This window comes from Leptonotus elevatus, chromosome 2, assembly GCF_054856555.1.
Source record: "Leptonotus elevatus isolate MCC_2025b chromosome 2, RoL_Lele_1.0, whole genome shotgun sequence".
Classification (NCBI taxonomy): Eukaryota; Metazoa; Chordata; class Actinopteri; order Syngnathiformes; family Syngnathidae; genus Leptonotus; species Leptonotus elevatus.
Genome location: NC_141240.1, coordinates 20,087,729 through 20,229,556, shown reverse-complemented (window position 1 = coordinate 20,229,556; position 141,828 = coordinate 20,087,729). Strand labels below are relative to the sequence as shown.

Sequence of the window (141,828 nt, the reverse complement as noted above, 5' to 3'; positions counted from 1 at the left end):
TTCAACAAGACTTTTACTCCTTTGCTATGTGCCTACTATTTGCCCCCCCCCCCCCCCCCCCCATCATCAAACGGGTTTAGATCCGTCCCTACTTGACGAGCAAACTGAAGTTCTTCCAACAACGACACTGAAAAGTTCAACGTTAACTTGACACATTGAATGTCAAATGTTCAACTCACCTTTTTGTCTTCTGTCGGGGTCGTGGTATTTGTCTCCTCACGTGCCAAAGTAAACACGTCTGTCGTCATCGCTGTGGCACGCGCACACGCAGGGGCACGCGCTCTTGAGTCCAAAAAAAGGAAGCGTCCAATCCAACGCGATCGTGCGAGTGTTCCGCCGCATAAAAAAAATATTACAACCTGAAAATCTTTTTTTTTTTTTTAAGAATAAATACGAAAGGAATGTTTAAAACATAAAAAGGGACATCTTGCAAAGACTATCGAAGAAATGACTGTCACGTCATGTCTGCGTGCGCGTGTGTGTGCGGGTTCGCCGGTCAGCTCTTCTTCCCCCTCACTTCACTTTACCCTCGCTTCGCTTGATTCTCGAGTCAAATCATTCGTTCTACGCCATGTTTCCGGCCCCTCTTTCAAAATAAACAGGATATGGCAAGCAAAGATGGCAAATGGACTCTGTATTTTGGAACAAGTACGGAGAAAAAAAAACACTCTGGTAAAATTAGAACTATTGTTTCAATACATACGTTCATCAAAATGACTGATAAAAGTAGAAGTACAGAACGACTCTGTAAAGCGGTACTAACTAAACATAATCACAAACATATTATAACTTAACCACATACTGAACTTTTTATTTGTAGTTGTATTGCGATGTTCAGGTTGTTACACAACTTCATGAACAATTAATCACTGCATTCTTTACGGTCAATTGTTGTATTCAGCCACGAAGCTTTAAATCGGGGTAATGAATGAAAAATTGAGGATTACTCATGATTGATTCGTTTTCAACCATTTTCCTGTTCAGGGTGTTTCCATGGAAGCTATATATCCCAAATGACTGATACACTCTTGGACTGGTCATCACTCAACGAGCGCTGCAAGAGTTTTAAGGCGTTTCGTGAAAAAAAGAAAAGAAAGAAAGAATAAGAACTCACTTTTGGCCCCTCCACATCATTGCTGCAAATAAAAAAATATTTGAAGCCTTGTCAGAATTAAATTGTGATTGCTTAAATTGTCATATGTGCATAGCATTATAGATTAAATTTGGTGTACACTCGATTGAGAACTAGTAAAACCTGTTCATCTGCTGCCACCTATCGGTTATCCGTGGAAACCCATTTTTATGGAGGACCAAAACTGCCAAAAATTAAAAATAAATGACTACGGTAAATAAATACATAAATAAAAGTGAAAATAAAAACGAATATTAAAAATATAATTGAAAAATTAAATACAAAAAATAAATGGAAATGGAAATGAAAACAACAACAAATATATATAAATATATATAAAAATAAATAAATTAATTAATGAGAATAAAACAATTGAATCTAAATAAATGTCGAAATAAATACAAAAAGAAATCATCAAAAAACAAAGATATTATTTTTAATGCTGATATGCCAAGTTAATTTCTTCGTTTCATGTCTGCATGTCTGACCTTGACTGCTAGATGTCAACAGATGAATGCATACAGTATCTGTAACCCGTTGTTTGCCAATGTGTATTTTTTTTTTTTTTTACTTGCAATTGACTAATATTTGTTTTGTGATATACTTTTGGTTTTGTATTTTACTTTTACATGCGCAAGTGTTTTTGTACTGCGCATGTCATGATTGCTAAAGAGAGAGAGGTGCAACCAAGCGAGCCTCGTTCAAGAGTAGAGTTCAATAAAAAGAGACGAGTTTGAAATCATGTCCTGCCGTGTCTGGTTAATTTAGCATGCAGGACGCCAACAAACATCAGAAATTTGAATCTATTTGTAACTCGCCTTTTACCCATCCTCCGGAAAAAGCAACATCTTATTTAGGGTTACAGTATCCATAAAAGCTTGTTTATCCATTCAATTTAAGTTGATTTATACTTTCACTTGGGCAGATATGATTGTGGAGCTGAATAAAAACTAAAACAATATTTCAACAATATTTTCTAAACCATGACAGAGATGTAAAACATTGGAGATGGTACCATAAAACATTTACCAGCAATAAATCCATCAGCAAAAAACATTTTTTAAATTCTTTCACATACTCTCAAGGGTAAGTGTAAAATGAGTTTAAAACAAAACGCATTTATTACTCTTGTTTTGGGTCTTGTGTGCATAGTATTTGACGATTAGAGACCCTAACTTAGTTCAGAACCTGCAGCTTGACATTTCAACTTATGCGTCCACATTTGTTACATCTGCTGTGCCATCCAGGCTCCGTGGCAGAGTGATGCTCTCCCCCTCCAGCTCCTTGTAAATGACAGACGAGATGCGGGCAAATTGCTTTTGAGCTCAAATGTTTTTTCCGGTCTCCAGCAACACTTGAATGCAGGCACAAAACAGTAAGTCTCCATGGAGAAATCCTGCCCAAATGCAGGTAGCTTACAAAATAAAGGAATCGATGAAATCAGAGAAAAAATAACCGCTGCCTCACCTTTCCTAAGGAACTGAGACTTACGACAATCCATGTATTTCTCGGAGACCAAACTGAAGTTGGACATGACGTTGGACTGCATGGACTTGAAAGAACAATGGCTGGCTATTTTCTCTATGACGTCGTCACTCGGTTCTTTCCCAGGAATTCGGAAATACGACGTACAGCTGCAGGAAGGTCCTGCGAGTTAAGAGCGTTTCTCAATGAAGCCTCGAAGCATATTATGCAAAAACTCAAAAGGCTTTTTAAAACTTCTTTTTTTTTACCTGAATCATTTGCTCATATGTGATATACATGATTCTGTCTCCCAGCTGTGTGTGCATCCAGCTCTTGACATGATCCGTCCATTTGCCAAACATCACTGTAAGCACACCACACAGAACACTTTCATTTTGTGTCAAAACAGTATGAAATATAATTTTTAATCAGTGTTCACATGCATATACTGTATACATGTTCAATATGGTCAATGGATGCGACTAAAACATTGAACGCATAAAAAGCCTTTATAAAGATGATATTCAGGTTTTTTATTCAATTGTCAAAGTCTTCCCTCGCTACTTCACGGTTAATTTGTGATCATAACTTAATCTATTGTAGTTTTAATTCTCTATTTTGCAGGTTAGGTAATTTTCTTGCTATTTTTATTCTTTCTAAGCCGGAACAGTCCAAAAATGAGTTGTTTTTTTTAAGGGCAATTTTTGTTTGACAAAAACCAAGACCATAAAGGATTAGAGCCGTCACCCCCAAAATTCCCGTTCCCTCATTGTGGGCGCATTCAGAAATCGTTTCGGAGCGCGCTGTTTTATTCAGACTGTTCTGAAACACAAAATGTTGCTCAAATGCGTCGTTCAGTTCTTTGGAGTGACCACCAGTGATCACCCATGATAAGTGAGCCAACACTAACACAACTTTATTATTGTGGTTGTACAGTGGTGTAGAACTGTGCTTCATCATATTCATAACGAGATGAAAATTCTGGGGCTCTTATGTTACTATGCGAAAGTAAAACGAATGATTTGTCAATCCCCTAAAAAAATACATTTTCAAAGTAAACCTCTGCCTTCCAAAAATTTGTCAATAAATTCATCCCAGGTTCCAGGATCCTCAAGGAACTTGGCCATCTGGTAGAAGTAATAGGAAGACACAATGACATCCTTGGGGTTTCTCATCACATCGATCACCTGACGAAGGAGGTCAAATGAGTCATTGCAGTTGCTAATGGGAGACACGGCACTCCATTTTCCAACACAACTCACCTTGGCTTTCAAGGAGAAAAAGGACGGTGGCATAAATTGGTAAGGCAAATGTGTGACCAGCGCTCGTGGAGAAGCCAACTGATCTTTGAAATCGTTTCTCCTCCAGCCAGGGAACTCGGTCCCAGTTGAGAATGGTGTGGATGGGTGCCTTTTCCATGACTTTTGCTTGCGAGTTGTCGAAAGCAGAAAGTCCGTTTGTGGATCGTCGCGCATGCGCATGCGCATGCTTGATAATGCGTGGCTTAATTGCCGGCGCCCGCATGATAGTTCCTCAATATTTGCATTGCCTTTCGTACATCATCTGCCGCCTCTCGCATCACTATCATCATCTGCTTAATTTTTTTTGAGCCCTTCTAAATTTCATCTCTCATAGTTTGTAGTTTTTCCTCATCCCCATCAAAAGGAGTCTGTCTACTCCAACGGCTACTGGTCTCAGTCGGCCGCCGACTCATTACGCTAGCCATTTGCTTATAGTTACAGCTTTTTATGCTCACCAGACTTGTGGTGCGTTGCTGAGTCTTCCTGGTGGTAAAATGCACACAAAATTACCCAAAAATATTCACACAAATAAATTCGTGATTTTCACGTTTTTCAGATCCACAAACATTTTCACAATTTTCACGTGTTTGTCAGATCCACAAATATCCGCAATTTTGTATAAAAAATAAATGCGCGTACCCGAAGATCTACAAACACACTTTTGACAACACACAAACCACAAGTCATGGAAAATGCACACACAAAATTAAAAAAGATGTAAAAATCGTGGAGATATTTGTGGATCTGAAAAACACATAAAAATCAAGAAAATGTTTGTGGATCTCAAAAACATGTGAAAATCCCAAATGTATTGGTCAAAATATTTTTTAGGCAAATCTCTCCCCATACTGCTGACATTGCTGCAGAAGTCGCAAATAATACTCTCAGCAAACTTTTAGCGAATGTTGCGACCTTGAACAAACCCTGACGAGAAATCAACATTTGCTAGCTTTTGCCCCTCATTGGGATATGGGCTTAATGACAAATAAAATATGCCATTAAAAGTGTAACATTAATGATTGACCAGGACAAATCAAATCATATAATGGTCGGTTTTTGTTGGAAACAAACAAACAAAAACAAAAAATATACAAAAATAACGAGTCCGTTTTTTTTCTAATTACCTTCACATGGACTATATGGTATGATAGCTACATAATACGTGACATCAGCACCTACATATGGATTCAAGGACAGTTACAAGCGGCACTTGTCACAAATTCATATTAAGAAGAAGATACTTTTTTTAGCATGATGCCTTTGCTTGCTTTTGCACTCAATGCTTATTGGCTGCCAAGTCTAGATCACATTATTTTTAATACACAATTTTTGGTGAACATCCATTTTGGTGAGCTGCGTCATATCCTAGCTGATTGGCGAGAAGTGAGAGACAATCTGGACTGGTGCCAATTTGCCATGAAGTTTCAAATAATCCATGCACTAAATACAAACTTGTACTTTCTTTGTAAATTATAATTGTCCTGAGACAAAATGTAACTGGAGCTGTAGTAAAGATGTTTCCTAAATGTTATTTAAAACACCAAATAGCTCTTGAGAACCCTGTAACAGTTTTTTCCCCCTCGTCTCTCCCTCCATACCAAATTAATAGTAGCCTAAATATATGAAGAAATAAATAAATCCAGTTCTTGCTGTTAATGGGTCGATATGCTTTTTAAAATGCGTTTTAACTGTAATGAAGTGTCACTCAAACAACCGTCTTCATTATATTGATGTCAAAGTTTAGTTAGCCAGTTTAGCTAGGTAGTGTTGGAAATCATTTATGTTGGATTATTAACAGTACCTTAGCAGCAAATGTAGCTAGCATTTATTTTGGCCAAAGATTCTAAGAATAGAAGATTAGAATTAAACTTGACCTCGGTTATTGTAATTAGAGTAATATTAAGATTAAATTGGTATAAAAATAAAATGGCACTTTATTTTATTTGAGGCGGATGGTGTAACTCTGCATTTCACCTTTTGACTGCACAATGTGAGAGTCACGTGACTGGCTGAAACAGGCTGTAAATGAACACGTGGTTACGAGAGAACCAGCACATGGCCATCTGTTTGGAAGGTCCATAAATGCTGGAATTATTTGTTATTTCTGCTGCGGTGGTCAGTTGGCCTGCACGGAGGTCCAAGGGGGGTGTTGACTGATGCGTCGAAGCGAAGTAGCTGTAGGGGTCGGCCGGGCTGGGCGGAGGTACAGTGGGGTCTGGAGTACAGGTTCTGAGGCGGCGGTGTCCTCCTCCAGGGTCTGAAAGGAGTTTGCTGACTAAAAGCAGATGTTGAGTTTGATGACATCATGACATCTTGGGGGATTTTCCTCCTCTGCTCGTTTACTTTATTGAATTGCTTAATTGTGTGAGCATGTGTACTGTACATGTGTGTAAATATAACATCGTTGCTTCTGTGACATCACATGTAGGTACCTCCAACATGCTTCTACAAAAAGACGAAAAAGAGAATGAAAATAAATGAACTGGTTTTGTAAAGAGTAATTAGTGCATGTTGGGCCAAGCTCAAAGCCAAACCAACAACAATGAAGAGTGTTACACAATTCATGCTTACTGATGGTATCGACGTACAGTTGAGAATTATTTATTTATTTATTTTGCGACAGCCTCTCTATTACATTAATAATGCTAATGTGAAAGATTTATCATCTTGATGTAAGGTACAAGTGTGGCACAAGGTTACCCAAAGGTTCAACCAACCATTCCATTGAACAAGTTGCTGATTCAACTTTAGGGCTGGATCTGAAGGTGGCTGCCACTTAGTCTGTGTTCTTGCATAATTTCTAATGGTAGCGTTCATTTTCCATTCTCACATACCATGTTCGGGCCAAGAATATCCTCATAATAATTATCTATATTTAAAATATGAACCGCAAAAGGCACAGCTATTTCCAAACGTATTAAACGGATGATTAGTCCTTAATCAGTATTTCAGACAAAACATTGTCGGTACTTGTTTTTACAGGTGCAGATTTCATGCCTGTGTCAAGGCACCTTTTGTTACTTATGTTTCATATGTATGATCATCGTTATGCTGTTATTCACTGTTTAAAAATTCTCCCATGACCCGTCAAAGCCCAGCAGCTGTTTCTGCGGGAACCTATGAAAATGTGGTTGAAACCGTTCTTGAGACTGTTTCAAACTCCCCAGAGAACACTACGGCCCCCTGTATCATAAAAATATACAGAATCATAACGTTGACTCTTTTACTGTTTCAATATTCCCCCAGACCCTTCAAAGATCAACAGTAGCATGCATCTGAGGAAACCTGTGCAAATGTGGTGGAAACACAGACAGTTCTCAGACACCGTTAGCAATGTCCCATAAAAAATACAAATTATGACATGTAGAGTTTCATAGCTTCAGTTTACACTAGTAGACAATGGTTACATTTGATTCACATCGACTTCAACGACAAGAATTTTTTAGCACATATAAAAAAGGAATAGCAATTTAAAATTATTGTATTTTCATTTTGTGTGTCATCAGATTTCAGGATGAAAGAATGACGCTTAGGTTATTTTTATCGCTGTCAAATTGAACCCAACGGTATGTAAGGTTTAAAATGTGTAAACAATTAGATGTCATGACATGAGTTACATGACAAAAACAATTCGACCCCCTTATTTCACTATGCCCCCTCTTCAACTCGACCACAATAAGCTCCGACTAATTGTGACGACAAAGCGGTCGCAAGTTCCTTTCCAGACTTGAACAAAACGATCTTGCTCCTGCACGCAAAATCACACGAGACAAATGAAAGACTCTTCCGGCGCCTCCACAAAGTTCTTGACAGCTTTTCCAGGAGCCGTCAAGAGAAAAGCATTTACACCCCCAAAAAAAAAAAAAAAGCTTCTGCTTTTTGCTTTACAGTATTAACAGTCAGTCCTTCTCTCCGCCAGTCACCAGATGGCATCCATCATGGCGATGGAGCCTCTGTTGCGAGAGCGCGGGGAAATCCATCTCCATCTTGTTGTCACAAAAGACTCAGGCAGAGAGGAAATACATTTAATGAGAAAATGGCAATTGGCGTCTGAAAGACGTTTTAGCTCTGTGGACACAGCAACACACACCACACATGCAATATACGTGCCACCCAGTTTACACACCACAATTACAAGAAAGAAGCCACAGAACTTCAAAGGGATTCATTTTAGCTAATAATCATACTCCGGTCAAAGTTGAGTCACCCATTTTATGACTGACTTACTGAAATTAATTTATTGAGTACAGTAGTCCCTCTATTATTGCAGGGGATATGTTACATAATAGCTGATATTCCATAAAGTTTCAAGCTTAAGTCATTTTTGAAGAATACATGTGAAGTGCCGGAATTACTTTTGCCCACTTACCAATCTCCCATTTTACACTGTAGTATCTGTGATGTTAATTTGTGGTTTTAAAAGGCCTGGTCTGTTGAGGGATGCGTCAGTCACCGAATGTGTACTTAAGTTAGCTGTTGTTGGCTCAGGATAGCGGCTAGCTGTTAACTGGCTAACCGTTAGCTAGTCTGCGTGTTAACCTCTGGGTGTCTGTTGACTGTTGTCCAAGCGGCTTGCGCAACGAATGTGCCTGTTACATGTTTATTTTGTTATCATTCAGTAAAGTGACTGAAGTGTCTCTTCGCCCATTTGGGGAGGAATTACAATGCGATAGTAATAGGCAATACAGACACTGGCTTTGCGGTTATGAAAGTTAGCACAGCGAGCTATAGCGCAAGTGGCTCAAGTGCAAATTGATGTCATGACGGAGCAAGATTGAATAGCTTTACTTACATTTGACTTGCCTAATGAATGAAGTGACAAAATAATTTAGTGGGGACTCAACTCAGTTTATGCCACAGTAATTTGGGTTTTGCTTGAAACGTACACATACAGTATGTGACAGAACCACATAATAACATATCATTTTATATAAGAATACATTGGGGTTTTTTTTTAAGCTGAAACCTGTTTGTGTTGTCCCGTCTGACAATTCACGTGAGGCATTCAAGGCATTTGTGTTACATAACGAAGCACAGCTGCAGCCAGTTAACAGGCCAATAAATGTTACCGCAGTGACACACGTGAGGCCTCGTAAGTGCAGAACTGTAATGACCGTTTCTCGCGCCCGTAAAAAGTCCTCCACTCGCTTGTGGAATCAACGTGTCGTCCGGTTCCGCGACTGCATGACCTGAGACGTTAACAACCCGGTGTCAGCAAACCTGCAGCTTCACTCATCGGCGTCTGGCCGTGCAGTACCAGCGCCCCGCATGGCGACTGAGAAGGAAACGAGAAACTTGTCTGTGTGGTTCATTCCCAGGCAGTTCCCCTGACCAAGGTGCTGACACGAGATCTGGTTATCATCACCAGGTGCTACATCCTCCACTGCTCCTCAAGAATGGGTTGAAGCAGAGAACAAATTCTGTGGTGGGAAAATGTGGATCATTGGTGTACTTGGGTGCTTAGGTACAGCTTTTTCCTATTCAAAAGGCAAATTCATGTAATTTTGTTTAGTAAGAAAAACAAAAATATAGCATAATAACATACTCATGATTTAATGCTTTAATTTACTTTGCTTGGCCACTGGTGGGTAGCGACATAAAAGTCATACAGACAAATGAAGAAAAGTCATTTTCTCAGCGATAATAGAATATATGCCCGTTAGTATTACAATATTGTCTGTTTACATGTCTTGCTCCAAGGATGCTTCAAGGATAGTTCAATTTTTAAATGCAATAATTCAAATCTGTTCAATTCAGTGGGATTGCGATTCGACTCTATACCTCTCAGTTCGAGAGTTTGATGCAATAAGTTTCTTGTTGTCATTTGACATGCACATGAATGGCAGCACTGTAAATGTGGCATTTTCTTCAAAGCCGTAGCTGTCCAATAAAAGACCGTTTGATACATTTCTGGATATATTTTAAAGTGGAACATTTTGATTCAGTTCAATTTGAGGCACTGGTATATTTTTTTAAAATCAAAGCCAATTTTCCAATTGAATCCATTTTCAAGACTTTTTAATGATATGTTCGTGGACTTTCTTGAGGAAAAGTTGTTTGGCAGTTTTAATTACATTTTTTTTTTCCTAAGCTTTGTTTAATTTGAAAGTAAATTTCCACTGGGAGTCACATACAGTTTGAAGCCTATTTTTTGAGAGGAGTGTTAACTATTTGTCAAACTGCTGCATGTTGTGAAGTTCACTGCCACCATACAATGCTTATATGGCGGCTCGTATTTTAAAAACTTACACTTGTATCTCAAGGCACCAATGTATTCAAGTGTTTATTTTTTGTAATGAATGTAATGACTGCATTTTTTTTTTGCTTTTACTTTCCTAAATTTGAAAACAAATATCTACACTTTTTACTCATTACTTTGTCAAAACAGGCTCTTGCCTTTATTTTATTTTATTAATATTATTTATTATTTTTTACCTCCATAAATGACAAGAGACAGAATAAGGTCAAGTCAACACCGGTGGAGATGATCACTTATTGGTTAAATTAACATTTATTTATGTATTTATTTATTGCTAGCTAGCTCACAACATTAGCTATGGTAACACATTTTGATAAAAGTTGAGCTAATGCTAGCTAGCACTTGATTTAGGAAAAATTATAATATATATTTTTTAAGTTATCAAAACTGTTTTTTTAAATAATTGATGGTAAATGTTTACATTTTACTTTTTTTAGGCTACTAAGTACAGGAATCAAACACATATTTAAAAATAAGTCTTTTTCAAAGCAAGTATCTGGGTGCGAATACGTTTGCCGTGGCCTGCACTGGCCATTCGCTGAGAGGTCGCCATTGCCAATCGCGGCAAAGGTAAAGCCCATGATGCACCACCGCCTTTGGAACACGCATCTGCAGTACTGCACTGTGATTGGTCTGTTCTGCCGCAGGGTCGTCAGGAATGCTGCTTGCCGCACCCGCGGCCAACAAGCTTAGACGAGCATAAGGGAAGATGGCAGATTACATAACTGGATTTGATGGGAAACAGCTTGCCAGCTCAAGGCTGCACGTACTTTAAATGGCGCCCCAAGGTACGGTTGCAGTCAAGACTCACCACATGTCCAAAACCGCCATGCAAGGAAGTCAATAACCCAACAAGAAGCAGAGACTGTCTTCAATAGCTTTGGGACTATTGGGAAATCTTGTTTTGCTTGTTTGTGAAACAAATTCTCATGTAAAGTCGGGGTGTCTAAACTGTTTTCTCCGAAAAGATACAATCAAAACGTAAAGGACCAAGAATTGACCTTTGAGGTACGCCACAAGGAAGAGATGCTCAGGAGGACACCGCTTCCAATCACTTCAGGTTAATTTGATGTGTTACCATACTAGACCTTGACACAGAAGAACGTTTAGAAAAACTTCTTTTTTTTTTTTTGCATTTAAAACGGAATTATATTTATTCATAAAGGTGTTTTTAGATACATCTTCTCACTGTTTAATGGCATTTAAAACAGCTTTATAAAAATGAACACTGTATTCGTGGCCCTTGCAGTAGTTGGTGGGTGTCGCAACCATGCCCCTTTTTCCAACAACCAGACCTTTCACACACTTTTTTTTTTTTTTTTTTTTTGCATTTGATGACTGAAGTGAGTGGTGCAGTATGGCGGGAGTTCTAACAAGGCGCCAATGCCGTGCCACACTTGATGAAATGAATTGTGATCATGTCAACAGACTGTTTCCATGTTTTTGTGCGCTGACGAAATGGATGTTGGCCCAGTGTTGCGTAACAGTGGCAGATTTAAGCCTACGTTTTCAACCTGACATGATTTCCTGCTGGTGTTTTCTTTACCTCCCCTCCTGAATTCCCCCATTGTGCTAAATGTCCGTCATTATTTTTCCTTTCAAACAAATGTCCCCAATACAGGCAGAATGTATGTGGAGCTCGTTTAGAACGCTGCAGCTCGGGTTCTGACAAAGAGATCAGGACATATTACTCCAGGCTTAAAGGCTTTACACTGGCTCCCAGTCAGCTGTCGAATAGATTTTGAAATTCTGCTACAAATCACAGGATGGTTTGGGTCCTGAAGAAATGCTGACTGAATGTAAACCCAGTTGGGCTATGAGGTCTGCGGACTCGGGTTAATCAGTGGAGTCCAGAGTTCAAAGCAAACATGGCGAAGCAGCATTCAGCTGTTATGCTTCATTTAGGTCTTTTTTTTAATTCAATCTTAGTAATTTTAGAAACCTTTTATTTCTTTCCTGTTAAATGTGTATGTCTTCTGGTAATGTGTTTAAATGTTGTCAATGTACATTTACACTTGTCTGTCAATGCTTTTAGGTGTCTTTGCTTGAGTGAAGCACATTGAGTTGCCTTGTGTATGAAATGTGCTATAGAAATAAAGCTGCCCTGCTTTATGCACTAATTGGCTACAATGTTTATTAAGATATCAAATATACAAATATTGATGATAGGAGTTATTGCTTCTGTTTTAGCAAATTCTGATCAACAGGCATAAAACATTTTTCTCAATGCTCACTGATGGTTGCAGTAAAAGACTCAAGAATATTCTCAAGCATTTTTAAAAATAGTTGAAATCTTTATTTGTTCAAATACAAAAACAACCATATTCTCACACTATAGAAAACAGGGGAAAACCTTTCTGTGTTGTCACGCCAACAAAATAACATTAACAGCTTTTGGCGCTAAATACGTACAATAAGTACATTTTGAACACTTAAAAGTAACACATTTTCTTTGACAAAACATACCTGTATACAGAAAAAAACACCCTGTTGTTCCGCTTTTTAAATTTACGCAATGTTAATGTACACATTTTAAACCAGTTAAAGTACATTAAACTGTAATGTCATCATTAACAACCGATGAACCTGAAAAGAGAAGATGACCCAATGGAGTTCATTTAACATTCAGATATTTACATGTCGTTTATTTGTAGTTGAGTTAAAACAGCAAAACAGAAAAGACCAGTTTTGTCTGTTTTTTTTTTTAGTTTGACTGCTGCTTTAAGCAAAGAACATTTACAGGAATGATGTGCAAATTGCAAATATAGAAGTCTGGTCATTTCCACACTGATGAGGTAACGTGCTACTGGGTTCGTTATCTTTGATAGAGTTCCACTACCCGGCAGACTGATAGAAAGCTCCACTGATCACCACGGCAAAATAATGTCCTGTACCAGATTATGCCCTGGCGCCAAATCACGGTTTACCATTTTCCCGGGATGGGAATTCCACACTCGTACCAAGACACGTAGCCGATGTGGGAATATCCACCTATTGGGCCAAACTCAACCGGCTCCTGTCGCACTGCCCGATGAAAACCTGAATGGTAAACATAATTCATCAGTCACTTGGAGCTGTGATGTGGCATCAAAAGGGTCTTACCAGATCTGGACGGCAGCTGGGCCGCATTCACTTGTCGTCCGGTTCTTCCGTCCAGGAATGAGTCGACGAACTGGCAGTGATCCTCGCCAAAGCCGCTCTGGTCTCCGATGTTGTAGAATTTACCTGGCATGCAAATGGATCCGTACACGTCTATGTTGAGGCTTCATGGAGTTTCACTGGCGGTGAACGAAACTCACCATTTAGCGAGTCGCTCAGGTAGATCTTGTACCTAAGCGAGTTGCACAGCTGGACCCCCACAAATTTCCGATACCAGGTCCTCTTGATGTATTGTTTCCCGTTACAGTCGGAGTAAGAGTCTGTCTTGAAGGGGAACTGCGTCCAGATGGCATCTTTACCTGTCAAGATGGCCATGTTGTCAGATCTGTCCTGGTCCAGGATAAATTAAAGACTTGGACAAAGTCTGACCTCACCTGAAACATTCTCGCTAACTCGAGGGTCCGCTGGGGAACAAATTGGAAACAAAATTAATCACTGTAACTCTCACGCTGGTTCTGAACATAAAAAGACGCATATGCAAGATTCTCGAACCTGACTCGGTGTTGAAGGAGACCGGCTCACTGGATGGACCTGTCCCTATGTCATTCTTTGGTGTCACCTTGAACTCATAGCTATCATAAAACACAGCACACATTTAATTCCACTTAAAAGGGGAGGTCAACCTTAAACATTTCTTGACAATAATATGTCATATGTGACCTCACTAGTCTAAACATGACATTCTGATTAATATTACATTTGTGGAATATGAGTTAAGCAGCAAAATCCAGCCGTTTTTTATCCATCTCAGGGAGGCGGCCATTTTGCCACTTGCTGTCGACTGAAGAGGACATCACAGTTTCTCAGGCAACGACCAATCACAGCTCACCTGTTTTCTGAAGCTGAGCTGTGATTGGTTGTTACCCGAGACCTGAGCAACTGCGATGTCATTTTCACATGACAGCAAGTAGCAAAATGGCCGCCTTCTGGAATTTGCTGCTTAACTCATATTCCACTAATTTAAACTAGTATTTAGACTAGTGGCGATGCATAGAACATATTATTGTCAAAATAAAATTTGGGGGGGGGGGGGGGGGGCTTTAAAAGATGTCATGTGCAGCTAGCTCTGATGGAACTTTAGCTTACCTGCTTTCTGGTTTCAGGTTTTCCACCGCTGTATGCGTCTGGTTGGTGGTCAGAATGGAAACTTTCTCACCGTCGGGTCCTTTTGTGGTTGAGATGACTTCATACTCTGAGGAAACAGTAAGAGTGGCTAACTGTTAGCTATTTTGGACATTATTCCTCAAAGTGACCCATAGACCATCTAAGTATGACATTAGCAACTGCTGACCAAAAATGTCATACCTGTAGTGTCATTGTTGGTCTTCTCCCAGTCCAGAATGATGAAGGAAGGACAACCTTCAACTGTTAGCACAGTGAGGTTTGAGGGTGGCGTCTTGGGAGCGGCCGTCACGTTAGCGTCGCTGCGCTCATCCTCGGGGAAGAAGTTCAAGGACGTTGTAATAGAACACGGCTCGTCCACTTTCTTGCCCGTTTGGTAGATGACGTGAGGTGCTGCGGTTTGCCCAGGGTGGAACACTCAGTCGGGATTCTTGCTGATTCTTGACAAGAAGACACACTTACCCACGTAACGCTTTTTGCCCATGGCGTCAATGTCGGAGGTGGGCTGCGACTGGAACAAGTCGGAGTTTTCCCATGATTCTTGTGGAGGGGCTGCAAGAGGAAGTGGCACGTTTGGGATCAGGATCTGCTGCACCGCAGAGATTTCTTACGAGGATGTACCTGCGGTTGTGGTTGGCTTGGCGGCGGTTGGCCTGGCGGCGGTTGGCCTGGCGGTGGCCACTGGGACTTTGGGCTGCAGGATTGCCAGTTTGTCCGTGCGTTTCCGGTCAATGGCCTTCTCTGTGTAAGAATGTAAACTTAAACTCTAAAAACAGTTGGGTCAAAAGTAACCCAATTATGGATAAAAAATGAGCCGATCCACTTTATGGGTCAATTTGACCCAACTTTCTGGGTTGTTTTATACAAAATGACCCAATTCTTTGACCCAAGTAAAGGCTCTGACCAATATTTATGAGTTGTTTTACGCTGAAAGACCCATTTCTTGAATAAAAGTTGGGTCAAATCGACCCAAGCAGAGGATCGCTCCATTTTTTACCCATAGTTGGGTTATTTTTGACCCAAATGTTTTTAAAGTGTAGGAAATGGAATACGACCATAAAGTAGATGCAGCTGGTTCATTGTTGAGCTCACCTGATTGGTTTGGCTTTCCAAGAAGGTTTGTTTTCTTGTTGAGAGACCCTGAAACAGCCGCACCACAACACTCATCAAAACTAGAGAATAACTCCTTTCTCGTTACATTCTGACATGGAAAATGCTACTAAAATAAAAGAAAACGACTTTAATAATTCTGTCCCCGAACAAAGGCGCTGATCCTTTTCCATAAGCGGAAAGTGAACAAGTCACGGCAGAAAGCTGAAAGATGATGAGGCCTGCAACGGAGCAGTCGCATTCCTTCCAATCAGCTTTGTGTAAACATAGATGGCCGAGCACAAAGCGACCAGGCAGGTAACATTTGCATCTTGGCTTCGATTCATTCGCGGTTTGGAGGAGGATCTTAAGAGAAAAGTAAGAAGAAAAAAAAAGGCAAGCAGCCCAGGAAGCATCTGTCGACCATCACTGAAGAATAAGAGAGACTCCACGCTGCTACTAATTAGCAACTCGCCCTGCGACTACCAGCCCTCGCGTACATTTGGGCAGAACAATGCAGTGGTTTAGAGTCAAGGAGGCGGGTTTACCTGAACGAGGACGTGTCCACAAGGCGGGCTTGATAGGAGGAAAATCCCGGTGTCCGTTCACTGTTGGGAGAAATAAAGTATCGTTACACTTAATACTTAATTACTGAATAGCGTTTATGCATTTATTAACATAAAAAAAACGCGGGTAATCTTGAGATCAGGAAACTACTTTTAAGTGCAGTGCAGCTTACCTGGGAGAGCAGCACGGTGGAACAGCGAAGGAAGTCGAGATTGTGTCCGGTTGTGAAGTGCTGCAAACATGTGGAACGTCGCATCAGTGAAGAGTTTTTTTGTTTTGTTTTTTGCGCCATCATTTGACAAGCAACTAATGTTATAACCTGGTTGTAAACTAGGGCTGGGAAATATGGCTTTTAAATAACATCTCAGATTTGTTTTTGATTTTCCTTTGGGATTGATATTATGTAACATTATGACAATCAAAGTAAAAGAAGCAAGCTTCCATATCAAATTGATCTTTGTCCCTGAAGAATATAAACAAAATCCTAGATACAGTATAAGTCAGGTACAGATTGTTCAATTGTGATAAACATTTTTGTCAAGTAAAATAAGCCAGTCAACAACATCAGGCTTCAGTAATGCATGTTACTTCACATATACAATATCACATCACACCCACACTGAAAACTCTCTCGATAAGGGACACTTAACTCATTCACTGCCGTTGACGGCTATAACCGTCAAAAATTAATTTCTATTGGTTTAACATTTTTTTCCCACTTTTGTTAACAAGAGAATGAAAACCTAGATTTTTTTATTGTACATTTAGAACAGAAATGAAATTTGTGATTAATCGCGAGTTAACTGGTGAAGCCATGCGATTAATTACAATTAAAAAATGTAATCGCCTCTTAACCCTATTTTTTTTTAATTAATTTATGGCAGTGAATGAGTTAATAACGTTAGAGAGGTATTTCCAGGGCTTGGAAATGTATTTTATGCTTCTACCACCACTGCGTTCTGCAGCATGCAAACTGGCCCAAAAACAAACAAACAAACAAAAACCTGGTGCTTCAGTTACAGAATAATCATCCAGCCCAAATGTAAAGTATTGTGTTAGAGGGTAAAGGTCAACTATCCTGATGGAGGTGCTACCTGGACGTGGCGGGAAGAAAGCACGAGGCCTTAGAGGGTTCTGAAACACAAACAACAGGTCGCAGTCTTTATATTCATGAAAGGACCAATGGATGTCACCAGAATTGCTCATTGACTAAAAAATAAATATAAAAATCTAAGCTGCTATTAACATTAGAACCAAAAAGTATCAACCAGAGCAATTACAAACTCAGCTCTTTGCAAATCTGTCTATAAAACACACAGTGACTATTACTAATCACACCCACACACACAAAATATCCTGCTCTTTCTGTTAGTGGAGGACGAGCTAGCGAAGGCTACCAAACGACAGCTAATAGCAGGATGTGAGGCTTATCAGACATCATTTGCCCCAAAATAATTCTACTTCCTGTTTTTGTGCTCAGGACAAAACCATGTAAGTATCATACACAAAATATTGCTTAGGCGCAGCATTGTGGCATCTTTGTCCAGAGCACCTATTTGGAACTGAGGGGAGGAGCTTCATTTAGTCAGACCGTAGCTTTGTCTAATGGTTGACATTCACACCAGCGTTATCGCACTTAAGTGATTTTTTTAATTTTTAAAATCAAGTGTAGTGTTTTGGGATCATATTTTGGGGTATATATTCAGAATAAAAGACAAAAAATATAACATTTGTCACTTTACACACCAGTGGTTTCATCAGAGGAAGACGCAGTTTTGGTGGCTTCTGCATTTTTTTACCTGAAACACAAAGTACATGAAAATAAAAGCGCACAAAAACATACTAACACAGTTTAGTCCTCCATTATTCAACCATTTGCTATGGAACAAAATGACATGTTTGACATCACATACAGTTAACATCATTGGCTCCTTACCAGCCATGTTGGCACTTTGAATGACAACTTTACTCCAGGCACCATTGCGGTCGTCCTTGTTGGAGCGGACACCAAATTCGTAGGGCGTGTCAAGAGTCAGGTTGTCGATGACTGTGTCGCTTGTCGGGCATGTCTGATAGATCCACTTCCTGTTTCTCTCCCGATAGCGGATAGTGTAGAAACTGATGGAAACAAGAAGCGGGTGTTCCTCAGGGTTCGATTCGCTGCACTTTTGAATTTTCTGCATGTTTAACTCATTTGCTCCCCAAAATGTATAAAAAAGTTGTATTTTAAATTTTGCAACAGTCCCAAAAAGATATTTACTGTATACGTTTTTTAAAATGTTTTTTTAATGCTAAACTGGAGCATACAGAAGGCTTTGATGCAGCCTCTGACCTGAAGAGTTATGGTAGTTATTACAAAAACGGCCAGCAGGTGGCAGCAGAGTATAAGAGATCAACCAGGGCCATGTTGCAACAAAGCTCTTTTCCCCAGCGTTTTGAACAGGTTTGTGAATAATGATGAAACTTAGCTTTATTCTAATGCTAATTGCTGCTAAATGGAAACGGATACAAATATACTTTTTTTCTGCGGGCCTTGCAAAATCAGTCAAAATCCAGTAAACCAGCCGGGAGCGAAGGGGGTTGCTTCAGTGAAAATGGCTGGGAGTGAATGAGTTAAGCGGAGGACAGAGATTGAATACTTGAGAGTTGAGGGTCAAAAAATATGGAAATGGGAACTGGTTGTAAGAATTGAAAAATACTTTAAAAATGAAATTCATGCTAGCCTGAAGATGATTGTTTGAAATCCCGTTCACATCCTTTCATGAACAATGCGGAGCACCTCACCTATTAGAACACATCTAACAAAAAGTTTGGGGATTTTCGTTCCTTCACACATTCTCACAGGTCATTTTCTGGCAAGGAGACATCTGTCCAGTAGTTTTAAAACTAAGCTCAAGCTTTCCAACTTCTTTTCCAAGTTGTTTGACGGAAAAGGGAAAAAAAATTTAAAGGCTGGGAAAGATGGAAAGGATGACAATTACAGTCAAGGCGAGGAACAACTGGAAGAAGTGAGCTTGAAAACAGGACAATCTTCAACGGAACATCTCTCACAGGATCATGGCGGAACACGGGTCACATAACGTGGACGTCTTCTGTCGCCATAAACCACGAGCTACAGTCATTCATCTCCACAAAATGACATCTTAACTTATGATGTCGAGTGTTCCACTGCAGATTTGTGATTCACAACTTGGAGTCAAGGAAGTAGTGCGAGCTTCATGTAGCTCTTTGCTATCGCAGCATGAAAGCCGAGCCCTGCCATCAATAGCAAATATCTGCGAATATTAGTGCCTACTGATGATGATGATGATGGTGGTAAAGAACTATATGAAGATCCTCAAAAATCACATCAATATAAGTCTTTTTTAAATGTATTTTTTACATTAGATTTAGAAATTCGTGATCATTTCATCCAAGTCTTACAAATGTCAGAAACCGAGATGCACAATCCAGATCTTACCCGTCCTCCAGGCAATCCTCCAAGATGTCCCTGTCATAGGAACTTTTGCGATGGTTCCCCCAGGACAGCAGCACCGCCGTCGGGCTGACGGTGCCGATCACCAAATTGAGCGGCTCGTTCAAGTTGACCTTTCCTGCGCGTAAGTGAAGACCAATTGAGAACGTGCGTCCACCAGGAAGACAAACAGGAAGCACTCGCATACCTGTGCAGTGTTTGCTCACGTCGTTGGGAAGGACCGGCCGCACGGCCACGAGGTACTTGGGTTCTGCGTCTGAACAGACAGATGATCTTTTGAACACGTTTAGACTTTTCGCCTGCAGTTTCACATTTCAGCCCCGCATATCACCGTGGCAACGAAGGGACAGTGATGGAAAAACAAAACAAGATGAATTCTTCTTTTGGCATTTTTTGACTGGATTTGCGGCAAAGTGCGCTGGGTTCTTTAACAACAAACTTGAGCAGATGACAAACAATGTTTATGTGTAATGTCCAGTGGTGGGTAGTAATGAGTTACATTTACTTGAGTAACTTTAAAAATTTTAACATTACTAATGTCAACTAAGTGCATTCTGACCTCACTGAAAATAAAATAAAATACAGTGGTGCCTTGCAATATGAGTTTAATTAGTTCCATGACTACACTTGTAACTCAAAATACTCCTATCTCAAATCATCTTTCTCTATTGACATATATCTGTTCTAGTCCCCCCCCCAAAAAAATTGTGTTTTAATAAAGAAAATAGAATCTATAATTTTGTACTTCATAAAAATATAAGAGTAGAAACTCAAGCTGTCAAACAATTCAATTTTAAACAGATTAATCACATTTTATGATTAATCATGTTTAATCGCTTAATTTAAAAGGCTTATTTATCAACACTTTTTGCCCGCCAAATTTAAAGAGCACCTCTTATGTGTTAATTCTTTCGACATTTAATGTTATGAGGACGTCTTCAACATTATTTTTATCCACTGCCCATACCTTATTTTTTTTAAAAAATCAGTTAATTACTTGCGTAATTTAAAAAAATGACCCCAATAATTTGAAATGAACAAATATTCTGAATGTCATACACAAGCATTTAACGCATGATGTTTATTGCTCAAACACAACTAGTGCAGCCTTTAATGTGGCCATCCGTTGTCAAGATAAAGAATAAACTGTGGTCCAAATTAATAGTGTGATTAATCTGCATTAATACATGACTAATGCGAGAGTTTTTGTTATTAATTAATTAGTTAACGCTTTAACTTTGACAGCACTAGTAAAAACATGATCGAATAGAATGTCTATAATTAATCAGGTTGTGCATCATGATTTGATGCTTCCATTCAATTGATTGTGTTGCTCCTTCTGGAGTGCCCGCCTTGGCTGCAGGGGGCACTGTGACGCAGTCATATAGAGTCACACTACTACCAGTAAGGTGCAATAATGATCGTTTTTTTGCAGCGGATAAAAAAAAAATATCGAGAGTATATAGAGAGAGTATATATTCCCTGTCTTATGTCTGTATGCGTGTCGCCGTAATTTGTGTTCATATATCCGTTGCTAGCTAATTTGCTGACACCTCGGTGTGTATCGATGCTAACCATTAGCCATCTATGGCATTTGCCATTTTGTGTTTATATTAAGATAACAAAGGCTTTCTGAAGTCAAATGTTTGTTTGTTTGTTTTAAACACATCTTTGTTTCATGTTAAATTTGACAGTAAACTAGGAGTGGCATGAAACATCTCGGAGACCCTTTTTTGAAGAAATGTATATCAGTGTTAAGATGGAGACTGTGTTTTGTAACTTTAAGATTTCATGTTTGAAATTGTATTTTTTTTCAAGTTTTCAGTGTGGCAGCTTTTCACTTTTGTGCTTGGTGGAGGTAATCATACAGATTGACAGAGTCCTAGTAGCATAGAGTGGTTGGTAGATGACACGCAAGGCTCTATACGCAAGCTAACTCTTCTATCATCAAACTTTTCAATACAAGTATACAAAACATTTGTTTCAATCATGCCACTGACAAAATCCCAGAATGTTTCTCATGAAGCGAACGTGTATTAATGGATATTTCAGAGCAGGTTTCCTGTTGATGCTCTAGCGGCCAATGAAACCCAACACCAAAAAGTCATAAATGCAACCTTTTGGTCCTACAGGAATTAAGGAAAGAAAAAAATAGGATCTGAGGCAAACATCTGTTTGCTGTTTCCACATGGCTGGCTTTATATGAGCAAAACTTAATTACATTTAATTTCATGTGTCAGGACTGGGAAAACTTTAACATTAATTTGATTATTTATGATTTATGAAATTAATTATTACCAATTAAGCATAATTTATGTAACAATTATTGATGCACTGTAACTATTATTTAGTTAGATAAATGAATACTAAACAACACCTGAAAAAAATCACATTAACAACCGGGATTTTTTTTTTTTTTTTAATTAATGCAACAAATTTTAAAGGACTCTTGATAATGTAATGGCCTGAAAACTTAAAATAATAAATTTACCGAGCTCGGCCTGGTAGGGTATCCCATTTTCAGGCAAAGGGATGAACTGTTTGGAAGAGACGCTGCTGCCGTAACCCAGAATGTAACCTTCCAGCTTCAAGTCCGGACTCGGTCGCAGGAACTTCATGATGATCGTGTCCCCGGTGGCGTTGATCTTGACCTTCACGTTGTGCCGCCAGACTGCAATGAGAAGTGACAAGACATCCTAGATAGACATTCAAATGCCAGCACTATAGCTAATTGGGTTAGCATGAAGCGAGCTAAAGGTCACAGTGTCAGGATGTATAAAAAAAAATGTGTTCCTGTACTTGAGTCGATTTTTAAGGTGTCTGTACTTGAGAATGTACTTTAGTGACGATGACACAGGATTACTTTTCCATGTTCTAAAAAAAGTCAAGACTTGTAAAAGCTCACCACGTTTCCATATTCGGTTAATTTGTATATCTATTATGCCTCATTATAAAAAAACGCATGATAATACAGTGGTGACTTGACTCACTAGTTTAATTAATCAGTGACCACGCTCGTAACTCAAAATGCTTGTATGTCAAATTATCACCAACACTCTAAAGTACTGTACTTTATGATTTAACATAATTAGAGAGAATGCAAATAAACAGTTAAAGCATTATGATAATTTAATGGGAATTGTGCTGCAGTATACATGCATAATTAGGGGTGTCAAAATGAGTGTGTTAATTTAAAGTTCCCTGAACGGCACTCATTTTTCAACGCACAATTAATGATCGCCCCTTACTTGGAAAGCCTGTACTGGGGGAATTCCAGTCGCAACGCAGAAGAAACGTCCACGACAAAATCGAGCAGTAATACATTTCATAATAATGCATATATTTGTGAAGACTGGGGTCAAGTTGTATCGCACAATTTTAAAAATGTGCAGAATTTCACAAGTTACTTCATGTTAAAGATTAGGTAGCTCTTAATATGAAAAGAAAAATGCACTGAGCTGTCACCGTCTTACAAATGCAATTATGCCATCTAGTGGCAGATTATGACCATCACAAATCAATATCACACTCTTATTTTTACAGTACTTTTTAAAATGTATTTTAACTCAATTTTATGAATTATTATTAAATTACTGTATCAATGACTAAAAGATGCAGCCATATTTGTATTAGTTATTTTTTTTCCCACTTTTATGTTAACAAGAGTATGAAAACATGGGAAAAAATATATGTTATTGTACATTTTATTGTATATATTATTATTATATATACATTTAGAACAGGTATAAAATTAAAAAATGTAATCGTCTGACACCCCTAGACGTAATTTTTTTTAAAGAAAACATTTGCAACAGCTCAGTAGGCTGCAGTAGTACTACACAAGTTGATTTTTGGAGAAGATAAAGAATATATGCCAGTGGGGTTGTTATAATCTTTTTACTTTTGCATAGAATGTTATCATAAGCTAGTCGACTTTGTACGGTGTAAATACATAACATGTAATTCTCCTTATTTAGTATTTAGTTTTACGGAAAACTTCACTATTTTCATTTATTTATTTATTTCACACAAGGATGCGTACTTCTACTTCATCACAGTGTGTGTGTACTCTTGCCACCTCTGCCAATGAACAGCCATATGAAGCAACATGCACGCCAAGCATGGATGGCATCCTGTTGTTCTTGGCGCCGCTCTTGACAGCTTTTGATGGCCTTATAACTTGAACTTGAAGCATATTACATAACTTGAAGCAGAGTGCAGTGAGGCGGACCAATCGCAGGTTTGATCATGAAGCCCCGCCCACCCAGTGTAACTTAACATGCCGTTGTTATCACAATGATCGCATCGCTTCCCCAAATGCTGCATCCTAGAAATATCTGACAATATTTTCTATAGTATTTATATGCATTGAAAAAGCAGCAAAAAAATAAACAATAAATGAGTGATTTTCTGCCCATGGCTCAAGATGAATTTTATGACAACTGCAATATTTGCCTACCTCGGGTGCTCTGCGCTGGGATGCAGCTGGGCAGAAGCGCCGCTCCGAGCAGCAGGAGGGGGAGGAGGATGGGCGCAGCGGCTGCCATGGCCTCTGGAAGTGAAGGAGGAGGATCTGGAAGAAGGGCGACTAGGAGCAAGACAAAAGTTTCAAGATGTGTTCAGCCCTCAGATGCCTTCAAGAGTGGAGACAAGCAAGCAGAATAGAACTTATAGCTGCAGAAGGGGGCGTGGCCTCTCCTCAAACATCCAATTCTGCCTCTTGAATAACACACCCCCCGTCACCTCCAAGGAGGAAGAGGAAAGTCCCAAAACATGACAAAAACATTTTCAAGGACTGTTTTACATGAGGTTGAGGGTTGTCCCCTGGAGAGCGGGATTCAATCTCAAATTAGCGCTGATTGCTATGACAAAAGTTCATCATCGGTCCACACCGACAAGGCCACGTGATCGACTGTTTGTTTTTGTTTTTTTACTTCTGAGTCGGCTCCTGAAGCTTTCAGCTTTGGACGACGGGGAATGGCAAGAATGCCATGGGCAAATTTGACTATAAACACGCAGCAAACATCTGTCGATAGGACACAGCAGATAAGCATCGATGGCTGCAGCTGCAGGACATTGAGGCGTGCACAGGAAATTCATGCTACGTTAGAGAGACTCTATCAGGTTGCACCGCATGTCGTAGGACATGTTACATTCTCGCTCATCCAGATCAAACGTAGATTTTTAGCAGTACGAAATTGAGAGAAATAAAAATGGAAGTACTCGCTTTTCTTTTTCAGATTCCTGCACTCCTTGCTTTTCTGCTTCCCTGCACTTGGGTCCTCCACGCCCCACCACACAAACCTTAACACAAAACATATCATACGTTTAATATATCCGGAGGGCTGCTCTGGAACTCAGTATCGACAAAATCTTGTTTTGTAGAGTAATGAAGCTTCACTCTTCCTAACATTTGGTCATTCAAACGCTTCAAGCAGGAGATTAGGATGCTCAACAACCTGAGGTGTAAATCGTGTTGGACGAGCAGGGCGGCGGCCATAAAACTGAACAGCTGTTGTCAGGGTGCAATTTTGCAACACTGTTTCAATGTCAATTGGCGAGCTGTCATAAGCTGATGGCCTGACATGAGTCTGAAAGAAACCTAAAACGGAATACAAAAAGGAAGCGTTTCGTGACTTTCGGGACACTCCGTATAGACTTTCACAGGATTTGCGCAAACGCCTGCTCTAGGAGTTGGATATTTTCGTCAGTGGTGGTAGTAGCAGTCCTTCCGCTGCATGATTTCTTAAGAACAGATCCTTTTTTGAGGGACTTGCCATGGATAGACTAAAATCGTACTAGTTGCTAGAGCAGTGTGATGGCCATAAAGTCGGCGAACTGTAGTCATGGACAGAAAAAGTTGCAAGTCAGGTTGCAATTAAGAAATGCTATTTCACTGTTAACTGGTCAGACGTAAGCAAGGGAATTATATTCTTTACAAAATCTGCAAACCGTAAACGATCAAATAATGATGGCCTCGCTTCTTTTCAAATGAAAAATGAAACGGAAGGGAAGTGTATACTGAATTTCGAGACACTGTGTATAAACAACTGTGGGGAGGAAAAAAGAAAACCACTCAAATGATGTTTCTCCAGTTTTGCTATTTACAGGCAAATGATGAGCATATATTTGCAGAAAACGGAACACTAGGCTAAAAACTCACAGTGTTTTTACTTCCATGCACACAAAAAAAAAGCAATCAAGTGCTACCAGAATGCCTGCCAAAATAAATGTTTTTAACTGCTATTGACGGCTATTGACGTCAAAAATTTATTTGAACTATTTCTATCACATTTTTTTCCACTTTTGTCAACAAGAGTATGAAAACCAAATTTTTTATTGTACATTTAGAACAGATATAAAATGTATGATTAATCGTGAGTGAACTATTGAAGTCATGCGATTAATTACAATTAAAAAATGTAATCGCCTGACGCGATTTAATCAAATTATGAGCGTCAGGCAATTATTATTTTTTAATCGTAATTAATTACATGATTCCATGAGTTAACTCACGATTAACCACAAATGTTATATCTGTTCTAAATGTACAATAAAAAAAATCTAGGTTTTCATACTCTTGTTAACAAAAGTGGAAAAGTTAAACTAATAGAAATAGTTCAAATAAATATTTGACGTCGATAACCGTCAATGGCAGTGAATGAGTTCAAGAGAAGGCCGCTCTCCGCTCTTTATTTAAAAAATTTTGGGGTATGTGCAGGTCTTTTTTGCCCCCTTGATCTTTGTGGGCCAGTATTATGGGAGGCGGTGGGCTGGGGATTTGTTTTTATATCATGTAAAGCATTTTGAGTTTCATTTTTTTTTGTATGAAAAGTGCTATATAAATAAAGATTGATTGATTGATTGATTGATCTCGTGTGAGGGACCGTAAGTAGAAAGCAGTCAGCAGGCCATGGTGATCTAACAGTACAATAAAATGACACCAGAACAGGAGTGATCTAGCCGAACCTACGAAATCGAGACAAAAGCCTAGCCGGCAGCATTCTGGCCTAAATGGAGACGAAGATGAAGATTTGTTGAGACAGGTGAAGAGCTGGAATTGCAATACTCAAGACGGGAGGATTCAAAATGACATCCCATGGACCTACTGTACCGCTGCCGTTTTAATGTGTTAATCAAAAATACTTTTCAAAACAGCATCAAGAAGAAAAAGATGCACGCGAGTCCTACAGGAGGTGAGCCAGAAGCCACTTCATGTCAAATGAAATCCGGAATTTATCAGATGGAGATGTTATTCATGTGGTTGCTTTATTTATTGGCTATAAGATGACTGACAGCTGCTAGGACACGCTTCAACTCGCCTCCTGCCGTGCACAAGCCGCCATCAGGCATCTTAGCGCTTCTTTGAGCACGACTTAATTCGGGCCGCTTGTTTTCTCTGGCCCGTCACACAGTGGCTCCGTGTTTCATCTTGTAAAACTGAATTGGCTCGCATCAAACCGTCTAATCATAAGGTGTCACAAACACACCTCCTCGAGGCTCACGCTGCCAACTGTGCTCACAAGGCAAATGCTGCTACGAGCACGGGTTCGCAAACTTTTTGGGTCCCGTTGTCCTTTACAGTGGACAATGTTTTTCCAAGGAATCCCTCATAATCGCCAATTAAACATAACTACTGTGTACATTAATGCCATCTGAATTCAAATGTTGTTGTGGATTACAATAATATAAAAATACTTTAAAATAAAGGTTTTTAGGAATACAAAACTAACTGTCACCCGAAGCTTGTTAACCAATCCGAGTAGATTTCCTGGCCAAGTTTCGGCATTTGCGGCACGTGCATGACATCACGGCAACCAACACTGGAGCTTACATAACCTGCAGAACAAAGCTGCCTATTGTGCACCACAGAAGTGGTCAGCATTTAAGCCCCAGGCACAAGTAGTATTCCACCCGCTCACTCAAGGTTGGCCCCTCCCAGCACGTTAATCATTATCGACGCCTACTTTTGTTTGACTTCAACATTGTTTTCTTGCTAATTACCTTCGGTGGCGGGACATAATGAAGTCAAAATAATGAGTTGGGTATACTTATGTAGTTTTTCAGACACTGTTCTTCCTACTACTTTATCAAAAATATATTTGTACTGTATATAATTCACAGTAAGAATAAAAAATAAATAAAATATATATATATAAAAATCTACTTTTTTTACCTTTGAACTTAAATACATTTCAGAGTCTGTACTTTTTGCTTTTCAATTCAGTGCGAGTGTGTAACCACCAATGCAAAGATGCTCGGAACCATCAGCAAAGCATCTGCTCTGATTTACATGCTACATTTGCGCATGAGTCTCGCTAGCTGCACATCTGACATAACATTTTAAAACCACTATCCATCAATAACCAGCTCAAAACAATCCACCCATCGCTTTTCTTCATTAGGGGGCGCGGGTGAGCTGAAGCCTATCCCAGCTGACTATGGGCGAGAAGCGGGGTACCCCATGGACTGGTCTCCGCGTTCACGGACCATTTAGAAAGACTTTGATAAAGCTAACATGGAGGAAGCTGGAGAACCTGGACAAAACATGCATGCAAGCACAGGCTATCGACAGCCCTGATGTGCCAAAGCTGTGTGTTGAGGTTAAGGAGCAAAAATCACAGGAACGAGCTAAAGTAAATACTTGCATTGCTATTAGTCTACAAATATGTTTCATATTGTTAAGTGAAATAGTCTCTTCTAATTCTAAGTTCCACGGCCGGGACGAAAATCACACTGCTCCTCCTGAATCCGAGATTCGACTTCCCGACGGACCCTCCTCTACAGCACCCCTGAATAGACCTTAGTGTGATCCCTCTATATTTGGAACACACCCTCCGGACCCGAGTCGCAAGGCAAAGCTCTCGATTTACCGGTCGATCTGCGTTCCTAGAACAAGAACAAGAACAAGAACAAGAACAAGATCCCAAATACAAGCGGCCGAAATGAGTTTCCTCCGCAGGTTGTTCGGGCTCTCCCTTAGAGATAGGGTGAGAAGCTCGGTCATCCAGGAGAGACTCAGGGTTGAGCCGCTGCTCCTTCACGTGGAGAGGAGCCAGTTGAGGTGGCTCGGGCATCTGGTTCGTCTCCCTGGAGAGGTGTTCCGGGCATGTCCCACCGACGGGAGACCCAGGACACACTGAAGAGATGATGTCTCTCGGCTGGTTTGGGAACGTCTTGGGATCCCGCTGGAGGAGCTAGGTGAAGTGGCTGGGCTTCCCTGCTAAAGCTGCTGCCTCGCGCAACCCGACCCAGAATAAGCGGTAGATAATGGATGGATGGATGGATGATAATTCAAAGTTGACAGCTGACATCACAGCACAAAAAAATTATGATGAAACGCAAAAGCAGACAACATATTTGGTTTGTGTTTTTGGCATGTTTTCATAGCATTTACGGTGCTGATTTGTTAGGACTGAAGAGCAGCTAATATATTGAGAGGGATGAATCCCATCCCTCACTGTGTTAACAATAAACAAATCCCGTTGTTTTCCAAATTAATAAACTAAACTTTCATCTCACAATAATAATTAATAATCATGCCTGGGATAAATGTTCAAATAGAACAGGTGAGGCCGCATAATACTGAACTTCTTGTTCCCTTCTTCTTTTAACTCTCTGTCCTTAAACAATAATGTGCCGCCCCCAGTGGCCAAAAGTGCAGTTACACCCAAAATCAACAATACTGACTTAAATTGAACAAAAAAATATCTGTAAAATAGCAGACTTTGAACCCTGAACCCACAATGGAAGATGATTTAGTTTGTATGGGCAAACATATAAATCTAATCTCTCACTGGAGTTGCAAATAAATGTTACAAAAAAGTTCAATGGAGTGAAACTGAACCACACTTGGGCAATGATTTTTTCGCTCACCGCACTTTTGAGAATCACCGGTCGTTCCATAGGGTGTCGGCGGGCAGCCAGCAGCCTCCGCAGGCTCTTAAGTGGAGCTATTGAGGTAATTACCTGGGCAATTGTCCTCTTTTTCTTTCCAAACTCCTTGAACGCTTTGCCAGAACTTCAGTAGAGGCCTCGGGATCCTGCCGCCAGAGACCCAAAGAGGGAAGCCAGAACACAGAAAGTTCTTCAGGAGCTGCTGGGAAAGCAATTTAGTGGTCAAGCAAACGCATGTGGAAAATTCAAACAAAATAGCTAAGAGACGAATAACTTCCTTTATTAGACGAGTAAACATTGGTTGTTGTACCGATTAGGCTTTGACATCCCACTTGACTTCCTTGTCAGGTTTTCCAGATGAAGGAAACATGCAAGTGGCCTTGACATCAACACATTTCATGTCATTATTCAGAAAACGCACACTTTCCTTCCATGATTTGGAAAAGGCTTTGCAGAAGTTGCCTGTGTGATGTTGGATTATTAACATTGTTTTTCAGTTTCAATTTATATTTTAACCGTTTTGGATATTAGTTATAAAGATATAAATATAAGACAACAGTTAATTCATGTTAAGCCAATCTATAGTCCTTTGTTCTCTTTTGCCTGGGAGAAGGGTAACAAGTTTCTTTTCTATATTATCTAAAGGGAGTATAGCTAGTACCAGTCTCAGTCGGTCGAAGAGAGTCCAAGGACAGGCTGATTTATTATTGTTCAAGTCTAATCTGATTTGTACTCATGGGAACTTGATGCCTTTTTGTGCTCATGGGAGGGGAGGGACTTTTCAATAAAAACTGTGTGCGAGAGGAAAAGGGACACACAATCTGAACGGAACACGGCTTGAGTGTCTTCATTTTGTGTGATCAGAAGCTTCTGACATAATTATACCTTTGCAAAGGGACTTCTTCACCAGAATCTCACCATTCAGTTAATTGAACACGCAAAGAGTACAATACAAATATTGTCTACTCTAACAGTGACCACCGCCATATTAGTTCGCCAACCCGCGCTTTGGATGTTCTCAGGTCTGGAAAGCAAAGCGGCAAAGACCTCGGACAATTTTTCACAGCAGCTTAAACATGAGAAATTGGGTGAGGAGACGCCAAACTCCGAGAGGCGTTTTCCACCGCACTTCCGTTTTATGCTACCCTTCAACCTTGTGTTCTTATTCTGACGTTGAGTATTAGTAATCATTTTGTCACAACTTTCCAGAGCAAGTTAAGTTGAGGTGGCAACAGATGTGACCTTTCACCACCATTAAAGCTACATGTTCTTCATGTGCTCCCGAATAAATGCCTGCAGAAAGCTTTTGCTGTCTTCAATTAGACGAAGGCCTAAGGGGAACAGAGGAAACACACTTTAGAGTTTGGTGTTCTTCAGTTATGTAACAGTATGAGGCGACCTCGCTGTGTCTGGGTCCAGGCGGGTTGGAAACAACCAAGTTTACCTATTTTTACCTGTTTATGAGCAGTTGCGTTGTACAAAGAAGACCCGCGGCCGCTTTCTGGAACGACTTCAAACTTCCTATTTCGCTTTCTGGTGGATGGATGGATAAACTATTCAGATACAATAGCTAGCTAGCTACCTATCGCTAGATTCTTGTAGATATAGCTAGCTAGATAGAGATAGAGATAGAGATAGAGCTATAGCTAGCTAGAGATAGATAGATAGATAGATAGATAGATAGATAGATAGATAGATAGATAGATAGATAGATAGATAGATAGATAGATAGATAGATAGATAGATAGATAGATAGATAGATAGATAGATAGATAGATAGATAGATAGATAGATAGATAGATAGACAGACAGACAGATAGATAGAAAATTGGGTTGAGATCAGGCTAATGAGGAAATTGGATGATGTCAGAATGAATATCTTGTTGAATTACAAAAAATAAAATACAAAATAAAACATCAGCAGATGTAATAATATAAAATATTGCAGAGATGGCCTATCAATCATTGTCCAAACATACAAATACAAATGAATATATAAAGAAATATATCTTCAAAATATAAATACAAAATCAAAACAAACAATTAAATTGTTCATTATATCAGATCTTCATTGGATGCCAGGAATGTCCACCAGACACATTTCTTCGTGTGCATGCAAAAATATGTGAGTCATGAGGCGACGCAGTAAAAAATATTCTCATTTTATTTTAGAAAAGAGTGCTGCTCACACAAACACGGCAGACAGTCATTTTGGTCTACGATTGGACCAATACAAAACACGATACAAAACACAAGACGATCATCGGTAAAGCAGCTTGTTTGCTTGTTGTCAAAACACAGACATCGAGACAAACAAACCCACAAGGAAAGTCAATACAGGGAAACAAAATGTGCCGTGCATGTTGTTTCAAGTATGCCTTGTTGGAGTTGCAAGTAGCACAAATTTGACCGTAAAGTTGTTTTTTGTGAACTCAATATCCATAATAGCATTTCGTAAGCCTTGAAACAATGATTAATGATGTGACAAGGTTTGATGTGGTCATTTCATAGATGAACTTCAGACTAACAGAATTAAGAAACTTTCAACGCGCTATGACATTCTAACGACGTAGACAAAAACACACATTTAGCACAATTTGCCAATCATGAGAAGTTGCTTGAGCTTCTTTGCTAAATGACCATGAAAATATAGAAATATATAAAATACACATGTTCGCAATGTTGCATGGTATTAGTAAGAGCAACACCAGGTTATCGTTAAAAAAAGAAAAAAAGAAAAAAAGCAAACGTATCGCCAGGCTACTCTTCAGCTACGACTGCTGTAAACATGCAGGGTGCATGGTTGCACTTTGCAGGCGGCTGACCTGACCGAGACAATAAGTTAACTGATCCCGGCTGTAACGCTAAAGTTGTTTGTTTCTAGGGCCCTGAGCTGCATCACGTCCACAAGCTAACAGAGCGACCAAGGCACTGAGGAGGCGTCACGCCGGCCCAAAGAACAAACCCAGGAAAACGGATGGATTCTGGAAAGAGGACATAATCGCTACATTTCTAGCGAAGCGCAAGCAGCGTCAGAGAAATCATTGACATTGGAAGCAACATGGAGATGATATGACAGCAACAAAAAATATTAGGGGCCTAATTTACCAAATGTTTGTACTGATCTACTAACCAGCCGCATGGATTGCACCTGCCAAACATGCAAAATTGCCCCGCAGTTACTTTTGCACATTGTGGAAAGAGTAGATGCAAATAGATTTATTTATCAAACACTTTGTGATTTAGCAAACATGAGACGAATCGTGATGTCTGATTTTAGGTCTTTCAATACCGCGCCCGAAAGGCAAGTGCAAATGGCACCGCTGTGCGTAACCACAAGGAGGCGCAGGCAAAATGAGAGGCGACGGGGAGAACGGATCTTTTCTGCTCGTGTAAACATTTCTGAAATGTCAGAAACAAAAAATTATCGGGACATATCATCGACTCCGCAATACAGTTTAGAAGATTCTGGATGATTTAAGGGCCGACTTAGAGCCAATCACAAAACTCCATTCAGTTCTGCATTTCCTTGTATCTGGGTCATTCCATTGTTCGTCTTCCACTAACGCTTCCCGTTCAATCACTTCTAAAGTAATTTTGAGCTTTCTGTGCACTCCCAAATCTTCTACGGTAAAAACTTTCACAGTTACATAAAGTGCAAAATCCTATTCTAAATATATCGGTGGTGGAGACTTTTATTGCCACCACAACACAATCTGTTCGAGTGAATAAACACACAAATTAGCGCCCACTATTTGTGATTTTAGTGAATCAGGTCCGAAGCGAGAAGCAAAAGGAGAAAATAGAATAAGAAAAAAAAATAAAAAATACCAGCAGATAAGACAACCAAAAGATCAGACACAACCGTGAAAAGGGTCAATGGTCAAAAGGTGCCTTGCAAAAAAAAACAAAAAAACAACTCCTCATCACCTCCCTGTCCAATCAGGAGCTACGACCGCCCAAGTCACCACTTTTTCAGTCGCAGGCAAAGGCAGCTGTCTGTGTAGAAAGATGCTAGTTCACCTCAATTGAACGTCGGTCTACTTCATTGAGACATTTGAACATTCTAGAATGCAAAAATAAAATGAGTCCGGTTCATTGCGACTGGTACAAGGAGGATTGGGGCCACCCTAAAAAGAAATAAATAGTATTACGCAAGACACTGATTGATTTAGAAAAATACAGTTGTGTAATACAATTATGGGGAAAAAATTAATGTGTAAAATTGAAACGATAAACAACATCACTTTAGTACCTCTTCAGCTTGCAACTCATTATGTGGTGGAGCTTCCCCGTCGTTCCAGGTATCTGCCCCGTGGGAAAAAGAAACAAAACAGCAAAAACAATGATATTTAGCTAGTCTATATTTGACAAAATAGCAAAATGTCAACAGTAAGAAGAAAGAATGGCATAAACGTTTTACATTTACATTCAAAACCAAATTGAAGCAAAGTTCATTTGGAATTAGTATTTCATGCTTGAGTGACATTTGCAGCGTTTATAGTGTGGCATCACTCACACTTGTGTCTGCCGCACAAAGTCGGCAAAATGTTGATCCCTGGCGCACAGCTCGATGATCCTTAGACGCTCTTGGATCTCCTGCCGGAAGTCAATAGTCAGTCCACTAAATGTGCAAATACAAATGCTGGATTTTTACTGTAAGGTTCAAGTGAAACAATTTAGATTTTTGCTCTCAAATGGCACAATTGGAGTATACGTCATGGCAGGTAAAGAGGTACAAAAAAAAAAAAAAAAGCCAATTTATGCCAATAAGAACTGCCAATATTAAAATTGTAGTTTAAACCATAAAAAAATATACTAAAATATAATTTCAAACGTACAACTTTGCCCTTTAAAATAAAAGGCTTAGAGGTGTGATTTAGGCACAAAGGGTACGGTTTAGGTCAGGGATGGGCAACATTGTTGTAATAACACCGTTCACCACTAGATGGCAGACATCACTTAGAAACTCGTCCACCTGTTCCTTTCCATTAGAGCACAGGAGTCAAACTCCGGTCCTCGATGGGCCGTAGTCCTGCAGGTTTTGGAGGTTTCACTCTTCCAACACAAGCTGATTCCAATCAGCAGGATTGTTATAAGGCTTATGCACAGCTTGCTGATGAGCTGACCATATATCAGCTGTGTTGGAGAAGGGAAACATCCAGAAACCTGCAGGACTCCGGTCCTCGAGGAGTGGATTTTGACAACTATTAGAGAAGAAGAAAGTAAGACGCTGTCAGCCATGATTGATTGTGTGACGTTTTACAGTCACTCATTTTCAACATGAAAAAGAAAGAGGGATTCAGTGGAAGTAACCGAGATGTTACGGGTTCGACCACAAGTCGGAATCATGTGTTCATGTTAACAATGTGCAACTTAAATTCATTGGCACAGTTAATTAAGAGCCAGCACATTCAACGAAGTATGGGTAACATACACACGCTAAAATGATAATGATTAACTCAGTCACTCCCAGCCATTTTCACTGAAGCAACCCCCTTCGCTCCCGGCTGTTTTACTGGATTGATGTAAAAACATGGAACCTACCAAAAGAAAGATTAGAATCTCTTCTTTTATCAGGAAAAAAGTATATTTCTATTTGTTTCCATTTTGGAGCAAAGTATTAGAATATAGCTAAATGTCATCATTATTAACTATTTGGTTTAAAACTTCTTCTTTTTTTTAGCTCTTATACTCTGCTGCCACCTGCTGGCCGTTTTTACTACCATTTCTTCACCTGTTCTCTGCAGTTCAGAGGCTGCATCGAAGCCTTCTGTATGCTCTAGCATAAAAAAACCCATAAATATGTAATTTGGACACTTAAAATATTTAAAATAGAAAATATTTATACGTTTTGGGGAGCAAATGAGTTAATGGCCGTATGATGGAAAAAAGTTCCCTGATCACAAACATTTTTTGTTTCCTTCACAAGAACCGTTGATAGTTGGTCTAAAGTGCATAATGTGTATTAAGTTGCCCATCCCGGGTCTATATTACTACTACCGGTACTACTGTTTATCCTTCAAACTGCATTCCGTACAATAGTGGGCTCTGTCAAAGGCAATTATTTAGGCCTAACTTGTTTGTACCCTACATGTAAATGAAAACATGGTCCCTTTGCCAGTTTGGACCATTTATGGGCCTTTTCGATCCATAAGCAGTTCTTATTTGTACTTAGGAGTTCAAGTGTGAACCCTGTAAGGCACTTTTACTAACAGCTTACATGCACATGCAGTGAAAACTGTAACTTCCACTAACAAAATTAAGTAACTTAACTAACAACTTCCTTACGAACAGAACTAGATGTGGCACACGAACTGTAAATCTTCACAACAGATGAATATCAAACCACAAATGAGTCGCACTTCTTTGGTGAGCGCCATGTTCTGGTAGACGTGTCGGACCTCCTCGCTACTGAGCTCATTCGACGTGGCGGTGGGGCTACTGTACTGGGGAAGGTCGTCGTCATAGCGACGGTAATACTGGGTGGTGACTGGGTCGCTCTCAAACATGGGGTTAAATTTAGTGCCACGTTCCAGAGTGGGCACGCTGTCACCTCGTCTGCAATACAGAATACACACAAAAAAGCTTAGATGTTCACTAAATGCTTTAAGTGTGAACCAGTTATACCCAACCTTTATTTATAAGGTACATATTTTACATTAGGTCTAAATTGGCAGATTTTTTTGTAATTTTCTTAATAAAAATAAACAAAAACATTCTACAATATTGAATTTCATTTCATCTCAGTGCTCACATAAAGAATTCATTTTTGACACTTTTTGTTGCTTCAATTCAACACATAAAAACAAACCACAGTGCGACCGCTGTACTAACCTCAAGGGATCCTCCATGTCCTCGCTGTCATACTGCTCGCGCAGGGTCCTTGCCAGGAAGAAGATGATTCCTGCCGCCACCGCAAGGAAACCTACAACTGAAGCAATGGCAATGCCGACCACCAGTGGCTCAGAGACATACTCCTCACAGTGCTCGCCGCGGTACCACCAGTTCTCTCCTACACGACACCTGTCGTTGTTCGACAGAAAATGTTTGCAGCAGCTTAAGAAGTGCAGGCTACATGATTAAACAAGCAAACAAACAAACAAATAAATTAATTAATAAATAAATACCACTACTACTACTACTACTAATAATAATAATAATAACAATAATAATAATAATAATAATAATAATAATAATAATAATAATAATAATAATAATAATAATAATAATAATAATAACAACAACATCCATCCATCCATTTTCTTAATCGCTTACTCACAAGGATCGCGGGGGTACACCCTAAACTATAATAATAATAATAATGATAATAATAATAATAATTTGATTTAAGATTGTTTTTATTGCAATGTTGCTTGTAAGAGGACTTTGCAAAATTTTTTTATCACATATTGCAATTTCTATCGCAAAAAACAAAAAACTAAATTTTCAAAATTTTTCTATCCTAATATCCAGTCTTTAGATTTGGTCATAATGCTCAATTTTGATGGAATTAATTGAACAGTTTGTTTATCATTGTGTGTTCTTTTGGTCTTGATAATGTAAATGTACATGGGCCAGATTTAGAAGAGATCAAGCCATACAGTATATGGCCAACATGCCCTTCCTTTAAAATAAAAGAAAGATTCACATACAACAAACAGTTAAGACTAAAAATGGTGTTTTAATAAATACTTTGCTTTAAAATAAAAGTTTATTGCTCCTGATAAAGAATAGTAATATGACATTAACTCATCATCAATCAGCATCTTCAGTAAATTCAGATGGAAATAATTTACTCTGTGTTGTAACAGATTATGCTTCCTCCGGTTTTACTGCTAAATATGTTCATAGGCCACTTGCTCCAAAAGAAGCACCATCTGAACGCACGTAAATGTACAATCCTCTAATTGGCTTTTGTATAAAAGTAGTCTGACCTGCAGATGGCGCCCTTGCCAGCAATGATGTCACATTTGCCATCATTGAGGCAGAAGTCTTCCTGCACATCACAGATGCTCTGACAAGGCAGGCCGTCCACGCTCAGATATCCGGCGTCGCAAACACACTCGGCCTCGCCGGACCAGCGATTGACCATACATTGTGAGAAGGCGTTACATGCCTGGAACTTACAGGGATCCGCGTTGTCACCTAGACAGGACGACAAAATCATTCTTCAACTTCTATCTATCATTTTGAGCTCCTGTCACTCCTTAAAAAAAGTATTTACATACAGTATGTTTGAACATACTGTATATATCTTCCTCATTAAATTCCTTGTATTGTGTTAAAACAGTTACATTTCCAGTAAAATCATATTTTAAACTTGACAACATAGGTGCCAAAAGTACTTACACTCATACTTGAGCAGAAGTACAGATATGTGTATATAAAAAAAAAGAAGACTGGTAAAAGTAGAAGTGGCCGACTGATTGGACTCATTTACTTAACTACATTAAGGTAAAATATAGACTTTGAAATGTACTAAAGACCAAAAGAAAAATATATATATTTTTTTTTTTTTTTTACTGTGAAATATATACAAAATATGTTTTGATAAATTGCAAAGTTAAACTTCTCTGTACACTAAAAAAGGAGAGAAAAAATAATCACTGGGCACGTGAACAAAACGTGTTCCTATAGTTTTGCTATCATTGTAAGACGTTTTTTTTAAAAAAATGCTAATTTAGCTAATGACAACAACTGAAAAAATACACATCACTAAGCAGGAAAATGTTTGAACGCTAAAAGCTTGTGTTTTTAGGCTATCGCAAGACGACACATTTTGATGTAGATTAATTCTTGGAGTCGAAAACTTCAAATCGATCCATCCATTACCTGAACTGGAATCTGTTGCGATTGTCATTAATAATCCCTAGTTCACGTTCATCCTTAAAGGGTAACTCAAAAGGAAGTCAGACTCTTGCTCCACCCCTCACTAAGATTTGAAATTGACGCTCAAAGTGGGTGTTGCCTGGAGCACCGTTGGGTTGCGAATGGAAAGAGGCTTGGGTGTGGTCTGGCTGTGATTGACAACAGCAACTGGCTAATGAAGGCGTTTAAGGAGGCGTGTACGAGAATGAGCCGGTGGGTGGCAGGGGCGACTTCGTCATGCGGAACAAGCGACGTAGTATGTATTGTCTCGTGTAATGAGAGGACAAACAGCCAAATTGAGTTTATCCCAGTGTGTTACCTGAAAATGGCGCCGAACACACAGGTTTTGCCCCAAATTCAACAAAAATGCACTAAAATGTCAAAATAATGACCAGGACATGTAGACACCATTAGTAGACACCAGTTTATACAGTTTATCAGCAAAAAAGCTGATTTTAGTGTTGAGTTACCCTTTAAATCTGCAGTTTTCCCCACATTCTAACCCTCAAATGACATCTTTACACGGACCAAACAGAGGTTTAAAAAAAAAAAATGTTTTTAACAGAGTGATGACCATAAAGTACAGAAAACGTTTTTCAAAAGTAGGGAGGAATAAGACTAAAAAGTCATCAACTAGCTTAGAAGCTAAAATGGTAAAATGCGGTCAAAGGACAGGCACTACAGAGTGAACTGTGCAGACAGGTCACAAAGATGGCGGTTAACCAGTGTGACTCGGTTCCGCTCACGTTCCTCCCAGACAGATTAAATCGGCCGTATGCGTCCTGACTGCAGTGATTGCGTGTCAAGAGTCTTTGCACGCAGTGGCACAAGGTAGACTCGAGTCCTCCTCCAGATTAACGTGAAATACTTTTCCAAGTGGAAGTAACAGTATATGGTAATACACAAAAAGTATATCAATCTTATGGTACTCAGAAGAAGTATTTAAAAAAATAGTATAAGTATAATTTTCTAAATTGAGTCAAATTTGGATTCATTCCTTAACATCACTTGATTTCTTAAAGAATAATTTTAAACGGTTGGATCTCAGGAGTGCTTGCCCAGTCACCATGTGTTAAATTAAGCAAATTATTTTGAATCTCCCAGTTTCTGAAAATGACTCTGTGAGCAAGCCATTCCGCACTCCGCCCCATTGTTATGTAACACAACAGTGGGGCAAATTTGAGTCATTTCCAACCCTACACAGAGTTCCTCTGACCATGACTTGGCCAAAGACCCAGAGCCATTTTCAAGCGCCGGCCAGAGACTGACTACCAGACTACCTAGAAGCAATATCACGTCCAAGCCAAAAGGTAAGCAGAGCTGCAGGTGCAGCGTTAGCATAGATTAGCATCCTCTTAGAGCACTTTATAACATTGTAGCCTACTTTATAAAAACATACAGTAATGACCCATTTAAATGAAATGTAAGGAATTTTAATTTTAATTAATTTTTAATTCTATAAATTGTTGCCAGTTGCTATCAGCAGCATTATTCCTTACATCCTTAGATAAGATTTTTTTTGTCTTACCTGATTCAACATCCAGTGAGTATTTATCAATGGCCAGGTTCATGGTCTGGTAGGCAGTGTTGGCAAAGTCCTCAAGGATAAGAAAAACAACATTGGCAACGCCTCTGGAAACCGGCTTGCCAAACCTCATGCGGCTATTGACCACAATGCTGCCATTTCTGAAGTTGAGGATCTCTAAATTCTTGAAGTTGTTTAGGTTGGACTGCAAGTATGGAACCAGCTGGAAAAAAACCACAAAGTCATGTAATTCTCGTGCCAGGTTTTCACTTCGTATTGGATCAGTTCTCACCAGTTGTAGAAACCGTTGCTCCAGTGCTTTGTATTCAGGGGAGCTCTTGTTGAAAAGGTCCATTGAGAACGCCATGTTGGTCACCCGGAGTCTGAAGAACACCGTCAGGGCTTGGATTGGCCTGGTCGGCAATGCAATAGCATCCAGCTCGGAGCCCTGCGCCCCACTGGAGTAGCCGCTGCTGTCGCCTTCTGTTACCATACCGCCATATTGGAACATGTCAAGGCTGACATCGATGTCTGTCACGCCAGAGAGGTTGTGCTTGATAGTCTGGATTTCGGTTGCTTCTGTACTGTTAGCATTTTCCGGAAGCATCAAAGTTGCGATTTTGTTCCCAAAATCATCAGATTTCCCCCCGCTGACTTCTGAAGACACTGTGCTGAATTGAACCTGATCTTCGTGATTGGAGTGCTCAGTATTAAGTGAATCGTCATCTTCGGGTGCTGAATCGGACACTCGAGTGAAGGGTGAATCCTTTTCAGGAGAGAGCGCAATGGGGTTGGAGTCTGAACTAACAGAAGATAAAGTGGTAACGGGAGCAGTAGTCGTCGTGACAACTAAGATTTCATCTACAACCATGTCTTCTTCCAGAGTAACAACCACAGGCGTTGTTGGTTGAGAGAACGGGATAAGTTGCTCCTCTAATACTTCAAGCTCGTCAAGGTGGGTTTCTGGAGGTGGCAAATTGGGTTCTTCAGGTAAGATTTCCTCATGAGGCGTTAGAGGAGGTACGGCCTCAGAGTGTGGTTCTTCATAAGCAGCGTCAGTAACAAAAGCGTTTGTCACTGCCACTTCTGGTTCCAAAGCTGGGTGCTCTTGGGACCCGGTCTGCAACTGATGTGCGCCAGTAAATGCCACCAAATTGTGTTGATCATGCGTCACCTGAGACTCTTCATAGAGGCCAGACGCTTCCACTGTTTGCACCGACAACTCGACTGTCAAGGTGCCTTTGGGTGAAAATACGGGTGGATCCGTGGTAGAGAAGCGTGGGTCTGTACTCATATGTGGTGTAAATAAAACCTGATCCAAGAACGGGTCCATGTATCCATCTGGCATAGAGTCGTCTAATGTAGGAAGTATGCGGAAAGGTGTCGAAGGGGTAGACTCAAAACCCAGGACGCCATCCTGCTTGCTGGTTAGTAACTGACCAAGCGCTTCAACTACTTCCTGGATTCCATCATCCTCATCTGTCTCTTCCAGATCCGGTGGTGGCAGGACCTCCAAACGGCTTTCACCATAAAAGCTCGCTTCCAGTTCCCAAGACTGAAGAGCGCCTTCCTGTCCGTCTCCTGAGAAACCAGAGCCAGATCCAAAATCCATCGTGACCTCATGGCCTTTCTGAGGAGGTGGAGCATTGGAAGTTTCATGATCCTCTTGAAGAGGCTTGTTTCCAGCACTAGGAGCATTGCTCACTAGTAAACCCTCCTTTTCAATAGTTTCATCAGCTGTCAATCACAAAAAATCATGGAGGGAACATTAAAACAGCAGATCTAGTTTTGATATTAGCATATCGTATGTGTTGGAAATGATGAACTCATTCACTCCCAGCCATTTTCACTTCTCCCCCGGCTGTTTTACTTGATTTTGACAGATTTTGCAAGTCCTGTTGAAAACACAGGCAAAAAAAAGCTTGTTGCAACAAGGCCCTGGCTGAGCTCTTATACTCTGCTGCCACCTGCTGGCCGGTTATTGTAATAACTATCACTGCTTTAAGTCAGAAGCTGCATCATGCTGTTTGCTCTTGCATAAAAAACAACAACCATTTACACGTTTTTGGGTTTGAATGAGCTAAATTCAGACAAGCATAAACAAGCTAGTAAACATGTTCGGATCCTTTACTTTCACTCACAGTCTTGCGTGCTTGGCAGCAGACTTGGTATCCTCTCGGGGGTCGGTGGAAATGTTGTAGTCTCATCAATCGTGAAGACGTCGTTTTCGCTCACTGCTTCACTCGTGATGTCTTTCCATGAGTCGAATGAGTCAAAAAGGAAGTCATCCTTCTTCAGAAAAACGTCACGGTTCCCCATGCCTTGACCCGGTGCATCGGGTGGTCTCTCTGCAGCAAGGACGTTATCCTGCCCAGGCGATTACCAGCTATTAATCAGCGGGAAGGAAGATGGATTTTCGTGTAATCGGCGACAACTCACCATGTTGTCATAGATGTCAGCTGGCCGATTCGTAGGGCTCCCTGGAGGTAACAAATTCTCAGCTGTAGGAAACAGATTACAAATTTCGATACCTTATGAGTCTGATGTTGATCAACATCTGTTGCAACCTATCTCATTCTGAAGAATGAAAATGACGGGATAAAATGGTGGCAATGGTCATGCATCTAGTCACCGTTCTCTAGCAGCAGCGGGTCGAAGTGGGTCCCCAGGCTGCTGTTGGTCAGGAAGTTGTCTTTGCGGAGAGCTTCTGTAATGTAGTTGCGGAAGTCTGTGATGGTGTAAACGACGGTTGGCTCCTCAGCAGCAGCGGCAGGGTAGTTCTTCTCCACCAGGTTGTTTTGCAGTCTGATGAAATCCATTGTGGCATTGGAGATGCCATCACTATCCACTGCTAAAGTGATAGCATAGTGGACGTGAACCACCAGACCCCTAAACCCAAAAAGGAAACAGAAACATATTGATTTGCCTTCCTTGGTTCTTGGACATGCAGCAGTTTTAACTCTTAAAGGATGCAGACTTACCGTTCCAGGTCCTTTTGAGGTCTGACAGCAGAAAGAAACACAGAAAAACTGGAATCAAAAGTTCTCAACACAAATCTGGTGACAATGATTTCAGCATAACAAATCTGCACCTGAATTCGATGACAAAGACATCCTTGAAGCCTGGCACTTTCGCAAAGGCGTCTCGAATCTGGACATGAAACACAGTAAGCAAAGATTCTTTTCATTACATGTTTATAAATAACTTTTTGAAGAAAATCAGGTGAACCATTGGACATAGGCACTGAGACTTTCAAGACCCTTCAAGAAATGTACTCAAACTCAACTTGGTCACTTACCCTGCGAGTGAAGTGTCGAGCTAGTTGCTGGTAGTGCACACTACTCGGGTCTCTCAGAGCACCGTTGTAGGATTCTTCTCTCAGTGTAACGCTCAGCTCCACCATCTGGTCTTTAAGTGGTCTCAGGAAGTTGTCGTCAATTTCGTTGTGAAGCTGAAAACAAAAGATTGTGGAAAAGGTTTAGTGGAGTTGAAAAGTTTTAAGGATCTTTGATGTGGATGACTCACCGAGTTCTCCTGTTCTTCAAAGGGGACATTTAACAAGTCATCGGGCTTCGGGGGGCTCACTGTGGAATCTGGAAAGTTGCCATTGTTGTATTCCACGACATACGTTGTACTGGCTGGCACGTAGCTGCTCGGTGTGGCCTCAACGATGGCATCGCTCTCCACGGTGGCTTTAACAACTGTTTCATGGAACGGTGCATCGGTGAAGATGAGCTGGACTGTGTCTGGGGGAACCTCTGCAGGACGTGCCTGGATACTTTCAACATCCTCAGAGAAGATCACTGGGCCAAGATCTTCACCCGGAAGCTCTTCCTCAACTTCAGGAAATACTTCAATTTCACCTGCATGATCATCTTCAAGTGTAGAACTCTGCGTGGTCATTTCGTATGTACGTCCCACCTCAGAGTTTTCCTCAAGTTCCTCCATAACTTCCGGAACTTCTGATTCAGTCCCTGGCAGTAATTTCTCTGAACTCTCCAGAGAAAAAACTGGACTTGCATCATCATCAGACTCGGGATGTGACTTGCCAATGTTCGTTTGAATTTCCGTAATCGGAGCTTCAAGTTCAGAACTTTTTGATGTGGATTCTACTGTTGAGTGTGTGATGGCATCGCTTCCCTCCAGTGTGTCAGGTACTTCAGGTCCAGTTTCAGTTCCCATAGATTTGACTCCTGAAGGGTCCGTTTCCTCCCCGACTGTGACAATCTCTGTCTCTGCATGGATAATGGCAGCCTCATCTGGACTTTCAGCTGGTTCTTCTGTGGCTTCAACAGGTCCTTCCTCTCGTGCCTCATCAACTAATTCAACAGACTCTTTTGTAGCCAGCATTGGCGCTTCACTACTTTTCTCGTTTTCCAATTGAGTTTCTTCCATCACCACGTCTGGTTGAAACGTGACTGGAAAACCTTCCTCGGTTAAAGCGATGACCTCTGCACGACTATCCTCTTGTGGGACCTGGGCAGTCGGCTTAGAGATTAGCGTTACAATAGCATCAGGAGGAACCTTAGTGGTCTTGTCAGGGTGACCTGCGACGTTAGAGTTGCAGCCTACCGACTTGTCTGGCGCAGCAGCAACAACAGTGTCATAGGTCAACTCCACAGGAGTCTTTGTTAAATCTCCTTCAAGGACTTCCTCATGTGTAGAGGTTGGGGCATCTTGGCCACGGGTTTCTTCAAAAGCAATATTACAGGGGGGAAACAAACAAACATGAAATACAAAAAAAAAGAAGTAATCATATTGTCCTATTGTTGTTTGCATCTGACCACAATGTTCTGAGCATCTGAACTTCAGACTGCCCCGAGACCTTTTTTTTTTTTTTTTACCAAACCCAGACTTCACAGGTCATAAAGGCCCTGAGGTTATGATGACCCTGGTCCTCGTCCAGCACTAAGCTCGAGAACACTTCAGCTGCTGGTCCGCCATTGACCAGGCTGTGGCTTGTAAATAGGCTTAATGAGCTATTCTGGGCACAGGGTGCATGTGTTCTGGCACCCACTGCTTGCCCCTGCTTGTGGGGTGTAAACTGACTGACGACAGCTACGCACAACTGATTTCAAATCTGCGTGCACATTTTACACAACAGTGTCTTCACGTGATTTTCATTTTGTGATCAAAGAGTCATCACCAGTGACCTCAGATGACCTTGGACAAAATTTCCCCCTCTGCTTCAGATGTTTTAGCCCATTATAGGCCAATATAGATTTTTTCTTTTCTGCTAAGCTCCACCCAAAAAAAAAGCCAAATAATTGTATGACTTTCTACGAAACAAACATCTCTTTGAGAACTTTCACTCAGGAATTACAATGCATCAAAGTACAGAGAAAGCAACTAGTGAAAGTTACTAATTTTGGTCTTTAATTGGTTTAAATTGGTTTAAATCCTAGTTGTAAAATAGCTTACAGTTTGTTAATATCGGTAAAGAAGGATTGGTCTGTTACTGTCAGTACTCTGAAATCACTCCGCCAGCCCCTTTTCTATTGGATGCACCTTCTGACATCACCACGACGTTGCTCTCCAGTCGAACATTTTTCAACTTTAAGCGCGTCCCGGTGAACGTCCACCTTGCGCAGAACACTGAGATGCGACATGACATCCTCGCACCATCACAGCACATAGATGCACAACAAACGGGTTTGTCGACAGCACACTTCGCATTGCTAAGTGCAGTGCGAAAAGGCCTTTATGCAGATAACACAACTTTAGCACTGAAACATAAATAACCTCTTAGTTATACAAATTTTGGTGTGGCATAAAGAAACAATGATTTGGATGACTTATAATTTCTTGCTACGGAATTTAGACAAAACTGAAATTATCAGTATATATTATAGATCTTGACACTCGGGAGTTTAGAGGCAAGGCATACCTAACTGTAGATAATTTTTTTCTACTAATGTTTTATTTCTTGTCTCTAGCCGATGCTGAAAAACTAGTCCATGCTTGTGACCTCTAGCCTGGATTACTGTAACTCTCTCTTAGCAGGCTGCGCCATCAAGTCGCTAAAGACTCTCCAGCTGGTCCTAAATGTTGTGGCACGAGTTTCCGCAGTCCTTCACTACAACTGGCTTCCTGTAAAATGTTGAATTTAACTTGAAATCCCCCTCGCCATAAACCACTAAATGGTCAGGTACCGTTTGAGAGCTTGTAGTGCCTCATAAACCTACAAGAAAAAACAGTTCACAAACTTTCTGGGTCCAGTGACCTCTTACAGGGGTCATTTTCCCAGTCACACACTCCATTCCACTCTGTTTTGACACACGAGTGGCTGAGTCTCGGCCACTGCCATTTTGGAAATTCACAATTTGAATCGCAGTTGCACAATGTGGCGACGTGGAAAATTAAAGCCAATCAGAATGCACGGAAGCTTTCTTGCTACAGGTGAAATATCTATTTCCGGGTTACAAATACAGTGGGACACAAATTGTGTTTTACAACAATACTTAACCATAGCTATAATTTCATATGTACCTGTGAATGAAATAGCAAAGCTTGTGGTAAAAATTACAAAGTAATTACAAAGTACATTACATATAAATTCAAATGAATGGAGCAAGCCCCGCCTTTCAAGAGATTTCCATTATTTCCTCCTCCCTTGGTGAACATCTCTCCCTTCACCACAACCTATTTACATAAAAGGAACTTAATCTACAGTAATTGACTTCATTAAATATTGATCCATCGTGGCAAGCAAGAAATGTTGCGCACGTGCAGGTTTGTCAGATTTACCGTATGTACACGTCACAATCATATCAGAGCTTTTAATAAGCCCAAAGCTACTAAGGTAGGGATAATTAATTGGTTTAGTATGTCTGTTTTATTCACGCGCCGCATTGTGTTACATTAAATGATACGACAATAATTTATTGCAAGTTATTTTGCAGTCTCCAAGCTTTGGCTTTGTGGACATCTAAGTGCCTACTTTGAGAACTACTGCACTAGAGCACACAGATTCCAAAAATCTGTGAAAGACAGAGGAGGAGGCAGGACCTTCAATTATCAGGCTTTCATCTTTATTTCTAGGAGGCAGACACACTCTCAACATTTTGGAAGCAGTCTAAACTATCCCTCTCCCTTCACAGGGCTGACTCAGGTTTGTCCTGGGTCAACCTTAGATAAGCTGCCATAGGCCGAGACTGCCGGCAGGTTTACAGAGCCCGTCTCTCTCTATCTGCAACTGTTCACATTCATAGTGGGTGCCTATTTGTATGACACTAACTTATCAAGTTATCATTCGCCCTCTTCTTTATAGTAAGTTACTTATAACAACATCACAGTTAGAGCTATTATTATTTGCGCTGTTCTCTGATTCCTGTCACATCACAATGCGATATTATCACGACATGAACCTCACGATACAGTAATTAGCGCAATATTGTGGGGAGGCTGGCGATATTCCAAAAAAGCCAGCAATACTGCATACAACTCACAATATTGCACAAATATGCTGTGTTTGGCTAAAGCGGAATAAAAGTACAGATCATCTTTTTTCTTTTTTTTTATCGTAACATGACAACGATGACATTGTGGCAGTTTTAATATCACGATGTTGAATAAAGGTTGAGAGACACATCCCTACAACACCTTTCAGACCCACATGAATGCCACCCGGTCCACATAGTTCCATTTGAGAAACCTCCATACCCTTTGAGCCTCCTTCAACCCCATCCGCTTCCATCCTCATCAATAGCACTGACTGCTAGAATCCTCTCATATTTGACCTCCCTCTTAAGTCCCGCCAACAATTATAGCTCTTGAAGAACATTCACTATGTCACCCTGGTCTGGGGCAGGCTGACGGAAGCGCGGCTGCCAGTGTGCGCCTACGGCCCCTCCGACCACCATCAAACATTCGCACCTTCCGTACACCAGTGTGAGTAGCACTGGAGGCAATGTGTGTAAAGTGCCTTGCCCAAGGACACAGCGACACATGACTTGGGGAGAGCGGGGATCGAACAGCCGACTTTCTGGTTACTGAACGACCGTCTCTACACCCTGAGCCACGGCCGCCATGCATAGTTCAGAAAAACGTACTCCAATTAACCCAGGGGTGCCCTAGTCCGGACCTCGAGAGCCCCTATCCTGCCTGTTTTCCATGTCTCCCTCCTTCAGCGCAGCTGAATTTAATGATCAGCTCATCAGCACGCTTTGCAGAAGCCTGATAACGATCCTGATCATGAATCAGGTGCGTTAGTGGAGAGAAACATGGAAAACAGGCTGGATAGTGGCTCTCGAGGACCGAACTTTGCCACCCTTGAATTAACCCATCAATCCATCCATTTCCTACTCCTTATCCTATTCAGGGTGACGGGTGAGCTGGAGCCTATCCCAGCTTACTTTGGCCAGGAGCTGGAGTACACTCTGGACTGGTTGCCAGTCAATCCAAGGACACATGAAGGCGGACAACCATTGACAATTTTGTATTTGGAAAACCCTTACAATTAGTCACATCTGTTGATTGCCTATATCTTTGCAAAGTTTAATTCGATTTCGTTGTTCGGTGATTTTTGAATGACATTTCATGTTTTATATTTGAATGTTACTTTAATAATTTATGTCTTGCATGGTGCCCAGAAAGCCCGCTTTAAATAGATGTATTTGTTTTTAGTCCAATTATTATTATCATTGACAATGTTAATAATAAATAAATAATAAATAATTGTAGTAGGTGGTCTCATATTTTTCCCCTTTTTTCATTACCTACTACTATCACTACACTTACCACAACCAATAATACTAATACTAATAATAATACTAATACTACTACTACTAATAATAATAATAATAATAATAATATTAAGAAGAACAAAACAATTTACTCATATGGGAAGTGCTGTTTTAAATAATATCTTCATGAAAGGTGATGGTTCAAGTGTCAGGTGATGTTTTACCTGGCTGGGCGCTGGGCAAAAGTCCTCCAACCGGAATCGCCGTTAAACTTTCAGAACTGCAGAACACAAACACAAAGTAAAATAGGAGAATTTATTTATTTATTTTATTTTTTATTTTTTAATTTTTTTACATCTAATCATTTTACTAGGGATGTGCATCTCTCCACAAAAGACAATGCTATATAGTTTTTGACGATTTGAAAGAGGAATGAATCAATTAGATTAGACTCAGTGGGATTACGATTCGATACGATATGGAATGGCTTTTATATATGAATGAATTTGTCCTTTCCATTCGAAGATGTATCTCTGTAATAAAAGATTTGATACACATCTCACAATATTTCAAAGTGGAATGATTCAATTCTGTTAAATTTGATGCACTCGCATCTTTTAAATCAAAAAGGATTTTCCCGTTCAAATCGTTTTTTGTCACACCCTACTTTTTACACATTGTATGCCAAACTGCAGAGCAGAGTAAAAGTGTCACACAAACGTAAACATAAAGCAACCATATGAATCTGAAATTGATTTAAAAAAAAGAAAAAGAAAATACCGGCCACATTTTTGCAATATTCAAAGTAGTGTTCTCTGCTTCCCAGCTACTCCACTCTTAGCATCACAGCTTGTATTTGAGTTATTTTGTCATTAGATAACCATGAAAAAAAAGTTCAAAAAATAAATAACTTTTTTTTAAAGGTACAGCCTGCCATCTCTTACTGAGTGATACATGGAGGCCTACCTGCACAGTGGTGGGCCTGAGCTGATGGGAACACTGCAGCAGGTGAGGAAACACAACACACTTTTTGTCAACAAGACATCAACGTTTGTGATGTGTGAAGCTTTTTTTTTATCAGCCATGGGTGATACTGGGATTTAACTTTTGGGTGCTTATCACCCAAAAAATAATATTAAGCATAGAGCACATTAGTTACAAAAGTTAATAATGTAAACTTGAGTTAAAATGATTTTTAAGGAAAAAAATGTCAGGGAAACGTACTGATTCCAAACATATTTTTTTGATTTTCCACTTCTCAAAATCTCATTTCAATTAAAGACCAACCACAAAGTCATTTTGAGAGATATTTTAATAATCAGATGGTCTGTTGCAGTGTTGAATAAAAAAATAAGCATAAATATTCATTCTAATTAAATAAAAAGCGGATTGCTGGACCTTTAATGAACTAAGGCAAACACTTGTAAGGTAGCCATCCTGAGGTTGCTAACCAAGCTAGTGGTGTGATCGTTGAAATATACATTAGATCACTGGCAACTCAAATTTTCTGAGTGAAGCGCTTTGTCAAAACGCCTTATGACCCAACAAACTCAAAAACATCTTCTACCCACAGATTTTTTTAAATTTATTTTTTAGCAATACAGGTCGGGTACATCTCAATAAATTACAATATCAAAGAAAAGTTAATTTGTTTCAATCCAGTAGTTTTTAGAACTTTTTAGAAGGCCAATTGATACCTAATGTCTATTAAGATTTTTTATTTATTTATTTTATGTAATTTTAAATTCAAAGATAATTTAATTCTATCTTTCTCTGAAAGGTCACCACAATCCTTGGTTGAGACTAAAGCAGACAAATAATTTCCACTATATGGACCTCAGGGACCATGGCCATGTAAGATAACCACAACCCTCCAACCAACAAACATGGTACCTGAAATCTGCATTCTGCTTCCTACATGAGCACTAATGAGAGCCGCAGAGCAGCAGTAGTTTGTAGTATCATCACTGCATGTTATATGCTAATATTACATCTTTTCATTGGACAACACCGGAGATGTAAAATAATGGCGAAATAAAAGATTGACACTTTGGGCCCAATTTGGACAGTTTCACCTCAGGGTGTACTCGCTTTTGTTGCCAGCCATTTAGACAATAATCGCTGAGTGTTGGATGGTAAATTTACACACAGATTTACAGCTTGTATTGCCGACATTGTATGCCTTTCCCCACTAAATAAAACAAAAATTAAATAAATAAATAAATAAATACGAAATGAGAATAATATACAGTACTGCATTATAATTACTGTCAGCAATCCTCCAAAGCATGATCAAAATATGCTCATCGCTCAGCAATAATGTGTACTGACCTGCTCAAGGGCGCCGCCATGCCAACTCTCTGAAAAAGAGACATCCAAATAAGCTTGTTAAAGTTGTAGAGCTGAGACATTATTTGGGTCAAACGAACCATAATGGACACTCACGCTCCTAATGAGGCTGATGTGCTCCTCCGATTGACTGAAGAACCTGCCAATCTCCTTGATGCTAATGGAGCCATCCATGCAGCGGCCCACCCAGTCCCGGTACTGGTCACGTTCGGGCAGTTGGTCCCAAAATATCTTGAAGGCCTCCCAGACGGTTTCCTGACATACTAGAACACAACAGAGGCTGTAGACCGGGGGTCATCAACATGGTAGCTCACAGGACTGTTCTAAAAGTAACTCCTCGCCAGTGATGTCAAATTGTGATCAAAAGTGAACATTTGAAAATGTATTAAGATAAATTGCATTAACCAGTCCCCAAAAAGTAGCCTCAGTTTCAAATAGGTTGGTGCAGGTTCAGGAAATGAAAATTCTTACTTAAGCATTTGGCTTTGTGTGACCTCTGACCTCCCAGCAATTACTTACCTTTAAGGATACCAGACCTAGTTTTTAAGCTGTTAAGCGTGTTAAGACAAGTGTTTCATGCATTTCAAACACAAAAGCCAGTATAAAACGCCAAAATGGACATTGGCACAATGTGACTAACCTCTAAGGTGAAAGTAGTTGAGGTGGTTGGAGACCGCTTGGTCTAATGTCTCCTGACTGCAAAGTTTCACTCCACTGGGAAACAGAAGGTTCCTTTTCCTGCGAGTCATGGATCCATGATGCCTTAACAGAAGCTGCAGGTCCTCAGCAGAACCCTCCGTCTCGTCACCTGAGGGTGATAAGAAGACACGAGGTGATGGCATCAGGTGAGTGAGAGGCCTTCCACTGTGAGAAACTGACCTGTGTCCATGTTGACACAGCCAGACAGAAGCAGCAGCCCTAACGTCCATAGCCACAACCCGCGATGCTTTCCCGCCATGTCGAACCCAACGCCGTAGCCCGCGTCCTCAGCTCATGTGTAACGTCCCTCACACTTGTCCAAACGCTGTTTGGGGACACGGTGTAGGGACGAAGCTCGCCGGGTGGCTTCGTCTCAGGTGAGCAGATGGAAGTTTTAATCCTATTTGTTAAGCTGTTGAGGTGGATGAGTGTTAGCAGGCAGACGTTATTTACTTGACCCGGCTTCTTCAATTTGTTTCTCGTGTCAAATAACCCAGTAGTCAAATGCCTCCCGAGGGTGGCTTGTCTTTGTTTAAATAATTACAGTAAAAAAAGCGGCTATTACAGGAAATACAGAAAGTCTACACACCCCAGATAAAATGACAGCTTTTATAATATAAAAAAAGAACAAGATAAATCTTCTTCTTCTTTTTTTTGTTTCCACCGGTGTGGCCTACAATAAAATTTGAATAAAATTAAATGACTGACATAATGAGGTTGCAAAAGTGTGCACACCCTTTCATAACTGAGATGCAGCTGTGTTCAGAATTAACCAGTCACATTCAAACTCATGTTAAATAGGAGTAAGCACACACCTCCCACTATTTAGAGTGCCTCTAGTTAATGCCAATTACATTCCAGGTGTTCTAGTAGGCTTTTCCTGACATTTTTTTATTTGCTCAAAGCAGAAGTCTGGAGGACTGATATGTCTTTTTCATACTGTTCATCATTCTCTCTATCTTGACTAAGTCCTCGATTCAAGTTGAAAAACCTTGGTTTCATCAGTCCATATAGAATTCAGGTTCATGATCTGAAAGTGTTTTTCTTCCGCTGGTTTTCTTCAAAAGGTGGATGGAATCACATGCTGTAGTTTTAAATAGTAGTCTATGTTAGCAAAATAAACTTCAGGTTTCTGATATGAAGCAAAAAAAAAAGTCAGGAGAAGCTGACGACATAACTTCATCTGATATTTATATAGGGTTATAAGAGGCACTAAATGGTGGCAGGTGTGTACTCAATGAGTTGGAATTTAATTAAATCTGAAGATAGCCACATGCCAGCTAAGAGGGTGTGCACACTTTTGCAACCAGTTTATTTCTACTTCCCTTTTTGAAAAGATTAAAATAAACAGGTGTACAGGTTAAAAGACACATTAAATACAGAATATTTTTAAATAAATGTATTTTTGTCTTTTTTTTTAATATGACAAAATCCTGCTAATTGAGCAAAAACTCAAATAAGCACAGGATGAGCAGATAAACGCCAAGCAGTAAGGCCGGAGTCAGATTTGAACCTTTATACTAAGAACTGACAGGCAGAATAACAACATTGCCCCACCATGCTGCTGTACATAATGTAATGTAACGCAATTTAGTTTACAGTGATGAGTGCAACTAAATATGACGACCACTTGAAGAAATATATACTCAAAGTCCTCAATCAAGAAAATACTGTATTAGCAGTCAGTCTAAATCTAGTAGCACTAGTACACTTGTGTAATGTTTAACTGTAACAATGTTGTAAACACAGTATTGACATTTAGACTCAGAGAGATAACAAGAGCGTGATTCCAGCATCCCCCGACACCTCCACCACCCCTTCGTCAACAAGAGCGGACATCTTTTATTGGATAATCAGCTTAATTGACACCAGGGGACAAACTCAAATCCTACGTGAGTACGCTTGTCTAAAGATCACGGCACAAAATACTCGACGTCACCCCCACGACGCTGGTTTTACTTTAAAGTCAAATGGACGCAGCCGATCAGGATCAGTATCTTAAGGACAAAGATTATTTTTGGAGTCTGGGATACAAATCCGTTAATCTTCCCTTCCCAATGGGCAGATTAGCCGAGGCTACGGCGGCATGAGTACCATAAAGGATGCAGTTAGGACCACAACTAAAGAGGCGCGGACTGAGAGGGAAAAAGGGGGGTGGGGGGGGGACTGACATCAGACGTCATTTGAACAGCAACACTAAAGGCTGAAACTCACCGAAATATTTGTTTTGAAAGATCGCACAGCAGATTACCACAATGACAAATTAAAATGAACTGAAAATGATCTTGTTGTGAGAGGCAAAAAGTTGTGTAGCTTAAAAAAAAAGAAACAAAGAAATCGACCTACTGCTGTGTGATCCTGCTAACGAGCTGTAAGCTGATTGATCGTCTGTAGGCTCTCTCTCGAACCTGACCTTTCACCCCATCTGACATACCAAGAGCACATTGCATTGGCACAAACAGAATATAATCAGTCAATCGTAGAAGAATTGTGAAATGCTTCAAAATAATAATTGTTTATTGTGTTTCCGTGAACAAAATAAATATTAAGCAAAGAACAAATACTGTACAATCATCAAATCATTTCATTCTGTGACTGACTCTTGTGAAGTCTCATAATCAAGTGCTGGATGTCCTCACGTTTCTGTTGCACCTGTTGTCGCGGAAACCAGCGGACCAAATGCAGAGGAGGGTCAAAGTGCACCACAGGATTCTGGGGAGCCAAAGATATCAATTGATTAATGTGTGGCATAGCCTTGTGTTTGTTGGCAAGAAAAAAAATGAAGTTTTGGCGAAAGGAAATCAATACAACTTTTATATTTACCACTCCTGACTTTTGAAAACAGGTACCTGTAATTGCTACTCCGCTTGTTACTTTTTCAACTTCCGCAGACGACGACACAACGTACACAAGACGTAAATATAGAGGTAAAGTCAAGTGGTAGAGATCTTGACTGATTGATTAATTGCGATGTAAGGCGGAAAGAACAGGGACAGCGGCAACATGGAGGATGGTGAGCATTAAAGAAAAACAGAAACTGATTTGGAGCATCAGAATATTCGCCAAGGCCTTATTAACAAGAATTGATGATGAATGTGTTGACTGCAGTCTAAAAAACATAAGCTTCTCACATACAAAACTATCCATCTAATCTGAAAAAAATAAACACATACAAAAGTGTAGCTTATCAGCTAATTTAGCATTTTTTGTTACTCCGCTCCCACCGTTAGCACGTTGTTTTATTAGCACAAAAATTAAACCTGGCTAGCGCTTGAACATCATACAACATGTTTATTTGTCCATCTCAGTTCAAGCACCAAGTTAATACGACACCAATTTTTTTTTCTGACCGATACCAGCACATGTATTCAACTCAGTGATACAGATACCTAGTAACCAATACCACTAGTACTTTGATACTTAAAATTTAAATGAAAGTAATAACAGTTTTAAAGAAAGACCTGTCTTGTATTTATGACAAAAGGCAGAACAATCACTCTCTTCAAAAAACAACTCTCTCTGAATTTAGGACTCATTTGTAATAAAATCAAAAAAAAGTGCAGAATAAAACTAATAACTCAATAGGGGTGGGCACACTCGGTCCTCGAGGGCCGGAGTCCTGCAGGTCTTGGATGTTTCCCTTCTCCAACACAGCTGATATATGATCAGCTCATTAGCAAGCTCTGCATAAGCTTGGTAACGATCCTGTTGATTGGAATCAGCTGCGTTGCAGCAGGGAAACCTCCAAAACCTGCAGGACGCCGGCCCTTGAGGACCGAGTTTGCCCACCACTGCTCTAAAGCCTGGTACACACATAAAGAGAATCGGGCTGTTTTTGTCACGATTTTGCCCCTTCCCGACAACGGGCGTCAAATGCCCGACAATCTTATGTCTTATAAGATTGCCTTATAAGATCATCTTTATGTTTGAGCTGTGTTAAGAGTGGATTTGTCCTGATAATTGGGTCCAAAACCAGTCGGGCCGACAATCTTAAATAATGAAAACATTTTTATCTTTATGTGTGGGGTTTGACAAAGATAAAACAAATCTTTTAAGATTTGAAAAATCCTTATGTGTGTATCAGGCTTTAGCTTTTGTATTTGTTCAAAATTAACAGTTAGGCAAAACAATATAAATTCAGCTATTAACTGTTAAGCTTGACACTATGGAGTTGGACAATAGATAAATAAAATAACATACGATATAGCTTAAAAATGTATCATAAGTATTTCATATCGAACGATATTGATGAATATTGAATTTCTTTACTAATTCACTATAAATATTTAAAAAAAAAACATTGAACCGATGAAAGATAAAATACAATAAAATAATACTATCCAGTGGAAAAATAAAAACAGAAAAACATTGCATGCCATTTGCTTCCTGATAGCAAAACGGCCACGAGTGTGCGCAAGGTATCAGTGACTGGTATCAGCAGCCTTCCAAAGGCCTCGATACATTGAAATAAGGCCAATATCTGCCCAATATTGATATTTGGTATATGTAAAAAACAATCCATATAAGTTTAAGTTAATATAATAGAAAAACGATTGTGATTTTTTTCCCCCCCATTGTGTAAAGTTATCAAAACCGGCATTGTATATTATGATAAGTTATCATTCATTTGGACTTTTTCCTTTTCTACTTTTTGTACTTTTACTTTTGCACAGTTTGAGTACTTTTGCCACATCTGCAGTACATATAGTATTGCACATTTCTATGACGATTGCAAACACAAAACAAACGAATATTATGGTATGTTCAAGGCCGCAATGTTGGTATCATCACCTGAAAGAAGCTCTCCACGTACTGCAGCAGGTACAAACCGCAGTCACTGTAGTTATCCTGCTGTAGGACGCTGCAGCTGTAGCTGTGCATGCTGTCTGAGGTGAAGACGCGATGCAGCCCCCTACGTTCTTCCCACTCCACCTGCAGGTAGCTGCACACACATTCGTTAGCGTTCGGGTGACTCTTGCAAAGTGACCACTGCTATAGCCTGACAAGAGGCTTGCAGAATGTATCCTGTTAGCATGCAGCATCTTCTTCCATTGAATACAGTGAATCCGAAACATGTTCAGAGTGCTTCACTTATTTATTTTTATTTTTTTTACTTTTGCTTATTCTAAAATTGAATGAATGAATGAATAAACTTTTTTTTTTTTCAGAATGACAACATGAAAGGTTTTGGGGATTTTTTTTGGCAAGTTTAGTCATGGAAAAAAATCCTCTTTGTATATACTGTGCTCGGCATATATGAGTCACCTCCTTCTAAAATTTAAAAGATTTTATTCAATATCTCAATGAACATAAGAACAATTTCCAAAATTTCGACAAAATGTTTTCTGTAGAATAAGCACTTAACTCACAACATGAAAATAAGGCTGATAATAAAATGCATAGATTACAAAATCTTGAGTTTAATCAAATTAACTAATGCAAAAAATAATACATCGCACAATAAAAACGACTACATCTAGTATTTTCTATGACCTCCATGACTTATGGATAGCAACATGTCTACTCGGCCTTTTTCTCGGGGTCTACTTATTTGTGCAAAGTGCTCTTTAACACATGTGTTAAGAAAACTACTTTTTATGTGTACTAATTAACAAATATTGTTTTCAATTAATGGCCCACATTTGTGGAAGTATAGTATCCCATAGAAAATCTTGATTCTGAAAGGAAACTAAAGGTGTTCTTATAAACTTGTTGGGGTGTGCTGATTTATGCTGAGCACTGTAAGTGGGCTGTAATACGGCAGTAACATAAAATGTGGAAAAAGTGAAGCACTGAATTTTTTTTTAATACTTCCCAGGTGCACAATAAATCTTGTAGGTGAATATAAAACACTCACTCTCGTAGAAGCTTGCAAACGTTTTCACGCTGCAGCACTTTCAGAGAGTCCATGATGAGGATGCACGGCCTGCAGGCGGACAAGAAACACGCTCAAAGACAAATGATGTCACATGGAGATTATCACCAATTCAGCAGAACACTCACTGAGTCAACGTGACCTCCCTCATGCAGCCTTGCTCTGTACATGTCTAAACAAAAAAACTTGATTTTAATCTTTGGTCATACACTAACAAATACCAAAATGCAGGGATGCAACATATCCCGCATAAGGGACAATTTGCTGAGGCTCTATAGCTCTACCGGTAGTTGGATTGTAAACCAATTGATGAATCATTCCACCATTTCTTGTCTGTAATATTTACCGGTGGTTGCTCTGATCTCTTGCTGTAGAGCTTGGATTCACCTATGACAAGAGATCACAAGTTAAAATAGCACTTCATGTTTGAAACATGGCTTGGACATGAACTTACTTGCACGCTGCTCATAATGTTTGCCATCCTGACCCGGGAAACAAATCACTGCCAGGTACCAGTGAGCTCTGCAGGAAATACCCAGGTGTGAGCAGCAAAAAAGGGGGTGGGATAAACGTTTCAGGGACTTCTTGACAACTTTACTTACGCCTCGTTGATGGGCACGAACAGGAAGTCTTTAGTGAAAATGTCAACATGGCGAGTCCATGTCTTCACCCTCTGGTGCCGCATGTACTGATCCCTGGCAACAAAATGACAGCATTCAAAATGTATTCATGGTTACATTTTTATTTCCTTCCATCATCAAGTTAGTTTTTCTTACGGGTCGACAGCAGCACCCTTGCTGGAGATTTTCTGACTGTTTAGGTGTTTGAAGAAGAAGCTGCTGAAGATGTGACTCCGCTCGGCCACGGCGCGGCCCCCGCCCTCCACAAGGAGGAATCTGGGTGAAGACGCCAGTGAGGGGAGGCGGGCAATACTTCTTTCGCATGATTGACATTTCCTGTCGACTCACTTGAGGTAAAAGTCTATGATTACATCATTAAGGAACTGTCCACTTTCCAGACAAGCCAAGTCCTCCTTTGTCACTGTGATCCGGCCTTTGGAGGGCGCCGCCGGATACTGAATCAACCTGTCCGCCAAATAATGTCACCCGGTCATAAAACACTTCAAACATACAGAAATGATATCTTATTAAATATTACATTTTTCCTAATACACTTGTATTGCTTTGCAGGAAAACAAAAGCAAAAACAATAATTTAGTGTTTATATTAATTATGCAATTATTTTTACTGGTCCACCCACCCCACTTGACATTAAATAACATTATGTGACCCCTGCAACGACTTTGACAACTCCATTAACACCACTACACTTGAGTAAATTACAGTCAGTTTTTGACCTGCTCGCCAGCTGCACAGCAGATGCCTGATTTCGGCAGTTTCTTCTCAGTGGATTGGATATCTCCTGGTAGGCAAACAATCACACGTGAGAGGTGGACCACCCGCTACGTAATGACAAGACAAGAGATGAGTCTTACCGGTGACTGACCCAGCAGACGAAGGAGGTGTTCATCCAGTGGAGAGGGGCAGCTGTGGATAAGTAGCAGCCCATCAGTCCAGCTCAGGGGGGAGGTCAGCCCCCCCACTGAGGAGCGGCCATCCTTGTATTCCGGCATCTCCAACATGGATGCCAGCAATGCAGCCTGGTACTCAGGCAGTTGCTCTGTCATCACCAGTAGAAGGATGGAGCACGGTGGCCCTAAGACAAAAAATGTTGCTAGTATTTTTACTTTATTATCTCTTATAACAGACTGTGTTACAATTACGTAGATAATCTTATATAAGACTTTCCATTACACTGGCAATGCCTGAAGTTATCATTCGAGTCATTAAAAAATGGTGAAAGCCCAAATATAAAATGACAATTTGTAATTACTGATTTATGAGTTTTCGAAACAGCTCTTCAACTGTCATACTAAAATGGTGGGCATTGTGGGCCACAAATGAAATCAACTAACTCCTCGTGATTTTACCTGGCGCACTGGTGTTCTGGATGAAGTTTATCTCCCTGTGTAGAATGTTGGCCTGAGCATCCGTCACCCACAGAAAAAGCAGTGATGGAGCGGGCCCTGCCAGATCATCGAGCAGAGTCCCACCCAGAGCTACCCCGCCATCCCATAAACCGTAGCCTTGCACTTGTGATGCAACCACAGTGACCTGGCCTTTATCCTCTCCTGTTGGGACAGAGGCTCCGACACATCAGAGATGCCGACACACAAGTAGACAATTTTGAGGAAATGTTTGGTACCTTCAAGCGGGAGAACGATACCGCTTGATGTAATCTGTACACAAAGACACCAATGTCTCGTTAGAACCTTACACATTCTCAACAGGACCTACTTCAGAGATAGACAAGCAACCAGTGGTGGCTGGTCAATATTCAATGGACTACGCATGGTAGTCAGCACATTACTTTTGTGTGTCTGTTTTTAAGATTTGCAGGATAAACAGTATATAGCTAATGGTGACAAATCGTGCTCAGCATTTATGTGCGCAGCAAATTGGTGATTCAATAAAGTTGTTGTTTTTTTAATTAAAAGAGGAAATTCCAGTCAAGTCAAGCATGTTCATTCGCTGTCTGCTGGAGTTACCAATTATTTATTTCAAGTCTAATCATACCTTCCCAACTTTGACAATAAGTGTACTAACATTGTTTGCTAGCTTACTGTCATCCTGATTTAGTGTGGCCGTACTTAGTAAAAGACGAGTGATAACATCCAAAACTCGTTGAAATAATTTAAATATATTGGAAATGTCTAAAATGTTGGTAGTTACTATTTCTCTGTGTGACTGATATTTAGTGTGAAAATGACATTTTATTAAGTTTGACGATCAAAAGTCACCCTGTCCTATTGGGCAGTCAGCACAAACGTTTGGCCTAGCGGTTAGTGCTACTTAAGGTTGAACCGTTGAGGACTGTGGCAAAGGTTTGATTTTTGGTCAGTCTTCAAGTCTTTTGTGTCTTATAAAAAAAGAAGAGAGAGAGAAAGAAAAAAGGGCATTGTATTATTTTTGCTGTACAGTTTTCCCTGCTTATTTAGAACACTGCAAAAGTCTTGGAAATGTATCAGAAAAGGAAAATCAAAAGGGTAGAAAAGCCTGTCAAATTTGAAAAGATGTTTGAAGTTGTTAGATGTTTAAATGCTCAAATACTGAATTATAAAAATAGTAATAATAATGAAATGATGTAGTATTCAGCTCCGCCCCCTCCTGGACAAACTCCACCAGTCGGAATTGCAGCCAACAAATGTTGTCAGTTCCCAACAGGAGACATGCTACATGGTCGCACACTAAAAAGTGACTTCACATCTCACCATCATCTTCCCGCTGGCATCAGTATGCATCAAGCCCATGTAAAGAGACAAAAACTCCAGCTCCAGGAAGGACGGCAGCTCTAGGTCTCCTCTTGGTGTCTGATGAGGTGTTTGATTCCGAGGAGGAGTTTGGTCAATCCGTTTGCTCTCATCACCTTCATCCGGCTCTTCTTCCTCACTGGACAAAACAACTGGAAGAACAGAACCGTTGAGACGCAAGATGGTTGTAGCAAGGAAGATGGTAGCATAGATTCTTCACAACTCCCTCACTTGTTTCTGACCGGGTCTGTTTCCTGCTTCTAGAATGGACACCAGCCACTCTGCTCGTTTTCTTCTTCTGTCTGAAGGCCAGCCAAATATTTCTCTCTTCCTCCCCCGGCTCCTCATTTGAGTTGCTCCTGTTGGACTTCCTGTTGAGTATTCCACGGGGAGATGGTTCATTTGTAGCTGAAGTAGACTGAAGAAAAGGGTAAAAGACAGATCATTTTAGAAAGCATCTTAACTGACAATAAACCGCAGCAACTGATCACATGGCCTTTGATGGTCACCTCCTGCATAATATCAGCTCTCTGTGCTGTTTTGTATCCCGGCGAGGACAAACTCAACTCCCCATCATGCAGTTGTCCTCTCAGCTCAGTCAGAGAGTCATATGCCTCCACAGATAAACGTTTCACGGGTGAACAAAAGCCTGTAGGGGTTAACATTTGCATTTTAAGAGATGCAAACTTTTAATTGGATTATCGCAAAAACAGACACGCATACTTTTACTTATATATTCACTCTTCTGTGGAGGAAGTGACTCTGAGGCAAAGACAGGCCATAGAGAATTGTCTGAGTTGGGCTTGGCACACCATCTAGTGGGCAAAATGGACAACAGCAGCTTGGTAAATATAATTCTTATGTACATACTTTCAGTTAGAAATATTTCATTTCCTAAAACTACTAAAATAGCATTCAATCCCATTTGCAACAATGGTCAAGCAAGTCATATGTATTTAAAAAAAAAAAAGGAAAAAAAAGAAGAAGGGAGAACTCATTTAACTTTCCACTGACAATAAAGAGGATTTCTTATCGCCAAACAGACAAGCTAGTTTCTAATTAAGGATGTTTAAAATTATGTGCAACAATAAAAAGGGACAACCTGGGTAATTGCTATGACAAAGGATTGCTCTCTTACTACATTTGCAGTAAGAAAATGTTTGACTTTGCGCAAATGCATGTTAAAACTGACACAATATTATCTAAGCATCATCTATACTGCTTCTTCTACTTTTCTACCTGTAAAGATGAGTGTGTGGGGTGCTGATTCAACTCACTGATGATCTTGTTTGAAAATTAGGCACAAACAACAATAACAACAACAATATTTAAATCAGGTATAAGTCAGTACAAATGTAGAAAATAGAGTGCAATTGAAAATTATGTGTAAGTCTTTGTGCTGATTTTTACAAGATGTCTGTAAAAATGTTTGCTTATCAACTAAATGTACAATACTGCTGGCATATCTATGCACGTATAAGTGCAGCTGTTTATGTGTAAGTTTGTGTTTGTTTTGTCTTTTGTAAGGCGGTAAGACTCGATAAGTTTTTTTTTTACTTCTTCCTACTCCTCTTTGAACATGTAAGCTGTGCTTAATGAAGACTATGTATGTAAAAAAATACTTTTCTTTTAAATCTTTTTGTTTTAATTCTGTTGCTGGTTTATATGTTCAATAAACAAACAAACAATGTGCTTTGACTTCTGCCAACAAATGTGTTGTGTAATTTCCAATTCCAAAATAGTATTAATTATTTCAATTTCTTGTTATTTTCATGTACAAGTACCGTCAGTCTGCATGAGTACTGTATTTCAGAAAGTCTGATCAATGAACTAATAAGTAACACCACCAACATGCAAAAATTGCAAATTGGTTAATGGGTTTTAGAAATGTATTTCTATGATATCAATAGAAAACCCGGTTAGAACAAACAAACAAAAAACACATTCAAATTACAGTACAACAGTATTACGTAATTATTTTTAAGCAGATCTCGACCCTTTTGTTTCATCAACTAATCTGGGAACACGTTCTCTGATTGGTTAACAAGTTTTAATTAAAAATATCTACTCATGCGGCAATTTATTTGTTATGAAGAATTTTATAGGCCTTTTAAGTGCTCATTAATTCTGTTTTTAAGGGAAATTCCACAAAATTAGTGGCCACTTGATGTTGCTAGTAGTATTGCATATTAGAGATAGGCAGATGTTTTTTTTTTGGGGGGGGGGGGGGGGTTCAGGGCTGATACCAATGCCGATTATTAGTATCGGTATTCTAGGAGGCTGAAACCGATATTTGAAGCCGATACTAATTTTCACTAATAGAGAAAATATTGTCATAAAATTAATTAATTCAATACGAAATCTAAGCAATATGTTCTTTTAAGATTTTATACTTTTACGATTTGCAAAATACTGGAGGGTTATTTTCCCTTTTCAATTTAGTCATTAGACAAGTTTTAAAATTGTAAGAAAAAATAAAGGAACTTCTCAGGGTCATTCACATGTCTTCAAAAGTTAAATAAAAACTTAAACAAGTAAATAGCTCTCTATTGTTTTCTACAGTAAATAAAGTTCTCCAAAATTTCCAAATACCTGGAATGTTTTTATTTTTTTAACTTATCTTAGTTTTAATTTCAAGCAAAAAAGAGAAGGTGCAGCGAGTCCACAGAGAGTCAGCAGCATTTCTTACAAAGTTAACTGAAAATTTAAACTAGTGGTTCCCTGAAGTTAACACGGTTTTAAACTGATCTATTATCGGCCATCTGATTCTTGCTGAATATGCTGAATATCGGCACCGATAATTGGCTCAGCCGTCTTGTGGACATTTAGAACAAGCACAAGAACCACAAATTTTGAAGCAAATACATGAGGACTGGCTGCACACAGTTTTACAAGCAAACTCACTTGTGTGAGTCTCCCCGAGGATATTCTGTTGAAGGCTGTGATTGGTTGTTACTAGCCCCTGCTGCTGTGTGAGTGGTCGTTGATGTTTCTGTGGGCGGGCTTTCCAGTCCCATCAGCTTTTTGACGGCGTCTCTAAAAGACAGCTTCCCATGCGCACTGTCACAAACAGAAAAGAAACACATTTATGTAGTAACTCTGATCCGATTAACATTTATTGTGATATCTGCATGAGGCGCTCTCCTGACCTCTGACGACGGAGGCTGCCATGACTCCACCCGCGGCCAGATTTCTGATCGAACACCAAGTAAAAAAAAATTAAAAACAACTTTAGCTCTCAGGTGCCAACTCTGAGGCGACGAATGCATTCAAAAGCATTAATAAAATATCACCTTGAAGTTAAGCGCGGGCCTCAGCGGTGAGTGCAAACGTTGATGGGTGGAGTCAGAGGCTTCAATCGGTGTCTTCTTGGGTATTCTAAAGAAAACGTCATTCATGTAACAAATATTTCAAAACAACACGTTTAAATACACCCTCTTTCTATGTGTCGCTATTTTGTGTTGTGCCGTTCCGTATCCGTACTTAACGCAAGCCAAAATGATATAAGAACGCCCTTCACAAAATAAAAAGCTAAAACTATACGCATAAAAGTAATTGCCCGGGTTAGTTATGTATCCGCGTTTTTCGTTACAATCCACCAAAACGTTGGCCAAATGCGTAGAGGAATGACTGCCCGTATTTCCCCATGTTTAAAAAAATCATTTCGTCCATTAGCATGTCACAAAGAGGAACTAAACGGCTGTTGCGGTGAACTTTATCAAATGCGACCAACCTACTGGGTCCTGCTCGTAACCCCAAGCTAGCTCGCCAGCTAAGCTAACCAGAGCTTGTTAGCCGGCCGGTTAGCCGCTAGCTAGTTAGCCCGGTACAGCTCAGTGAGCTGTTCGCGAACAACGTTTCCAAAACCTGGTAAAGTCGAATGACGTACTAACACTTTTGTCATTTCGGCTCATGAAAGGTTCTAACTTATTTCCCAAACATCTTCAGAAGCATTTTTGGTCGTCCACAAATTCAGCTGCACGTTACGGAAACAACGTGCGTAATTTACGTAGTTTAATACTACGTCATTGACGTTGAAATGTGATGTGTGTACAGTATGTACAGTATTTTTTTTTTTTTAAGAAGGGGATCAGTATGTACAGTATTTTTAAGTTTTTAAGAAGGGGAAAAACTGAAAATAAATCCTCAAAGAAAAATTAATTTCATTTGTCATGTATTTTTGTTGTGTTTGGTTCAACACTGTTATAAATATAATAATAAAAATATAGCTGACTGAATCTTTATAATGAAATTAAAATGTTAAGTGGTGGCTAATTACATTTTGGCAATACTTTAATTACCACCACAGAGTTGCAGATTAATAAACTATTTATATCGATTTCACAATTTTTGTTTATTGTTCACTAAATATTGTACGCTGCTTGTGTTACCAAAATGTTCGTAACAAGTCGTGATAATTTTTCATTATTGTGAGCAAGTATAATTGACGGATTTTAATTCTTACAAGTCAACGTTTCTAAAAGAGGACGTTTTTCTGGACTACTTAAAAAAAAAATTGTGAAAATTGAGAGTACAGCTCACATACAGGCTTTTTCCAGCTTTTCTAGCGTTTGTATGTTCTCCATGTACGTGCTTGTGTGGGACAATGACAAATGTAAACCTTGAAAAAAAAATACCTAACATGCATATTTTCCTACCCTGAGCCTAACATGGACAAAAAGGTTTACTTTATGTTGTTGGTAAACTGATTGCGTTCAATAAAGGTGAAAGAGATTGGTGTGTCACACACAAGCACATATTCAACAATTATAATCAGCTTTAACCTATAACACACAGAGGTTAAAAAGATTGTTGTCTTCTCATTTCAAAGATTTCTAGTTTATGTTCAACCAAAGGCTGACTTTTGACCTCCCCAAAATGATGTTTCTCTTTGAATATTCCAGTCGATCCGAAATAAACACGAGAGCGTGCCCGTGTGATCTTTGCTTCTTGGTTCCTGCTGAAGAATCACAGAGATGTTTGTCAAGTTGGAGTTAGTTATTATGAGGAGTTGAATGAACTTTTGATCAGACTTTTTACCAATTAATTGAACTTTTAGCTCTGTCATCTACTAGCCTGCAATGGCGCTTTCTGTTGTGTACCCAACTTTTGTGATGACCTACTGTTAATGATTCAGCTGAAAGCGTGCGTGTGTGTGTGTCAGGAGCGAACAGAGGTATGAGGCCAGTTCTTGACAGAGGTCAGTGTGAAGACATTATGGCAGCTGAGCTGGTTGAATGTGTCCCCAACTTCTCAGAGGGCAAAAATCAAGAGGTCAGTTATTTTGTTGTGGAATTCAGTCTGATGTCCAATTGGTTGTTTCTTACTATTCTTTCCTCGCCGGCTGACTTCACCTTTGCCAAATTCATTCCGTCGTTGCAAAAATTGTGTTATTCGGGAAACGTTTTGAGTTGCCACATACACCACTGTAGCTGCGTCCAAGTTCGTAGGTTGCCATGTACCCTAAAACCTTGGAAAATGTGCACAGGCCTAACGTGTCCTATGTTATAAGTGATGTTTAAAGATTAAGTACATAAACTTATACTTACATTTACAAGTAAACTCCGCCAGGTCCGAACACAGGGTGCCTTTGGGTGCCTCCGTGTTTAAAGAGTAGAAGAAGAGAGGTGTAGTAAGAGCGGAAAGCCAGTCTCCATGGAAACTGGATTCAAAGGCTACGTGAATTTGGACGCCGGTGTGCACTGTGCAGTCGAGTGGTGCCGCAGGTTACGTCATGTGGCCAACAGGAGGACGCCGCAGCCTACGAATTTGGACACAGCTTGTATTATTTTTTTCATGAAGCAAAGACAACAGCAATTTTCAAGGAAGAAGCGAATTGCCCTGTGCTATAGCTTTAACACAAAGAGGGGAAGTGGATGAGAAATAAGCGATGTATTTTAGTAACAGAGACTCTCCACACGTCATTTTTTAGCGACAAGTACATATGACATTTTTCATAACATTAAACTTTTTCTGGAAAATGAACTATTTTTAAAATTCTATGGTATCTGGATATAAGGGCTTGGAATCTGACTGTCTCACGATTCGTTTCGATTCGATTCCGATTTTTGGGCCTGCGATTCCATTCAGAATCGATTATCGATTCTGAATGATTTTAGATACAAAATTATTTGATTGACAATGATTTCTGCTTCAATTTATAGATATGCAAATAACTGTCATGATCTACTCCAGTCTGACTCGCTAATGCTAATTAGCGCTCTACTCGTGGCACTTTTATCACTCAAAAGAACGACTATTCATACAAAACGCTTCAGGAATGTTTACAGTGAAGCATCTTAACACCCTACACTGCAAAAAATAAAAAAATAAAAACATTGGAATAACTTGATCATGACTTTTTGCTTCTATGTGGCTACAACTTAACAGTGTATCAGAACGTGCGGAACCACTTTGCCCCTAAGTGGCCAAATGTACAATATGAATAGTGCCTCCATTAAAGGCACACACAAACAAGGGCAAGACTTAGACTATAAAATAATTGAAATAAAATCGATTTTGGGACATTTAAAATAGATTCTGAATCATACTAAATGAGAATCGCGATTCTTATGAGAATCGATTTTTGGGCACGTCCCTACTGGGGACGTGCCAAAAAGGAGCATGTTTGCTTGATGTTAGGATTATGAGGGGCTCCTTGAAAACAATTTGCCCCGTCCATTAATGAAAAAAGTCTGGTTTGAGTGATATAGAAAATGAATTTTGTCACCGTTGCCAACTTTCAGGTCATTGCCGCCATCTCGGCGGCAATTAGCAGCACACCCGGATGTACCCTGCTGGATGTCGACCCCGGAGCCTCCACCAACCGGACCGTATACACGTTCGTGGGCTCTCCTGAAGCTGTGGTGGAAGGAGCGCTGAATGCCGCCCGTCAGGCATTCAGCCTCATTGATATGAGTCGCCACTCGGGTAAGCACTTTCCTGTGTAAATATTTATGATAACTTTATTGACATAGAAGACATATACAAGTCTAAAAGTCTACTGTATAAGAGTTTGCTGATGTAGCTCGGAGCCACCTATACATGCTTTGAAATTCACCGGTGAAATCTTAAATGACCTCTGTTTGGTTTGCACTGATACATTCTGACCCAATAGGAGGCAAGAGATATATATTTGATTGATACTGGAGTGAGTTACAGTAATCGAATTGTTAAAAAAAAACAAGTGCATGGATGTTATGAAATGTGTGCATACGTGCAGGGGAGCACCCTCGAATGGGAGCGCTGGACGTCTGTCCATTCATTCCTGTCCAAAACGTGACTATGGAGGACTGTGTCCGCTGCGCCAATGTCTTTGGACAGAAACTGGCGGATATGCTGCATGTCCCAGGTGGGACACCATTTTGTTTTGAGAATAAAACTCAACATGAATCTGAATCTTAAAAATGAACCCGCTTTGTTTTCTCAGTGTTCCTTTACGGCGAAGCAGCACGAAGCGAGGCACGGCAGAGTCTTCCGTCTTTGAGAGCCGGCGAGTACGAAGCTTTAGCGGACAAGGTAAGACCTTGAAACCAATTAGCCGCCTGCTATGCACAACATTTTGGGTGGTATAGAAGACGGATTTACAACCACTTTCATCAGAGATCATCAGGTGTGCGAGGGAAATTGTTATTAGTGTGAATGTTTGTCAGGTTGTACCATCATGCTAGTTAGACTAGTATACTAGCTAAAACTTTTAATGAGCCTCATGTGAAGGTTGTTTACTATTAATATAATTTACCTACTTAATAACAATATGTTCTATTCGGCCCCACTAGTCTAAATATGTTATTCTGTTTAATATTGCGTTAATGGAATATGATTTAACCCTGTAACGCCAAACGTATCATATTAAATATAAGACATTTTTAGCCCTCTATTTCATGAGTATACCCCCCCCCCCATTAAAACCCAGATGTATATGATCTGACACATGCATTGCACGGATAATCCATTAGAGGGCAGCATCACCCAGCTGATGGCGTTTCCAGCGACCTTGCAAGATCGCCCCAATTGAGCAAGGAGCGACACCTATACTTATTAATAGTGGGACATTTTCTTTCTGATTTTGGGAAATACCAATATGTTTGATATGTCTGTTTATTATTATATTTTTGACAGTTATAAATGTACAAATTTAAAGCATTGTGACCGGATGTATCAAATATGACACAAATCAAAAGTCATATGTGGAAGTTGATTTAAAAAAACAAAACAAAGTTTGTTGAAAAGGACCAATAAATACTCAAGTTACAAAGAATCATAATTTTTTTCTCATATATTTCATGTTTCAGGCTTTATAGGGTTAAGAAGCAAAATCCAGCTGTTTTGATCCATTTTGCCACTTGCTGTCGACTAAAGATAGCATCAATGTTGATTAGGTCTCAGGTAACAACCAATCACAGCTTAGAATCAGAAAAGAGGTGAGCTGTGATTGGTCGTTGCCTGAGCCCTGCGCTACAGTGATGTCATCTTCAGTCGACATCAAGTGGCAAAATGGCCGCCCCCTGAAATGGATAAAAACGGCTGAGTTTTGCTTCATAACTCATATTCCCAAAAAATTATAATAATCAGATTGTCATGTTTAGACTAGTGCGGTCACATATCATTGTCAAGAAATGTTTAAAGGTTGACTTCCACTTTAAGCTTTGCTACCATCTTGTGGCATCTATACGCAGTTACAAACCCTAATTGTCCTTGTGGTACGCTTCTGCCGTCCAGCTGAAACAGAAAGAGTGGGCTCCAGACTTTGGCCCCGCCACCTTTGTCGCATCATGGGGCGCCACGGTGACAGGCGCTCGCAAGTTCCTCGTCGCCTACAATGTAAACGTGATTGGCACCAAGGAACAGGCACATCGCATCGCATTGGACATAAGGGAGCAGGGCCGAGGAAAAGACCAGGTGCATGATGGGAATATTTTCACTTCATAGTGGTCCCTTAGTGACGCCGAACATGTCAAGAGTCGTTTTCCATGAACTCTCAGTGACTAGATGTGTGCGTTTGGCTACATCGCAGCCGGGGTTGCTGAAAAAGGTTCAAGCCATCGGCTGGTACTTGGATGAGGCCAATATCGCTCAGGTGTCCACCAACATTCTGGATTTTGAGCTAACGCCCCTGCACTGTGTCTATGAGGAGATCTGCAAGGATGGAGAGGTAAGAAAGTTATAGAGTGGCGTTCAGACACTTAAAACACTTATTTTTTTAACTAAAATTGAAAAAAGATGTATTCCACCATGGAAAAGAAACCGTTCAAATAAACAAGTAAAAGCCCCAAATTAACATGACATTCCTGCACACGATTGACCGATTATGTCTGTGTCAAATAGAGAGACAAGAGGTAGACTCTGCCGCTTGAGAACTTTACTATGTAGCAAGAGGAATGTAAGCTGCTCATACGCCCTCAGGATCTGAAGCTGCCCATCGTCGGCTCTCAGATTGTCGGTTTGATTCCTCTGAAAGCTCTTCTGGATGCTGCAGACTTCTACATTGCCAGGGAAGAACTCTTCATCGTGGAAGAGGAGCATAAAGTGCGGCTGGTGAGGAAAGCTCAACATCAAGAGTTCTGTTACATGACTCTTTGGGGTTCTAACCTTTTAAGCCTTGCGTTTGCGGTCAGGTGATCAGCAAGCTGGGCCTCGACTCACTGGGTCCATTCAAAGCCAAGGAGCGAATAATTGAGTGAGTTTCAACTCCTCTCAAAGTCATGTTCATGTAATGATTTTTTTTACTGTCAAATGTACACGTTTTGATAATTTGGCACAATGAAAACAACTTCTATGCATACAAAATAGTTGACCTCTTTTTTTGACTTAGTGCAGTACTGAAAAGGATGGCTCAGGTTTCCATGCTATCAAAACAATGTGTTCCCATTACTTTGCTAACAAACTGACAAAATAAAAATAAAATATAAAATAAAAAACTTACCTGTACCGGTCCGGTATGTTGTTGTTGTTGTTGTTGTTGTTGATGTAGTTTTTTCAGATGGAGTTTTTTTTTTTTAACTCCCATTTACTGGTAAAAAATTAAGACTGGCACAAGACAACATCATTTTCAGAACTGACACCATTAAACAATTCTTTTAAAGTCACTGTAAAGTGAAAAACACCACAGGGAAGACTGCTGTGAACAACCCTACCAAATTTGAATGATAAAAAAAAAAATGGTCGAGTCTATAAAATGAGGCTTCAAAATCATGAAAAATCAAACTCATAACTCCACTCTCAGATGCTGCAGATGTTTCCACATACACATACGTTTCTACGACCTGGCAAAATAGATACTTTATTTAGCAACCTTCTTGTGCCGCAAAAATATCAATATAGGGCCATAGGTGCTAGCTAGCATAGCCTATAGCCATGGATTGTTGGAATACTTATGCCAGTGGACTATCCGTAGGGGTAGGGAAGATGCGTTTTCTGCGTGTATGCTAAGCTAGCTAGCTAACTGCCTGAAAACATAAAAAACAGTTTAACTGTATATATTTCCAACTGAGTAAAGATAAAATGTCATATCAAATAAACAAATCTCTGAATTCACTTTCCAGGGTCTTTAAGTACAGTAATGAAGTTAGGGTTGTTGTTTTTTTAATCGAATAATCGATATCGAATCGATTTTCATTTCAAGCCCGACATCGATTCATAAAACCAATTATTTTATATATCTCTTTTTCCCATAAATGATCAAGAAAATAGAATTTTAAAGGCCAATTTTTTGTATCTTACTGTGTTCTTGGAATTTACTGTATTTTTTTACATCTATGAAAGACCTGACTTTTTGCATTTTAAGAAAATTCTGAATCTAAATTCATATTTACAATCATTGAATTTGAATTATGAAAATATTTTCATTTCATCCTTGCTGATGTCAATGTTTATGTAACACTTACGGCATTATAACACTTGTTACTTTCATTAATAAACTAAATCATTTGACCAGTTATTGCCTCCGCAAAATTGACTTTGGAATGGAATATTTGTGGACTTTTTTATCATGTCCTTGACATTTAAGAATACTTGATGTGCCATAATTAATCAATATCGGATTGAACTGAAGTGAATCGAATCAGGAAAAATCCAAATCAAATCGAACGGAACTCTTGTGAATCCAAATCGAATCGATTGAGGAAATTAGAATCGATACAGAGCCCGAAATGAAGTATTTGTCGCTTCCGTCCACCAACAGGTACATGGTGAGGTCGCAGGACGACGGCCGCCTGGCGTCTCTTTCCTTGCAGCAGTTTGTTCGCAGCGTTGGCGCTCGGACGGCCGCCCCTGGCGGAGGCTCAGTCTCTGCCGCCGTGGCTGCTCTGGTAACTTTGTCATATGACAATGCATTGTCACTTGGCTAACCCTCGTCATTGTGGTGACAGTTTTTGTGCTGCAGGGAGCAGCACTGGGCGCCATGGTGGGCCAGATGACATATGGCAAGAGGCAGTTTGAGTCTGTGGACGGCGCGATGAGGAAACTGATTCCTCCGTTTCATCACGCCATGAACGAGCTGCTGGAAATGGTGGACACTGACTCGTCTGCCTTCAACAGCTACATGGTCTCACTTTCTATTTCTGATTTCTGTTTCTAATTTTTACAATTTAGTGCTCTTTCAGAACTCTCTGGTTTTGTGCTTCATATCAACTCTGTTTTCATTCTAGGCAGCGCTGAAGATGCCCAAAAATTCTAAAGAGGAAGTAAAAAGGTACGCACCCTTGCGAGACAAACTACAAGTTTGGCTTGGCAATATTTCATTTGGACGGTGTGTCATGCCCTGACAGGCGTGAGGTCGCCTTGCAGGAGGGCCTGAAACAAGCAGTCGGTGTCCCGTTGTCTCTGGCCGAGAGGATCAGCACCCTCTGGCCATCACTTCAAGAACTTGTCTTATACGGGAACATCAGCTGCAAATCCGATATTCAGGTGGGAAATAACCAGCGGAGAAATCGGTCTTGAGTTCTCATGAAATTTTGGAGCTGGAAGCACGTGCGTCGGAGTTTTATCTGTGTGGCTTTCAGGTTGCAGTAAAAGCGTTGGAGACGGCAGTTTTCGGGGCCTACTACAACGTCATCATCAACCTTCAAGACATCACTGATGACAGTTTCAAGATGGAGGTAGGTTTCCATGTGTCATTTGAATGAGCTTCATGGTGTCACGCTCTATAAGTTTAGCCCTCTTCTTTGCCACTGTAGTTTGAATGTGTGAAGTGACAGTCAAAAAGATGGTATGTGTGGTACATTTCTTTAACCTCCTATATGCCCGCCCCTATGGCCGTTTTTCAATATGAAGAATGTATGTGAGAATGTTCTTCAAAAGAACATCAGTCCCTTTGTAAATTGGAATGGCTGTGTACTCAACTGCCCCCACCCCTCGACTTATATATTTCCGTGATAGCAGCACAAAATGCATCTTGGGATATTTTCCTAGTCAAGCCTTCACAAGTATTCAACAAATGCATCCTTGGTTTAAGCTAGTTGACAAGAACAACATCCGAGTAATCCGTGAGTTCTTGGTTGACTCGTACTTTCAATCCGAACAGTACTTGGGTGACTGATGACGTTTCATGAGAGGACGTAAGAACGGACAAGGCAAATTGAGAACTGTTTAGATGCTAGTACCTACAACCACAACTGGAAAAATAACCCTACACCTTATCAGCAGGGTTGGGAGGATTACTTTTAAAATGTAATCCGTTACAGGTACAAGTTACCTGCTAAAATATGTAGTTAGTAACATAATCCAAGTACCATCATATTTAAGTAATGTAACTAGATTACTTTTGGATTACTCCAATATTGAGTATGCTCATGAAGACAAAATACAAATAAATATCACCACAATATATATTCTATACAATGTGCCCCTGCTATTTGCGGGTCATAGGGACCCGGGCAGCCTACAAATAGCAAAAATCCACGTGTAATTAAAAAGCATGTAAACTATTGATTGATTGATTGATTGATTGATTGATTGATTGAAGGCCATATGCTGTTTTCGAACTGTCACTGAAAGCAACCACAGTTTGATAAATAAGATAGATAGATAGATAGATAGATAGATAGATAGATAGATAGATAGATAGATAGATAGATAGATAGATAGATAGATAGATAGATAGATAGATAGATAGATAGATAGATAGATAGATAGATAGATAGATAGATAGATAGATAGATAGATAGATAGATAGTGAAGATGACGATGTGTGACATCAACTGCCGTGTATATGTTGTGTATGATGTTTAAATAGTGAATTGGTGGGAGGAAGATTTGTTTGGAAGGTGTAACTCACATTATGGTTGTAGGCTAGCGGGCTAGCTAGCAAGAAGCTACAGCGCGTAGCATGCCGCTGGACTCTCAGCTCAAACTTTCGCTCCGAGTAAGTTCCAGTGAATACCGGTCGCCATTTCCTCCTCCCTTCCGTGAATCTTTTTTAAACTGCCCGCGTGTGGAGGACACGACTCGTCAGTTCGTTCGTTCCCACCTCCTCGACATGTAGCAACGGTCCCGCTCTCGCTCTCTCTTGCCCTCTTTCGCACTCTCTCATCGTAGAAATTGTAATCCCTCGAAGTAATCCCCATTTTTAATAAATGTACCTGTAATCTGATTACATGTTTTTTTTCCTGTAACTGTAATGGAATACAGTTACTTTTTTGGGGTAATCTGATTACGTAACAGCGGTACATGTATTCCGTTACTCCCCAAGCCTGCTCATCAGTATATCTGTCAACCTTTCAGTTCAATTCAGAAGTAACCCCGTCACTTTCTCGCAACCTCAAAGTACATTGGCGCCTACTTACAAATTATGAAATGGTCATTAAGTTGATCTCAGTCACCTGACTTCCTGTTCTGTCTTGCAGACTCAGTCCAGAGTGTCGGCATTGTTACAAGAGGCAAGAAGTTGCGCCACCACCATCCTTGAAGATGCCGACAAGCGGACATGAGCCTGCCCGTCTGATTCTAACGAAAAATGGCATTGAGCAAATCCCCCAAAAACTTGTGATGGCTGACATGTTTGACCACAAGTCAATAAAAAGTCTTTGCTCCGGGTCAGTTCGTCTAAGAGCCATTACTTGGTTCCCCTCCTCTGTTCCATGCGTCTGTTTGTCAGGGATATTCAAGGCCACAGGAAGGGCTAATGGCGCCACGTGTTCCATTAGAGGAAAAGGTATTTTAGGAGGAAAGGGACGTATGGCCTTTAAAAGAAGTGGAAAACATTCTAAATGGTACACGCGCGTGTTACACTTCAGGTCCAGTGTTTGTTATTACTTGGATAGGCCTACTGAGAACCTTTATGAGCTTGCCGTTATACAACATTATTGAAGAATTGGAAACATTATCCTGCTTCAAACAACTAATCATGATCTTTTTCACAAAACGCGACCAACTTTATTACTGTGTCGGTAGTTGTATGCCTCGGAGCTTTTGAGATTGCTCGTGGCCTCTCTGTCTCAAGCAAGCGCTCAAGAGTTCACAAAGTTGCTAAAAACACGCGACTGTACGTTGTCGCTGGACACTTTTTGACGTCCTCCTCTTATTTGGTTACATAAGTAGGTAGCGTGATTGAAATGTTTTCATTTATAAGCTGTGACAACTATTCACACATTGTTTACATCTATAGAAAGTGGAGTTGCGCAGTTACCATGTATAAAATACCAGTTCCGGTTCATACTGGAAGTCGCGCCCATAATTTATCCAAAGGCTCAACGGGCCATGTTTAGTAATATGCAAAGGCATGTAAAAGCAGTGTTTCCTAAACCATATTAATACTTGGGCGGGCCACCCAAGTAAACTGGCCAGTGGCCACCACCCAAGACGTTTTCAAGAAAATGTATTTAAAAAAAAAATATATATATATATATTTTTTTTTTTTTTTTACGTGTCGCGACCGGATATATCGCATGTAATGTCAGTTCGCCGTCACTTTGCAGATCGCGAAGCTAGAGGAGACATAGTAACAGGACTGTGACCCCCAAAACACCACCCACCCCGCCCCACGGAGTCCACCCACCCAAGTAGATTTCAAATCTGTGGGAAACACTAAAAAAAAGCTCTCAAAATTCTTGCTAATTAAATTCAAATAAACAATCGTTGACCCAGTTCGTCAAATCAAAACCGATTTTCCGATTCAAATCGTTTTTTTACTACACCCCTAAAAGAAAAAAGTAAAATAATCACTGATGAGTCTTAAAATATCCCGTACGAGGGGAACATAACTTCAAATGAACAGAATATGTATAAAGGGGGAAAGATTCTGTGTTTCAATTAGTTGGGTGAGGGTGTGGAACACTTTAGTAGCACTTCCAGGATGTAAAGATTGAAGAATATTTCAGTTTGAAAGTGAATTTGAAAATCTCCGAAGCAAAGTAGTGAACCCTGCAGAGGCATGGCCAATCTTATTGAGCGATGCTGAGCCTGCAGACAAAAGGACGCCGTGGCAGCAGGTGTGCAGGCGTGTAACCGCACACCTCGGTTTGCAGGTTAAAATCCCACTGACGACATAGCAGCCTGGTGTTAATCTCCGCAATACAATATTTGACATTTACCACACAACAGCAAATGGGCTTTTTTCATAACTTGTTTGGTTTCCATGATAAAGTAAAGCCCGTTAGTGATGCTTTTGCACATGGTCAATTAATCAGCAAATAATCGTCAAAGAAAGACTGAGGAAAGTATGAAGTATGGCTCGTGATGACGTCATCGTGTGTGTGTATGTGTGTACTTGCCCTTGGAAGGCAATATAAAAGTGGGCTGATCCAAGAGGATCCAAGAACTCAGCAATCGGCAGAGAACAAAGACAGACCAGAGGTAAGACTTACTTTGATTGGTTTCCTTCTTTCATTAATTGTGTTAAATTCTCTTATCTAATGTAGATCTTTTCTTGACGATTGAGTGTTCAAAATAAACACATTAGTCATATATTAAGAAGAAAATCCATAACTCACTTTTTCATACCTCTTTACGATTGTGGATGAGCTGGACTCTATTCCAACTCACTCTGGGGGAGACGCAGGAAGCACCCTGGAGTGGTCGCTAGTCAATCGACATCAGACAACCATTCATACTCGCATTGGTTATCACCGTCATTGAGTGAGAATTGAATCCATGCCACCTGCATGGAAAACGACAATATCTTCAGTGATTTATGGCACCAACTTATTTACCTATAGTCAAGCAAAACACCAAAACCAAAAATAAACTTTATAACAAGACACCCTGGACTGGTCGCCAGTCATTTGCAGAGTACATAAAGACTAAGAAACAACTATGATGGACAATTTAGACTTAATTTTAATTTACAGCTATTTGGATACTCCACACAGGAAGGCCTTGATTTGAACTCAGAACTGGGATGCAGATGATGTATGGCGGTAAATCACAACTTTTATCTAAACGGAACACCTCAACTGATTAAAAAGTAGTTCCTTCTGGCGCCAAGATGCCACAACATTCCAGAAAATGTATTAGTAAAGTGATGTGTGAGTCAGTGGTGGGAAGTAACAAAGTACAAATAATAGTAGATTGTTCTGGTATGAGTATTTTTCTGATGACTTTTTAGTTTTACAGTAGACGTCTTCCATTTGAAAACAGATTTCTGTACTTGTACTCCACTCATTCGAAACAGGCATCTACTTTTTTCAACATATGTGGATGACGCCACAATGTTAAAAAAATATATTTAAACCACTGCTGAGATCTGAATTGACTACTGAGGAAATCTAAAATTCTCCGTTCTGTGTGAAAACACATGCATTTTTGGGGTTCTCGTGACTTAATTTAAAATTTAGCAAATCAATGAAAACATGTTGTTTTGGACAACAACAACAAAAAACTAATCCAACCAATGCTAGCATTGTAAAGTAGTTAGCTAGCTACGTAAAATGTATTCTGTATGAATTATTCTGTCCCATTGTTATGTTTTGTATGATACTGCCCCCAGGTGGTCGAAGCGCACACACCAGAAGGAGCGGCACAATTGATTGAAGCAAAAAGTGTGACAAAAATGATGTCATTACTGTATGCTTTTAGTATAACATTATAGGCCTGTTTATCTCATTAAAGACACACTACATTATCACTGTTTAGTTTTGTTCCTCAACACATTTCTATTTTTACTTTATTATTTAAAGTCGTCTTGACTTTAACCACAGTCGGTGTTTGTTTTTTTGTGTATGTGTACCTGATTGGCAGGAGGATGTGTCCTGCATGGCTATTGGTGACCGTGGTGCTTGTGGGCGTGGCCAAAGGAGCCGCCAGTCAGTGTTGGGAAGACAATGCGGCCTGTCAGGACCTGGACTCAAAGAGCATGATGGTAAAAGTGCCGCTGCCACATAGGTCATCCAGCCAAACAAGTGCAACCTAACTTGTTGGTGTTTTACATCATTTCACTTCAGGAGTGTCTGCAATTCTGTCATGCCGACCTCGGTGACCCGAACCCTAACTCTGCCCCACTCCTGCCTCCCCCCGCGCCCGATACGGACACTTCCCCCCTTGCCAAGCGCTCTTACTCCATGGAGCATTTCCGCTGGGGGAAGCCCGTAGGCCGAAAACGTCGTCCCATTAAAGTGTACACGTCCAACGGCGTGGAAGAAGAGTCAAGTGAAGTTTTCCCCGGGGAGATGAGGCGCGATTTAACCAATGAGCTGCTGGCGGCTGCAGAGGAAGATGAAGTGGTGGGGGAGGATGGAGTCCAGAAAAAAGACGGCTCCTACAAGATGAAGCACTTTCGCTGGAGCAGCCCGCCTGCCAGCAAACGCTACGGCGGCTTCATGAAGGGCTGGGAAGAGACCGAGCAGAGACCCCTGGTCACGCTCCTCAAGAACGTCATCAACAAAGACGGACAGACGCAGAAGTAGCAGCACCTTTTACGCAAGGGGTCAGCTAAGAGTTGGCCATAAAATATTTGAACCGCTACTGACTGTAAATATTGATGGCATGGAAACATAAAGTTCTTGCAAACAAAAGCATTACAGCCTGCTGCTTTTGAATCTCATACAACTGTCTACCTCAATTTCACCTTAAAACACGACTGAAAGTCAGTTTTAGGTTCCAGACCACATCCTCACACAAACATGAAATCCTTTCTCACACGCAAAGCACTTCATTTTGTTGAGACTGAAGAATAAATTGAAAGCAAACACAAAATACAAAAATATAGTACCGGGACATTTATTTATCATTGCAACAGAACAAATTCAGTAGAGTATATAATAACCACTGCGACGGTTCATCAGCCGAAGTCCACTCCGCCAAGTTGCATCTCCTTTGGTTCGAGTCCTTCGGTCGTCTCCCCAAGAGTCCGCCACCAGGGTAGCCTGTTGGCCTGTAGCCTTGCATTGTGGGCGTCACGGGCCCGTTTGGCGATGGTTCCGGAAGGGCACAGGAAGGACTTGATATCGTTAGCCGTGACAGCAGAGAGGGGCGGGGCATCTGCGGAGGAAGAGAGAGAAAATGGTGATGGATCAAGGCAAGACGTTCCCATCTCGGGGCACATTTGGAGACAGTTGACAATTCATCTTCTCGTTCATTCTTTCCATTTCCAATGAAATATTAAAAACTAAATTCAGTTTCTATTTTGGGACCATCGGTAACTTGCAATTCAAACAATGAGCTAATTGCAAAGATGGAAACAAACCCTTGAGGAGATCCAGCTGAGTGTGAGTGTGTGCCAACAGCGACTCCATTTTGTGCTCCTCCCTCTTCTGTCGTACCGCCTGTTGCAGCAGCGCCTGCAGCCGCCACTGCACGTCGACGTGGAGTTGATCACACTTCTGATGACTCACCCCAACTGACTACACGCGCACACACATATATATATATATTAGCGCTCAGCAGTGGTACAGTGTCCCTGTGTAAAGGTAATTCAAGGTGAAACGTCTTACTGGATGTAGATTGATGTATTCCTCCACCTGTCTCTTCAACACCGTCCTCTTGCTAGCTGTCAAACCCTTATGGCCAATCCAGCAAAGTCCAGAAGCCAAGACTTTAGCTGCCCGACGTTCTTGGAGAAAGCGGCGGACCTAGAAGGTGGCGGAGCCGGTCACACTCAAATTCAAATGCCATCAAACTGTATGTAATATTAAATTATATTTTATACGTGTGTGTTAAAAAATAGTATATGAAAATGACAAAGAATATTTGACATATTGAGGAACGGATAACTATATTTCTTCCAACTCTTTTTCAAACGTGTAATTCCCTACTAAGGATTGGATTTCATTGATTCTTTGTTTCTGTTTGCATTTTTGTTTGCTCAGTCTTTTCTTGCCCTCACAAGTGTACTTATATTAACAGTACAAAAAAGATATACAATATAAACAACAACAACAAATATCTTCATACAGCTCTCTGCAGGGTGCTGGCAGCATGCTGTTGTGCGTGTGCAAGTCTCAATGCAGGTCGCTGCGAGGCAACGCGTCGTCTGGCTAGAAAGCCTCGCCAGGCGCTCTGGATCAAAATGGCTGCACGGACCTCGCATTCCAGCAAGTACGGCTGCACCTGGTCTGGATAGGAAAAGGAGTTAAGTATGTATGCGTGTGGCAGATTTGGTGTCAGAAATGGTCGAGTCACATGACTTAACTTGATTTGAGTCAGTTGCCAAATTTGGGACTTGTTTGGCTAAGACTCGACTTGACTTTGACTTGGTATTCATGGGATTTGAACTACATGACTTGTTTACATTTGAAAGTGGCCCTGATTAACCCCAAATAATAATCCGTTGTTCCAATAGTCTTTTCCTGACACCTTTTATTTGACTTTTTAGAAGAAGCCTGAAGGTTTTGTGCTAACAAAGCTTGGGGGTTGTTTTTGCACAGCTGGAAGTGGGGGCAATAATCAAGGTAGAGGGAATTAGGAACAATTTGAAATAGTAGTCAGTCAGTGTTAGTACAAAACCTTTAGTCTTCTGTTAGAAAGAAAAAACAAATATCTCAGGAAAGCCTACTAGAACAGCTGAACTTTGAGGTTGAATCAGAGGCACTTTAAATGGTAGCAGTTGTGTGCTGACTCTCATTTTACATGAGTTTGAATGTGATTGTGGGATATTAAACAGTACAATCAATTAAAAGTGGGTGTGCACACTTTTTCAACCACATTATTCATTTTTACTCATTTATAGTTTTTTTCAATGAAGTTGTACAGGTTATAAGCCATGTTAATGGTGGGAAAAGCATCAAAATCATTTGCTGTTATCATTTTTTTTTTTTTTAATATGCCAACTATCTATGATATTTATGACTTGAACATATGTGGCTTCCTCCCACCTCGTATGCGTGTGTGGGCATGTGTGTGTGTGTGTGTGTGTGTGTGTGAGTATAATTATACCAGGAGGTAGACGCTGCAGCATTTCTTTCTGTTTTTGATGGAACTTTGTCCTTGCCTGTTGACGCTGCAGACAGACCTACACGATGCACATGCGTACACACACACACACACACACACACACACACACACACACACACACACACACACACACACACACACACACACACACACACACACACACACACACACACACACACACACACACACACACACACACACACGCACACACACACTTGTACTTATATAATTGTGAGGACATCCATAGACATAATGCATTTCCTAACCCCTTCCCCTAACCATCAAAAATGATTGCCTACCCCCATACCTTACCCTAACCTCAACCTTAACCCAACTCAAACCTAAACTCTAAAAAAAATAAAAATAAAAATATTGACCCTCAAAAAGGGGTCTTGAGTTGTGAGGACCGGCCAAAATGTCCTCACTTCACAAAAATGTCCTCAATCTGTTGGTTAAAAACATATTTTGGTCCTCACAATGTAGTATGTACAAGTACACACACACACAGTCATCTTGGGGTGCTGCAGATGTATGCTAAGTGTGTTTGTGTGTGTTAACCTGAAAATTCAACTCCTCTTGCTGCCGCTGTGCATCAATCTTCTGTTGCTGCTGTCTTCTGCGAGCTCTGACACGCACATACACACTTTATTAACACCTCTCTCAATGTTTTCAGCTTCCTTTTAACTATTGCTGGGAGACTAATCGATTTTAATTCATTTAAGTTTAGTTGTTGGTATGATTGCTTTTAATCATCTTTTTTCTTTTTTTGCTGCTTCCGTGCTTCAAAGTCCGTCCCTGCTGATGTGCGGCGCTTACACTAACAACATGGCTGTGACGAGAGAGGAGCTAGTTTAAAGAAAAACATAGTCATTGTCGGCAACATAGTGACTTGGTGGCTATATTTAGTGACTTTTCCAACCCATCTAGTGACTATTAAAATAAAAAATAAATTAAAAAAGCAACTAGTGACTTTAATTTCCTAGAATAGGAGCTGAATCTTTCCACATTGTCAACATTGCCAAAGACATTTTATGTTACAAAAGATGTCATTCATCCACATGCTGAAAACTTTTAATCTGAGGTATATGCTTCCAAGCCGGATATCATAGCAGCCGGTACTACCTTTGATCATGTGACACACACCTGAAGCGAAGCTGCTGCATGGAAACCACTCGGCTGAGACTCTTGATTCTACGTCTGGTCAGATACGATTTCCAGGCTGCCTGAATCACACACGCCGCTCGCTCAAGGTCAGCAGAAGCCTATATGAGATAGGCGGGCGTCAGCAAAGACAGACAGCTTGTGGACAGACAAGGTGACTCCCGCGGGTGACTCACAGTGCTTTCCTGAGACTGGGTAAGTGCGATCAACTGATCTACTTCCTGGTCAATGCCCCGTCCTCGCCAGTCTTTGTTTAACAGGCTGTCCAAACCTGCACAGACAAACAGACAACATCACATTTGTGTCAACATTTGTCCCGCCTCTTGAACTCCTCGATACGCTTTCTGATGGGAGGCGCTAACATGCACAAAGGAGTGAGGATCGAGGTCGCAAATAAACTAAAGAGATTTCCCCAGACATCGCCACATAACCTTTGAAGTTGAGAAGGAAGGGCTGAAGCGGCAACTGATTGGCCATGTGGAGAATCAGTCTGGCAGATGCTCCGCCCACTGCACCATCAGAGGTCACAGCTAATTGGCCAACAGCCTCATTGAGCAGCAGCAGGATGGTGTCATCGCTTAAACTGGAGAGGAAGTCACTGTACACATCAGCAGCAATGTGTTTTGACAATAAAAGATGAAGTTGTTACTACAATGAAAGCATTGCTATATCAATCATTTTTAAGCGATTGTTATTTATGGTGTTTCGCCTCACATTGTATGGTATGAAGTTAACAGACATGTATGGTTTGGTTGAACAATATGGTGTTTAAATACACAATATTAAATTATATTTTGGTTTATACGTCATTTTTAGAGTACACTTAAATTTCCCTCATCGCAGGTCGGTCTGGAATATATCGTATCGTCACAGTATATTTCATGTGTGTTACCTGCTTGCTGTACATATATTAATCCACATCTGGACACAAAGCAGTGACATGGTGACCTCGTCACAGCCCTGGATGAGTTCATAGTGGGACGAACTGAGAACTAAGAACAAACAAGTGTCATTAACTCATTAACTGCCATTGAACGGCTATAGACGTCAAAAATTCATTTGAACTGTTACTATTAGTTTAACATTTGTTCCCACTTTTGTGAACAAGAGTATGAAAACCTAGAATTTTTTTATTGTATTAGAACAGATATAAAATGTGTGATTAATCGTGAGTTAACTAGTGAAGTCATGCGATTAATTACGCTTAAAAATGTTAATCGCCTGACGCAACTAATTTTTATTAATATTTTCTTTAAAAAAAAAATAATAAAAGATAATAAAAAAAAGATTATTAAAAATTAGGGGCATCAGGCAATTAAAATTTGTAATCGTAATTAGTCGCATGACTTCACTAGTTAACTCACGATTAATCACAAATTTTATATCTGTTCTAAATGTATCAAAAAATTATTTCTAGGTTTTCATACTCGTTAACAAAAAAAGAAAAAAAAAGTTAAACTAATAGAAATAGTTCAAATGAATTTTTTACATCTATAGCTGTCAATGGCAGTGAATGAGTTACATTTATTTCAATCACAATTGTCACATCCAAAGTCTATTCTTGGAACAGTTATAAATGAATGGTTTAGATCTGCATATCGTTATGGCAATTTCCAATATTCAGGAAGGCACTCACCTTGTGCAGTGAGCTGTGCGTGCGCTCGCAAAAGCCAGCTGACCGAGTCCATCACCTTCCTGAAGAGAGACACGCACTGGCGTCGCGCACGCCAGTCAGACGTCTTAACAACCTGCACGATCGGCAAGTAAACATGTCTGCTCACCACCTCACCTCTGCTCTCATTGCAAGATGACTGGCCAATGACAGGAGGCCATCCATGACTGATGGCAGGAACAGCCTATGAAAAGTCTCGGACAATTCACCGGGTTCTACCCCCACACAACAGGAACTGAAACGACAAGCAGACAGACAGAACGTTAGATCAGTAGTTAAGTACAACAAACAAGAGAGAAAGTGGTTGGCCTATTGTCTGGCACTTGCCTTGTGAGTGAAGCAAGCGTGACGGCAGCTCTCCAGATACTTTGCAGCCTTTGGAGATCCAGAGTGAGGAGGGTGACACAGTGACTCAGGATACCACTCTGATACAAAAGAGACTTGATTCTGATCAGTGTCTTGCTGTCCTTCTGGGCCGCTGCCATGTTCAGGAATTCTGGGTTTGAGTACAGATAGCATTTAGTGTTTTTCCCCCCCGGGACGATTCCAACATTTAAAATAAAATAAAGAGTAACAATCTTTTTATTTTACTCAACTTTTTCTGTTAAGAAGAAACACTACTTTTACTCTAGTCCATTACATTGAGTTAGATTCAGCTTGCTACTTTTATTTGTATCTATCCTTCACGGCTTTTACAATGTTTGTAATTTCTGCCTTGGGTGCTCTCGGTTTCACCAAACCAAAGAAACCTCAAGCACTATTTCACTCTATCTCACCAATTACATGGAGTCAGGCAATAGACAATGTCTCCGCAGCACCACACAGGAGCAAAGTGACTCATTTACATTAAGTATGGCAGAAACAATGCCATGCAAAACAGTCAGAAAAGGCAGAACACCCATGACCTCACATTCAATAGGTTTACCTCACAGACTAGGACAAAGAACACTTAAGTCATGTAAAGAAATTGAATTTAAGTCCTTCGTTTTTATGACTGTTTCCTTTAAAATGATGTTGTTGGCCAATATCTAAATTTACACATTCTTTTTTTTATATTTTTATCTATTTGGAAAACAAGTTAAATCATCAATTAGTACTTAAGTAATTATTTAAAGGACTTTTAAATTAACAACACTCTTACTTGTGTACATTTTTGCCAACTACACAAATTTAGTGAGTAACAGAAAGATGGAAAAGGTCTCACTCTTCAAAGTATCATTCAGCATCTTGATTCTGTCAGCAGGACTCAGATTTGTATCTTCCAATTGTCGCTTCAGATGCATTACAGCCTCCTCATTTGGCTCCATTGTAGCTGTAGCCTCTTTATGTTCCTTTATATAATGATTTTTAAAAGTGAAGTAATACAGAATATCAATGGACTGTACACTCAACGCGCCAACACCTTGCCCAACATAAAACACTCACCTCTTCACAAAACAAATTGTGCCACATTAGCACCGTGTTGCCGCTCCATTAGCGACCAGAAATGTCAGACCGTTGGCATGTAAACGTACTTTAAAAGAGCCGTTTGAGTCATTTTTAGCACCGTTAGCTCGTCAAGCTAAACTACACAAACACGGCACCGTCATCATCCTGCGACTATTATCTGGCTCTCTTAGGTGGCGCTCAATGGTGACGTCAGCGTCCTGGTTTTATTCACTTCAAAATTTACATTATCCTTAGGGTTACCATATAAATATGTAATTGTGGTTATGATGTTGTGATATTGAACTGCAATGTCTCAGTGTTAGTATATATATTTTGTTGTTTTTGGTTTTTATTTGTTGTTACCGTACATTGACAAGATTTGTTGCCGAACTGTCAATTTGTCTTTTGTCAATAACAATAACAATAACAAATGTTAATAGTAGATCAAACAATAATGTTAGTTTCCTGTCTTGAAAGATTCTGTTAGAGTTAATATGTGTGCAAAATTTGATCACTTTTAAAGAAAACTCAGGGTATTTGACATAAGTTCATCTAACTTATGTCAAATACCCTGATACAAATACAGTCTATGATGATTTGCTTTTTTTTCTTACAAAGCATGAGTAGAATATGTACTAAATTTGCGATTGCCAGCTGGTTCGGTAACCTAAAAGGTAAATTTTTAAAATACAATTTTTTTTCGATTTATAAAAAGAGCAGGAATGTATGTGTATGTGTGTATCCACTACACTGTAAACCCAAACGTTCAAAATAATCAAATAGATTAAGTACACAATACACAAGTTAGTAGTAGTTTTATGAAAACTACTACTAACTTAACTTTTTTAAGTTGGTGTAACTTTGTATGCTTTTATGAGTAATTTTTACCATAAAGTTTTGATTAAATTGAACTATACTAGTTTTTGGGTAACTTAAAAACATAAATTAGCTGATGTTTCATAATTTATTTTAATTTGTAATTTTATTTTAGCTCTATAGTTGACATTGAAAATTATCATTTGTTCTTAGCTTCCTATCTGGTTTAAATAAATTAATAATAATTTATGATAGATTATAAACATATGCTTATAGCAGGCGGCATGGTGGCCAAATGGTTAACATGTCTGCCTCTTAGTCCAGAGGTTGTGAGATCTGGCTGGAGGTTGCATGTTCTCTACGTTCCTGCGTGGGTTTTCTCCGGGTACTCCAGTTTCCTCCCACATTCCCAAAAATATGCATGTTATGTTAATTGAACACTACATTGTATGTGTGTGCCCTGTGATTGGCTGGCAACCAGTTCAGGGTGTACCCCGCCTACTTCCCAAAGACAGCTGGGATAGGCTCCAGCATTCCTGGGATTCTCGTGAGGACACACAGTGTACTTATGGTTTAGACTTCTGTTAACTTGATCTGAGAATAATTGAGTTGCTGTAACAGAAAGCTTTGAAGTAACTATGGATAAAAAATAATAATTTGGTGTAATCAAACCATTCAAGTTCTGCAAATGGGCGGCATGGTGGCTGACTGGTTAGCACGTCCGCTTCCCAGTGCAAAGGTTGTGAGATCAAGTCCGGGCTTCGGCCTTCCTGGGTGGAGTTTGCATGTTCTCCCCGTGCTTGCGTGGGTTTTCTCCGGGTACTCCGGTTTCCTCCCACATTCCAAAAACATGCATGGCAGGTGAATTGGACACTCCAAATTGTCCATAGGTGTGATTGTGAGTATGGTTGTTCGTCTCTGTGTGCCCTGTGATTGGCTGGCAACCAGTTCAGGGTGTACCCCGCCTACTGCCCGAAGACAGCTGGGATAGGCTCCAGCAACCCCCGCGACCCTTGTGAGGACAAGCGGTACAGAAAATGGATGGATGGATGGAAGTTCTGCAAATCTTTTGAGTTGATCAACTCAAAAAAAGTGAGGCAACCGATTACATCACCTTTTTTTTTTAGTTATGCTAATTTATTCGGGTTAACTGTACTACAGTAGAATACTGCACTACTGTCAGCTAGTGCAATTGTTCTCACTGGCATGTAATTGTTCGACTAGTGCAGTGAATTGTCCAGCTCGTACCTTTGTTCTTACTAGTATGACATTCAGCACACTAGAACGGCTGTCTTCGTGGCATTTTTACCACTTTTTAGTGCACTTATACGTGTAATTGTCAACTCCTGCACATTTACTAGTGCAGTTTGCCTCACTAGTAACGTAGTGAGTCTATATGAGCTCCTGGTCGATACAGTAGCCTACTGTCCCGCTCACTAATCGCTACATTGAATGGTCATAGTTCAGCGCACTTGTACATCGGATACATCATACGGCTTTGCCATAAAACGTTCGCGGCGTCGTATGTGTGCGCGCGCGCGTTCAGCAGCTGGTGCAGCCCTCGTGCACGGCGCCACTCTGCGCGCATGCGCGCTGAGGCCACTCGGCGACGGACCCAGCGAGCGAGGTTATCATCATCAAGAGAGAACGGAAGGAGAGGGGGGGGGAGATACCGGTTTGTGTGATGGTACGTGCATAGGGTAACGGTAACGCGAACATTTACGATGAAGCGTGAGATGCAATGCCGCGCGGCGGCGTTACCGTATGCATCACCATAATCATCAGAAAGGAGGAGAAGGAGGAGGACTGTCGAGGCTGAACGTGGAGGATGCACCATCACTGACCCACTGATCGTTACCGGGAGGAGGGGAATGCATCCGTCCTTTACGGACTAATATTAGCTTAGTTTGGGAGCCCCATCTGATGTGAAGCCGCGGGTATGGACGGGTAGGCAGGGGAGAAGGCGACCATCGGAACATAACGGAGGAGAGTGCCCGAGGACGAGAAGGAGGAGCAGGAGGAGGGAGGAGGAGGAGGAGGATGAATCCGGGGGATGGAGCAGGAGAAACGGGCCCGGACGGCCTGGCGACGGCAGGTAGGGCGTGTGAGCGTGCGCGCGAACTGCTTTATCGCCATGATGCCTTCACATACGCCCATTGACTTGGACAGTGTGTACGCGCGTGTACGTGTGGAGTACGCTCAGAGCACTGTAGATGCTATAGGCATATAATGGTCACATGCCCATTTACGAGTTTTTGTACTCCAAAGCCAATGGGAAAGCTGCTCTCTGATTGGCTACCACGTTTTAATTACCGTATTATGGCAACCTCAACTGACTTCGAGGCGATATAATTATGGACTCCATTGATTTTCACAGCGGTGCTTAACTTCTAATGATCATATTTGAGAGGTACCTCGATGTTTGATGTTCAATTTTTTCAAAACAGCGTGGTTCATCTGCCTCATAGTTCTGGGACTGGGGAGGCTTCAATCCAAGCTCCAGCCTTCCTGTGTGGAGTTTGCATGCTCTCCCCTTGCGTGGGTTTCTCCAAATTCTCAGTCTTCCTCCCACGTTCCAAAACATGCATGTTGTTCACGCACGACTCTAAATCATCCTGAGGTGTGAATGTGATGATTGAATAGTTGTTTGTCCCGCGATTGGCTGACGACCAGTGCAGGGTGTACCCCGCCTCTCCCCCACAGTCAATCCAGATAGGCTGCAGCTCACTCGTGACCCTAATGAGGATAAATGGTATGGATAATGGTTGGATGACTATTCAAGCAGTTATATGCCGCATTCAAGACAGAGTGACATCTTCATGATGTTTGTTGTGTAATCAGTTTAATGAGTCCTGACATTGTGAGCAACTTTCTCTGAAGCCCTCCACAACACAGTTATTTTGGGCTCATCACTTGACTCAGTGTGTGTGCTTGTGTGCGTGCGTGCATCCCTTACTGATCTTCTGTCTGCTGCTCAAACTGACAACTGATGGATCACTCTGGTTGCTAATTGAGTTTTTTGATGGTTGCTCCTCAAAGATGTGTCCAAGGCTGCAAACCTCATTCATGATGAGTCACTTAGCTAAACTCCCACACTTACAAGCAAGTCCGACTGCTCTGTTGTCAGCCGCAGAGACCGGCATGGTCCGGGGCAAAGCCATGTTTGGTGCAATAATGAAAACAGGACCGCTAACAGTGTCTTGGAATTCCAGGGTCCACTAAAGCTGAGTGCGTCCGGGCAGGTGACGTCCTGACAGTGCTCAGAGAGAAGGTGGCCTTTGTGTCAGGTAAAGTTCACTACTTAAGCATAGCGACATTCTGGTTTGATCTGGTCTTCACCCAGTTAAATGTCCAGGTGGACGAGACAAACGAGGAGGACCAATCCTGACATTCCCAGCCAGGACCAACCACGAGCGAATAAAACAGGAAGATTTGAGCCGGCTGGTTACGTACCTGTCAACTATACCTAGGTGCGCTTGTTTGTCTTGCCGTCCAATCCGCATGTCTGTCCATCTGCATTGACCGCGACTCTGTCTGTCTCTGTCTCAGTGAGGACGTGCGTGCACGAGGGTTCACGGTGGTAGTGGACATGCGTGGTAGTAAGTGGGACAGCGTGAAGCCGGTGTTACGTACTTTGCAGGAATCCTTTTCCTCCAACATCCACACGGCACTGCTCATCAAACCGGACACCTTTTGGCAGAAACACAAGACCAACCTGGGCAGTGCCAAGCTCAGCTTTGAGGTACTACTACCATTCAATTCTAAAGCACTGTAAAAAAAGAAAAAGAAAAAAAAAAGAGGAGTAATATTTACTTGAATTTTATTTTTTTTCGTTCAGAAATTCAGAGTAAAGTTTTTTTGTTTGTTTTTAAGTTACGTAAGCATTGAGGAACAAACTCATACCCTTCAGCTTGGAAGACAGACATGCTATTGCTGTTTGCCGCTATGCAGCATTGTGTCCAAAATGAGACTAAGAGACCGGTCTTTTGAAGGTATAAGGATTCCACCTGACTCCAGCAATATACTAACTTACAGAAGGAGTGGCATGGCTCAGGTGGTAGAGTGGCTGCCACCCAAGCTGAAGGTCATGGGTTTGTTCCTCAACGCTTACATAGCTTTTTTTTTGTTTTATTCAACCGGTAAAATGTACTCAAAACTCATACTTGTAAAAGTTACTTAGAATTTAGAATTTTTGATTTTTGTACAGTTAATGGCATCCAAGTTCCAAGAATACTACCTCAACCTTTGTGACTGACAACATCTACTAATGTCACTCCTACTTGTTACAAATCCACAATTTTGTCTCTAGACCAGTCTAGTATCCGTAGAAGGTCTGTCCCGGTTGGTTGACCCTTCTCAATTGACGTCTGACCTCGGTGGCTCATTGGAGTATGATCATGTGGAGTGGACCGAGTTGCGTCTGGGTCTGGAGGAGTTCTCAGTGGCCGCCACTCAACTGTTGAACCAGTTGGATCAGCTGGAAGTTGGGCTGACCAGCTTACCAGAACCGCAGGATGTGGATGACGCCCGCAAGTGAGGATCCCGCTTATCGATTAGCTGCCTAAAGCTCGCCAGCAAGTGTCAAAAGGACAAAGACTGTACCGTATTGATTGCTGACGGTAAGCGTTTCCTACCTCCAGAATCCTCGAGGAACACAATCGTCTCCGAAACACCATCGCCACAGCGCCGGTTGACGGCCTCGACCGAGAGGGGAAGAGTTTGCTTCAGCGCATGCGCCTGGGCCCCTCCCATGGAGACACCTCGAACGAGAGCGGCGGCGGAAGCCATGGCAGCTGGCTGTCAGGCGGGGCTGACTTCCAAAGCGTGGCGCCAAAGGTCTCCTCTCTACTCGACCGTCTGCAGGTTGCTCGCAGTCACCTGCTGCAGAGCTGGAGCGACAGGAAGCTCCACATGGATCAGGCGCTCCAGTTGCACCTTTTTGAGCAGGACGCCACGAAGGTGAGAAGGAGAAGTCGGATGAGTAATCTACAAATCAAGCTTCATCAAATCATGTCAAATTTTGCCCCCAACAGATGTCCGATTGGATCGCCCACAGTAAGGAGTTGTTCATGCAGACTCTGGTGGAGGTCGGTCAGAACCATCAGCACGCCATTGATTTGCAAACACAACATCAGCATTTCACCTCAAATGTGATGGTGAGTATGTGAAGTCATTCAGCGTTTGTGTTTGACTGTTCAACCCTTTGCTGATGTCACTCTTTGTGTGCGTCTGTGTGCGTGTGTGCGTAGAACGGTAGCGTAAATGTGGACAGTGTGGTTACAGTGGCAGCCAGGCTTGCAGAAGCTGGTCATTTTGGGGCAGAGAGGATTGCCACAGTGTCCTCACAGCTACAGGAAGACTGGAAGCTACTGACCACAGCTCTGGAAGAGCGTAGCAACACGTTAGCCATGGCAACTGGCTTCCACCAAGGGTCAGAGCAGGTGATTAGTCAGTAGTCATTCAATGTGCTGCTCCTTCTGTTGTGCCCAACTTGGCCACCGGGAGGCAATATAATACAGTCATGCAGACAAACGAAGAAAAATAATTCTTCTACTACTAACTACAGTAAGTGACTTTGTAGGGTTTCAAAACTGCGGTTATCGATGCTAACCATGAGCATGTTGATGGTGTTTTACCTTCTTTGTTAGCATTAAGCTAGGTAGGCTGTTTGCTAGCATGAAGCGAAGTAGGCTGTTAGCATTAAGACAAGTAGACTGTTTGTTAGCATTAAGCTAGGTAGACTGTTTGTTAGCATTAGACTAGAGAGACTGTTAGCATTAAGCTAAGTAGACTTTACTAAGGCAAAGTTATGTGGTTGCGGTCAATTCATGCTGTAACTCTCTTTGGACTCAGGGCTTTGGCGCCATTTTGTGGTTTATAGAAAGAGCATAAAAACACAGTATTGATAGTTCTGAACGTCTAGGCATTTCTGATATTTCCACAATGCATCGCTTCATTTCCACGGCGTATTGTATTGCTTTTGCCTGTGACTAGCATACAAACCTGGCATATCTGTTACAGTAGTCAAACAACATTTTATCACATTTTCAAATCAAAATACAACGATCCAAAGTGCAATGCTTTTTTCATTGAGCGTCATTTCAGAGAGGATACATTTATTTGAGGAAAGTGGAAAATCGGACGTCAGTTCCACGCTCAAATGTGTTCGAGGCAAATGTAAATACAAGACATGTTCACCTCACGTGACACAATGTGATTTGGAATGACTGCGTCAACTAGAACAACAAAGAATTTATTGAAACCAGCCGTGTTTGCATTTGCCTCAAACTGGGACACTTCAAGTTGGATAAATCTGACTTCAAACCCTCCTCGAATGCAGCATGAAATCGCCATTTTGACTTGTGACGTAAGCTCGGAACTGTCAAGAGCCAACTGAATAGGCGGGAGATTACTGTACTCCCTTCATAGCTTTCCTCTTCTGTCCTCCTACCTGGTTGTGTATTCAGTTCCTTCACAAAGCAGAGGCGTGGCTTCAAACCTATGCTGAAGCATCGTTGCCATCGGCAACGGCTGAACTAGAGGAAGCTGTGAAAAAACACCAGAAGCTGAATGAGGAGATCGCTGCCACCTACACCCAGGTAACTGCCTTTGTGTTAGTGTGTCAATCTGAACATCCGTTTGTTTGTCTTTCTGCTTACTTGTCTGTGTGCAGGTCAGTGAGAGTGGGAAAGCCTTGCTGGACGTCCTAAACCGAAGCACGGTGACCGACAACAATGACACGCCGTCGAAACCAGATTTAACCGCCACCACACATGGCATCATGGGAGTTCTGCATCAGGTCATGCAGGTACAGCCCACTTCGCGTTTCACTATTAGTGAAGAGATGGATAGGTGTGGATTAACCGAACTCTGTTGCAGGGGCACCATGACCTGGAGAATGCATGGCAACACCGTAAGCTCCGCCTCCACCAGCGCCTTCAGCTGTGTGTCTTTCAACAAGACGTCAGACAGGTGCAATGTGCACATTTACTGAAATGATGGGATGTGGCTACTTCGTGGCTTGCAACACTTTTTGTCTCACAATATTGCCTCTATCCCGCTAACTGCGTCAGGTGTTGGACTGGGTGGAGCAGCACGGTGAGGTTTTCCTCAACAAGCACAGCGGTGTTGGGAAGTCTCTGCATCGAGCGCGAGCTCTTCAGAAACGTCACAACGACTTCCAGCAAGTGGCTCAGGTGCGTGCAGCTCTTGTCACAGTTTCTTTTACATGTTTGTGATGTCATCATGTGTTTACTGTGCACGTGTGATTTATACAAATGTGTGTTAGAATACTTACACCAATGCTGAGAAGCTTCTGGAAGCAGCTGACCAATTGGCTCAATCTGGCGAGTGCGAGGAGGAAGAGATCTACCAGGCGGCCCGAGACTTGGAACTGCGCATGCAGGTGACATGACAATCTTCAGCCAATAAAAACGCATTTAGCACAATGCTTAAAGGTGAAGTCAACCGTAAACATTTCTTGACAACAATATGTTATATGAGACCTCACGAGTCTAAACATGACATTCTGATTAATATTACATTTGTGGAATATGAGTTATGAAGCAAAATCCAGCCATTTGTATTCTCATCTGGGGGGCGGGGAGCATTTTTCCACTTGCTGTCGACTGAAGATGACGTCACAGTTGCTCAGGGCTCAGGCAATGACAACTCACAGCTCACCTGTCATCTTAAGCTGAGCTGGTTGTTACCTGAGACCTGAGCAACTGTGATGTCATTTTCACTCGACAGCAAGTGGCAAAATGGCCGCCTCCTGATATTGATAAAAACGGCTGGATTTTCCTGCTTAACTGATATTCCACCAACTGCATAAGAACATAATGTAAATAATTGTTTTGGGGGGGTTGACTTCTCCTTTAAGTGTTCCTCCCATGTCTGCCTTCTCAAAAAAATTGCAATGATTTATAAGATTATTGATCTGAAGGGACAAGCAGGTGACGTGCTATTTGTTCGTGTGTGTTTTTACAGGCTTTTATTCAGAAAGTAGAACAAAGGAAGATGCTGCTAGACTTGGCCGTGTCCTTCTACACACACACCAAAGAGGTAACGTCTGTAGGAAGCGACTCTCAAAACTTGAACCTCATCTTTAACGAAATCCCCACCTCCCACACACAGCTGTCGTCGTGGATGGAAGGACTCCAGAAGCAGCTCTCGGCCGACCTTTGCATTGGTTCTGAATCGGTGGAAGCTCTGCAGACGCTCATGAACCAGCAACAACAGCAGCAGGCCAACACGCAGGTAATGGCTTATGTCTGACCTCACAACTAAACACTAACCCTCTCACAAAGGCCCGACACCCCTTCCACCTCTGACCCCCGACTTCTAACCCTCACATTAACATGGCCTCTAACCCCGACCCGCAGGAGGCTGCAATGAGTGTCATCAGAGAAGGGGAAGACCTCATCTTGCAACTCAGGTAGAGCGCCTGGATGAGTTTGACTCACGTCTAATCGCTGCATGGTTTATCAGGGCCACTACTTCCCTCTATAAGATGGCTCGGGCTAAATATAGTATTCGTGTCGTGTGTTTATTTAGTACTTGGGTGCGTTTGTTTTCAGTTCAGTGCATGAAGGTGATTGCTAGAGGTGGATTACAAAGTTAATGTAGTGTGCATTTGTTTTAGGCCCCAGGGCAGCTCAGTGGCCCATGTGGAGTCTGTGCTGCAGCAACTAGAAGAGTTCCACGTTCAGCTGGAGGAAGTTTTCCATCAGAGGAAGATCCGATTGGATGTTTACCTGCAACTGCGTATCCTTCAACAGTGCATACTGGAGGTAAATTTTGTGACATTCCAGAATGACATTCAAACCTTCTGGATGTTCAATGTGTATGTGCTGTTTCCTAGGTAACCGGGGAGATGGATGCCTGGAAGCAGGAGCTCCAGAAACAATCGCAGGATCTTTCTGCTGAGAAGCGGCTATCTGAACCAAACCAAGATAAGCAAGCACTCGGACCGCCGCGGCTAGCTGAAGCTAACCCAGAAGCACTTACATTAGCACAGCAACGCATTCACAGGTAGACACTTTGGTGTTATGTCACAGAGGGGGAAAAAAAGTCTGCTTGAGACTGATATTTCAGACGTTGATTGATTGATCTACAGGCACATGGAACGGAGGCTCGCTGTGAACAACATGACCTATGAGGTGGTCCAACAAGGTCACGACCTTCAGCAGTACATCACTGAGGTCCAGTCAACAGGTGAGTCACTTGGCTACACGCCAAACGTCTAGTGCAAGCTGTTATGTTGAAAGAAACAGAACCAAAATAAACAAAGGATGGCTGATTTGTTCGTCCAGAAGTTCTTGATAGGTTTTGAAACCAAGGGTTCTGTTAGCTTCGAGCTACGAGGAAGGATAAGTAGAATTCTTGCGGCCTCTGATGAAATTGCCACATTTGGACTTAAAAGAACTTCCTTCTTAAATGGACTGAACAATTAAAAAAAAAAAACGTGAGGTTGTTTTCCCAAACCTACTCTCTGGGTAGCTGTGAATTTTGAGCACATTTAACTATTTTTACCCAAGCTTGGGTTAATTATTTTGACCCAGCAGAGTGGGATGAAGGTTGGATTTGAGCGGAATAAAGAGTTCATGTCGCCATTTTGTGTACTATAGTTGAAGTAAATGTATTGTAATATTCTTAGATAGATAGTGAGAGATATAAAGAGAGAGTGAGCAAGTGTGTGTGTGAGAGAGAGAGCTAGAGAGTGAGTGAGTTTGCCCAACCCAATTGATGTGCGTTACAGATGTTCAACTTTGTCTCTTATGGTGTTCAGTCTGCAATGTGGTACAGTACTTGATTTGCCTCCAACATCAGTATAGTGCTTCACATCAAACCTCCCACTTGGTGAAGGTTGGCTGGCCTCTGTCACTTACTCTGTCCATCCATCTACGGCAAGGTACACCCTAGATTAGTCGCCAGTCAATCGCAGTGCATGCTTAGAAAAACAAGCATTCACATTCACAGACACACTTAAAGTCAATGTAGGAAATTAACCTAATGCCTGAATTCAGAGTACCAGGAGAAAACTGTCCATCAAGTTGATGGGGATGCTATCTAGGCGAGCGTTGGCGGATTAAGGTTGCCATCTCTGCTGTCCGATAATTTGGTCCCGATGGCCTCATCAAACTGTGACCTTCACTGTTTGGGAGGTTCTCATCGAAACCGTTTCTCCGGAGGCCACCATTGTCACTTAGAAAAAGGCGGTTGTACCAACTGGGACGCCACCTTGGGGCAGGTCTATGTCAGGAGCTGGGACTATGTCTCACGGTTGGGGATGCTTCAGTGCTCCTCCCCTGGTGGAACTTTAAGAGGAGGCTAGGGACAGGGAAGTCTGTGATTTTCAGTTTGGAGCTTGCAGACGCTTGAAACATCCATTTGATTCCATTACCAGTACCATTGTGGAAAAGAAAAGAGCTGCATAGAACAAAATGTGATAGAGTAGAATATGATACAGTAATATAGAGCGGCTGATGTAAGTCTGCCTGCTTCAGTAACATACAGATGATTTAAGGGTGGTGGTGGTGGGGTGCAGAGGAGGATAATGGGGGAGGGAGAAAGGGGGATGGGGTAGCCATGGAAACTGCACTCAGCTGGTCCCCATGGAAACCAGCTCATTGACATTGCCACGGATACACACACACACACACACACACACACACACACACACACACACACACACACACACACACACACACACACACAGCAAGCACATAATTTGCGATTGCTCATTTATAGTAATGTACTTGAATTTCATTGGTGTAGTCTATTTTCTGACAGGCATGTCACATGTCCGTGTTTCCCTGCGTGTTTGTGTGTGTATCAGGAATTGAGCTCTCAGAGGTGGAGGGCGATCTCTCTTCTCAGGTGGAGGAGCTGCAACGCCTAATGCTGGACAAACAGAAGGAACTGCAGCAGATTGCAGATCACACTCACACACACCTGGAACAGAACCTGCAGCTTAGACACCTGCAGAACCAGGTCAAACAGGTAACACACACACACACACATACTTGCAGATCACACCTTCAGACCCAATACACACCTTTGATTCTGATACATGTGCGTTGGTCAGGTGCTGGGTTGGATCACGGAGGGAGAGGTCATGTTGTCATCCTGCATGCTGAACTCCAGCTGTTTGTCAGAAGCTGAACAGCTGCAGAGGGAACATGAGCGCCTCCAACAGGCCATAGAGGTTACTACACACTCACAATTGAAGGCTTAGCGGTTCCATTGGGGAACATCTAACTTGGGGGTGCCCAAGTTCAGTCCTCGAGAGCCCCTATCCAGCCTGTTTTCCATGTTTCTCTCCACTAACACCTGATTTATGATCAAGATTTTTATCAGGCTTCTGCAAAGCTTGCTGATTAGCTGATCATTAGATTCAGATGCACTGCAGGAGGGAAACATGGAAAACAGGCTGGATAGGGGTTCTCGAGGACCGGACTTGGGCACCACTGATCTAACTGGTGTTATGTCCAGGCTCTCCTACATGCCGACTCCCTGCAGAGGACCCACCAGGTGGCGCTGGCTCTACAGCAGAGAGCAGAACTGCTAGTTAGGTTAGTCCACTGACATACTGCAAATTAGGCATTAAACAACTACAAATATTTTTGTTGTCGACCATAATGTGATGAAGATTGAGTCAAAGTCCATTAATCAATGACATAATTGATATTTTTCAGCACAATACAGCAGTTTCCAGTCTTTTTTGCACTACAAACGTAGAGACAAAAGTTGTTGGACATAACATCCTTGCGATGAAGATGTTGCTTCACTTTGCGCCGTTGCCTTCGTTCCTTGCCGCCAGTCCCTTTGTGCCACTGGTCTGAATATTGTAAGAGGAGCGGCAATCAGAACAGCTGAAACTAGCAAGGCTAAATGCTATTCTCTTTCACAACCAGACAATTTTTTGAAAACGGTGTCGCCTTGTTGTCTGGACATTTCGCTGCTCTACAGAACGTTATTGTTTGGCAATGGCAGCAGACGTTCAAGTAGAAAGTCTTCTGTCAGCCGGAGGATTGAAAGATGAGGTGCCAAAAACTTGATTAGCAGTTAGTCGACTTCCAAGTTTTGAATGTCGATGCGGCGTTGTAAAGTCAATTATGAAGTTCAACTTGTACTGTTTATACATAGTCATAGGTACATACAGAAACTAATTCAAATAAACTGAATTTCATATATCAACAATCTGCAATGTCCACACAAATTCTCTCTCTCTTTCTCTCTCTCTCTTTCTCTCACACACACACACATCAATATATTTGTAAAAAAAAAAAAGATAGGTACCGAACATAACAGACAGTATGTCACTTTAAATCTGAAGATTATAAATGTTTACTCTTTATTGATTTTCTATTTTGTGGTTTATATTAATTTTACATTTATGGGTTTATCCCCGGTCACTTCTCACCTGTTTTTTTTTTTTTTTTTGCTTACATAGGTCAGGCCATTATGATCCAGATGCGGTGAGGTCCTGTGCGCAGACGGTGGCGCTCCATTGGCAGACTCTGATGCTGCGGATCGAGGACCGACTCAAACTGGTCAATGCTTCTGCTGCCTTTTACAGAACATCACAACAGGTAAGCAGAAGTTTGCCCTCTTGTCAATATATCAGTGGTGACAAGTAATGAAGTACAAATCATTTGTTTATGTTTACTATGCACTTAACTTGTTAACGGCGGTTGAGATTTTGACTGATTGATTGAGATCTTGGGGACTTTTAAGGCAGAACGTAAACCAGGGAGCATTAACAACGATGATGCAACAGATTCGGTGAAGCAAGTTATTACCCACTGTAGACTTATTTAAGAGAACTGTTTGATTTTACTGGCTGCAAAAAATATTTGTGTCCTGTGCTGTAGCTAACCTAAAAAACAGAAGCTTTAATGTTAAAAAATAGGTATTATTTTTTTAATTTGTTATCATTTGCTAATACTGTAATGTATGCCAGTAAAAAAGTGTCAGTCGTATTTGTAAGAACATTTAAATAGTGAGTGAGTTTCAGTTGTGTATCCATAATTTACGAGAGCATTTTAATAGTGTGTGTGTGAGTGATAATCCCGAAAGATGTCCTTCTTACTGAACTGTGTGTGCACTTTGAAAATGCAGGTATGCGGTGTGCTGGAGAGTCTGGAGCAGGAGTACCGCAGGGAGGAGGACTGGTGTGGGGGCGGAGACAGACAACCTGAGCATCTCCTACCTCTCATTAACAAACACATGGAGCAGAAGGAGGCCTTTCTCAAGGTGTGGTGGAAAGCTATATGGTTCGCAAATGGGGTTAGTCCCCCGGGGTGTGCCAGCAATAATTGGGGGTTTATAAAATCATTTGCAATAAATTGTTCATTTCATTCAAAATTTTTTTTAAAGTCCTCATCTGGACCCAAAAAGTTTGAGAACCAAAATAAAGTACAATTGTAATATACTTGCTAGCCTTAATGAAACGTCCTTCACCTTCTTGTTTCTATGGAAACAGGCCTGCACGCTTGCACGACGGAACGCGGAAGTTTTCCTCAAGTACATCCACCGCAACAGCGTCACCATGGCCAACATCTCTGGCCACAATGTCACCGTTTCGGGAGTCACCGAGGTGACTGGGCACTCACGAGTACCGGAACAACAGGTCAAAGGTGACGTGAAGCCAACTCACATACACAGCAAATGAAGGAAAGCCCCAAAAAAATAATTCATTTGCGTGTATATGTACAGGTATCCTCAGTGAATTGCTTCAAAGAGAAAATCGAGTTCTTCATTTTTGGACATTAAAGAAGCGCCGACTGGACCAGTGCCAGCAGTATGTCATGTTCCAGAACCACGCACAGCAGGTAATTTGACAGTACTGTATTGCAATAATGAATCCTTACATACTGTTCCGATCAAATTTATATATATTTTACTGCAACAAAAATAGCCTCAATGTTATTCTTTCACCCTGAAATTTAAATGACTAAATTGACCCAAATTGCGCAAACATTAAAATATTTAAAAATGCCACTCTTTTGTCAAAGTGTTACAAAATTTGTGTATAATGCTGCTGTCAAATTTCAGTTGTGTGTACTAAAACATTTCAATTACCACTATGCATTTAATCAACGAAAATGGTGGTAATGTATGAGTACTCACCAAATTTTCACAGATTCTCGCAGAAGTATGCATCTTTTAATCTTTGAAAGGTCATGAGGGAATCTACAAAGAGTGAAAGATTACAACAGCATTAGAATGATCATACAAACTAACATAAAGAATAGAAGTCATATATAGGTCAGAGGATGCCTTGAGTCATTTATTTAAAAAAAAAACTGACCCTGGACTTGACAGGCTCTGGATTGGTTGGCACAATCAGGGGACCACTACCTGGCCACACACACGTCACCAGGAGCAACACCGACCGATACCCAGGAATTGCTGAACCAACATCGGCAGTTTTGTGTTTCGGCGAAGGTAAGAGTCTCAACGTAGCAGGCCCAAAGCATAAGCAAAAGTGAATTGGTTTACTTTTGTTACTTTTAATCGACCTTGCTTAGTATGTCTCAAAGTGTGGTTCGTGGGCTCCCCCTTGTGGTTTGTGAAAGAATCACTGCCTCAGTCCAGTTCAGTGGTATTAAACTTTTTAGTGCATTTAATCTTGAAGTAGTGATTGGTTTTAGTTTTATTTAGGCACAATTTTCATGTAACATTTATCAGCAATTCATTTTAATTCAGTTGTATTGTTTTTAATTTTCCAATATCGAGGCGCAGTGTTGATATTCAAACTGTCTGTTACTTGGAATGTTGTGTAAATATGACGATATTAAACCTGTGATGCCATCTGCCATGTCTTCAGCACACCCAGGAGAAGGTTCACTTGCTCATCCAATTGGCTGAGAGCATGCTAACTAAAGGCCACGCCCACCGCCTGGAGCTTCGCCGTTGTGTTTCCGCCGTGGATAAACGGTACCGGGACTTCACCGTCAGGATGGGCCAGTATCGCCACCTGCTGGAGACGGCGCTGGGAGGATGCTCACAGGTACCGTCAGCGTCAAAACATTTTCAATCAATCACATCGTAGACATTTCACCTAATTGGGCTGAAAATGATTAATTATTTATTGCAAATAATGTATCTTTGTTCATCTACTGTGCTAGCGACACGTTCCTCACGTTCCACAAAATGACGGCGAACTAACATTGCATGCGGTATATCTGGTCGCAAAACTTTTGTATTTTTTTTATATATATTTTTTAAAATAAATTTTCTTGAAAACTTCTTGGGTGGTGGCCAGTTTACTTGGGTGGCCCACCCAAGTACTAACATGGTGTGGGAAACACTGACCTTACCTCTTGCCCAAACATAAAAATAGCGTGTTAAATAAATGGATAGATGATAAAGAGCATAAACAGGATGTTTCTTTTTCCCATTAGGACAACAAGGACTTGGAACTCGAGCTGATTCCCAACAGTCTGTCTGACTCGGACCCTGAAGTCAATCTGTCAGACCCCAGCCACCAGGTCAGCGATGAGAAGAGGCGCTCAGCCCGCAAAAAAGAGTGAGTAACTATTTGGTAGTCATTACCTTAGAGCAGTCATTCTCAAAGTGTTACGTTTAATCTTTTACCGTAATATTGATTTAGGTAGAATTTTCATTTAGCTTATGTGCAATGCATTTCATTTATTTAACTCCAGTTTTTTTTAATCCTCAATTTAAGTGCAGTTTTAATGTTCAAGCTGTACATGATGTTACAGGGGCTTTACAATTATACCAATGATCGTTTTTACGAATAGAGCCTCTGCCTTATTTTTCGATGAACATGTAGTTTAATATTGTTTGAAGTGTTACTTATTATAAGAACCATGTTTTCTGACAAGTGTGTGCTGCAGGTACATAATGGCGGAGCTGCTGCAGACTGAGAGAGTCTACGTCCGAGACCTTCAAGAATGCATTGAGGTACTGCTCAATTTAATTTGCACAGCTAACATTACAGCTGGAGGTGGTAAAAGCACTCACACTCTGTCATTAAATTGAAGCACAGAGAATTGAAGAATAAAAAAGGACTGTTAAAGGCATTGAATTAAATGTGTGTGGAAAAACAAGTACACTCTTTGATGAGTACTAAAGTAAAAATAAATGTTTACAGTCATTAAATATAATAGACAAAAAACTGATTTGCACACAAAATAGATTCTTAAATGTACTCAAGTACAAAAGTAAAAATATATTTTGGCATTCTTATGTACTAGACCTGTTTTGATAATTTGGCATGGAAAAAAAACATCTCTACATTGAAAATAATTTCCCACTTTTATTCACTTACATGTTCCCATGTTGGACATACTGAGAAGAAGAAAAAAACTCTTATGCCATCAAAGCAACTGTTTTCATAGCTTTGCTAACTTTATTCAAATGATACAAAATAATAGTTGTTGCTGTATGTTTTTCATATTAGAATTTTTTAAGCTGGAGCTTTTTAGGCTAGCACAGTCCTTAAATAGGCAGCCGGGCATGCCTTGGGCTGCGGTGTAATACATAATGTAATGCATGTTTTGTTTTTGTTTTTTGCCGTACTACAATGAAATGTAATTGCACATCCACTACAGTAGGTGGCGAAGGTGCTCTCATTGTCAGAGAATGCATAAGGAGTCTTAGCTCATTTGCAGAGCTGTACTTACAACAATTTATAGACAAATTACTATTTTCAGTTGCGGTGGATAGTTTGCTAAATATTTTCTTCTTCCTGAGGGGTTGAACCAAAAGCACAAAACACAAAGTATTGGCCACGAATCATTCTTAGAGATGACAACATCAAACAATTCCCTTAAATATGGCCATGGATGGGGAATGTCTATTTTAGCTTAATTGTCAGAATAATAAATCAAGTGAAATATTAATACCTGAAAAATCGACTTGAGTACAGCAATGAATTATTTGTACTTGATTACTTCCTACGACTGGCACAAACGTGACACTTCCTTAATGTGTGACTTGATCTGCTGCAGACATACATGTGGGAGATGACGAGTGGCTCTGAAGACGTCCCATCTGGACTTAGCAACAGGGATGATGTGGTGTTCGGGAACATCCAGGATATCTACGAGTTCCATAACAGGTACAAAATCAGTACAAAAGACTGTTTATGTTTGTATGTCTGACAGAGCGATGTCTATTCTAGTATTTTCCTGAAGGAGCTGGAGAACTACGAGCAACTTCCGGAAGATGTGGGACATTGTTTCGTCACCTGGGTAACCACATTTACTTTGACAGTAAAAAACAAAAACACTTGATCATGTATCCCACCCTTAAGTGTGTTCGTGTTCCTTCTCTTAGGCTGACAAGTTCCACATGTACGTGACCTATTGCAGGAACAAGCCAGACTCCAGCTTGTTGATCCAGCAGCATGGTGCTGGCTTCTTTGAGGTACTGCCTTTTTTTTTCTTTTCTTTTTTTTTTTACATACAACAGTTGTCCAGATCCAACAGATTGAGTTTCCGGTAGTGTTGTGACACTCCAGACTTGTCTTGTCTCGGTTTTGCCTCAGTCTCCGACCGTCCAGATTGATTAAGACCAGTGCTAGTTTCCAGTCTGGTTGGTTTTGCAGGAGGTCCAGAGGAGACACGGGCTCGCTAACTCCATCTCATCAGCGCTCATCAAACCCGTTCAGAGGATAACTAAGTATCAACTGCTGCTGAAGGTGAGCTGGTGAAACACTATGTAACTGACCATTGGCTCCATTTTGACACGTGCATTTTTGCAGGAGTTGTTAGCGTGCTGCGAAGAAGGGAAAGGCGAGATCAAGGAAGGCCTGGATGTCATGCTGAGTGTTCCCAAGAGAGCTAACGATGCTATGCACGTCAGCATGCTAGAAGGTACCCTAACCCTCGTGGCAGCAGTCAGTTGTTCTTACTCTATACTGAAATATTGATCCCTCAATTTTCTGACAAATTTACATAGTGTTCAATCTGGGCCTTTTTAATTGAACACAAAGCTATTATTTTGATGTATGAATGGAATGATAAAAGGAGGATACGCAGGTTAATTGCACCTTCATGTCATCAGGTCTTGAAGAGGGCCTTGAGGTGCAAGGGGAGCTTCTGCTGCAGGACTCCTTTCTCGTTTGGGAACCAAAGTCCCTCATCAGGAAGGGGCGTGACCGGCATCTCTTCCTGTTTGAGCTGTCACTCATCTTCAGCAAGGAAATGAAAGATTCGTCGGGACGAACCAAATACCTTTACAAGAGCCGCTTGAGGGTAACACTTGCTACCATTAGGCATAGCCTACAGGGAGACAACTGTATTGGGCCTATGCTAATGACTGTTTTGTCCATCCGTGTCAGACATCAGAACTTGGTGTGACTGAGCACATCGAAGGGGATCCTTGTAAATTTGCTCTTTGGGTTGGAAGGACGCCGACTTCGGACAACAAGACGGTTCTGAAGGTAAATCAATGTTCAGGCTGTTGGTTCGTTTCTTTCATTGAACCTGTCGCGCTCTCCCGCTAGGCATCGTCCTTGGAGCTGAAGCAGGAGTGGGTCCGCAGCATTCGCCAGGTGATCCAGGAGAGGCGGGGTCACCTGCGGGGGGCACTGAGGGAGCCCATCCCCCTTCCAAAAACACCCAATCTGACTCTTGGGCGTCAACGCAGTATCACACGCAGGTCAGCATGCATTTGCCCTGTTACCTACAATGGGCAAATAATCAATTGTTGTTGTTTTTTAAATATTTATTTCATATATTTATATCTGGGTTCAGACTTTGGACACCATTATCCTCGCCACTAGTGTTCCATGTTGCTCTCTATTAATTTATTAGTATGCCCATCCCTGCTGACGTTTTCACTAAGCGCATTCCACAAACGTTAACAGCTGTGGCTAGCAAACTTTTTGGACCAAGTACCACTATAATAACCAATAATGATACACAGTAGTGTTCATCAAAAACAAGACAGATTTTATTCCTAAAAAAAAGTATAGTAAAGTGTATATAAGTATATAAAAGTAGATCTTGGGTCAAAAAAGGTTAACTTGCTTCACACCAGTTATAAGCTGACGCGGCTAAGAACTACTGTGATACAAATGATCTCTAATTCACTTATCCTCACATTCATCTCGATGATTAAGCTACACTTTTGACAAGTATTGTTATCACTGAAGTAAAACGAGAATTTGAGAAGCCATGCTAACTGCTAAGCTAAAGTGAAATTCAGAATAACCTTAATAAGTTCTTAGGTGGTCCAGTAGGCTTTTAACAGAAGTTTTGCCTGACTGTTTAACTTATTATATCAACATAGTTTAGCTAATAGACTAGAAAACCGATTCAGAAGTTTATACCATTACCGTGAATGGCTTCAACTTATACCGTGATCTAAATTTCAGGTCATATAGCCCAGCCCTGTGTTCCACAACAGGGAGCCAGCTTTCGACACTTTGAGAATGGCTGCTTGACAAAAATGTTTACACTTCCTGTTTGACAGAGAGACCAGCGAGGACGCTGACAGCTTGGGTGACGCCAGCAGTCAGCCCGACACAGTTTCCATCGCCTCCCGAACATCCCAAAACACCGCAGACAGCGACAAGGTAGCGCTCAGTCACAAACACTGTGTGAGAGGCGTGTGTGCAATGACCTCATCACTGCTGCAGCTGGGTGTGTGCACGCGTGTTTATGTGTGCGTGTTTGTGTGTGAGGGGGTTTCCTCCCTTCATGGTCTCACTGTTCAAGACAACTTCACGTCGTTGCTCTGCTGCAGAGGTATGTTTTTATTTCTTTATGTGACAGTGAGTTTATCTCAACTTATATCAAATCTTCTGTGTCTTTTATTTCTTCTTTTAGAGTGGCTGATCATTGGTGAAGAAATTTCATCTCGCAGCTTTTAACCAATGAACATATAAAACAGTCTCAAGACAGCCAAGCAGATTCTGAATTTCTACTTCACTTGTAGACCAGTAGCCCCTAACGTTTTTGTACCAGGGACCAATTTTATGCAGGTCAATTTTGGCACGGACTGAGTAGGGGTGTGTTCGGTGGGCGGGGTGTGGGGGCCACTTCACGAACACCATAATAGTGTTTCCCAGCTGTTTTTTGAGCCAAGGCACATATTTTACATATAAAGAATATTACAGCACATCACCAAACAAAAATGTTGGAAGATACTGTATGAGCGAGCCGACTTTTGAAATACAAGCAATTATTCTGCCTTTTTTTTCCCTTTGACCTGCTTATGATTTGTCTTGTATTATTAATTTGATTTACTTGTTTATTTACCTACTTATGATATTTATTAATTTATTTTTTGTTATTTTGCTTTACCTGTCTCTATTGCATGACTGATTTTTACTCCATGTACAGCACTTTGTATGCAGCGATGGTTGTTTTAAAGTGCTTTATAAATAATATTGAGTTGAGTTACTGAGTACTGACCCCATACAATCTTTATAATACTGCCCCTAGGTGGCCAAGGCGCACACGCTAGAAAAATCTGAGCGATGATATTTGAGAGTAACTTGCAAAAGCCTTCAGAAAAATATACTTAACGACATTAACGAACTGTATGTACGTTGTTACTTCCCACCACTGAATGTGTTTCATTTTTGCAGGATGGGTCGGATTCTGTACAAACTGGGCCTTTGCAATAATCCATCTTCATGTTTGTGTCCCTGCTTCTAGCTGTCGGGAGGCTGCGAGTTAGTGGTGGTGTTGCTAGATTTCTCCTCTGGATCACCTGGCGAGCTCAGTGTACGCTGCGGTCAGACTGTGGAGCTAGTGGAACGCTCAGCGGAGCGACCCGGCTGGTGTCTGGTCAGAACCACCGATCAAACTCCGCAACAGGTAAGAGGCTCAGACACATTTGTGGCGGTCCACCTTGTGTGGCCGCACATAATGCACATGGCAGAAACCGCCGTTGATGTCAAGTATTGATCGTGACTGCGTTTTCCCACCAGGAGGGCTTGTTGCCGATGAGCGCCCTCTGCCTGTCGCATTCGCACAGTGCTGCCGATATGGAAACACTGGTCCCGGCGTCCCCTGCCTCCTCAGGCAACGCCCCCTCCTGCATCAGCACCACCTCCTTCAGTGCCTCCAATTCATCCTCGCTGCCGAGCTCTGGGAAGGGTGAGTGTCTTCAGGAACCCGGATTCTCCTACCCCCGCACCCATTTCCCCTATTGGCTGTCCGTTTGACTTCCTGTTGAGACGTTTTGGTCAACACAGTGTATATTGAGGGCCTTTCCTGTCTCTGGCTGCGTTCTATAAATTAGCGGTTCAATTGTTGTCACCCCGGGAACCATATTTTTGTTTAAGTTAAGAAAAATAAAGAACATGTATCTGAGAAGATGGATAATATTTCTAAATATAACTGCACTATGCTTACATGTTCAAAGTGCCTTTCAAAGCACACTGTTAAGAATCTAAAGCTTAGGATGACACTTGCAACCGTTACCGCCTAAATTAAGTTAAATCTCACAATTACACAACGTATGGCTTTAAACAAAGATGTATATCGGTACTGTCATAAACCAAGGACCCCCTGCCATTTTTTGCTACCACTCATAATGAATCCGTGACCCCTTTTTGGGTCCCGACCCACGAGTTGAGAATCACTGCTCTAAATATTTCAGAGCAACTCAACATTAAAGATTCATCACGCTTGTTGCTTTGTCAGGACATGCAAGCCTGAAATATTGCATGCAAGAGTTACATGTATGGCATCTAGAAATGGATAACAACATCCGATCTGTGGATAAATAACATAATCAGTCAACTAAACCAGTGGTCCCCAACCTTTTTTCCACCACGGACCGGTTCATACAAGTCCACAACTTTCGCGCACCGGCAACCCAGTGGGTTTGCGGTGTGGGTTTAGCTACTAAACTACCATCACCTTAGCATCGACTACAAAAAAACACACACACAAAACAAAGAATAAACACCGATCAGTCACATTCAGTCACAAGAAATCTGCTGATCAACATCTGAACTCTCGGTTTAGCTAGTAAAAAAATAAATAAAAAAAAATAGGTTTTTGTTCCATAAATACAATATAGGCATGTGCCAACTTATGGGCAATTTATTGTTCTCAATTAACATAATGTACACGTTTTTGGAATGTGGGGTGAGGGTAAGGGCTGATAGTGGATTGAGACCCAAGAAAGATGTTTTTTGAATTTTAAATACGTGTGAATGGAACAACTTACCACATCTGACTTAAAGGATCTTTGTGCAGTTTGTCACTTTTTCACTCGCGACTGCCACCTCTGGCCCAAAGCGTAACTGCAGCATCTATGTCAGGCTCGTTCATGATGGGCGTGCGAGTATATGCACGATCTTAAGTGCACGCCACATGTCCGCTACTCCGCGGGGACGTGAATGATGTCACCCTCCACCACTCCACCTCCTCACCCCTTAAATTACATTTAATGTAACAAGTTATCTCACTTTAATTAAAAAAAATTAATTGTAAAAAAATCCACAGTTTTCTTTTATTAATAATTGTAAACACATTTGAATGTAGTAAATCTTTACAACAATATATTTTATGTGCCGCCACTAGTCTAAACACAGCATTCAGATTAATATTGAGTTTGTGGAATATGAATTAAGCAGCAAAATCCATCCGTTTTGATTCATCTCAGATGGCGGCCATTTAATTACATCACATTTGCTCAGGGCGCAGTTAGTAACGACTGACCAATCACTGCTCACCTGTTTTCTGGGTTTGGTCACTCTGATGTCATTTTCAGTGGTCAGCGAGTGGCAAAATGGCCACCACCTGAGATGGATAAAAAAAAATCATATTCCACAAATGCAATCTGAATCAGAATACTGTGTTTAGACTACTGGGGGCATATAGAACATAATATTGTGCAGATTTTTTTTCAATTGCCTTCCACTTTAAGCTGATTTTAGACTTTAAATATGGTTTGTTGACCCTTCTTATTTAAATTTAAAGTTTGGACATCCTTGCTTTAAATTGTTCATAGGTGTGAGCAATTGTTTGTCTTCATGTCCCCAGCGACTGGCTGGCGACCAATCGAGGGTGTAACCTGCCTCTCATCGCAACGTAAACTGGGATAGGCTCTAGCTCCCCTATGACCCTCGTGAAAAGAAGCACTATAGAAAATGGATGAATGGATTTTTTTTCCAGTTCCTTAATCATCAATTTCACATGATGTCATCAACCTAGTTTAAAGCACTTTAGTTTCCTTGTTGTCACTAACCAACTAATCACAACTCATCACAAGCCACACTCAACCTCTACACTCCGCCTCTTCGGCTAAGCCCCGCCCCCTGACCCGTACTCCTCTGGACTTGGGTCTAGCTGTTCACAACGACCGTGTCGCTTCTCTGTGGGTCTCCCTGACGTCTACTTTGTCCACATGGATGCGCACTGAAGCATGCGGCGCGGCAGAAGTGCATGCTGGGATTGTTCTGTGGTGTGGGGCTGGATTACATGTGAGGACGAGCGAGGTGGGTCCGATACTGAAGTGTTTTGTGGGTGAGCTGGTTAAACATTTACAGCGAAACCAGTGTGTGTTGACGTGTAGCAGGAATGTTTCAGGCGTGTTAAACTGGACACGCAGGTTTCTACCTCTGTGTGAATCAATGTGTCACATACATCTGATGTATGCAGATGTGCCATTGTTTTCCTTTATGAACATTTTTAAAAGTTCATGGTGCACCAGACAAAAATGTCTTGGTGGATACATGGGGTAGTATATACCATATGCTAGTATCTCAGAACAGTGAGTACAACTGTCACGTTTTTGTAAAAAAATAAAAATAATTCTAAGAGTAACAATTCTTTGTATCGGATCCTCATCATATTGAAATTCCAATGACCAGTATGAGTGAGTGTGAGAGTGATAATACTTAATTGAACACACCTGCTCCCTTTGTACACCTGAGACCTTGTAACACTAACGAGTGACATAACACCAAGGTGGGGGGGGGAATTTGACATTTTCACTTTGGGGGTGTACTAACTTTTGTTGCCAGTGGTATAGATATTATGACTGTACAGTAATTCACACTGTACATTACATTTAAAAGTGTCATGTATTCAGTGCATCTCATATATTTACAAAAAACATACTGGTTTTTGTGAGATCATACCTTTGGCCGTGGACTGGAAGAGAATTTAATTGGTCTGCTTGCCACTATACGTTGCTGGCATTCTGTAGATCGATGAACAAAGATACATTATTTGTCATAAATACTTTTCGCTTTAAGTGTTTGTATCTGTGTGTGTTTGCCTCAGCAGATTCTGGACCATTAACCCCTGAGACAGTTGCATTGCACGCTCAACCCACTCAAAGTAAGACACAATAGAAAATGAACTACTACCTGGTCACATGACTTGTGTCACATGACTTGTCAGTCTTATGTTGCCAGTTTTAGGACTTGGGACTTGCTTGTCTAAAAGTTATGAAAAGATTCAACTTGAACTACCTGTCTTGCTTGTTTACATTTAAAAGTCAGGATTTTCAAGATACTGTGCCATTTGTTTTTACTAGTTTTTTTTTTTTTGTATTGTGCAAGTGAACTTCCACATTGACAGCCCACCACCAGTGGGCTATGATTCAAAGTGCAGACTACACCACTTGATAAAGCAAGTACCATGGAGGGAGTTCCAAAAATTATAACATTTAGATTCAATGATTCTGTTTTTCATTAATTCAACCGGCTTGGCAACATTCAAGGCTTGCAACTTAAAGTTAAGAAACAACTACATCTAACTTCATCCATTGATAGAAACCCCACAAAGACACGTAAGCTATTATATCAACTTCATCAACTCATTGATAACAGTTTTAACTGAGCATGCAATTAAGTCTTTGGAGCTATTACAAATATATGATTAAAAGATAGGAGGTGATTCAACAAGATTTTATTACTTGACTTATGACAACCCAAGTAATGAATTGACTTTTCTTGATTTTTGCCAGTAACTTGTGACTTGCCTCAAACTTGATGATATGAGACTTATGACCTTACCTCTTCTTTCCTCCCAGGTGGGACGTCCACTGTAGTCACCAATGTGGGTGGGACTCCAGGGGGCGCTGCCAGTTCACCAGCACCAAAACGTAGTGGCTCAGGGACAGGAAACACCTTGAAGGTAAAGAGGACTTGAGGTCACTTCTGATGAGATTAGTTACACATGCAGTAACTCCACCAGACTCAGATTCACGCTATATCTTTCTTGATATTGTTAGAGTAGACAATATTAAGTATTGTACTCTTTGCGTGTTCAATTAACTGAATGGTGAGATCCTTGTGAAGAAGTCCCTTTGCAAAGGTATTTATTAATTACCAGAAGCTTCTGGGGACAAAAAGCTGATGACACTGAAGCCGTGTTCTCTCAGTTGTCTGTTTCTCCTCCGTGGTACATCAATACTTATTCAAAATAGTGGGAGACTACAAGTCTCCTCCCATCAGCCCACAACACAGTATAAACAAAAAAATCCCTCTCTCCTCCCTTCTGCAAGTTCAGCAAGTTCCCATAGCTATAAATCAGATTAGAGAAAAACAATCACACATCGGCCCGTCTCCTTCGGAAGAGACAGATACCAGACCCATACACTCCCTTATTTTCTCAGGAGTGTGAGACACATAAAAATGCTATTCATTTAGCCATACTGAGTTAACTAAATCTAAAACGGCTAAAATATAATTTAAAACTGAAAAACAATGTTAATAACTCATCATTCCCTCATTTGAGCTCGTAAGAGCTCAACACATTAAAACATTTTTTTTCAATGGTTGTGTGATAAAAATAATTATCCTTAAAACATCCCTTTAGCAGAAGAGGAGGTAGTTTAGCAATCACATGACATTAAAAAACAATTTGATACATTTAAAAGATTTTTAGTGGAATAAGCATAGCATATGTGAGGCTTAACATAAAATGTTGTTCATTAAAAAGTGTCGCAATGTATCGGCAGACGAATATGTGTTCTTTGAAGTCATCTTGTGATGAAGTTTTGTTGAATGAAAAAAGTGACGCAATAGTTCTTTTTCTTCTTTAAGAATCTGGGGTAGACTACCCAAATTCTTCGATTGGTCACCGGGATTATTCTGTCCGAAAAATGTGACTCTTCTTTGAATGATTGCCCAAGAAAAGGCACTTGACTTGATCCGTTGACTGATGTCCTCAAACGGTGTCGAATGATGTCGAAACGGCCGCTCCAGAACGATCACTGGGTCAGCTGACGTGGCTCCAGGTCGGAGGTGATAAGATTGATGATCATCAGTTGATGAGATAGCCGAGCCTGGCACGTCTCCGGAAGCCTTGTAGACCAGATGTGGAATTTTCTCTGTGCAGAGAACTGCACAAGATTTCCTCACCAACCCCCTGGGGCCGTTCTCCTGAGTGAAGAAACTTTTCATTTTTAGTTTCTCATAAACTCACATAAATTTTATTTGGAGGAAAAAACCCTGATAGTTTTTGTTAGTTGGGATTAGTAAATGTTATTTGGTTAAGATCCGTAGGTCCTGTGCTGTTGGAACAGGAAAAGATCTATTTTTGTGACATTAAAATAGAGCCCAGCCTTTGATTGAGTTGAATGACATTCGCTCATTCATTAATATAAGACAGAGCTTATAAATATTTATCTTTCAAATAAGTTTTATTCAATAATAGGTAATTATTTTTTTTTTACCATAACTAAATTTGTTCTAAATTTGCATAACTGTGCCTTTCATATCTCTTATTCTCTTCCCAGAATCCCATGACCGGCCGAATCCTGGCATGCCGGGAAAAACTCACATATATTCATATTATCTATACTCTTTTGCAAACACTGGGCTCCAAACATTACATTTTTCAAATGTGATTCTGAGATAAAAGATATAATATAATATAATTACCTTCATTCGGCGAATATGCATTATTGTCCTTGCTTGCTTCAGACTTACTTTGCGATCGATTTCCTCTGGTAGATTTCTTCATATTCAAACTGTGGATTATCACTTTCAAACTCATCCTGTCAATTGGAGTGTAGGCCGATACCCCACAACCTTTTTAATTTCGTTTTTTAAGTTTGATTTTAATTTTCTAACTCGTCTACATTGGTTAAATTCTTAAACATAAACTCCCTCATTTGACAAAGATCCACTGATTTTTTCAAACACGTCAAGATAAAGGGAGGACAAAATAGAGACCACATAACTCAAAAAACGTCATAAATAACTCAACCCTCTAAATCAGGCCATGAGATAAACAAAAGAGCTACAAAACACTATAAAACTGAGTATAAGCAAATACAACTTAAGACACTAATATATGATGACTTTGGGACCATAAAAAATAGAAGTAACCATATTACTCTAATTCTCCTAGAGTCCCGAAAATTATTTAAATTGCCAATCAACCTCACCTCTTTTACAGATTAGTGGGGCTGAGGATAAAATCACACAAAATTTACAAATATCTACCATTTCCTAGATTTAATCAAACTAAAAATCATCTTCAAACTGCTAATCTTTCACATATTAGCGGGGCTCATAAAAAACACAGCACACAAAATATTTCTGGGATTTATAAATCACAGTGCTGTTAAAAAAAAAAAAATCAAACTTAGCCATCAAACTCTTAGTTAGTCTTTTACTTGTTACTACTCATTTTATTCTATTATTTATTTTATACTATAGCTGCAGCTGGACGAAGTCCAAAAAAGTTCCTCACGGGGAAAATAAAAATATATCATATCATATCATATTAATAAAATTCCCATTGTACCAATTCAGAAACTGATTCTCCCAAAAATATAGGCAAAAATTTAGTAGGCTATAGATTGAAATAAATTTTCTCAATCCCTCATTTCAAATTCACATATGTCGTTTATAATTTTCTGAAATATATTGCTATAGATCACAGTTCCCCACTCAACACATTAAAAATGCCCTGCATACACCGTGCAGCATTTTACTGAATGGATCACATCTCATTCCGACCACCAACTTTCTCAGTCCAGACCCCCAGCAAAAGGCAGGACGGCAGCTGTTGTCAATGTTCAGTCCTGGCCAGCATGGCGGCTGCTGTGGCAGCAATGTTCAGAGCAGGCATTTAGATTTCCTCTGGATGCAAAACAGCCATAGGGGAGAAGTCACTAGAATGAGGCGTATACACTGTCACTGGGCATTGAGGAATTTGAACATCATGTTTTTCTTAGGCACAGGACGAGAAGACTGTTGCTCTGCGGCTTTTGACCTTTGATCTCTGCCACATCCATTCAGACACAGTCTGCAATGTGGATCCGATGACACACAGTCTTTCTGAGAGCTCACCTGATCAAAAAAAATGCACACTCGTTGATACAATGCATTAAAAATGCCAGACTGAGGATATGGGATCATAGCAAGACAGTTCACTCCCTGCTTTCTCAAAAATGTTTCGTAAAAAACACAGCCTCTTTATTCATTTCTTTTTTTTTTCAAACATCAGTTTCTGAAATGACACACTCAGGAAAAAAAACAAATATTAAAAATCATTATCAACATGTCAATTCCAAAAACATTCATAACTCCTTATTCAACTATCTTACTTCCAGCCACAGCTATAAAGATATAGGCATAATTATATCAACTCAACATAGCTCAAACAAAATGCCATTATTTTATCATTACTCTTTATTCATTTGTCCCGAAAAGGGAAAGTTAACAAATTAACCATCGTCATCAATCATTAAAGTGTAAAAATTTATTAGCTCAGTCACTAAAAAAAATAAAAAATAAAAAATAAAAATAAAACACTAATTTAATATTCTTTTTTCAAAAACTCAACAATATCTTTCAAATAATATTACTTATTTTATATTGTTTATCATTCCTCTCTTACTATTTTGACAAAGAAAGAGTCCCATTACGAGGACACATTATGCTCACAGCGCACAGCCCAGCCCCCACTTTTTTTTTTTTAACCTAGAAACGGGGGGGGGGGGGGAATCTTAACATTATAAATCGCAAAACCTATTTTATTATATTCCCATTAATAAAACAAACGCCACTATCACAACAGTCTCATCTCACACAAAACAACACCAAACTTAGTTAAAATATTGAAGAAAAACAAACAAAATCCCCATATACACATTTCTCACACACAATAACAATAATAGCCCCCACCTTTTTAGAAGCTAGGTCACACACTCAAATGCATACGCACACACTCTTCAGTCATTATAAAATAATAAACGGTGTTATTCTATCAATTCGTTGTCTACAAATCTTATAGCATTCAAACTGCAGTTTTATACGGTGATTTCAGTAAACGGGTAACTTCGAACAAACCACCCGTAAACTGCTCCACAAATGCTGGAGTCATTTTAGCATCAAATTCAGCCTTTTTCCATTACCAACAAAGAAAATACAAAAGTCTGACATACCATTTTGTCCAGCGAAAGCTTTTTATACAATCGATCCACAGTTCGTTTTTTCATTGTTCATCGACGCTTTTATTTTTCCCTGAACCGGAAGCGCATTCAGGACAAACCATTCTGTATCCGGGTCGAAATCGCCTCCATTTTGTTTGTAGTTTTTGATGTATACTTTCGGTTTTAATACAGTGACGTCTCACTTTTAGTATTAATAGTTCAATATGTTAACACATATGGCCACACACAGACAGACATAAGAATTACGTGACCTCTCGTTTATACACAGCGGTTACCCAATCCCGCTGAGCTAAACTGTTCTCCCTTTATTGCAAAATTTTTGCAAGGCGCTTATTTTTTAAAGAAATTGTCACGTACCATCGAATTTAACCGTGGAACAAAAGGAATTCAAACGGGAATCCTGACCTCAAAACTACATATTGTAGAAGCGCCTACAAAATAAAACAAAAGTTACACGTAATCTCTCGATTGCAAATACAGTGATACAAAATCCAATCATCGCTGTAATCAACCTGGACCCCTCAATACTGTTCAATTTCAAACAGGCGCTTTTTCAAATAAAAGACATATTACGTGTACGAGAACTTTCACACCAAGAGCCATGAACAATTATGTTACTTGTCCTCAAATCCGGTCAAAACTGCTAAAAAAGCAGAGCGCATACCATAATCTTCGCGATCCTTAGTAGAAGAAAGACTTCTTACGTCATCCGGCAAACCCTTTTATTCAATATATATTATGGTCCAAGGATTCTTCATAGCGAGACGAAAACAAAACAAAACAAAAAATTAACCGCTATTTCTTCCTGTACAAAAAAGCTTCATCTCTTCGAGTCTGCATTTACGTCACTTTTAAACGCACCACTCCACGACGTGTTTAGTTCAATATCGTCTGAATTATCAACTCTCTAACGACATCAAACTATAACTTGTTCACACAGATCTCATTTAAAATTTAGACAATTTGGGAGACGAAAAACCAGTTGCAGCAGACCCAAAAACAGACAGAACCTCTCTACGTGGATAACAGTCTCCACTTACCGTACTTTAATTATTTAGGCCTAGAAGTTCCGCCCGTCCTCGAACGCCGCATCTAGCTCCACATCCGTTCGGTTCAACGGAGGAGACCATTCGTTATAATTCAGCGTCGGGGTCACAATTTGTTAGAGTAGACAATATTAAGTATTGTACTCTTTGCGTGTTCAATTAACTGAATGGTGAGATCCTTGTGAAGAAGTCCCTTTGCAAAGGTATTTATTAATTACCAGAAGCTTCTGGGGACAAAAAGCTGATGACACTGAAGCCGTGTTCTCTCAGTTGTCTGTTTCTCCTCCGTGGTACATCAATACTTATTCAAAATAGTGGGAGACTACAAGTCTCCTCCCATCAGCCCACAACACAGTACTTGCGCCCTTCTGCAAGTTCAGCAAGTTCCCATAGCTATAAATCAGATTAGAGAAAAACAATCACACATCGGCCCGTCTCCTTCGGAAGAGACAGATACCAGACCCATACACTCCCTTATTTTCTCAGGAGTGTGAGACACATAAAAATGCTATTCATTTAGCCATACTGAGTTAACTAAATCTAAAACGGCTAAAATATAATTTAAAACTGAAAAACAATGTTAATAACTCATCAATATCTAACTATCGACAGAATCTTGCTAGTTAGCCAGCTAGTATGAACCCTGACATGAATAATGAAAATTTGGAAATAATTTAAGAATCCCAAAGCACTTTACTATCATTTCAAAATCATTTTACTGCATGACCTCTAAAAACCAAAACGGCAGATTACAGACCCGTAACATGGTGGTCTCGCGCCAGTTATTATAATCACTGACTAATTTGAAGGTAATGTGTGTGTGTGTGACAACACAGCGCTGGTTGACCAGTCCTGTTAGGAGATTGAGTCAAGGAAAAGCAGATGGACAGAAGAAAGCTCCAATTCGAAATAGGAGGCGGGACAACAGGCCGGAAGTGGCTATGCCCCTCACAGGGAACTCTACAATGGTAGGAACACACACAAGAAAGAATGAAAGGACACACAAGACAAAAATCTGGGTATCATTGAGTCTTTATATTGTTGATTGACATTAAAAAAATAATAATACAAAGTGACTGATAACAGTGGTGCCTTGAGATACAAGTGACTTGAGTTATGAGATGTGAACCATCACTCTGCCGCTTTTTTTTAAATTATCATGATTTTTGCTTTGACTAAAACAGGGAGAATTACACCTTGTATATTGAAAACAATCACATACAGTAGCTTAGCCTGTCAGTCCGCTAGCATCAACGCTTTTTAAAATCCATTTTCTATGCCGCTGACCCTCAATTCAAAGACAAAAAAAGACAGATTTTTCATAGTAGGCCTATATTAAGGAAAAAGACAGCAGATGATTTGATTTTTTTTGTTTTTTTGCAAAGAAGGCCAAGAAGGATGAGGCAGCACAAAGCGGAGGAGAGGAGGAGCCAGAAGAAGAAAATCACACCCCTTTACCGCCTCCTATGCAAATCATCAAAGATCCCAACAACACTGCGGTAATAATTTGATGACTTTTTTTTACTCCTTGGCTGCAGTGTGTTTCGTCTTTATATGACTGCCATTGGTCCGCAGGCCCTCGACTCGGACCAAAGTTCCAACGAGTCGGACAGTGAGCAGCAAAACAAAGCTATGAGAGGACGCATGTGAGACCAAAGCACTCAGTCGAGAAGATGAGTTTAGCACTCGCGACGTGGCAAGCTTAACGTTGGGTGTCTCTCTGTGCAGATTTGTCGTCAACGAGATGGTCCAATCAGAGAAGGACTACGTGAAGGACTTGGGCGTCATTGTTGAGGTTAGATGCCAAATATGTGCACTGTAATTCACAATTTATTGATGGCATTGATGTACCTGGCACCAATGTGTGTGCGTATGTGTGACAGGGCTTTATGTCAAGGTTGGATGTCAGAGGGATCCCGGAGGACATGAGGGGAAAAGACAAGATTGTTTTTGGCAACATCCAGCAGATTTACGACTGGCATCGCGAGTGAGTGTAAAGAACATGGGTCCTGTAGAATTGGAGGATCATTTAGGTGCCAACGTTTAGGAAAACTGGATCATTTAGGTTTATAAAAATACAATTAAAAAAGGCACTTAGGCACCTGAAAAACATATATTTAAAAAATAATACCAAATAAATATTTTTAAAAGAATTATTTCAACAAATATAAACAGAGAGATATAAAAGTAGAACATTTTAAAAAATATACCTGTGTGCAGGTTAAACGCTTACAAATTTAAGCCCACCACAATACCTGTGTTTTGTATGCAGTGTGTATATATATATTTATTCACAACTGAATAAACAATTGCATACTTACTGTTGATGATTCAGTTACAGTATATGGACAGTATGTGGATATTTCATACATAAAGTAATAATGGAATTTAATAGTTACATGGAAATCATACAGTATATAATGAGGATTGGGGTAGATATTTTTCCAGTACGAATAAAAAAATTACTTAAAAAAATATTAGTTTAATTTGCAATGAAATTAAGAATGTTACATTTGAATACCTATTGAATTTTATAATTTCTCTAATTACAGTAACAGGGTTAGAAATCAATGTTAATGGTACAGCCTTTGCGCGAGTACATGCTAGCTGTGTTAGCTGCTGTGCTCACTGGTCAGTCAAGAACGAACTTAGCATAAGATAAAGATATATACTGTATGTAAAAAGAACGAGAAATGTAATATTCATGTATTTTTCTGATATGAGTAAAAGGGTTGCGTTTGTTTGAGTGACACACTCTATTATGGTTGGGAAAAATAGATGAAAATAGGAAAAATAGATGAAAATAGGAAAAATAGAAGAGAGGACTTATTTAGGTCTGCCCAGGGTCAGACTCGGAGCATGATATTTTTGTCCTGATGTATTGTCATGTAGCTCACTTTCTTTAAAAAAAAAAAAAAAAACTTTTGGTAAAAGAGTTATGTGTTGAGACACAATTTCTAAGAATAATTAGTACTACTATTGAAAGTATGTCAGTGATAAAAACCAAATTAAACAATTACAAGAAAGGCATATCCACAAAATGATACCAACATAAGGTGATTTCAAATAAATGCTATCCATGATACTAAAATACAGTATGTAGGTTGTAAGAATGACTATTTATCACTCTCATGCATTCACACACAACACACTCATTGTATGCCGTCCTCTAGTTTCTTCCTCGTCGAATTGGAGCATTGTATTCAAAATCACGACCTTCTAGCCGACCTCTTCATCAGACATGTGAGTTGTGTCCATGTGGTGAAGCACTTTTTTTTTTTTTTTTTTACAATTCATAAACAAATAGAGGTGAACAGCGGATGTGACCCATTCTCCTCTTTTTGTGTGCGTGTGTGTGCACTACAGGAGCGTCGCCTTCACATGTACGTAGTTTACTGTCAGAACAAGCCACGGTCAGAGTACATCGTCATCGAGTACGAGACCTTCTTTGAGGTACTGTACATGAAACGATAAACATACCATGAACACAATTACATAGAAGGCAGTACCTTGGCCGAGTAAATGTTGGGAAACCTTGCTGTAGATGAAGTCTGTTCATATCCATCCACTGCAGAAAGTAGTCCTAACTCATTTGTGCATGTGCAGGAGATCCAGCATGAGATCAGCTGTAGGATGTCCATCAGTGATTACTTAATCAAGCCCATCCAGCGGATCACAAAGTATCAGCTCCTGCTGAAGGTGAGTCACATGACATGCCGCGTTTACAGAGCTTTTGAAATATTTAAGATGGTTTACGTGTGTCTCAGGATTTCCTGAAGTACACAGCCAAAGCCGGGCTAGACTGCGAGGAGATCGAGGTTGGTTTCTAAAGTGCTAACTCGACAATCCTAACTAGTCCATTCTATTAGTCACCACCTGCTTCAATTTGTGTGTAGAAAGCACTGGAGCTGATGTCGCTGGTCCCAAAGCGCTGCAATGACATGATGAACCTCGGCCGCCTGCAGGGATACGAGGTATGATTATACAAGGGAAACGGCTGAATTAGTTCCAAAATTCATAAGTGGGAGTAAGTCTCAAGTTTTAAGCTCCTGCTTTTAAGCAGGTCTCAAGATACTTAAGCAAAAGTATTGCAGCCAATTACAGCACTAAAATGTGTTCTTTTGAAATTATTGGCTAAATGACTGCTAAAAGTACTTCTCAGAAAATGAGTAGTTGTTTGCGAAGAATGCCAGAGCGTAAACTAATTGAAGTTAGCCATTGACATGCTAGTTAGCGAATTATCTGCTGTAGGCTAGTAGCCAATCCATTTACTTCACCAATCTATCATAACTGTTTGTAACAGTCAACATTTTAGCAATATATGTATTAACGTTACCTTGAATTTGTCAACAAGTGATGGATGCCGCTCTCGTAAATGTGATCTTGTTATCGGAAGTCTTTGGTAAGCACATTTTGCATATCCTTCTTCTACTACCTTCAAACAAAAATGTTGAAAAAGCAGCTTTGGTTTATCTGATGTTCTCGTCCACTTAGCGTTCACTGCTCTGGCAACAGGAAGGCCAAATGTGGTCATGTGGTGTGACAATGCTGAGCCTGCTTCAGTTCTTAAGAGTTTCAGCGAACCTTGACCCCCATGTGTGTCTGTCCTCAGGGGAAGTTGACCTCTCAGGGCAAGCTGCTGCAACAGGAGACCTTCTGTGTGTGGGAGCAGGATGGCGGAGTTTTGTCTCGGAGCAAAGAGCGCCGGGTTTTCCTGTTTGAGCAGATTATCATCTTCAGCGAACTCCTTCGCAAAGGATCCAACAATCCGGGATACCAGTTCAAGAACAGCATCAAGGTCAGACTGGTCAAGAAGTGGTAAAACTGAAGTTCAGTGAATCCAGGTTTTATTACGGGGGATACTATCCGCACCCGCTCACAATCTCTGTTAATAAATTTAAAAAAAAAACACACACACAATCTGATGCGACCCAATTTCATTGTCACATCTAGTTTAGGTTTACTGTAAAACTGGTACATTAAACAAAAGGGAATTAAACACCGTTTATTTACAACATATTAAAAAAACATATAATAACAAAAGGCTGCTAGCTTAATGTTAACAAATAATGCAAAACATTAAGACGGGCTAAATAAAATTTGCCTTAATGTTATGATTAAGTATAAACCTTCAAACAATTCTTACTTTAACACACATCCAACATCGCAGACAGCAAAAGAACTAAGCACTGTCTAAAGACCAAAAAGTTTACCCAAAACACAAGTTAACAAACGTTTGCTAGCTTAGTGCTAACATATAATGCAAGCAATCAAGACATGCTAATGGAAATTAGCATCAATTTGACAGAAATGATAAACCTTCAAAAATGCTACTGTAACGCACGAAGCAGTGAATTAACACTAAAATCAGCCGATATTTTTTGCCAACTTTACCACATAAGAAAAACATAATGAGATTCACATTCCACCTTGTGGAATAAGCTTCAAAATCTGCGATTTAGCAGGGATTTACTGCAGTTGTGTCTTCAGGTGACTTACCTGGCCATGCAGGACAGCGTTGAGGGAGACCCCTGTAAGTTTATGTTGTGGTCTCGCGGCTCGGCGGAGCGCTTTACACTCCAGGCGTCCTCCACTGACATCAAGAACACCTGGGTGGAGAACATCGCCGCCCTGCTGGACGCGCAGAACAACTTCCTGTCTGGTGAGTAAAAAGCCGGACGTGCTGCAATCGCCTTGTGAACCTCGCTAACATTTAACATTGTCGTTTAGCTCTCCAGTCTCCTATCGAGTACCAGAAAAAGGAAGGCGGGATATCTGTGACCCGTCCCCTGTCGACGGGGCGACCGCCTTCAGCCCCGCCCACACCAAATGGCCTCGCCCCTCAGCCGTTGCCAGACAGCGATCAGGATGTCCAGGTGGGAATTGAATTTTAAGCGGCCAAAACATGACATATGAGTATGACTAATTAAGCACTAAATGTTGACCACTACTAGTAGAATATTTTTAATATTAATTATGAGAAATATATGAGTATTCACTCTTAAGTACTCAAAAATACCAATACTACAAGTAGTTTTATTATATATAATTCATTGAACACAATGACGGATAATTGTGAACAAAGAGCTTTCTTTGTTTCGGACGCACATGATAGTTCGACAGTGTGTCAAAATGCCGCAGTGTAATGCAAACTAGCGGCTAGCAGACTTACTCTACTATTTATTTTTTTTTACTCTCCTGTAATGTTTACTTGTTTTTCTCTACCACAAATGATTATGTGTCAAAAGCGGCCTTCTACATGTTTAGTAGGCAAAAAATAAATACCTCAATTAGTCGGCAAATATTAGCTCGTTTAAAATTGGCAAAAAATGTATTGTATTTGCATTTATTTCAATGGGGGAAGTTTGAGTAATTTGAGTAATTTTGAGATCCAAGCACCGTCGCTGAACGAATTACACTCATATCTCAAGGTACCATTGTACTTATGATTTTCCCTTCAGAATTTTATACACATTTCTAATAAGTTTCACCGGTCATGACCTGCATTATTTATGTAGCGGGTCCTATTGACCCATAAACACTTTGTGTGCCAATCACAATAAATTTAGGAAAGCACTTCTTTTTTTTTTTAAACATTAAAATGGGTCATTGTGCTTGTGGTACGTAGGCTCCCTCTAGTGGTTTGCAAAAGAATGACCACCCAAGTACAATTGAGCTCTATTTAACAGACATTTACATTGAATCTTTAACTCATTCAATCCCAGCCATTATCACTGAAGCAACCCCCTTCGCTCCGACTGTTTTACTGGATTTTTACTGATTTTGCAAGGCCCACAGAATATTGTGTTCTATTGCTATAAAAACATTTAACCTAAAAAAAATAATAATCGGCTCCATTTTGCAGCAATTCGAAAGCATTTGAATATTAGTTTCATTAATATTCACATTCCTGGTGAAAACAGACAAAAAGAGCTTGTTGCAACATGGCCCTGCTAAGCTCTTATACTCTGCTGCCACCTGCTGGCCGTTTTTTGTAATAACTACCATTGCTTTAAGCACATCTTCATGACAGAAGCTGCATGAAAGCCTTCTGTATGCTCTTGCATAAAAACAAACAAACATGTAAATAAGTTTCTGGGAGTGAAGGTCAAAATATATATTTAAAAAAAAACATGTTTACACGTTTTTGGGTTTGAATGAAGTGTTTGTTTTAAAACTTTTGAAACAACCTTTTTCTTCACAGGAGTTGGTGCTGGTGCTTCAGGACTTTATGGCCGTACGCGAAGACGAGATCTGCGTGTTCCGGGGCGAGAAGGTTCAAATTCTGGCCTCCAACCAACAGGGTCAGAGTCTGGTGTACCGACCGGCCAACAGCGACTCGCCGGCGGCCGAAGGCTGGGTGGCACGCAGCGCACTCGACACACAATGACACGCACACGCACGAACACACACAGACTCCCTGTAGCAGGTAACGTTAGGCTCGCCCTCCTTCCTGTGGGTTCCGTGTAAAAACACACCGCCAGACATCATTCATTCAGGACCGATTGGTCCCCGAGCCAATCACAGATGACATCATAAACTTTTAAACCCGGGAACCTGCCGTTGCCTGGCAACTAGAGACAGTTAAAAAAAAAAAGAAAGAAAGAAAAAAAAGACCCGGAGTTCCTTAGGATGCCTCTGCGTGACTCTGCCCGTCATGATGAGGATGTACATATATTGTACTGCATACATGCCACTGATCGGATGAACATAATGAAGATGATCGATATGAAGAATAATAGAATCTGTTTTTCACCTTAATAGAGAAACTGTTTGTCATATTCGTGTGTGCGTGAGAGAGTATGTGTGTGAATGCGTCAGAGTGTCTTAGTGGCGCCTTCCTCTGTAGGTTTTTGTCCACTGACCGTGAGGTGGTGCCCCACTGTAGCATTGCCATGACGACCATGTTATGTTGGCGCTTCAAGCGTTATTTCTGGATTTTGTTTCTTTCCTTTGGGCAAACCGGAATATACCTTTTCACCATCACGTCACACACGTACTTCCGGGTGGCAATCTCAGAATTGTCAGTAAATAAACTCGAGCCAATTTATCTTATAAGAGAGTGGTCCTCGACATATTCCACCAAAGACTGATTCATGGTTCCACTCATTTCATGGACCAGCAACCATCTATTGTCTACAACCAATACACCGGCAACTCCCAATTCAATTTTATTTATAGAGCACTTTAAAACAGCCAATGGCTGTATACAAACTGCCATACAAATAAAAACAGCAGTTGCCCCAAAATGGAATCCCTGTGGAACACCACACAACAGTGTCGCAGTGCGGGATCCAGAGCAATCAAGGCTAACCCAGAAAGTTCTGTCTGCCAAATGATCTGGCGGCACAACCCAACACACACACACACACACGCGCGCGCGCTGCCCCCCGGAAGCACCTATTGTTTACAAACTTCCTGAAAAGGTCTATTGTCTCTGCTGGCCACCACCATCATGACCATCCCAACCTGTGGTGGCGCCACCTTGGTGACTTCATATGTGCAGCTCTGCTCACGTTGGATATACTGATTATGCATTTCTCGTTTGTGTTCATATATGACACCGTCTGTCCGTACCCGCTTCTTGGCCGTCATTTCGTCCAGCATCCCGCCCGTCCGTCTCCCTGTCTGACTTCCTGTTTCTCTATCTGACCTCCTGTGTTTCTCCTTCTATGGCTCCCTGTGCAACTTCTCCCGACGTCCTGTTTCCTGTCAAACTGTCTACGTCTTTCTTCTGGTGCCATTCTCAGACACCCTCGTCCTTAAGGAACTATGCAGCCTGAGAAAGTAGTGCTGGGTTAAAGGTAGAATGTAGCGCTTAGTTATTGACAGGTTGACAGTGATGTGTAGTTGCGTTATGTAGGGTTTAAGCTTGAATGTAGTGTGCTATTGCCAAGGAGCAGGGTTGCAGTGGTGGAACATTATAGAAGACGAGAATTTTGGAACGCTGGAAACTTAAAATGGGAATTGGTGCTAAAATAATGGATAGGTCATCACATTCAAGCACAAATCATCAAAATAATGCATGTTTCAGGGTTTTTTTTGTAAGTAGAATTGTATCACAAAGAACAAAACCATGACTGTTAATTATGACCCCCTCCCCCGCCCCCAATCTTTTTATTATTTTTCTTTTTATTATTATTAAGCTATTAAGAGCCCCATTTCAATTTGTTTATTTACATTAATTGCATTAAAGTTTCCAACTTTAAAATTCTCAGCATTTTGCAACCCTACTAAGGAATTACTGGGGTCTCATAAAGCCCCTTATGAGTGCTTTAAAGGTGGAAAATGGTGAACACTACAGTAATGGATACATTACCTTCTAAGGCAATGGTGGGCCGCCTGTAATATTTGTTGCATTAAGTTAGCTATTTTTCACAAAATTATTTATTCAAATTGTAATAACTGTTTTTAAATGCATTTATATAAGTTTTTATTTTTTCTATCTTTTTTTTTTGGTAGCATTTTTAAAATTCTTGCTTTTACTAAGGAGTGGTGGTTTCTTGGATATTGCACAAGATGGCACCAGAGGGGGACAATTTTTTTTATTCCACCCTCCACAGGTGCTTTTTAACCATATAATTGTTGGGTCATACTGAATAGTTATAACAAATATCACAAAAGTTATTTTTTTTAAAATTATTATTATTAATAGCAAATGCTCCATTTAATCAATTTACTTTGAAGAAACAAATTCAGTATCATGAAATAATTTTACAATTGGTTGATTCAAGTGGTTGATATATTTTAATCAAATTAAAAATCAAGCAAATTAACATGACTGAATTATTTCATCATTCATTTACAGTTAGCTATTTAACATTTTTTACATGCACATTTCAATTTATTTTTCTTTCTTTCTTTTTTGCTTAATCTAACAATAATCTGGCCCACAAGTTCATTTCAAAAATCTAATGTGGCCTTTGTCAAACTTTTGCCCACCCTTGTTTTAACATGTTAAAAGTGGAACGTTGCACTCTAAATTGTTTAAAATGTGACAACAAAAGGTTTGAGGGAAAAACATAGCGCACTACGTTTGATGGATTTAAGATATTAAAATGTAGTGCACCGCGAAGAACTTAAGGCGGATCGTGGTGTACTACTCAATTTTTAGGCCTAAGCTAGAGCACGAACAAAGGTGATGAAAAGCACACTATGAAGGGTCAAAATGGCAAGCGAGCGTTGGTGCTGATGTAGCGCCAGCCCTGTTGACGAGCAGCAGACCGAACCAACCAACCAGACAGTGTTATTTCTACAACTCTAACAGCTGCTAAGTGACCACTAACAGCTCTGTGTCAAATGTTTGTAATAAACGTCATTTTTCATCCAAGACCAGTCGTCGTGTTCTTTGTCGTTACGGAAACATTTGGGATATCAGCCCATCACATCTCTCATTGTAAGAATGTCAAAGTACCAGTATTCATTTTTGCCTTAACACGGCTAAAATGGACTTCAACAATATAACAGTGTTAGCAATTCTAAGCTCGGATTGCTATAAGTTTTGTTTTTTTGCTTTTGTACTTAAATACTACTAATACAGTCCGTACTTTCTAATTTCATTTAAAGGAGTCCAATCAATACTTCTACTTCTTTACCTCCTTTTTCTTTTGACACAATTCTGTACTTCTGGTGTCAGTACTTTGCCACCATGAAATTGTCAGCAATGACATGACTGAAGAAGGTCAAGTGAGCGTGCTGTGACATTGATAAGAGCAGTTATAAAGCCATAAACAGATTTAACCCATTAGAGATACAAGAGTCTGAAGGTCACGTTCTCTGAATCTTCGCTTTCATTCCAACACGTAGCACACACCAGGTGTGTGCGCAATTCGCCAAACGCCCCTGGTTTGATTTGTGTAAAAGGGAGAAAAAAGTTCAAGTCAGATAAAAGTAGCTTGAGTGACTTTATGATGCTAATGAAACACATTAAATATATCTGACATTAGTGTTGGATGTGACAACAGGCTAGTAAGTTAACACTATTTATGAAATTGTATTTGTCGTCATATATTTTTGCTGTGTTGCCACAACCCAGTTACAGATACTTAGGCACCTTTAAAAAAAATAATATATATATATATATATATATATATATATATATATATATATTTGCTAAATAAATAATTTACAAATTAATACAGTTTAACTTTATTTGAATGCTAAATCACGTTTTAGTATTAGTGAAACTACAGTAAGATGTTTGCAAATCAATGCAAGTGCACATGCTAGCTTAGCTGTGTTAGTTGCTATGCTAATTGGTCTGAACAAGCATAGCTACATAGTGCAAAAAAAGAAATATTTTGGGATATGAATGTATTGTTCTAATATGAGCAACAGGGTTACGATGGTTTGAGTAACACATTCAATTTAGGTTGAAAATATTGAACAAAAACCTTAAGTCCACGCATTATTACCGCAATTACCTTGATGTCATTTCTGCTGAGTCATGTACAGTATCTGACTCCTTTATCTCTTTTCCTCGACATGGCTAAAAAGGTTTCATGACATGGTTATGTATAAGTTGAGAAACAACTTAAAAGCACAATTATTCTTATTAAAAAAAATCTCACTGGTACAGTAATCAATAGTTTGGACGATTACAAGGAAGACAACCCCCCCCCCCCCCCTGTTCATTTCATACAGTATGTAAGTTGGTTTTCAAAAGGAAGGAACAAGAGAGAGAAAAAAATTATCAGTTTTGGGTCCAAGCAGCTCTTACGTAACCTTTACAGGACGCCCACTGACAGATAAGTGAAGGCTCACATAAGTACACACTGTCTGCATGTGTTTCATCAACTTGATGGCGGAGTGACAGCAGCAGCAGCAGCAGGACAATGAATGAGTCAAGCTCAGCTGTGAAAATGCAGTCATTATTTTGTCAGAACGGGAAGGAAACACCAGAGCCCGTGAAAGCTCAAGTCAAAGGTGAGGAAAATCAGAAAGGCAGTTGTTATATGTCTCCTTTTTGTATCATGGAAATGTCGGATGGATACCTTCAAGCGATGAAAACTGTGATTGTTAAAGCGTCGGCACCCTCTAGTGGCACTGAACGACTCACTGAATTCCTTTTCAATTCAAAGTGTGAAGAATTTTCACTACAATATGTTCTACGCCTCCCCACTAGTCTAAACACGATATTCTGATTAATATTGTGTTTGTGGAATATTCATGAATTAAGCCGCCCGTTTTTATCCATCTAAGGGGGGGGCGGCCATTTTGCCTTGTATTGCCACTTGCTGTCAACTGAATATGACATCTCGCTCAGCTTGCGAACGTCACATGACCAAACCCAGAAAACAGCTGAGCTGACCATTGCATTCATTACCTGAGCCCTTAGGCACTCTGATGCCATTTTCAATCGACAGCAAGTGGCAAAATGGCCGCCTTTTGAGATGGATAAAGATGGGGGATTTTGACTGGTGCTGGCACATAGAACATATTACTGGAAAGAACATTTTTGACTTAACTTCCCAGTCAATTCAATTTGCATATAATCTTTACACTGTTTTTTAAGCAATTATGTACAATTGAATTGAGCTTTTATGTGCAATACAGTTAAATGTGACCGTTTTATAAAGACCAAATATTTGTTTGACTGTATTGGCACTTGTGGTTGGTGACGGTCCAGACGAAGAAGACCTTTGACCAGTGCTCTTTGCAGGTCGTGTGCCCGCATGGCTGCAGGGCACGTTGATGAGGAACGGGCCCGCTCTGTTTTCTGTGGGCGACTCGGAGTATAACCACTGGTTCGATGGGATGTCCCTCATTCACGGCTTCGTTTTCAAAGACGGTGGGTAAAGATGACGCCGTGGCGGTCCGAGATTTGCTACCTGGGCCGTCAGTGGGGACTTGCCTGACTTAATGGCACCACTATCGATCACCAAAATCAATACTACACAAAAACACAATTAAAAAAAATATATATATATATATATATATATATATATATATATATATATATATATATATATATATATATGTGTATAAATGTAGGTCAAAGCCTCTAATAATGTTTACGGCAACAACAAAGAACGGCGCTGACTTTGAGATTTTTGTTTCTCCAGGGGAGGTGTTTTACAGAAGTAAGTTCCTGAAGAGCCACACCTATCAGAAAAACATCAAGGCTGACCGGATCGTCGTCTCCGAGTTCGGCACCATGGTCTATCCGGACCCCTGCAAAAACATCTTCTCTAGGTGCCGTACGGAACTACAGTGGTACTTTGACTTATTTGTGTACTGTAATTTGTTCGTAACTGATGGTTCAGTTCCCACTGAACGACGGTGCGAATTTGAGTCTGAATGGTCGTTTGCCTGCCGCGTGACCGACCGACTGGCGGCCGTTTCAGGCTCTGGTCCACGTTTTAGCACCTTGGACCCCGAACAGGAGAAGCGGTGTAAAAGAATGGATGGATGGATATGTGTGGGGGCGTGGCCTAGTGAGTGACATGACAGGCGTTCGGAGTCCAGCTCTGGTTTCGTCGTGTTTGTGAGAATGTGATTTTCACACGGAACGTCTCTTTCCTCACCAGAGCATTCACGCATCTCAGAAATGTCATTCCCGATTTTACCGACAACAACATGATTAACATCATCCGCTACGGCCAGGACTACTACGCCTCCTCCGAGATCAACTACATTAATCGGATTGACCCCGTCACGTTGGACACCATTGGAAGGGTGAAACGTTGTGTTCAAATTCTGCTTAATATTGTCAGATCTTTTCTTTTAAATTTGCCGCGCTTCGCAGGTCAACTACAGGAATCACATTGCTATCAACTTGGCAACGGCTCACCCTCACTATGACAACGAAGGCAACACATACAACATGGGCACCGCCATTATAGGCCTTGGTCCACCAAAGTATGTCATCTTTAAAGTCCTAGCGGATACTTCAGGTAGTCTCAAGATCATCTGTTAGTTTATGCTCGGGGTGTCCAAACTACGTGCGTAACTTGTATAATACATGAACTTACAACAAACAAGATTTGATGATGAAGTTTCACACGATGTATTTGCATTAAGACAACAGAAGTGTGTCTTCTTTTTTAAAGAACTGTCAACCCAAAAGTTGTCTTCACAATAATATTTTCTATGCAGCCCCACTCGTTTAAATGCATGTATTTGGATTTATATTGCGGTTTTGTAGAATATGAATGAAGCAGCAAAATTCACCCGTTTTTATCTATATCAGTGGCCGGCCATTTTGCCACTTGCTGTCGACTGAAAATGATATCCAACAACCAATCATGGCTCACCTGTTTTTTTTAAGCTGAACGGTGAGTCCTGAGCAACTGGGATGTCATTTTCAGTCGACAGCAAGTGGCAAAATGGCCGCCCCCTGAGATAGATAAGAAGAAAGTTTGAATATTGCTGCTTAACTCAACACAATATTAATCAGAATGCCATGTTTAGACTGGCTGGTGCGCATACCGTACAATATATCATTGTAAAAAAAAATAGGTTGACTTAAGCTTTTAGGTCACATGGCATGCTAAGAGAAGGCAGAATTGACACCAATAATCGACAACTAATCGATTAATCAAATCATTTTCGATAATTAAGCTTAACCTTACAGCGCATTTGGAAGTAGCATGGCATACATTTACAGTCACCTTTAGCATGTTCAAATAATCAAAGGTGAAGAATTTCAAAGGGGCCCTTGAATCCATCCATTTATTTTGTATTCTAGAAAACGTTTAGACACCCCCGAGCTCACCAGTGTGGCTTCATCCTAAAAGCGCAGCGTGACGACTTCAACACCAGTCGCTCGTTTCAGGTTCTGAGCAGAAAGCCGCGCTCGGGCAGGTGCAGCAGGTCTGCTCCCTTCCCTTTCGCTCCACGCTCTTCCCGAGCTACTTCCACAGCTTTGGCATGACCGACAATTTCATCGTATTCGTGGAGCAACCGTTCAAAGTCGACATTGTCAAACTGGCGACCGCCTATTTTCGGGGCCTAAACTGGGGAAGCTGTCTCAAGTTCGACAAGGACGAGCCGGTACGTGGACGCGTCTGGGCGCCGTCCGCCACCGCCACCGCCACCGCCACCGATCAGCAACTGACACTCTGCTCCTTCCTAGACCTTCTTTCACTTATTTAACCGGACGACAGGGAAGAGGGTTTCCACTTGTTTCTATGGTGACGCCCTGGTGGTCTTTCATCACATTAACGCCTATGAGACTGAGGATCACGTGGTGTTCGACCTAATTACCTACAAGGACAGCCATCTGTACGACATGTTCTACATGAAGAACCTGAGGATGAATACCAGCAGCTTCATTGATGCAAATTCCAACGCGTCGCCCCCAGTCAGCCAGCGGTTTGTCCTACCGCTAAATGTCAACAAGGTCAGGCCCAAGGGCAGTGATACAATTGATTTGAGTGATGCACTCAATTACTGTTGAAAATATTGAAAACAAATATGAACTCATTCACTGCCATTGACGGCTATAAACGTCAAAAATTCATTTAAACTTTTTCTATTAGTTTAATATTTTTTTTCAACTTTTGTTGAGAACCTACAATTTTTTTACTGTACATTTACAACAGATATGAAATTTGTGATTAATCGTGAGTTAACTAGTCAAGTCATGCGATTAATTACGATTAAAAACTTGAATCGCCTGACGCCCCGAATGTTTTACATTTTCTTTCTTTCTTTTTTTTAATTCATTCACTGCCATTGACGGCTATAAACGTCAAAAATTCATTTTAACTATTTCTATTAGTTTTAAAAAAAATTCAACTTTTGTTGAAAACCAAGAATTTTTTTATTGTACATTTAGAAAAGATATGAAATTTGCGATGAATCGCGAGTTAACTAGTCATGTCATGCGATTAATTACGGTTATAAACTTTAATCGCCTGACGCCCCGAATTTTTAATAATATTTTCTTTCTTTCTTTTTTTATTCATTCACTGCCATTGACGGCTATAAACGTCAAAAATTCATTTTAACTATTTCTATTAGTTTAACATTTTTTTCAACTTTTGTTGAAAACCTAGAATTTTTGTATTATACATTTAGAACAGATATGAAATTTGTGATTAATCGCGAGTTAACTAGTGAAGCCATGCAATTAATTACGATTAAAAACTTTAAATCGCCCGAATTTTTTATATTTTCTTTCTTTCTATTTTTTTTAATTCATTCACTGCCGTTGGCGGCTATAAACGTCAAAAATTCATTTGAACTATTTCTATTAGTTTAACTTGTTTCCCCCACTTTTTTTAACAAGAGTAGGAAAACCTAGATTTTTTTATTGTACATTTAAAACAGATATACAATTTGTGATTAATCGTGAGTTAACTAGTAAAGTCATGCGATTATTACAATTTTTAAAAAAATAATCGCCCCTAATTTTTAATTATCTTTTTTTTTTTAATGAATTTATGACAGTGAATGAGTTAAAAGTAGTTTACTTCATTGCTATTTTAGATTGCAAGCTTACTCTAAAGTCAATCAAAAATAGCAACACAATCGAAAAGTCTAAAAAAGGATTCACCCCCATGTGTATGTTCACAGGACTCGCCAAAAGGAGCCAACGTGGTGACTCTGGCAGACACAACCGCTACGGCCGTTGTGAAAGACGACGGTCAAGTCTACTGCCAGCCGGAAACTCTCTTCCAAGGTCAGCGTTAAGTTGTGAGATGTCGCAGTCGTAGATCTGATGCCTGAAAAGTGGTCCGGGGGTCCTCCCTACCACTAACGTATAACATTTCCTGTCCACCAGTAGAACAACTTGGGGACACTAGTGACATTATAAAATTGAACTAATTAACACCTAATGATTCACGAGTAGTACTAGTAGCAAAAATTGTACTAGTACATGGACAATTCAGCACACTACTGTCTAATAATGATGCTGCAAATGCTCTAACGGCTTGGAATTGTCTTATTTTCTCACCAGGTCTGGAGTTGCCTAACATCAACTACAAGTTTAATGGCAAGAAGTACAGATACTTCTATGGATCCAAAGTGGACTGGTCATCCCAACCCAACAAGGTCAGAACCAGAGGTGGTAAAAGTCCTCCCCCACTTGGTGCTTGAGAAGTACAGATACTAGTCTGAAAAACAACTAAACAAAAAAAAGACTGATGAAAGCAGAGTTATTGATTTTTTTTCTTTTTTTTTTAAGTACAAATTTGTAAAATCACTCGTGTAGAAAAGTAACAATTATTTTTGCTATTATTAACTTGGTGCTCGTTCTGAGAAGAAAAAAAGTCACGCTGCAGGTTGTTTTAGCGTTAACTTGACTGATAACTAGCCTTGTTAACTAATCATATTTGTTTTAAATGCTACATTAGTTATGGATAACGATTGCAAAATTACAATTGCTGTTTTTGTTGTTTTGTTTTTTAGCTTCGCCACATACCATTCTTATGGCCGACATTAAAAAAAAGTATCTTAAAAGGAAGAGTTTGGAGTGTTAAAACTGCTAGTAAGATTTGAATGTAGCCTCAGTTAACCAATCTCCCATTGCTCCCCATTCATAATGACACGCGCTTACAAAATAACCGCGCTAGCAATACAAAGCTATCGTTAGCACTGTATATAGCCATTGTTGCTACATTGGTAGCATGACTTATTCATATCCAGCTACTACAACACAAAAGGTTATCAATTTGAAGTTTGATTTATTTAAATGTACAATGCTGTATTACAAATCCAAAATAGGTGATGAACACATGCTGGTTATTATGCATCGCTTGCTTACACAGTACGAATATCGTTTTTTTGAATGTGATCTATTAGTATTACGTATTTTAAAAACCATTTGAGTAAGAAAGTACTTGCCCTTCGTTACTTCCCACTACCAGTCAGGATTGCTCAAGGAAAGACGTCCCAATATCAAAGCAGGGCTGCGTAACAGACATCGCGACCTTTGTCCCCCAGATCATCAAGTTTGACACAGTAACCAGGACCCATGTGGAATGGCACCAGGACAACTGCTACCCGTCAGAACCCGTGTTTGTGGCGTCACCCGGAGCTGTGGACGAAGACGACGGTGAGCTTTCACGACATTTTTTTTAAATTTGTTTTTCTCTGAAGAAACAGTACTTAAGATCACATCACTTCTCTGCAGGAGTGATTTTATCATCCGTCATCTCTCCGGACCCCGACACCTCCCCTTTCATGCTTGTGCTCGACGCCAAGACGCTGGAGGAGCTGGCACGGGCCGTCATTCCTGTCAGGGTTCACTTGGACCTACATGGACTTTTCATACCCAGCACCAACTGACAGCGGAAGAGCCAAAAATATTCAAACTGTGTACTCAACTCATTCACTGCCATTGACGGCTATAGACGTCAAAAATTCATTTGAACTATTTATTAGTTTCACATTTTTTTCTACTTTTGTTAACAAGAGTATGAAAACTTAGATTTTTTTTATACTGTACATTTAGAACAGATATAAAATTTGTGATTAATCGTGAGTTAACTAGTGAAGTCATGTGATTAATTACAATTAAAAAATGTAATTGCCTGATGCCCCTAATTTAAAAAAATGAAGAAAAGATTATTAAAAATTAGGGGTGTCAGACGATTAAAATGTTTAATTGTAATTAATCGCATGACTTCAAAAGTTAACTCATGATTAATCACAAATGTTATATCTGTTCTAAATGCACAGTAAAAAAAAAAAAGGTTTTCATACTCTTGTTAACAAAAGTGGGAAAAAAATTGTGAAACAAATAGAAACGAGCTGAGCTTTACTCTATCCCAAATGTCTTATTTAGAGACATAATTATTATCATATTCATCATCATACAGGGCTTGAAGGAAAAAGTAAGTGAAGTTAACACTTAGAGATTGAAATATAAGTGCAACATCTTTATCACAAATAATGTACTATTTACTACATTGAGAGTAGAAGTAGTGAAAACATGAAAACGGGTCAGGGGTAAAAGAGGTGAAAAGGACTAGGAACAAAATTTTGGCCGTTGATATCAAACCTTAGGATGGCGAGTTTTAATGTTAAAGATTTAATGGCGTCGAGAAAAACTGTTTGGGAATATGCAAACGTCTTTGCTACATTTATCAGAACGTGGATGAATGTTGAAAAAACTGCTTGTGCTGCATTCAAGTAGGGATGGCTACCTTTCACATTTTCACACAACATTCACTTTAACAGTCATTTTTCAATAAATAAAATCAAAGTCAGATTCGTGATGTTTTACAATATGTCAGATTTTCTGACAAATAATAAAACATAATGAATTTAAAACACATGAGCCAGAGAGGGTTGAGTTTAAAAAAAAAATAGGACAGGGCTGGGCAAACTCGGTCCTCCATGATCAACTCTGCATAAGCCTGATAACAATACTGTTAATTTGAATCAGCTTGTGTTGGAAGAGGGAAACCTCGAAAACCTGCAGGACCGAGTTTGCCCGCCTCTACCCTAGGAGATGCACAGATGGACAGATATAAAAGGAATACAATACTGCGTTAAAAAAAGTTAAAGTCATCATTAGACTTAACGTGTTATTTCCGTCAGTATTTTAATATGGTACACTAACACATGAAGCATTTTTATCAAATCAACCAAAATAATGTATATGTACGCATTGTCTACAGTGTACGAAAAACTGTATGCAAAAAAAGGTAGCTGTGTTGTCATAAAGTGAGTCTATCATTTTCAATTAAAATACGTTGAATTAATTATTAACTGATCAACAGAGAGGCCAATGACATGAATTTGGCTCAAAGCACAGTAATTGTTTGCTCCCAAATACTTCTGAAGTCACATGTTCCATTTCGGTTCATATGTGACTAGAAGGAAAATATTACTCAATGACTTCTAAATTAAATATGAAAGTAATATTAAAGTGTGAATATGTTTTATTTCAGGTTAAAAACTATGCTTTTCACCATGCCTATAATTGAGAGCTTTCAAAGTTTTTAACCTTAAATAATTTTTCTTACACTGTAAATTGTATTCACTAATTTTAGTCATTTCTAAAATGTTTACATTTTTTTGCATACTTTGTTGGTGTCTTTAGTTCTTTTGAGTTTTTTATTGTTGTTGCTTTAAAATATTGTACTTTTAATTATGTAACGCACACCGAGTGGGCTCTTTGCACAAATCCACTACTTCCTGAACTCGATACCATTGCTTCATTTCTTGTCTTTCATGATTGGACAAACTGATTAATCCAGGTGTGTCTGGCCATTGTCGTCACAGTTACTGAGGTCAGCCACACCTGGATTAATCAGTTTGTCCAATCATGAAAGACAAGAAATGAAGCAATGGTATCGAGTTCAGGAAGTAGTGGATCTGTGCAAAGGGCCCGTTTCCTTGTGTATGACGTGCTATAAACTGCCTGCCTTAAATTTGTTTGAAATATCTCCACTTTCTGTTAATTACTTTCAGGTTAAATTAAATGATGCACCTTGACTGACATGTTTCATATTCATAACATTAAATCAATATTGAGTTTGATATGATTTTTAGACTCTCACTATCTACACTCACGTCTCAAGTAGGTATCGCTCCACACTTGCTCTCTATATACTCATCGTTCTGTTCCCTACAATTCAACATGAGTGGAGGATTAGTATTATCAATTACATTATTATCATCATCCACTGACGACAACCATAAGTGAATGATCTTTTTACTTTAGTGTGAATTCAAGCATAAAGTTCCCTCTAAAAACTCGCTTCATCTGTATATCAGCCAGGAACTTCACATGCATTGTAGAGTAATTATCAGACAATATAGCATGGGGCTTTCTGCTGTTAGCTGGGCCATGGCCACAGCTAGCTAATTGTTACTACCAGCAGACAGTGATGATGACTTACTTTTTTCTTCAGAAACATTCTTCCTTATATCCATCATGACTCCCTTTCTCGGCCGTGATAGACAATGGACGGCGTCCATTGGACACTAATACAAGCAGGTTAGGAGCAAGCAAACAACCAGATAATCGTGGACTGGGTTATCAGTAATAAGGAAGTTCAAGTGGAATGGATTAGAATTGGATAACAAATCATGACATACAAAGTATCTACGGTACTATTGAAGTGAAGGAAATCAATTGATTTCTGCTCATATAAGTAATTAATTCCAGTCCATCCGTCACGTTATTTTCCTCAATGCTGCTTGTATTTGAAACACTTGGCTGACAGAGGCACGCACAATTGCAAGCATGGTCGCAGTCGACGACGCAGTGAAAACATGGACTGGATTTTTGTTTTTACTAATAAAGACGTTTTCGACACGATTAAGTGGAATTGATTGGATAATGACACATGAGAAGCGTGGACGACCTTACACTTGGAAGTAAAGGGAAACCAACAGATTTATGATTATCTTTACATGAATAATGAGGTTATGCGCCTGAATATTTAGTTAATTTCGTTTTCTGTATATTATATATTTAAATATTATATATATTCAAATCGGTGGGTCAAGACGGACATCTGCTATGTCCGCGCCGAATTGAGGCAGGCGTCGCGGCGGTGCTACCCGCATATGGCGAGGACTTCCCAGCCGCCGCTCGGCCTCCGAACCAAGAAGTCCACGCAGGTGTGGGGCACCACCCTCAAGCAAAGCATGCTATGAACCGCGAAGCTTCAATCTCGTTTGGTTTGCCGGCGGTCAACTTTCGCTTGCTTATTGTCCCAAATCCCAAACCCGGAAATGCATTTTAGGGTAGCGTGAATGAAATCTAGCTCTAGTGGGTGACGTCAGAACACTGTTTGTGCGTACACTGCTGCGTTCAAGTGCACCATAGATACATTTACATTCTCGTTGCTGACTCATTGACAACAAACGCGTCACTGTTCAAGTTTCATGGGAATTTATTACATCAGCACTTCAGTAAAACAATTCAGAGGGTTGTCCTTTGTCCACTCCCCGCTGCCAACATGGCCAACAAAGCGCACAGCAAAAAGTATCAACACAGAGTTGTCCTTGCAACTGGCGATGGTCGCCACTGCTGTTTCCTTGTGTGTTGTACGGTCGCACAATGCACCTCGGCAGACCCAAAAAGAAGGGGCTGGTTAAACTCGTCAATGTCCGTCTGATTGGAGGCGGAGACAGGAAGCAACAGCAGCCACGAATCAGAGCAGAGAACAAGAAAGACAACAGGCACGTCGGGATACTGAAAGTGAAATGTTTCAGCGTGGCACAGCTTCACCCGCGGCACACCGGACAAGAGCGTTCTCGCGGGTAAAAACTTTTCATTCCGTGTCATGACAAGGAAGAGGTGCCGCCTCTTTTTTTAAGTGCGAACTGCTCATATGATCTCAAAGGTCTTCTTCAGTTCCATGATCAGCTGCCAGTCCGACTTCTGCATGTCGTCCCGGAACCAGTTCTTGAGCGCGTCGATGGATGCCCGCGTGATCTGAAACATTGTCAATTGAATCAGTGTTATATTGTGTCACAGCAACAATACTGATCCTCATGAGCTACTATATTTTGTCATGAATCGCGTTGACACAGAAAACTGGTCCAAGGCGAACTTCACCTTGCTGACAAGAATGTCGGTGGCCTCAAAATGGCGGCCGTACATCTTGGGCGACTCGCCAGGAATGGGTTCAATCTTGATACAGATCTCCTGACCTTTCTTGGCGCTGTCCACTGTCTTGTGGTTGATCTCGATGCTGGTGACCACACCGATGTCCACAAACTGCAACGCACAAGCACTCGTCATCAACAGGAACATTCGTTATACAAACACCCACAAAAGTTGTTGGATTGAAACATTTGAAAACTTTGCATAGGAATTGATGGAAATAAACAAAATAATAACAAAAAAAACGTTATAATTATGTAAGTTTCTTTTGGATCAAACACAACTTATAATAATATAATATACTATTAATTAATTAATATTGGCACAAAAAAATTTGAAGTAAGTTGGAGTGCAGCTTGTGCACTGTGCAGTAGGACGATCATTTATTTATTTTTTGGTACAAAACAAGAAAATGTTTAGACACTTAAAAATATAAAGACAAAGTAAAACAAATTGAAACACTCTAATTATGTAAATAACTTCCTTTTGGACCAAACTGAATTTATAATCATATTTATTTATGTATTTATGTATGTTGGCAAAACTTTAGATTGAAGTGCAGTACGTGCACTGTGCAGTAGGATGATTTTTTGGGGTACAAAACAAGAAAATGTTTAAATGTAAAAATAAAAAATATTAAGACAAATAAAATTCTTTGCAACACTATTATTATGAAAGTTCCTTTTGGATGAAACAAAATGTATTAAATTGGTTATTTTAGAATTTTTTGAAAAGTGCAAATGTATACAGTTAAACAACTCAAAAATTAGTATTAATATTTTTTTATGATTATGCTGATTTTGTAATTGTGGAGTGTAATAATTTAAATTGTAATTGATATTTGATTAACTGCACATTGCTAGGAACCGCCAATACGTTCCAGCCTTCACCACAAAAATAGCAATTTGCATCGATGCCTGCTTATAACAAAACAAAATATTCATACTTTAATATAGATCCAATAGATTACCAGTTCATTCCCATGTAAAGTTTCCAATTGGGAATATTTCTAAAATTCCACATCTTAAATTCCCATGCAAATGAGGAAAACGTTTCCACCCCTTTTGCAAGCCTACTCACCCCTTTACTGGGAACGCATATGGGCGTCCCTTGCCGTAAGGCGCCAGCTTCCACAGTCACGCCCATTACGATGGGATCTCTGGAGTTGAAGATGAACTGCGGAAGGATGCGGATCTTCGCCGGAAACACCGCCACGTGTCTGAACGCATACAAACACGCACAAGCTGTCAATCAACAGCCACACGCCAAACATGGGCGGACATTTTGCTCACGCCTACTTGAACTCTTCCTGTTTGGCTTTCTTGTAGTCGTCGCGGTACTTGGTGAAGGCGTCAAAAAGATGGTAGATGATTTCCGCAGAGAAAATGCGGACGCCGAAGCTGTCCGCCATTTCCTGGCCCTCTCGCTCCACCTTCACATCGAACGCGAGAATCACAGCGTACCTGCGGCCATGAAGCAACATGAGAGCGGCTCGTTGGATAGGAAAAGTAAAGAGAGGCGGACGTACTGTGAGTCGTGCTCCAACATGGTTGAGGCCTTCATCACATCCCTCTTGTGGACTGGACCGATGTTAATGCCAGCGTACTGCACACGCAAACACACACGTTGTTTGTTTGTCATCCCTGGCACAAAACAAAATTTGGGGTCGCTGGCATAACATAACCAGACTGGTACTCACCGGTACTTTAGATGTGCGCAGAAACTCGAGCAGAGCCTCGAGCGATCCCAGCGTGGACGCCTGCACGTAAACGCCTTTCTCCTCCAGCTTGATGGAGCTCAGAGTTTGTTTGAGCTCAAGGATAAGTTCATCCTAAAAACCAGTAGTAGAGATCAGCTGTGTGATCCTGCGAGTGTGTGTGACGTGTCATCGGAGGGGGAGTACACTACCCTCAGGACAGCTATTTCATCATCTTTGTGTGCCACCAGCAGGGGGAGCCCCGCCAACGTCTTTTCCAGGTCTTTACCCAGAATCTTCACACCCTGAGATGTTGAGACTTCTTTGTGCTTCTCGTATTGGTTCTACATAAATTAAATAAATATATAAATAAATAATTCATTAGTTGAACAATAATGCCATACAATTAGAAGGCTTAATAATATACATCACAACATAACATTTAATAGCATTGATCACCTGAAAAAAAACGTTTTTCTAGAAAAAACACATCTGAACTGCTCCGGTAGCGCTATTGGCTAATAGGAGAGTAGTATTTGGTATCAAAAAGTACATACAGGGTGTCCATAAAGTCTCTTTACAATTTATAAAATATATATGACAGAGGCAGTTGATGAGATATCTTTACTGGATTTGTTTTATTTTAATCACTGCTTTTTCAAGTTTGATTCACATTAAAAGTTTGTGTTTCAGATACTGTGTTGATGGATGGGAAACGGATGTTGAGTGCAGTGAACATGGCAAGAAATCAAGTACCGTCTTAAAGTGCTTCGTGCAAATAACAGCCCATGTAGAGGTCGATTAACTCATTTGCTCCTAAAAATGTATAAAACGTTCTTTTAATATTGCCATGGTCCCAAAAACATGTTTTTTAATACACAGAAGATGCAGAAGACTTTGATGCAGCCTCTGACCTGAAGAGGTCGATTAAAGCAATGCTAGTTATTACAAAAAACGGCC

The 141,828-nt window shown here is 40.4% G+C and overlaps 10 protein-coding genes and 1 pseudogene across 20 annotated transcripts in view; 4 read left to right on the top strand and 7 right to left on the bottom strand.

Moving 5' to 3' along the window:
- The window catches only part of LOC147178769 (uncharacterized), a 21,077-nt gene extending 20,570 nt beyond the window's left edge, over positions 1–507 (bottom strand). For both annotated transcript variants that reach the window (XM_086069558.1, XM_086069559.1), the window contains exon 1: positions 180–507. In XM_086069558.1, the coding sequence (XP_085925684.1) occupies positions 180–248 (69 nt within the window). In that variant the 5' untranslated portion in view covers positions 249–507. The remainder of the gene's footprint in view (positions 1–179) is intronic.
- A 1,950-nt stretch (positions 508–2,457) lies between these two features.
- LOC147178768 (sulfotransferase 2B1-like) lies at positions 2,458–4,015 on the bottom strand (annotated as a pseudogene).
- An 8,420-nt stretch (positions 4,016–12,435) lies between these two features.
- Positions 12,436–24,197, bottom strand: LOC147178767 (target of Nesh-SH3-like). Its single transcript, XM_086068955.1, has 19 exons — positions 24,028–24,197; positions 22,060–22,239; positions 19,756–19,824; positions 19,554–19,686; positions 18,030–18,211; positions 17,840–17,892; positions 17,188–17,227; positions 16,266–16,325; positions 16,075–16,134; positions 15,530–15,577; positions 15,059–15,178; positions 14,900–14,989; positions 14,621–14,830; positions 14,402–14,507; positions 13,808–13,887; positions 13,690–13,719; positions 13,456–13,614; positions 13,259–13,381; positions 12,436–13,195 (listed from the first exon to the last, which is right to left on the bottom strand). The coding sequence occupies exons 1-19, from the start codon at positions 24,113–24,115 to the stop codon at positions 13,080–13,082; spliced, it is 1,947 nt and encodes a 648-aa protein (XP_085925081.1). The 5' UTR covers positions 24,116–24,197; the 3' UTR covers positions 12,436–13,079.
- Positions 24,198–31,611: 7,414 nt separating this feature from the next.
- LOC147178766 (interphotoreceptor matrix proteoglycan 2-like) lies at positions 31,612–52,289 on the bottom strand. 3 transcript variants are annotated; one of them, XM_086068576.1, is made up of 22 exons: positions 51,774–52,289; positions 51,535–51,702; positions 50,991–51,157; positions 50,877–50,905; positions 49,512–49,544; positions 48,770–48,825; positions 44,434–44,552; positions 43,387–44,349; positions 43,160–43,312; positions 42,953–43,011; positions 42,843–42,863; positions 42,494–42,750; positions 42,301–42,362; positions 42,003–42,228; positions 40,154–41,598; positions 39,865–40,084; positions 37,403–37,613; positions 36,303–36,491; positions 35,831–36,026; positions 33,985–34,064; positions 33,721–33,773; positions 31,612–33,595 (listed from the first exon to the last, which is right to left on the bottom strand). In XM_086068576.1, exons 1-21 carry the CDS (start codon positions 51,850–51,852, stop codon positions 33,740–33,742), a joined length of 4,767 nt encoding a protein of 1,588 aa, XP_085924702.1. In that variant the 5' UTR covers positions 51,853–52,289; the 3' UTR covers positions 31,612–33,595; positions 33,721–33,739. The 3 variants fall into 3 exon arrangements, with proteins under 3 accessions (XP_085924702.1, XP_085924704.1, XP_085924701.1); XM_086068578.1 differs by having other exon boundaries at positions 43,387–44,337; positions 51,774–52,189; XM_086068575.1 differs by having other exon boundaries at positions 43,387–44,552.
- Positions 52,290–54,081: 1,792 nt separating this feature from the next.
- LOC147178765 (sentrin-specific protease 7-like) lies at positions 54,082–66,534 on the bottom strand. 5 transcript variants are annotated; one of them, XM_086069265.1, is made up of 21 exons: positions 66,388–66,534; positions 64,132–64,216; positions 63,988–64,031; positions 63,743–63,898; positions 61,562–61,653; positions 61,348–61,487; positions 61,070–61,256; positions 60,800–60,990; positions 59,734–59,767; positions 59,459–59,659; positions 58,964–59,184; positions 58,826–58,890; positions 58,437–58,553; positions 58,245–58,364; positions 58,071–58,163; positions 57,923–57,990; positions 57,815–57,855; positions 57,597–57,640; positions 57,451–57,519; positions 56,385–56,535; positions 54,082–54,305 (listed from the first exon to the last, which is right to left on the bottom strand). In XM_086069265.1, the coding sequence occupies exons 4-21, from the start codon at positions 63,853–63,855 to the stop codon at positions 54,168–54,170; spliced, it is 2,085 nt and encodes a 694-aa protein (XP_085925391.1). In that variant the 5' UTR covers positions 63,856–63,898; positions 63,988–64,031; positions 64,132–64,216; positions 66,388–66,534; the 3' UTR covers positions 54,082–54,167. The 5 variants fall into 5 exon arrangements, with proteins under 5 accessions (XP_085925391.1, XP_085925389.1, XP_085925390.1 ...); XM_086069263.1 differs by lacking the exon at positions 66,388–66,534 and adding an exon at positions 64,732–64,848; XM_086069264.1 differs by lacking the exon at positions 66,388–66,534 and adding an exon at positions 64,572–64,842.
- Positions 64,139–74,872, top strand: ftcd (formimidoyltransferase cyclodeaminase). Its single transcript, XM_086069267.1, has 15 exons — positions 64,139–64,157; positions 66,003–66,112; positions 67,585–67,768; positions 68,061–68,189; positions 68,268–68,356; positions 69,560–69,739; positions 69,855–69,992; positions 70,244–70,375; positions 70,456–70,517; positions 72,021–72,147; positions 72,222–72,383; positions 72,487–72,530; positions 72,607–72,745; positions 72,841–72,936; positions 74,683–74,872. Exons 2-15 carry the CDS (start codon positions 66,017–66,019, stop codon positions 74,764–74,766), a joined length of 1,662 nt encoding a protein of 553 aa, XP_085925393.1. The 5' UTR covers positions 64,139–64,157; positions 66,003–66,016; the 3' UTR covers positions 74,767–74,872.
- Positions 74,873–76,538: 1,666 nt separating this feature from the next.
- Positions 76,539–78,789, top strand: pomca (proopiomelanocortin a). Its single transcript, XM_086068284.1, has 3 exons — positions 76,539–76,630; positions 78,014–78,134; positions 78,217–78,789. Exons 2-3 carry the CDS (start codon positions 78,018–78,020, stop codon positions 78,676–78,678), a joined length of 579 nt encoding a protein of 192 aa, XP_085924410.1. The 5' UTR covers positions 76,539–76,630; positions 78,014–78,017; the 3' UTR covers positions 78,679–78,789.
- Positions 78,790–78,975: 186 nt separating this feature from the next.
- On the bottom strand, positions 78,976–85,611 carry iqcb1 (IQ motif containing B1). The gene is made up of 15 exons (XM_086068283.1): positions 85,422–85,611; positions 85,201–85,327; positions 84,324–84,492; positions 84,114–84,231; positions 83,961–84,036; positions 83,217–83,316; positions 82,756–82,922; positions 82,501–82,595; positions 82,307–82,425; positions 81,722–81,788; positions 81,146–81,221; positions 80,165–80,325; positions 79,705–79,842; positions 79,458–79,614; positions 78,976–79,252 (listed from the first exon to the last, which is right to left on the bottom strand). The coding sequence occupies exons 1-15, from the start codon at positions 85,446–85,448 to the stop codon at positions 79,053–79,055; spliced, it is 1,797 nt and encodes a 598-aa protein (XP_085924409.1). The 5' UTR covers positions 85,449–85,611; the 3' UTR covers positions 78,976–79,052.
- Positions 85,612–87,834: 2,223 nt separating this feature from the next.
- LOC147178761 (kalirin-like) lies at positions 87,835–126,983 on the top strand. 3 transcript variants are annotated; one of them, XM_086070235.1, is made up of 57 exons: positions 87,835–88,335; positions 89,453–89,527; positions 89,596–89,710; positions 89,790–89,982; positions 90,550–90,773; positions 90,881–91,199; positions 91,274–91,396; positions 91,490–91,681; positions 92,708–92,839; positions 92,914–93,048; positions 93,120–93,212; positions 93,314–93,436; positions 93,529–93,645; positions 94,230–94,304; positions 94,377–94,499; positions 94,625–94,677; positions 94,885–95,032; positions 95,104–95,273; positions 95,359–95,456; positions 97,081–97,244; positions 97,330–97,449; positions 97,737–97,816; positions 98,698–98,836; positions 99,366–99,500; positions 99,730–99,883; positions 99,963–100,078; positions 100,572–100,694; positions 101,077–101,259; positions 101,654–101,778; positions 102,110–102,176; positions 103,226–103,335; positions 103,399–103,468; positions 103,554–103,643; positions 103,825–103,917; positions 103,981–104,092; positions 104,283–104,473; positions 104,560–104,661; positions 104,725–104,879; positions 105,696–105,798; positions 106,886–107,047; positions 107,161–107,329; positions 110,477–110,530; positions 111,228–111,331; positions 117,490–117,621; positions 118,039–118,152; positions 118,229–118,299; positions 118,382–118,448; positions 118,537–118,640; positions 119,827–119,896; positions 120,020–120,106; positions 120,260–120,352; positions 120,421–120,471; positions 120,550–120,627; positions 121,266–121,451; positions 122,144–122,315; positions 122,384–122,529; positions 123,858–126,983. In XM_086070235.1, the coding sequence occupies exons 1-57, from the start codon at positions 88,281–88,283 to the stop codon at positions 124,041–124,043; spliced, it is 7,041 nt and encodes a 2,346-aa protein (XP_085926361.1). In that variant the 5' UTR covers positions 87,835–88,280; the 3' UTR covers positions 124,044–126,983. The 3 variants fall into 3 exon arrangements, with proteins under 3 accessions (XP_085926361.1, XP_085926363.1, XP_085926360.1); XM_086070237.1 differs by having other exon boundaries at positions 110,474–110,530; positions 118,042–118,152; XM_086070234.1 differs by having other exon boundaries at positions 110,474–110,530.
- A 1,438-nt stretch (positions 126,984–128,421) lies between these two features.
- Positions 128,422–135,070, top strand: bco1l (beta-carotene oxygenase 1, like). Its single transcript, XM_086068671.1, has 11 exons — positions 128,422–128,578; positions 129,315–129,443; positions 129,718–129,847; positions 130,183–130,330; positions 130,401–130,548; positions 131,430–131,647; positions 131,730–131,996; positions 133,175–133,280; positions 133,560–133,654; positions 134,546–134,657; positions 134,736–135,070. The coding sequence occupies exons 1-11, from the start codon at positions 128,488–128,490 to the stop codon at positions 134,888–134,890; spliced, it is 1,599 nt and encodes a 532-aa protein (XP_085924797.1). The 5' UTR covers positions 128,422–128,487; the 3' UTR covers positions 134,891–135,070.
- A 3,368-nt stretch (positions 135,071–138,438) lies between these two features.
- Positions 138,439–141,828, bottom strand: part of eif5b (eukaryotic translation initiation factor 5B) — a 15,097-nt gene continuing 11,707 nt past the window's right edge. For both annotated transcript variants that reach the window (XM_086069068.1, XM_086069067.1), the window contains exons 20-26: positions 141,081–141,212; positions 140,872–141,003; positions 140,701–140,777; positions 140,471–140,635; positions 140,253–140,391; positions 139,125–139,286; positions 138,439–139,001 (exon numbers count right to left, since the gene is read on the bottom strand). In XM_086069068.1, coding sequence (XP_085925194.1) covers positions 138,894–139,001; positions 139,125–139,286; positions 140,253–140,391; positions 140,471–140,635; positions 140,701–140,777; positions 140,872–141,003; positions 141,081–141,212 — 915 coding nt within the window. In that variant the 3' untranslated portion in view covers positions 138,439–138,893. The remainder of the gene's footprint in view (positions 139,002–139,124; positions 139,287–140,252; positions 140,392–140,470; positions 140,636–140,700; positions 140,778–140,871; positions 141,004–141,080; positions 141,213–141,828) is intronic.

Excerpts from the sequence above, each read along its gene's own strand:
- LOC147178767 (XM_086068955.1), bottom strand. The coding sequence starts at position 24,115 with ATGGCAGCCGCTGCGCCCATCCTCCTCCCCCTCCTGCTGCTCGGAGCG. Across the intron at positions 16,135-16,265 it reads CCACCGTGCTGCTCTCCCAG|TGAACGGACACCGGGATTTT; the intron begins GTAAGCTGCACT and ends TTCTCCCAACAG. Across the intron at positions 15,578-16,074 it reads GTGGACACGTCCTCGTTCAG|GGTCTCTCAACAAGAAAACA; the intron begins GTAAACCCGCCT and ends CGGCTGTTTCAG.
- LOC147178766 (XM_086068575.1), bottom strand. The coding sequence starts at position 51,852 with ATGGCGGGAAAGCATCGCGGGTTGTGGCTATGGACGTTAGGGCTGCTG. Across the intron at positions 43,012-43,159 it reads CTCGACACTTCACTCGCAGG|ATTCGAGACGCCTTTGCGAA; the intron begins GTAAGTGACCAA and ends TTTCATGTCCAG. Across the intron at positions 33,774-33,984 it reads TTTGTGCGGCAGACACAAGT|ATACCTGGAACGACGGGGAA; the intron begins GTGAGTGATGCC and ends CCCACGGGGCAG.
- LOC147178765 (XM_086069262.1), bottom strand. The coding sequence starts at position 64,236 with ATGAATGACGTTTTCTTTAGAATACCCAAGAAGACACCGATTGAAGCC. Across the intron at positions 58,891-58,963 it reads GTCTGCTGGGTCAGTCACCG|GAGATATCCAATCCACTGAG; the intron begins GTAAGACTCATC and ends TTTGCCTACCAG. Across the intron at positions 57,856-57,922 it reads ACATTATGAGCAGCGTGCAA|GTGAATCCAAGCTCTACAGC; the intron begins GTAAGTTCATGT and ends CTCTTGTCATAG.
- ftcd (XM_086069267.1), top strand. The coding sequence starts at position 66,017 with ATGAGGCCAGTTCTTGACAGAGGTCAGTGTGAAGACATTATGGCAGCT. Across the intron at positions 67,769-68,060 it reads TGATATGAGTCGCCACTCGG|GGGAGCACCCTCGAATGGGA; the intron begins GTAAGCACTTTC and ends GCATACGTGCAG. Across the intron at positions 68,190-68,267 it reads GGATATGCTGCATGTCCCAG|TGTTCCTTTACGGCGAAGCA; the intron begins GTGGGACACCAT and ends TTGTTTTCTCAG.
- pomca (XM_086068284.1), top strand. The coding sequence starts at position 78,018 with ATGTGTCCTGCATGGCTATTGGTGACCGTGGTGCTTGTGGGCGTGGCC. Across the intron at positions 78,135-78,216 it reads TGGACTCAAAGAGCATGATG|GAGTGTCTGCAATTCTGTCA; the intron begins GTAAAAGTGCCG and ends ATTTCACTTCAG.
- iqcb1 (XM_086068283.1), bottom strand. The coding sequence starts at position 85,448 with ATGTGGCACAATTTGTTTTGTGAAGAG. Across the intron at positions 81,789-82,306 it reads ATGCAGCAGCTTCGCTTCAG|AGCTCGCAGAAGACAGCAGC; the intron begins GTGTGTGTCACA and ends TGTGCGTGTCAG. Across the intron at positions 81,222-81,721 it reads AAGAGGAGTTGAATTTTCAG|GTCTGTCTGCAGCGTCAACA; the intron begins GTTAACACACAC and ends TGCATCGTGTAG.
- LOC147178761 (XM_086070234.1), top strand. The coding sequence starts at position 88,281 with ATGAATCCGGGGGATGGAGCAGGAGAAACGGGCCCGGACGGCCTGGCG. Across the intron at positions 94,678-94,884 it reads GACCTCATCTTGCAACTCAG|GCCCCAGGGCAGCTCAGTGG; the intron begins GTAGAGCGCCTG and ends CATTTGTTTTAG. Across the intron at positions 97,245-97,329 it reads TGCAGAACCAGGTCAAACAG|GTGCTGGGTTGGATCACGGA; the intron begins GTAACACACACA and ends TGCGTTGGTCAG.
- bco1l (XM_086068671.1), top strand. The coding sequence starts at position 128,488 with ATGAATGAGTCAAGCTCAGCTGTGAAAATGCAGTCATTATTTTGTCAG. Across the intron at positions 129,848-130,182 it reads TGCAAAAACATCTTCTCTAG|AGCATTCACGCATCTCAGAA; the intron begins GTGCCGTACGGA and ends TTTCCTCACCAG. Across the intron at positions 131,997-133,174 it reads TACCGCTAAATGTCAACAAG|GACTCGCCAAAAGGAGCCAA; the intron begins GTCAGGCCCAAG and ends GTATGTTCACAG.